Consider the following 111593-nt stretch of genomic DNA (forward strand, 5'->3'; position numbering starts at 1 on the left):
AAATATTTTAAAACATTGTTCATTTTAAAATCCTGTTAAACAGAGCTTCTGCCTGAACTGTTAAAGAGCTACTATTAGAGTTATGCATAACCTCACTCCCTGACATTCTGTGGTTGGCTCCACTTCCTGCGGTGTCCATTTTGTGGCTGGCTCTGCCTCTTGCGGTGTCCATTTTGTAGTTGTGCTCATTACCCTGTGTCAGAATGCCAAAGGCATCTGCAGGGTCAAAAAGGTTGGGGATAGGGTTACCAGGGGCTGCCAGAGGATGATTGGGAATATCCTGGAGATTTTGGCATGGAGCCTAGGGAGCACAGGAACATCAGTGGGATACAATGCCACAGAGTCCACCCTCCAAAGCATCCATTTTCTCCAGGGGATGTGATCTTTGTAGTATGGAGATGAATTGTAATTCCAGCGGATCCCCAGACCCTACTTGGAGGCTGGCATCCCTGGTTGGGGACCCCTGGTCTATGTTTTTGCTTGTGTTAACGAAGAACAGCACTAATAGACCATATTCACAGTACCTGCAAGCAATGTTCCCTCTAAGCTGTGGAGGCTTGTGAGAAAAATTCTACTTTGTGAGCTATTGGCATTAAAAGTTGTGAGCTACTGCATAAATTAGTTTGTTCTGGGGCCATTTTTCCTGAGCTAAGACAAAAATGAGTGAGTTGGAGGCTTAAAAACTGTGCACTAGCTCACACTAACTCAGTTTAGAGGGGACACTGCCTGCAAGAGATTTTTTTGTTGTGCCATTGCCACAGATTAGGTTTGCAGCTTGAAAAGATCTGCAGTGATTAGAGAAGATGCATCTACCCTACCTCCTGTTCTTCAGCCATCTTCTTCCTTTGCCTGCAGTAAAACTTTCCTTTTTGCCCCACAGCAAACAGTAGAGAGAAAAAAATTAAAAGGCCCTAGGAGCATCAAGGCATGAACATTATCCTTTTCTGTTACGGATTTTTTCATTCTGATTTCTGAGTTAACTTTGCAGCCTGATTTTTAAAAGGGCACAAATGCTAAGAAAACTACAATGATGGGTCACTATTTAGTTCCCATTGTTAGCAGCCAAGAGAAAATGAAAGTTTTAATTAGGATGACAACATGGCTCGTAGCAATGCAATACAGGAATATGTCAGATGTCCCAAATTTGTCATGTACTACTGTTATGGTAAGTGCTTGTGGTCTAAAATGAGAAGCTCCATCAAGTGCAATTAAAATACTACTGCCTGATTTAATGTTTTGCAGGGCCAGCTTCTGTAGCCAAACTGTGAAGCTGAAAATACCGGCAGAGGAGCAGCTTCACACAGCACTCAGAGTATGATGAACAATTTACAAGACAACTCATATTTACTGCCCTAGTGCAAATTTGCCAGAAGTAACTTGAACAGTCGTGCAGCTGCTACAAGTGCTCCTATAGATTTCAGTTTGTATTCCCCAAATTCAAACAAAGGCTTGAAACCTTGATGTCTTGAATTTAACATACATGTCATTTCCCTCAATAAATCACTGTATTCCTGAAAGCCATTAACTACATAAGATACACATTTTGCCTTCCAAATGAACTTTCATTATCATCGAGAAAACTTGATTCTTCTCTTTGCTAGCATTATACTTGCAACTTTCATGGAAGTGTATTGGACAGTGGCTGTAACATGACAAAAGAACAGCTTTGCCTTCTCTTCTTCAATGCAATCTGAGGTACATTTATTGAGTTTTCAGAGGTCTATTTAAAAAAAAGTTCTTAAACAAATGAAAACTTTTCTGCTGTTCCACATAAGCCCCCAATTAGTACTTTTAATGTTCTTAATTATATCACCCCTAGTTTTTTCTTGTACTGGATGCCATGTTCCCAGTGTGGAATATACAATGTTTATATGGCAGATTTAGCAATCCGCAGCCATTAATGCCAAGTCCAATTCAAGAAATATCTGGGAACTTTGGGGGTGGAGCCAGGAGACTTTGGGGGTGGAGCCAGGAGACATTGGGGTGGAGCAAGGAGCAAGGGTGTGACAAGCATAATTGAACTCCAAAGGGAGTTTTGGCCATCACATTTCAAGGGACCGCACATCTTTTAAATGCCTTCATTCCATAAGAAATAATGGATAGGGGCATCTTCTTTGGGGGCTCATAGAATTGGACCCCCTGGTTCAATCTTTTTGAAACTTAGGGAGTATTTTGGGGAGAGCCTGGATACTATACTGACAATTTGGTGCCTCTACCTCAAAAAACAGGGCCCCCAGAGCCCCAGATACCCGTGGATAAATTCTCCATTATGTTCTATGGGAATTAGTCTCCATAGGGAATCATGAGTACCCAGCAGACATTTCCCTCTCATCCCCCCCCGCTTTCTGATTATCCTGAAGCGGGGGAAGGGCCTCCAAATCGGGGGATCCCCTGCCCCCACCTGGGGATTGGCAACCCTAGCAGCCATTACAAGATAATGTTTTGATATCACAATCATTTCTAAAATATTCTACATCGCTCGTGGAAGCAGAAAATGCCCCATTCTGTGAGGATTTCAATAGCCAAGAAGTAAAGATGCTATCTTTGTATTCCCCCTTAACCCCTATGGTGTTAATGGTTAACACACAGGGGGAATGGAAACCTAGAAAAGGAAAACGTTTCATACAGCATACAAGTTCTGCCCTTTATCTGTACATACATGCAATTTGTCATGCATGCACTGTACATCCACGCTTGCACTGTACATCCTAGGATGCTCTGGCCAAATCTAACACTCCACAATTGCCACGTGTGACAATTTATACACAGAAAGACAGACACACAGGATGATTGTTCCACATAGGATTTCAGTCATGAGTAAAGCAACTTCTCTAAATACAGTCCTCTCTCATGCCACTGTGGGTACAATGGCCTAAAAATGCCCGCTGTTAAGTGTTCACCATAAAGCAAATTAAATAAAAAGGTGACTTCAGCAACCTACAAAAAAAGCCTCTATCTGAACAAGTGTTGGCTTGAGATGGTGGGGGGGGGGTTAAGAATCTTTTTGCCTGCATATAATGAATGTATTTGGGCTATAAAGAGCACTTAGCTCCTCCCTCTGCCTTTCCCTCCCCCAGTGTGAAGCAGAAAGCCAGTCAGAGAGACATTCATCCAAGGTATTAGGAAAAACCAAGCCGCCCCCTAGCAATGGCACTTGTCTGAGAGTTTCCTCAGCACAGAGCTCCTGAAAGTCACCAGGCTTGCAAGAGAACAGAAGGGCTATTGGGATACAAATTACAGCTCTCTCAGGATTTGACAGAAAGATCGAAAGAGGTAAGTTTTCCTACCTGAACTTGGCAACTTACTCTCTTTCTTCTCTCTTTTTAAAAATTCTTTCCCCTTCAGTTTCTTAATTACATTTTAAAAGCTATTGTTCTTCTCTTCAAATTAGCTTTGAAAGGATAGTTACAAATTTAAAAACCAGATAACTTTTGAAGCTTAATTTAATGTATGGTAGGGAACGGGTGGTGGGGTTAAAACTTTTTTCTAGCACTTTTTTTCCCTTGAGGATGGCTAATATCTAACTTCAGGGTGTCAGAAATGATGGTGTGCGCCAAAGCCTTGGATTTTCTAGAAGTTATATATACTCTGAATTTTTAAAAAAATGTTCAGTCTATACATGACACAGGAAGAGAACATGAAGCTGAAATCTTTCCTCTCCACTCCACCATGTTTTTTTACCTAGTCAGCTTCAAATGGCACCGTGTGCTAAAGACACACTTCAAATTTATCTCTAACTCAAGCATAAGGTATTCTTGTTTAATAGCAAAGTCCTCAATTTCTCCATCAAGTGCTGATATTCTTAACAGAAATCTTACAACAAATTTCAATTAGAAATGTGAACTCCAGGGAATATTTGGAGGGAGAAATTAGAGAGTGCGGTTTATTTTCCAGGGTCCTGGATTCCTCCACACTTCCTTAGCCTCCATATATTGTCAATGTGCTCACCAAAACACACGTTCTAAGCAGCAGAAATGGGTAAGAGTCTAGTAGCACCTTTGAGTAACAAAATTTTTGGTAAGGTATGAGCTTTCGTGACACTGCTCACTTCTTCAGATTCTTCAGATGTTCTAAGGTTAGACAGACTTTACAGCATGCATAAAAAGCTTCCAGTTAATATAAATCTCCAGTATCTATATTTGATCTTTTTCAGAGCCCATAAGCTGTGTACAGTATAGCAACTTCCTTCCTTGGTAATTTTATTCAGTATCTGTTGGCTAGTTGACAGTTTATTAGGATATTTGGAACAATTTTTCCCCTTTGGTGTTTACTTTTACAATTTTTGATCAGTTCCAGTTTGAAGACCTGATTTCTGAGGAATAAAACAAAGAGGGGGAAAATGACAGATGATCAAGACCTTTCTGAGGTGGAGATGAGTCCTGTGGGTTCTGAAGACCATCACTGCCTCTCACCAGGACCTTCCATGGCATCAGACGCCAGCTCTCACCTGACCAGCCCCAGCAGCGGTGAGATGGGGAAGGTGAAGAAGGAGCAGCAGGACTCAGAGGTGGACGACGATAAGTTCCCAGTGTGCATCCGGGAGGCAGTGAGCCAGGTATTGAGCGGTTACGACTGGACTCTGGTGCCCATGCCAGTGCGGGTCAATGGAAGCAGCAAGAGCAAGCCCCATGTCAAGCGGCCCATGAATGCATTCATGGTGTGGGCGCAGGCTGCCCGGAGGAAGCTGGCAGACCAGTATCCTCACCTCCACAATGCAGAGCTTAGTAAGACGCTGGGGAAGCTCTGGAGGTAAGAATGGATGGGGGAATCACAAAAGATGAGGGCAAAATGGGGCACACTGGAGACAAATGAAGCAAAGAGAAAGTGGCACTACCTTGATAGTGATAATGGGAGAACAGGTACAGTGGTCAGGAAAACCAGATAATGAATCCTAAAAGAATTTTCCTGTCTCAGCTATGCTATGACAATATAAAACTCAGTCCATGTTTTGATTTTCAGTTCTCTGCTGTTCCATTCTGAGACCAATTCACCTTGCCACTAACGGCAGCCCCCAAGAAGTCTTTCATACACTATATTGTTCACCTTCCTCTTTTGACCTGTTGCATTCCTTCTGTCTTCACTCTTGTCTTCTTGTAAAGCTTTCATCCCTAATCAAAGAATGTGGCTATTCTGTTGGAAGATGGACAGTGCTGAACTATCTCTTAAGAGTCGGATAAGTACAAAGTCCAAAATCAGCAGTCTTATGATAAACTGACTCATGGCTAATAATATGGCTAATAATATTCAAATAAATAAACTTTTCAGATTTTCTGGCTGAAAGAAAATAAATGTGGCTGTTTCACTGTTTAAAAGCTGAGCAGCAAATGTGCAAAATATTTTGTTGTTTTTTTAAAGGCTGATTTTTCAGCTCACAATTTAAAACATGGCTCATGATTTGTGGATATTCAGGTTTGAAGCATTTGGAGTTGAAATCTTGTGAGGCTGTGTCTGTTGCTGTAAAATATTTAACCTATTTTAATTTTGACTCCCTTAAATATATTTGAACCCAAGTCTTGAATACAGAGGAGGCTGCTGATAGGAGGGTGGACAAATAGGGCAAGGATGAAAAGAAGTCAGCTTCTGCCCCCCCCCTCCTTTCCCCATTAAGGAGCATTCTGATGCTGTCTAGCCACAGACATCAATAGCTGGCTGTTTCCTGTCTGCAGGTGGTACAGATTTTGAATTTGCAGATAAAGGTAGGGACAATAGAGGTCTAAATAAGAATAGTGAAAATGCTAACAAAGAGATAACGGGGTAGAGTTAGAAGATAAGGTCTCCTGTACTGCCACCATGCCATTTTCTTTCTGTATGATTCTTATTTCTGTAGACTGGGTCAGATGGTGCATCCTTGCAGAAGTTTCTGTTCGTGGGACTATGTTATTCCATACATAATACAAACAAATCAGGGTTAATTCTAGTGGTGCATAGGCACAGGGCATTCTTTACTCATGCAAAGTCATATACATTTCTAAATTTCTTTCTCGAGTATTAATTTATTGCACCATAACTGCTCATCTGTTACATGGGATCCATACATTTTCCATCAAGAAAGCAGTTCTGTTGCAAAGACACCATGTTATCCAGCATTCAAAACCCAGCTTGTTGCTTCTGTAGAAATTATTGACTCGTTTGCAGGGCATAATTGCAGTTTGGAATTGTGACCTGAAAGCAGTTGTAAGAATATCATAGGTACCTATTGGACCATGCCTCTGACGTCACTTATTATGAAAACACTATTCCTTCATTGCTACCTGTTCACATGCCAGGCCACTGACCTAAAGAAAAAACACAAGGAAATCTCTTGTTAGTTTCATCCTTGTAATAATTCTTCCTAGTTTTTCCATGGACCAGAGTTATGACATTGCTAAATCTGAAACTGCATCAGGCCACTAGATACTGTCTTGAAATTGGGACTGACAAGATTGAAGTCTAAAATGCATTTTGAACTAATCATATATGCCCTAAGCCTGGAAGATGCCAACGCAAGCTATCCTTTGAATTTGGTTAAAATTCAACACAACTTAACTGAAGCTTAATAATTTGCTCTTTGAGTTGAATCCTCAGAATTTTATCCAGGTGGGCGGCCGTGTTGGTCTGAAAAAATAGAACAAAGTAGAAGTCCACTAGCACCTTTAAGACCAACAAAGTTTTATACAGAATGTAGGCTTTCCTATGCATGCATACTTTTTCAGACAATGGAATGGGGTATCCCATTCCATTGTCTGAAGAAGTACGCATGCATACGAAAGCTTACGTTTTGAATAAAACTTTGTTGGCCTCAGAATTAAAGTTAGTATTTTAGATTTTATTGGAAAATTTGAATAATAGATCCACACTTAGAAAGAGCAAAATGGAAGCGGCTATTCTCATGTTATAATTTGTCATATGTCTTGGCTTTGGTGGATGGATGAATGCCAAATATAAGCAATATCCAGGCTAAAATCCCCCAGTCCTGGTTGTTCTTTCAAGTCCTTCTCCTGTCCATGGTCGAGCCATCATTTCTTCAAGGGATCTAAAGAAGCAGAAGCCTAATTCATGTGATCAGCTTTACTGAGCAGTTTTGCTGAGAGGAACCACATAGCATCCACGTGATGTAAGGGCAAGAACTCTGCTTCTTTTCTGGCTTTTCTTCCCCACCCCCACAAATAGCTTCAGCACTTTCCTCATTGCTTCCTTAGGCATTCAACACCCCCCCCCCCCACTCCAGCCTCATTTTCTTCACCATTTTTAAACTTATAAACACTGAGAATAAATTTAAGTAAAGTGTTTGGGTCTCCAGCCTTTTTGCTTCTCTGCTTTCAGCCATATCATGCCAGAAATAAATCCCATTGTTGGATCTCAGTAGGTTCGCCAGGTCCAATTCAAGAAATATCTGGGGACTTTGGGGGTGGAGACATTGGGGGTGGAGCCAGGAGCAAAGTTGTGACAAGCATGATTGAACTCCAAAGGAGTTCTGGCCATCACATTCTGACTGCACACCTTTTAAATGCCTTCCCTCCATTAGAAATAATAAAGGATATGGATACCTTCTTTTTGGGTTCATAGAACTGGACCTTCTGGAGAGTGTTTTGAGGAGATGCCCCAAATGCTATGCTGCAAATTTGATGCTTCTACCTAAAAAAAGAGCCTCCCCAGAGCCCCAGATACCCATAGATCTATTCTCCATTATAACCTATGGGAATCTGTCTCTATTGGGAATAATGGAGCGCAGACGTTTCCCTCCCCTCCTTCTGATGACCCTGAAGCAGGGGGAGGGCCTCCAAACCAGGGGATCTCCTCCCCCGACCTGCGGGTTGACAACCCTAGGTCTCAGGGAGGCACTAGAGGGGTTTTTGAAGATAGAAACAGAAGTTCAGTTGTAGGGCTATATTTAAATCCATTATTTTTATGCCTTTATTTTAAGTCTCCTCTGTGAGGAAGGGGGAAGAGGGGGACACTTGGGGCTCTGCTATGGACCTTCTGAAGCACTTTGTTGTCTACTGTGAGAAACAGGGTACTGGACTAGAAGGATCATTGGTGTGATCCAGTAGGCTCTTTTTTATGTTTCTAATAATGCCTGTAAGCAACTATTTGCTGTTTATTAAATCAAATGTCTTCTCCTAATTTGTTTGCCTTCAGGGCAATTGAGACAAAATGGCTTCCTCAGAGAACTAAAATGGGGAGATGTGATAGGCTATAAATGAGATTCCTAAAGGTCAATGCTGATTAATCCATTCTGTGCAAGCCTATTTTTATCTAACTGTATCCAAGGAAGTCAGTTAAATGTTTCTACATAATTCTCATAATCCTGTATAGTTACAGTGGATGAAATATTTTACACAAATGATTTTTAAAAGTGGAGATATTTACACTTTATATCTGTTTGTTCATGTAAATAGTCACCACTAAATCTGCTATTGCTACAAATAGTAAAAGATAGGATTGATATATGGTTTGTTTAAAAGTGGAATAACTGTTGGTACTGATATGTGGCTAGTTTAAAAGTGGACTTACTGTTGGTTTTTGTATCCAGGCAGGTTTAATTCCTTTTTAGGCTAGGAACAATTTTAAATTTTCATGCATTTCCAGATTAGTTCAATCAGAACTGCATCCCACCCCCCCCACCCCCCCGCAAACTGACACCGATTTTTATTTTGTACTTATGGAAAATGTTGATGTATGTTAATTTCCTTGGTGCCTGCCAAATTATGACTGGGATTTCTTTTCACTGGCTACCTATTCAGAAACTCAACTTGGCATTTGTTGCCAGTATAAATTTGTTTAGGTATGAAGTTTGCTGTTGAGATATAAATCAATAAGACAACCAATGCTTCAATCATATCCATATCAACAAGATGTACACATGCAACTAACACATTAGCAGTTAGGGACAGAGAATTGCAATGGGATTAACTATGGTCCGTATCCTACCACACCACATAGCACACCTTCCTCTAGCCTAAGGGACCTTCCTTCAACATAAACTGGAGGAAGTCTCTGCAAACTGGAGGAAGGTTTCACAACTTTGCTCAGTAGAATGGTAGAATACCAGCCAAAATCTCTGTCATATACTAGACAGTTCTGGTCAAATACCATTAAAAGAATCCCATTTCCCACATTTTACTTTTTAAAAAATGAGCTAGAACAATTTTTTTAATTATTAGAAAAATATAAAGATTTAGAAATAACAGATGTTATAATAAATAAAAGAGCACATTCAACAGGAAAATTAACATCTGAAATATATCTGACAAATTTACGTAAGTGGAGTACCCATTTTAGGCCAAATTCATGTTTGCCACTTAAAACATCTTTAGTTCATCTTTGTCACGCTACTGGTATGTATGAGTGAGAACATACAATTACATTTCAGCCTTTTTATGCCTTATATTTTACATTCAATTTTTTGCAGCCAAAACAACAAAAGAGTTTTAAACACAGTCAATTTAATAGCGGCATAGCTTTTATGCGCCAGACCTATGAAACAAAAATGCCTTGGCCCTTTAGCTAAGTCTTAATGGGATGTTATTTATCAGGTGATACTATTTATCACTATGCCCTGAAAAGCTTTAACTGCCTATTTCCACACACTAAGCCTCTGTTAAAGGGACAGGAGATTTTTCTCCATGTTGTTGGCAGCCCCAGTAGTAGAGCCTATTATATCAAATGAAAGCTTATGTCACAATACTTTGGAGGGGGGGGGAGTGTCTTTAAGGTATTCACTTTCAAGACATTTCCCCTGTAACATGGCTCTTTATGGTGCCACAAGATTTTCAAATTGAAATATATCTTATTTCTATGGATAGAGTAAGGGGGGAAAAGGAGAGTTGCATGGCTCCTCTGCATCCAGTAATCATACAAGATTACAGCTTTTGTTTTTTAAAACTAATTTGAGGAATTTGTTATGTGAAGTGGTGAAATCACTGATGATATCTTGGGTTTAGATTTCCTTCAATCCATAGTTGCAATTATTTTTTAATGAATAGGGTGAGGGTGATGATTTCCTGTGATGTTTTAGAGACTTTGGTCATCCATCACCAACTTTTTTATTATTATGGCTAAGGGTATATTGATTATGCTCCCCAACATGAGGTGAACCGGACACTGATGTTTCCTTTCTTGTAGTAAATGGTGTTAAACATTGACCTGAAGGAGAGAGTAGGGTCATACTCAGGTCCCTTTGAGCTTTTGGGTTTTACTGATATTATTTATCTTTGTCCTGCTTGCACAATTTTGGCTTTAGAACAGTGCTATTCCCAGTTTGTCCTGTGCCTCTCAGGAGGACAGCCCACACGGGCCAATTCAACATGGCTGCCTTGTGAAAAACCTTGATTTACTCCTTTATTTGCTTTGCCTTGTTTGTCTTTGCTAACAGAGAGTTCCTTGTGTGTTTCCTCACTAAAATGGCTCTACACGCTTTCCTTGAGGCTTTTTTTTTAAACATCTCTACTGCCAACACTTCAGAAATCAGCAGAAATATTTCAAAATAAACATTACGTGAAAATGCAGTCTTTTAAAAACTCTAAACTGAAATATAGCATTAGCCTGCAGTTCTGAGGCTGGAATGTTTGAGGCCTTAAATAGTACTTTGGTATTATGATAATGTTTAGATTTGAACCTCTGCAAGACACAGATTACGTTCGCCTCATATGACTGTGGTCCGCTGCTTCCATTTCTTTCAGCGAGACTTGTCTGAGATTCCTATGCAATCTCCATTTCATTGATCAGTGGTTTGGCAGCAGCAGTGTTTGGTAGGTCATTCCGACAGTGATTTATTTTATTGGTGCTGCTTCAATGGGGAATGGTGAAAGTCAGCAAGCTGGATACTAGAGCTTAGAAACAGTACAATGTGTTGGAGCACTGGTCTTAAACTGGCAGGCAATGCAGTGGGTCACATCAGCATCAGCACAAACATATTTTGAAGGCAGAAGAAATCAAGAGAAGGGGAAAGATGTATAGGGATGGTAGCAGTAAAATTATTTTTAAGACAACAATTAAAAGTGGGTTCTACATTGCATGGGTTGGAGTGCGAGGTCTAGAAAGCCCTGACCCAGATAGCCCAGAAAAGCCAGATCTTGGAAGCTAAGCAGGGTCAGCCCTGGTTAGTACTTGGATGAAAGATGACCAAGGGTAGGGTTGCCAATCCCCAGGTGGGGGCAGGGGATCCCCCGGTTTGGAGGCCCTCCCCCCGCTTCAGGGTCATCAGAAAGCGGGGGGAGGGGAGGGAAACGTCTGCTGGGAACTCTGTTATTCCCTATGGAGATTTATTCCCATAGAAAATCATGGAGAATTGATCCGCGGGTATCTGGGGCTATGGGGGGGGTGTTTTGGGGGTAGAGGCACCAAATTTCAGTATAGCATCTAGTGCTTCTCCCCAAAATACCCCCCAAGTTTCAAAAAGATTGGACCAGGGGGTCCAATTCTATGAGCCCCAAAAGAAGGTGCCCCTATCCATTATTTCCTATGGAAGGAAGGCATTGAAAAGGTTGCCGTCCCTTTAAATGTGATGCCCAGAACTCCCTTCGGAGTTCAATTATGCTTGTCACAGCCTTGATCTTGGCTCCACCCCCAAAGTCTCCTGGCTCCACCCCCAAAGTCCCCAGATATTTCTTGAATTGGATTTGGCAACCCTAACCAAGGGAGTCTAGGGTTGTTGCATAAAGGCAGGCCATGGCAAACCACCTCTGAATGTCTCTTGCCTTGAAAATCCCTGGCTGTGACTTGGGGTGGGTAAGTGGAGAGTCTAGAAAGGGTGAAAGTCAGTGTTCTAAAGACATTGTTTAAGGTTGTTTTCAGGCATGTGTGAAAGTTAAACCTGCAGTTGCTCAGGATCTTTATTTGCATTCCAAATGCCTCTTTTCCATGTTAACAATGAAATGTTAACAGCATGCAAAAGAAGCTTAAGGCAGTTTTAGCATCTTGTAGGAAAACACTCTAAGGTCGTTTTCGCACTTAGCGTTTGCTCCCCTTATTCCGCGGCGTAATTATGTCCGGATCATTTTTCTCGTTTTCACACTAGTGACTCTTTGCGGAGTCGCCTTCGCTGAAGCCCCGGCTCAAATCGTTTTCCCATTGGCATCGACTTGAGTTCGATGCCCTGCCAATCATTTTTTTTTTAAGCGCAAGTCTGGTTGCGTAAGGACGTACTAACGTAACATCGAGCTGTTCCCTCCCCTTCTTTTCGTGGACAAACCGCATCACGTGTGCTGCTGCTGCTTATGGATTGGCTGCAGCTGTAGAATCCTCCACAGCCCTTTAGGGGGTTGGATTATATGACCCTGAAGGTCCCTTCCAACTCGTCTACGAATCTATATGCTGTCCTAGCACCTACCCTCGGAAGATCCCATTTCCTTCAGGGGAACTGATCTCTGTAGCCGTGGGGATCAGTTGTATAATTCCAAGGCCTCACCTGGGGGTTGGCAACCCAAGATTCCAGGCGTTTGTGGGGCGAGCGGTGCAACTGAAAGCCCGGGGGGGGGAGGTCTCACAGAGGGGATTCCTGCGCCTTCCCCTCCCCTCTCTTGCAGCGCCCCCGGTCTCTGCAGATTGCACCCCTCACCCCCCCGCAGCCTCCTGCGGGCATCAGAGGCCGAGCTGTTCTGCCCTTGCTCACACACCCCAGCCCCCCTCACCCTCTTCGGCAGCGAAACTGGCTACGGCCGCCCTGTCTTGCTGGAGGAATCCGCACCCGCATCCAGAACAAACACAACACACTTTCAAAAACCACCAATTGCCTGAACTTCTGCCCTCGCCTTGACCGCGCTGCTGACGCTCCGCTTCCTCCTCCCCTCCCCTCGCCGCCCCCGCCAGACCCCCCCACACACACCAAAAAAGCCATTCCTATTACCATATGCCTGAGGTTTCCGAAGCATTGCTTTCCCCTGACAAGCGCGGTCTGCAGCCAGTCAGGGGGAAAAAGAGGGCTTTTTTCTCTTTTTTTCCTGGCAGCCTTTGGAGATGATGCTTTAGTATTTATTTCCCCTCTTTGCACGCGGACCACGTGTGGGCGCGTTTGTGTGTGCCAGAGAGCTGGTGCTTTATGCGCAAAAGGGAAAGGGCAGCTGGCACCCACCTCTCCCGGCCGCAAGGAAGAGGCGAAGCAAGAGAAATCTCGCAAAACAGGCGGCAGGGAACTGACCCACTGGAGAAAGACAGCTCCACCTGGACTCCGGGGCCTGCCACTCACTGCTGGAGAAGCCATGGCCCGCAAGAAATTCTTCCAGCCCAGGCGAGCCAGTTTGGTGCAGTGGTTAAGTGTGCAGACTGTTATCTGGGAGAACCGGGTTGGATTCCCCACTCTTCCACTTGCAGCTGCTGGAATGGCCTTGTTTTCGCATTATTGAGATAACGCAACAGCGAAATGACGCAACTAAAGTCAATAATAATAATAAAAAAATCTAACGAAACCAATTGAAGTGGCAATTGAGGCTATTCCAGGAGGGTTTTTTTTTTCTATTTGTTAATTTCGAAATATCGCTATTACGCAAAACTGTGAAGTTTAAAAAAAAAAATAGCCATGCCGGCACTTTGGGGAAGCGCCGCGAAAGGCTGATGATTGGCCAAGGGGGTGGATGGGGTGGGAGGACGGAAAGGGAGAGGGTGACGCCCACAAAGCAGTCGATCCGGCGTGGATGGATTTCCCACAGCAAACTCCGAGGAGTGGATCCGGTGTGGATCCGGAGGTTTTCAAAAACTCCGGAAGGAGGTGGATCTAGATACTCCGGCGTGAAACCCCTGCAGCGCCGGAGCAAACCGCAGCGCCGGAGCAACAGGTGGGAAAACCAGGAAAAGATCCGGAGGTAAATGGGGTGCTACGCCGGAGTAAACGCTAGTGCGAAAACGGCCTAAGCAAACCAAAAACAGGTTTAAATCAGAGACAGAGCAATGTGAATGATGTTAAGTGCCAAGAAAAGTCGATGTGCCATGCTGATATCAAAACCTGAACTGCTTTTGTGAAATATAAAGGTCTTTTGCTTCTTTTGTCTTGATCTGAAGAATGCCTGGTAGTGTCCTTAACATCTTTAATGCTCTTCTCCTTTACTGTGTGGCATTATTACATTCGAAATGCCAACCTGTGTTAATTTTAAAGGTATGGACTCCCTGAAAACCTTGCCATCCCTTCGAAGAATTAAAACTGACTGACTGATGTTTCTAGGTCCTCTTAGTTAAACATAGATCCAGGTGGGCAGCCATGTTGGTCTGAAGCAGTAGAACAAAGCAGGAGACAAGTTTCACCTTTAAGACCAACAAAGTTTTATTCAGAATGTAAGCTTTCTGATGGTGTGTGCTTCTAGCACACGAAAGCTTACATTCTGAATAAAACTTCATTGGTCTTAAAGTTGAATCTTGACTCCTGCATTGTTCTTAGTTAAAGAGACATTCCAGAACATCATTGTAGCACAGAACATAGCAAATATCTCCCATAACAGCAAAAACTTGGTTGTCTTTATGCTCTGAACTGTGTGTAAAACATAACAGATGCCCCTTCTTCCAGACACTGCAGCTCCATTGAGTTCTTGTGTGGCAACCCGAGTGTCTCCAGTCCGTCCTGCAATTCATGTTTTCCACAGGGCCAGGATCTTGTCTGGTCTACTTGCTGACATGCAACTCCTGCATTGCAACTACCAGAATGGTGTAGATGTTAAGAGCGGGGGACTCTAATTTGGAGAATTGGGTTTGATTCCCTACTCCTCCACATAAAGCCAGCTGGGTGACCTTGGGCCAGCTGCAGTTCTCTCAGAGCTTTCAGCCTCATCTATCTCACAGCCTGTTGTGGGGAGAGAGAGATGTGATTGTAAGTGGCTTTGAGACTCCCTTAAGGTAGAAGAAAGGAAAGGAAAGGTCCCCTATGCAAGCACCAGTCGTTTCCAACTCTGGGGTGACGTTGCTTTCACAGCGTTTTCACGGCAGACATTTTTTACAGGGTGGTTTGCATTGCCTTCCCCAGTCATCTACACTTTCTCCCCAGCAAGCTGGGTACTCATTTTACTGACCTCAGAAGGATGGAAGGCTGAGTGAACCTCGAGCTGGCTACCTGAAAACCCAACTTCCGCTGGGGATCAAACTCAGGTCGTGAGCAGAGTTTAGGATTGCAGTACTGCAGCTTTAACACTCTGCGCCACGAGGAAAAGTGGGGTATAAAAAACTTACTCTTCTCTCTCTCTGAATGCTAGAATACATAAGGGGAGGGGGATTAGTATTTCCTCAGAGTGTATAAGTATCTTCTAGCAGTAATATCTAAAAGGGGCTGCTTTTCTCAGTTTCCTGTACTGAAAGATCTAGTGCTGTTGTTGCCGATTGCTGCAGTAAGGCATTTTCACAAAGTTCTGGGAAAATCAGTCAGCCGTAGGAGCCCCAGCACTCTCCCTGAATTCAACCTTTCCCCTTTGGGAACCTCTATTATAAAATTCTAAAGAGACAGATATCAAACAGCACTGCTTGTGGTAATGGTATTCTTTGTGGCATTCATTGTGGTGGTATCTGAGCCTCTAGGGTATATGTGGATATTTGCATGCACACCGTGTGGGGGGGGGCACCTATAATTACCAAATGCTATCAGTTGGAAGATATGAAACACTGATAATACACATTTTGCTTTCGCTTATGCTCCCTCTGCATTCCTCATAAAAGGCCTGTGAGGTGCATCTTTCATGTTCACATTTTGCAAATGAGAAGCTGACGGTGTTATATAAATAAAACAAATAGCCTTTCCCTTCCCAAAGTATTTCTGAGCTTAAGCTGATTTATGAATCAAAGTTTCTCAGGTTCATATACCCAGCCACAGGACACTCAAGAGCTTGAGGCACGAAGAATGTCTTCTATAGCTTCTGCTGAGAAAATTGCATGTGCACCCCATAAGTACATAATCAGTTTACCATAAATTCCTACGAGCCAGATGCACATGATGTGATTGTATACATTTGGAACCCATTACATTTCCTATATGGGCTTCAGAAAACGATGTGAATGCTCAGGGGCTATACCATGCATAAAAATGGCACGCATGTCTGTTTTACATGTATGTACATGTGTTTGGAAGCCCTATCTTTCTCCTTGGGTCCCCCCCCCTTTTCTACCCCCTGATTTTGGAGAGAGACTTCTATCTGGAAACGTTTATAGGAGGGAATAGAATAAGTAGGAAACTAGGAATGAAAATTCCATATGCTGGTGAAATCAGTAACCAGTCCTTGTACTTACAGGTTTTTAGCACAGGAAAACAAAGTTGAGCATAAGTGTTGCACACTTAGGGTTCATTGTCCATCCTATTAGCAATTCACTATATAAACCACTAGTAGATCTAAAGTGCTTGTTATGTGATCTTGCAGTTCATCTGCCACTGGGTAATCATGTGCTTCACCCTTACAATATGCCTTATTTTTAAAAAATAATTAGCAATATTGGTGGTGGTGGTGAGGAGAACATTACACAATTCAGCCTCTGAGTTAATCTCTATGGTGGTAACTGCTTCAGTTTCATGCTGTAATTAACTGCTTCAATTACTTCCCATTTATTTCTACTTCCTGTACTTCATGCTGGCAATAGATATCCCACAGAAAGTAGGAGAATATAGTACATATTTTGAGCTCTACTTGATAAAGTGTGCCCTGGGCTGGCCATGTTATTAGCTCACAGGTGGTAGAAGTAGCTAGCTACTCCCAAGGGTGAAGGAAACAAATGTATTACCCATCCTGTCTTCCTCAGAGAGCTTGAAGTAGAAGATGTGAGATACTGCTCTAGCCACTTTCTTACTAGCACTTGCCATTCCAGGCTTTCTTTCACTCCTGGCTAAATTATCTTTCCTAGATATTCCATTCTGCAACTGGTTTTAGTGGTAACTAATTCACAACATATTACATTGTAAGTGGAAAACCCTGGTGCTACAAGCTCATCCAATGTTATTACTAGCTGTAAAAAATGGTAAAGAATTTAATATGAAAGGGCTTGTGCCACAGGGATGCCAGCCTCAAGGTGGGACCTGAGGATCCCCCAGAATTACAGCACATCTCCAGACTACAGAGATAAGTTCCCCTGAAGAAAATGGCTGCTTTGGAGGGTGGGCACAATGACATTGTACCCCACTGTGATGCCTGTCCTCTCCAGGCTCCATCCCCAAATCTCCAGGAGCTTCCCAACCTGGATCTGGGAACCCTACCCCCCCCCCCATCCCTGCTGGTAGCTGGGGGAGGGGGGACCTGGCAACCCTGTTGGGCCATGATGCTTACTTTAAATAGCCCTGGTCATGAGAAGCCAAAATCAGAGCCCTTCAATCTGTCACTGCAATCTCAGAGTGGCATCTATAATCATAATTAAATCTGGTGAGTTACCTTTAATTCCCATTAGGTTGGCTTTCTGTCAAACCACTTTTCATAAACTACAACTAGGAGTTAATTTAATACACAGCCCAGTTCCATAATTACTTTTGAGCGCCAGGGATCAATGCTGGAAATACATGAACTAATAACTAGGGATTGTATCTGACCGTTGCGAAAAGTTAAGAGTTTGTGGGGCCTGGTGAAGGACTGTTTTGGGCCTCAGCACGAAATTAAACACTAAATACAGAATAAGGTGCCTGGAGACAAAAAGCTATCACAGACCTTCACCCAGTACATGTGTCCTTTTGTTTTTTCCATGTGTTCCACAAAGGCAGGTAATAGCACACCATTTATGTTAGTCTTTTACCTTGAAAACCCTACAGGCTCACCATAAGTCAAAGCTGTATCTTGACGGCACCTCACAATAATAGCAGGAGAGTGAACAAGTAAGCACTCTAAGTGGCACCAGTGAATTTGGCCTTAATGGAACACTGATTTACACATGCAGCTCCCCCCTCCAATTGCTGTCTCATAATCTGATGATTGAATGACTCCTGACTAAACACATCAGTTGTTTTCATTTTAATTGTCATTGTGGTATGAAAATTCTGGCAGTGGTGATTGATGTGATGGCTGATTCAGACATGTCAGTTATCCTACTTGACATTCCACTCTACAAGCAATGAATGTGTATGTATCAATGGGAACTTTGTGAACAATTTAACCCCTCCCGACCCCGGCAGAAGCTGGGTTCAGGTAGCCGGCTCAAGGTTGACTCAGCCTTCCATCCTTCCGAGGTCAGTAAAATGAGTACCCAGCTTGCTGGGGGCAGGGAGTGTAGATGACTGGGGAAGGCAATGGCAAACCACCCCATAAAAAGTCTGCCGTGAAAATGTTGTGATACAGTGTCACCCCAGAGTCGGAAACGACTGGTGCTTGCACAGGGGATTACCTTTACCTTTATTCAAACCTCAGGAGGGGCAGAGTGAAGGTGAGGTAAGAGAACTCACTGAGAAAGAAAAGCCCTAGAATGTTTTTGAAGGGAACTTAATTGGTTTTCCTCTCCACCAAAACGGCATCTGTTGCCTCAGGCTGAATTTATGAAAATAGCTGGGCCCAGATTTCTGCCAAAATATCTTTGGACATTTGTAGGTCCTCTCAGCTCTAACTCAGTAAACATCTTGGGATGTGGAAGCCTTGAAATATTACCATTTTTAGAAGGAGGCAAACAGGCTCAGCTATGTATGGCTTTGCTCACTGTGCTGGATTCCTCGTTTGATGAAGTGTGCTTAAGAGAACACGAAAGCTTACGTTCTAAATAAAAATTGGTTGGTCTTAAAGGTGAAACTTGACTCCTGCTTTGTTCAACCGCTTCATACCAACACGGCTGCCCACTTGGATCTAGATAGGTAGGGAGAGAGCCATGGTACAAGTCAGCTTTGCTGTTAAGTACTGGAACAAAAAGTTTCTTTGAGAAAGTAGTGAGCGCTTTCATAGAGACACACACGCACACTTACATATATGTGCATCATGCGACACGATTATAAACAGACGCCTCACCTTTTTGGAAGAACAACAGCAGAATCAAAAAGCAGAATCAGTGTAACTGAAGAAACTGAACTCTTTCCACTGAGAAATAACAGGCCGAGATGTTGGTATCTACAGCACCATCTGCTGGACAAATCGTCAAATAACATCCTGGCCAGAATTGACCAAAGAATTCCCTGAGGAGTAGTTGTAGCACAGAGCTTGCATGCAAAAGGAGTGTCCTGTGGCATATTAAAGACTAATGATGGTATAACTACACGACCTTATGAAACATGTGAGGTGAGCAAAAGTACATCAGCAGCATTCTCAGTGAGTGTCTAGAAATTTCCGTGGAAATCAATAAGAAAATTGGGCCATGACTCCATTACAAATGTGTATTTTTGTATTGTAAATTAGCTGTCCTGAGAAAGAACACAAATGCTTGGTTTCAAGATATTGCTGTCGTTTTTATTAATATTTTTGGTTTAATTAATTGTATTTGTTTATTTGCCCTGACCTGGATGGCACAGACAGGCTAGCCTTGTCTTGTCAGATCATGGCTGCTAAGCAGGACTGGCCTGGGTTACTTTGTGAACAGGCAACCACCAAGGAATACCAAGGTCTCTACAATGCAGATGCAGGCAGTGGCAAACCTAGGGTTGCTAGGTTTGACTCAGGAAATATCTGGGGACTTTGGGGGTGGAGCCAGCAGCAAGGTTGTGACAAGCATGACTAAACTCCGAAAGGAGTTCTGGCCTTCACATTTAAAGGAACCACATTTTAAATGCTTTCCCTTCATTGGGGCACTCAGAATTGGGCACCATGGTCCAATCTTTTTAAAAATTAGAGGGTTTTTTGAGGAGAGCCTCCAGATGCTATATGGAAAATGTGGTGCCTCTCCCTCAAAAAACAGCCCCTCCCATAGCCCCAGATACTCACTGGTCAATTCTTCATTATACAGTATGGGGACCAGTCTCCACAGGGTGTAATGGAGTGCCCAGTGTACATTTCCCTCCCCCCCCCATTTTCTGATAACCCTGAAGCAGGGGGAGGGCCTCCAAACCAGGGTATCCCCTGCCCCCAACTGGGGATTGGCAACCCTGGGCAAACCACCCCTGAATGTCTCGTCTTGAAAATCTACGGAGTTGCCATAAGTTGGCTGCAACGTCACGATACTTTTTTCACCATCACAGTTTGTACTTTGAGAACCAAAGCTGCTTTGAGAACCATGTTGGCTGAGAGGACAGTCCTTTAAATAATATATCAGTTTATACTGTGGCTTCCCCAAGAATGCTTGGAATTGGAGTGTGGTGAAGATGTTGATACATCCCTTTTAGAGATCCGTAGCTCCAATACTTATTCCTAGGGTTCCCTGGAGACATGCAATTACAGTTTGAAACATATTACACCTGTCATATAGGTATTCCCACTGAGCTTTTCCACCCAGTAACACAAAGTGTCCCTCAGCCGCCTTTTATCTATTCTGTAATGCTTGTGCAAGCATTTCAGCAATATTTTAGCAACAGATTGAAAACCACTGCAAAAATCATTGGAAGAAAAGCAGGAGAGGGGGAAATTTTGAGTGGAAAAAGCACCACAAGGGATAAGCTTGAAGAGCCCCATTCCTCCTTCACTGCAATGTATCCTCATTATTTCTCTGCTGAAGCATTTTTCTTCAAGATGGCTTTTAACTACGGAAACAGAAAAAGATACGCAAGGCTGCCTGTGAGGTATAGTTTGATGTTCGAAATGGGAGGCTGGAGAAATCTGTATTTTAGCTCACCCCATTTCTAACAATGTTCCATACATTTTCCGGTGCTTGTGTGTGTATCTGTTGATGACGGGCAACATCAAGTTTTCTGTAGTTCTACAGTCTCCATCTTTGGATTGCTTTCTCCTGCACTGATATTTGAATAATGGCAGGGAGGATCAGTTTGTGACTTGCATTTGGTAATAGCTTATCCTCTGTCTATACCAAACATACTGTACAAGAAACAAATGAATAAAGAGTAAATGACAGTAACACCAAGGAGGTTTCCAGAAGTCTCTTCCTAGCAGCTTTCTTCACTGAAGTGTATTATGCTTTTTTGTGGACACAAAAAGGTTTTCCTTTGGAATCCAATGCCATGTAAAAGAATGGACTATTTTAAACATCAGGCTAAATTCCAAAGAATCTGTTTGAATTCAGTCCTAGGCTGGAAATGCATAAAATAATTATAAAGAAGTGACTGCTCTTGAACAAAATACTTTCACATAATCTGTGTATTCTATCTACAGCCAACCTCAACACATCTGGGAACAGGGAGGGGGAGAAATGGCATCCAAACACACTTGATTCCAGCACTACTTTTTAAGAAATTCTGTACCTGAAAGTAACATAGACATCTCATGCTAATAATCTGAGTGTGTCTTTGTTCACCTCTAAACTCTGTTTTGCATTATGTTTATGGCACAAAACCCGTGCAATGTACAAGATAATCTGTTTAGGGTGTTTAGTCATGAAGGATCATGTTTCGGTAAAGGTGGACAAGAATTAGTTGGCCTTTATTAATTGGATTTGATTCCTTGGCTGGGCCATTAAAGAAGGTGGGCCATCAAAATCCTTAACTGTGGATGATAGCTGAATCTTTCTCCACAATGAAAGGATTTGGCCAACATTTCCTTGGAAGGCAGCCGTCATGCATACAACATCTGGACTTGTGTGTATGCATGCATGTGATCTTCTACCTATTCCTTTAAAATTTTCCCCATTGCTCTTGCAAGCCCTTTGTACCACACTGACTCATCCACAGTCAATACCAGTATGTGATTGAAGAGAGCTGCCTGAGTCTCTCACAATTCAGCTGTATTACTTGCATGCATTCAACCACTTATTACACTAGATACCATGTGGGAAAGAATGAAGCCTAAAATTAACAGAGCCTTCCTCTTTCCACATCTTCCATTTTGACTCAAGCATCGTGGTGGGTGGGGTGGGGTGGGGGGAAGATCAGGTAAAGCTGCCTCTCACTTGATTATTTGTTCTTTTCTGTGCCCATGCAAAAATGCCTTTGCATAAAAGGTCAGCAATAGTGGGAGGGGGTTGTTTGGGAGGGGGGAGACAGAAAGGCAGGAAACAGTGAAATCTAAATCCTTCAAATCTCCTGGCCTCTGCCTGCTCATACCGGTTTCACTTTGCTAAAGCTGATTTGAAATTCTGATCCCTGGTATGGAGCAGGGAGATATGGAAGGAGAAGACAAGGATGGGGTTGGAGCAGTACTAGGGAGAAGTGAAGGGTGTGGAATGAGGTCCTGGATCCAATATGGTCAGAGAAGACAAGCAGCACCCATGCTGTGGTTCAGCACTGGTAGGGATTTTTGTAAGCCACAATTTTTTGTGTGTGGCATATTCCCTCCTGCCATTAATGCAAACATAATGTTAAGTACATGGGACCTACAGTGATGGAAGTTTGGTGTACCCTGGAATAAGCAGTATGTTAGGCATATATAAACGCAGTGAATGTAGTCATCAAATCATAGATTTGGTTTTCTTTCTATGCCCCCTAGCTGGATTAAAAATGCCAGTCTGGAGGAACCAGGTGTCTACTGAATAACACATCTGAATACTTCAGTCCAGGTTTCCTGCGTTTATTAAACTATTGGGAAGTGGGCATAAATGGAGTGAGAACATACAGGCTTGCAGAACTACATGTGTCTGGCTTGGCTGGAGAAGTCATAAAAGAAATAACAACTTCTTGATTTTTTTTCCTGTTTCTAGCTGAATGTGGAATGTTGAAACTGTAGGAGGAGTTTTGAGAATATGGGGTGGGGGGGCAGGGGAGAAATTATAACCCACCACCAGTGTCAAAAGATAGGGGAACCATGGCATGACATTCAGAATAGTGGTCCACTTGGAAAAAAACTGTTCTATAGGCTGAACGCAAATATTTGCTGTACACAGCCTTGATTGATTGGTGGCTCTGACATCACAACCATAGCTCTTCCCTCTCTCCCTGGAGCAGTTTTGTGACTTAAAAAAACCTACAGGATGCTATATTAAACTTGGATGACATAAACATGCAAGTGATGCTTTAAAAAATGGCCAGTAGCCTCCCTGAAACCAAGGGAGGAGTAAAACTGGCAGTTAAATCAGAGTTTGGCGCAGAGGCAAATATGTCTGCTCATTCTAGTGGAAAGGCAAGGAGAAGCTGTACTCTCCAGAGAAAAGCAATATCAGTTCCTTGGCTTAGGGTCCTTCTGTACTCTTCCCAAATTAACTGTTATCCTGAAGGTTTTATCTCTGTAATTGGGATGGTCTGGCCGTGGGGTTATAATTCAGATTTCTCTGAGATACATGGATGGATGTGGTAGGCAAGACCAGGGAAGAAAAAAGATCTAGTGGGGAAGGAAGAGTACTCTAGTCATTATAATATGGCCCCAAGAGATTTTAGATTGAATTGCCCTGGAACAGAGTGTAAGAGATAAGACTCTTCACCTTTGCAGGCCCTTATGCCTGTGATTTGCTTTCCTGTTTGATTCTAGGTACAAAGATAGAGCAGTCTTGGATAGAAGACATGCGTTTGGGGGAAAGGCTGCAGTTTCTTAGTAGTGGGGGCAGGGCAGGACTGGATCTACATGTTTTTTGAGGGGGGCAAAATCAAAAAATGGCGCCCCCTTATGGGCCATTCTATCTTATAGTCCCATAGAATATAATGGGCTCCATACCCAATTTGGCACCCCCCCTCCGTTGGTGCCTGCGGCAAATACCACCCCTCTGCCCCCCCTTAGATCCGGCCCTGGGGCAGGATACCCTGTATGTGCTCTGTTACCAGGTCAGGCATTTAAACAATTTTTAATTGATTAAGCATTTACACTTTAAATGATTTGCTGCTTATTCAAATAAATATAATTAAATTTTCATGTCAACAGTGCCTCAACATAGGTGCCTTTTTGAGACATAAAGTATCACATCAAATGAAACTGGATAAACACACGCTACAACTCATTGTTAGAAAGACCATCTCGGGTTTCTTTGTTCTTGTTTTAATTCCAATAAGGATATCATACCATTCAACATTTCACAGATAAAAACAGGGACACACTTGCAATAACTCCCATTTTCATACCCAGGTAGAGTTGCCAGGTCCAATTCAAGAAATATCTGGGGACTTTGGGGGTGGAGTCAGGAGAATTTGGGAGTGGCGCCAGGAGCAAGGTTGTGACAAACATAATTGAACAACAAAGGGAGTTCTGGCCATCAAATTTATGGGGCTGCACACTTTTTAAATGCCTTTCATCCACTGGAAATAATGAAGGATAGGGGCACCTTCTTTTGGGGCTCATAGAATTGGACCCCCTGGTCCAATCTTTTTGAAACTTGGAAGGTATTTTGAGGAGAAGTACCGGATGCTATTCAGAAAATTTGGTGCCTCTGCGTCAAAACACCCCCCCCCCGAGCCCCAGATACCCGCAGATCAATTCCCCATTATACCCTATGGGAATTGGTCTCCCAGGGTAATGGAGCGCCCAGCAGACCTTGTCCTCTCCCTTCCCTCTGCTTTCTGATGACCCTGAAGCGGGGGAAGGCCTCCAAATTGGAGGATCCCCTGCCCCCACCTGGGGATTGGCAACCCTATGCCCAGGATCACTGGCTGAGCCCCCACTATTAACACGTTTCTGAGTACAACCTTCTAGATTCATTTACTCTGCACTTTTCTGTCTATGCATTGCTGCCATAGGTTATGTTTGTCCTATCTTGGCTTCAGCCGTACAGGCAGCTTGAAATGCAGATGTGTGGAAACATCTCCCACATCTGGGGAGAGCCATTTTAAGACAAGTGGATCCCTGTATGCTTTTGACAAATTTTTTTGTGCCAAGACAACACTTCCTTTCCCACCACATGATGTCTTTGACAAGGTGAAAAACTGCTGAGGAGGCACAGGAAGCCATTTCACAAAACTTAAGATTTGCTATACAGATCTTATTTCATGGTTATCTGTAAGGGTAGGTGGGCAGGCCTAAGGTTCTAGATCACCATCTGCACATGTAACACATGTGAATCAGGCCTCAGTTTCTGATCAATAATGAGTAATGACAAATTTACAAAGGGAAGTGGGAAAGTCCTGCTCCTTGCCTTTAGTTGGCTGCTGTGGGAATGGCTCTTTTCTATCAGGCCAAATGCTTACCGCTTCCTTTAGACAGAACAGGGGGAAAAGGAGATACTTTTAAAAAAATAAAAATCTCAGCAATAGTGACAGCTAGAACTACAAACATTAAATTAAAATTTACAATCTGGACAAGTTGGTATGCTTGCTGTGCATTAGGTAAACAGCTTTGAATCTAGGTAATACTAGGGATGTACCAATATATACCAGAATTAAGATTGCCAGGAAAAACATCAACAACCTCAGATATGCAGATGACACTACTCTAATGGCAGAAAGTGAGGAGGACCTAAAGAACCTCTTGTTGAGGGTGAAACAGGAGAGCACAAAAGTAGGCTTGAAACTCAACTTCAAAAAAACTAAGATAATGGCATCCGGCCCCATCACACCTTGGCAAATAGAAGGGGAAGACATGGAAGTAGTGACAGACTTCACATTTCTGGGATCCAAGATCACTGCAGATGGTGACTGTAGCCATGAAATTAAAAAACGTTTGCTCCTTGGAGGACAGCTATGGCGAACCTGGGCAATATAATAAAAAGTAGAGACATCACCCTGCCAACAAAAGTCCGTATAGTCAAAGCGATGGTATTCCCAGTAGTAATGTATGGCTGAGCTGGACCATAAGGAAGGCCGAGTGCAGAAGAATAGATGCTTTTGAGCTGTGGTGCTGGAGAAGACTCTTGAGAGTCCCTTGGACTGCAAGAAGATCAAATCAGTCAGTCCTAAGGGAAATCAACCCAGACTGTTCACTGGAAGGTCAGATGCTGAAGCTGAAGCTCAAATACTTTGGCCACCAAATGAGAAGGGAGCACTCCCTGGAGAAGATCCTGATGCTAGGAAAGACAGAAGGCGAAAGAAGAAAGGGACGGCAAAAGATGAGATGGCTGGACAGTGTTACTGATGTAACAAACATGAATTTGAGCAGACTTCGGAGGATGGTAGAAGATAGGAGAGTCTGCCGTGACTTTATCCATGGGGTCGCAAAGAGTCGGACTCGACTGTGCGACTGAACAACAGCAGCCAATATATCCTATGGGATATATCTCTTTGGAACATCGTTTTGTTTTTATGTGTTGTCATGGTCCCATCTTCATTGCTGGAGTTCTTGATTCAATAGTTTCTTTGATACCATTTTTACTCTAGACCCCATTTACATGCATGAAAGAACTTCGAAACTAATTCAGATTACCTACATTTAGTGAAGAAAATTGGTTCAAACAAATAACAGGAAAATAAAAATGATCCTATGGACTTGATTCACATGAGAAAGGAGGAAAGATTTCAACATGAAATGGATGGAATGCAAAATCTGATGGCATTCCTGGAAAATACAGGCAAATGGCAGCCTACCACAGCCCTCATGTCTTTCTGCCTCTCAAAAGAATGCATTGAATCATAGAGGAGAGATATCCTTATGGACCATTCTAGTTCTCCCGACAAAATCCCACTCTCTCTCTCTCTATTAAATGTTGTCAAGTTGCTTCTAACTTATGGTGACCCTATGAATTAATGACCTCCAAAATGTCCTATTGTAAACAGTCTTGCTCAGGTCTTGCAAACTGAGGGCAAATCTCGTGTTGGGTGTTCAACTTTTTTTAGCAAGAGAAGATCTAGGAGTTAGAAATGTATTTCCCCTTACAACCTGGCCTACTTCACAGATCTGTCAAGCTTAGTGACATCAGAAAAAAATTAACAGTGAAGTGTTTTACAAGTTGAACAAAGTTTGAGTCCAGGGACACCTTTTAAGACCAACGATAGAAATGTGAGCGCGCCAAAAAGTACTGGGCTTTAATACATACTTGGACCCAAAAAATTTTAAAGATCAAATTGGAACATTCTCCAGAACTATATCTTCTAAACGTATGTAGACAAGATTTTCCACCTAAAATAATTAAGATATTGATGTATATTGTTACTGCTGCGAGAATATTATTTGCTAAATATTGGAAGTCCCCGCAAATTCCGTCAAGGGAAGAATTTATTGTTAAACTTATTGAAGCGGCGGAACTGGATTTGATGACTACTAGAGTGCGCAATGGTAATATTTTAAAATGTAAAGAAAGTTGGGAACCAATTTATTGTTGGGTTAAAAGTAAAGGATTGACATTGGAACAATAGAAATAGAAAAATTTATTCTCCAATCGCTCCCGGGATGTTTGGGAGTATGTTTGAGGGGTGGAGGGAATTTGCAAATTTCAGGATGTGTGAGAAGGGTGGAATGTCTCTATGTATGTACTGTATGTTATGTTTTGTTTCTGTTTTTGTTTGATGTAATTTGTCTTTGCACTTTGGTGTAATAAACTTGAAAATTTAAAAAAAAAAAAAAGAAAAAAATTAACAGTGAAGTGTTTTACAAGTTGAACAAAGTTTGAGTCCAGGGACACCTTTTAAGACCAACGAAGTTTTATTCAAGGTATAAGCTTTCAAGCGCCTGCACATTTCCTCAGATACACTGAAATGGAAGTTACCAGTCCATATATATATAGGTAGAGGATGAGCAGCAAATTAGCATACAGCATAATAAAGATGTTTGACAGATGCAAGCACCAAACTGGAATAATCTTTGTTCATATGGTCACAATTTGTTTGGGTTTAATTCCGGAGGGAAACATAGTAAATGAAATAAATATATCAAAATTGGAGACTGATGGACATATGTACCCTTCTTAACTATGGAATGTAGAGAGCAATTAACTGAGATCCTGCTATCGCACTCCGTCTACCCCTCTCAGGCATGGAGACAAACTTACAGCATCCTCTTCTTTGAGGTGGGGCAATTGGCAATGTTAAGTCCCCTGATCAGATAAATACAGTCCGACTTATCATTCCAAATTACATTATATTTTAATATTCCTTGCATTACAATCTACTATTACAAGTTATAATACTTACACTGCAAGCCTAATTAGATCTACCCAGAAGTAAGTGTCACATTATTCAGTGAGGCTAACTTCTAGGAAAGTGCAGCCATGCACACTCAGAGCTGGCCAGACACTACATAAGGAACTTACAGAGACATCTAGTATTAAAGGTGCAATAATCTCTTTCAATTTTTGAAAACATGAACAAATCAACTGAAACTGAGTAGCATTGCCAAGGGGCAAATTAAAAACACCTTCAGGGCCAGAGATTTGGCCCATGAGCTGCCAATTGGCACTCCCTGACATACAGTGAAAAAAAAGAAATATCTGTAAAACAGCAACAACTAAAGTGAAAAGGCATGAGATTTTGTGCCGCCCTCATCTAATATGATGGGCAGAGAAATCCTGTCCTAACAAGAGAATACTACAGTAGTTACTTTACTTTTCTATAGTGCCTTTCATCCAGTTTCACAAGGTCATGCCATGCTTTTAATTACTGTCCCCAAACAGTATCTATTAAATAGTGCCTTATAATGCAGTGCCTGTTACAGACTCAAGACTGAGATCCAAAAACTATAAAGACCTCTGCTACATTTGGGTTGATTAAAGGGACATTCCAAATTATACAGCTCTTAAGCTATGCAAAGCATATTAAAGAACATACACACGGCTGTAGAATATGCTGCATAACTCCACAGAACTCCAGAGAACACATCACATCTTAAAACGTCAGTAGAGCAAAAAGTATCACAGAATTTCAGGGGGAGGGGAGACAACAGGGACACCATCATTTGGTATATGACTGGCTGCTGGTGTTTTAAAGATAAAACTGCGCTTATGTCAAATGGGTCAGATGGCTGATTAGCTGACAGAATGCTATCTAGGCTCCGGAAACAGATTGCTGATCGCATGCCTGGTAGTCTCATAATCTGGCCTAAAAAGCATTGCCGAACCACTACAAAACTTCTTGAAGTGGGTTGACTAGTGCTGTGGCCAGAAGTTTCCCTGCTGTGCTGATATAAGATGATCTCTTGTGGGTTTATATATTAACATAACCTCAAGTGATATTTTGTAGTCCTAGTTTTAAGAAGCCTGTTCCTCCTTCTCCCTCAAATCTTTCTCTGGCAGACTCCTGAATGAAAGTGACAAGCGACCCTTCATTGAAGAAGCCGAGCGGCTGCGGATGCAGCACAAGAAGGACCACCCTGATTACAAGTACCAGCCACGTCGGCGGAAAAACGGCAAGGCTGCCCAGGGTGAAAATGACGGCCAAGCTGAAGGAGAAGCTGGTGGGGCTGCCGCTATCCAGGCCCACTATAAGAATGCCCACATGGACCACAGGCACCCTGGTGAAGGCTCTCCCCTGTCTGATGGACACCCTGAACATTCTTCAGGTTAGTCTAAACTAGCAGCACCTTCAGCTATGCAAGGCTATCTATCACAGCTGTCTGATAAATCAGCAGTCATCTTACAGAGAAAGGGCAGCAACATGAAAGCCAGTTTCTTTGCCTGGCATGACTCAATATTTAGGCATGGAATCCCCAAGTTGACAACAAACAGCATACCTCAAAAGAATGTATTACACCCAGCTGCCATCTTGGTTTTTCGCTGATTACCTTTCCCTGGATGTTCTATGGAGACATGACTCTATTATGTCATGAGTGGTGAAGGGAAAAAAGTTTATCAATGTATTTGGGTCCCAATTAGACTGATTTGTACCTCTTCTCCCTGAACTGTATATAAAGTGAAATGACAATTGACATATTTTTCTCTGTTTTCCTTCCATGTGAATTTCCCCTCACAGGTCAGAGTCATGGGCCCCCCACTCCACCAACCACTCCAAAGACAGAACTGCAGTCGGGTAAAGCTGACTCCAAGAGAGAAGGGCGTTCTTTGGGGGAAGGAGGAAAGCCGCACATCGACTTTGGCAATGTGGATATTGGGGAGATCAGCCATGAAGTGATGTCCAACATGGAGCCCTTTGATGTCAACGAGTTTGACCAGTACCTGCCACCAAATGGACACGCTGCTCACCCAGGCCATGTTGGAGGCTATGCCACAGCTGCCGGTTATGGCCTTGGGAGTGCCCTGGCTGCAGCCAGTGGACACTCTGCTTGGATCTCCAAACAGCATGGAGTCTCCTTGTCCGCCACCACATCATCAGTGGTAGACTCCAAGGCTCAAGTGAAAACAGAGGGTTCTGCTCCAGGGGGCCATTACACTGATCAGCCCTCCACTTCCCAGATAGCATACACATCACTCAGTCTGCCCCACTATGGCTCAGCTTTCCCCTCTATATCTAGGCCCCAGTTTGACTACCCTGACCACCAGCCCTCAGGGCCCTACTATAGCCACTCCAGTCAGGCTTCTGGCCTCTATTCGGCCTTCTCGTATATGGGGCCCTCCCAACGTCCCCTGTACACTGCCATCTCTGACCCAGCACCCTCAGTGCCACAGTCCCATAGCCCAACACACTGGGAACAGCCTGTGTATACGACCCTCTCAAGACCCTAGGGAATGGGGAATGGTGACCAAAGCAGCAGCGGAAAGGGTCCGAAGAATCAGCCCCAGAAGACGAGCCTCCGAGTTCTGAGGCCATTCAGTGTAATCCAGTCACCAGAACCCACTGAATATCCGGGCGTGTCTGTCTTGACCGCAGTTATCGAAGGCTCACCTGGCTAGAGGAAGGTCCCTACCCACCCCCATTCTCCCAATTCCTAATTGGCTTCCAAGATCCCATAGGCCTTCTAGATGAGGACAATTCTTGGCATGGAGCAATTAGTCATGGTGGGGTTTTGTTGAGCAGATCAAGGTTGTTGTTGTTTTTTTGGAAGAAAGAATTAATAATCCCCTCCATTCTCTTCCCCTCACTCAAGTTGCCCAGACCATCAAACTGGCAGTTTAGAAAGAAAACAATGGCCATAACTTTACCACTCAGTGTTGATAAAGCATGGCTTATCAGCCACCCTGGTGGATATGTTACAGTAGGAGAAGTAGGGTGGAGCAGCTAATGCAGACAATGCTCTAGGGCATTCCTGCGTCAGAGTTGCACGTGCATGAATCTTGTTCCCCATTGGAAGACCAACCCATGCTTGCTTTTCCTGTTGATTTTTAGCATCTGCATTTCACCTTCCTTTATCCATACCACCACTTCTCTGCTGCCTGGCTCTCTTAAGACTTTACTAGACAGTACATTGGACTCAGGAACTGCATTATATGCTCTGGCCACCTTTGCATCGCAGCATGTAAGTGTGTGCTACATGTTGGTCCCTTGGACCATAAAAAGCAAAGGGGACAGAATCCTACATTGTTGTTATGAACATTTTGTATTGCTAGTTTGTTTTCCAACACCTCCTGGCTTCCTTCTAAACTGCCCCAGCTAGCTGCCTAATACTTCAGAAGATACCCTGCCAAAGCCAGTGCTTTTTTTTTGTCTAGCATGCTTATGAAAGAGAGAGTGCTAGTGTGTGTGAGAGTGTATGCTTGTATTTAAGCGGGTGCAGGAAGGCAGAAGGATTTTATCCACCAGAACTGCCAGTGTGATCCTCCAACTTGCTTAAGCATGGGGGGTGGGATGGTGGGAAATGCCCAGAGAACATCTGAATGTCCACAGTGTTAAGCAGATAGTGTCACAGTGTAAACAGCCTAAAACATATTGGGCCCGAGGCTGAAATTCCAAATGGCGCTCCCTACAAAGCAAAAATATAATGAACAAAATAATTGTCAGTGCACTGTCTTCACAGTGGTACCCACAAATTTTCCACCTAGAGTGGTCTTCCTCACCCTGCCAAATGGCAGGGATGATCCTGCGCATGTATTCAGAGTCAATAGCGGCTAAATTCAACCATGGCTGCAATAAGGAGAACATTGTCGTTGCATCTGATGTTGAATGCACATTTAAAAAGACAAAATGGAGCCATTTACAATTCAAATAAACCCATGTTTCCTTTCATATGAGAGGAACAGCTCCAACTAAACCAAACTTTCCTGTCTTCACTGAGGTGAAAATATGGCTTGCCTCTTCCATGGGCTTCCAAAGAGGCATGCCACTTTACAGCCAACTACATTTTAGAAGACAAAGGGATGAATCACAAAGCACTGGAGAAATGTGTTATGCAAATAAAATACACAAGGATGGGTCACACTGAAGGTTGTTCTTCCCAACCCCTTTGGACTGGAATGACTGAGGCCAACTTGCCTAACATTATGTTTATATATGCTTGCCTCCATTTTCAGCAGTGGATGAATCTCTTTTCTCCATGGTGTTTGAAAAGGACATGTAGTATGCCTGTTTCCCTTGTATGCATGCAACCTATTAACTGCTCCACACCCTTATTTATGCAAGTAGCATATTCCCTCTTTCGCTGTCCCCGGCATCACAACCCTGTGTTGTCCTAGCATCAATTAACTTTGCATCAAATGTATGGAATAATAAACTTAAAAGGTTTCAGCTATGTATGTCAATTTCTGTTTCTTCTTTTTTGTTCTTTCACTTTCACCCCCCACCCCTCCTCCCTGCCTCCAAGAAAGGACTGAAAAGGACAAAGAACTATTCCATACATTGCCTTATATTGCTCACATATTTCTTCTGCGACCATTGTTGAAAGGACCCTGACTGAACACAGGAATTTTCTAAATGGATCAGACTATCGGGTCATCATGGGGAGCTCTCTGGGCACAATCTTTCACTGGACTGTGATCTCCAATTCCAGCCCTGGACCATGAAGTGTCACTGTTAAGCTTACAAGCAAGGCATGGTGGTGATGACGGCCATTGCCAGTAGTTCATCCTGTGCATATGATGGAAGCCTCTGGAAAAGGTTGCCAGAAAGTCTAGAGAAAAATGTCCTGTCCCCTTCGTAAAGGGCTAGTGTGAACCTTTTCATGAAATGGAAGTTAATAATATCACGGTAAATGACATTCCATTAAGCTTCTGTTATATTACAAACATTAGTAAGATCCAAGAATCCTCTTGAGAAGGCAACCTTTTTATAGCAATTTATACTGTTAATCATGCTTTACATTAATAGTCTTTTTTTTGCAAGCCCGCTCCCTATCAATTCATGACCTCAGATTCTAACACTAAATTGAAGCAGAGAAAACATAATTTCTCTTGGTTCTCTCTTTATTCACACTTTTCATAATTTGGATTGACTTAATGCTCTCTTTAAGGTGACCCCTGCCGTCTTAGTTGCATGTCCCAGTTAAGGCTGATTATTAAGCACATTAGGGTATTCTTCCATTTTCTTCTCACTTCTACAAGATATTTAGACCAGGAGTATCTCACTTCTTTTCCCCAAACCCTACAAAATACCATTCTCAACCACAATTCTCTTGTTTCAAATTTCATACTGTCCTCAGACAATCAATATCCGCTTTTTCACACTGCATAGCCGTCAGAGGGATCTAAAGACAACATTTTCATGGGCTCAGAAAACCCCACCATGCTATCCAATATAGGGATGTTTAGCAAGCCTTTCAAGATGATCAGATGATATATTATTCATTTACAAATATGTTCTTCTAAGACCAAGAGCAGCAAGGTAAGAAAAAGGGACATGTAGCCGCTGGCCACTGTTAGTAAATGCCAAGTTTTACATAGCAGAACACACTATTTGGTCATTCTGTACATGGGCCTATGCAAAGAATGCAGTGGGCGTGTGGGTTATGCATTTGGCCTCATCGTATCCCTGCTGGCTTGAATGGAAACCTTTGGCTCTAGCCATATACAGCAAGGTCATGTTAGTTAAAATACTTCAGATGCTCAACTGAATGCGGAAATTGGTGGGAGGGACATCTTCATAACTGCACCAGAGTACTTTTGACCAAGTGAGTTAGTAGCCAATTTCTTGCCCTGACAAAAAATGGCCCAGGTTAACCCAATTTCATTGGCTCCCAGAAGCTAAGCAGGGTCAGCTCTGGTTAATATTTGGATGGGAGACCACCAAGAAAGTCTAGGTTTGCTAGACAGAGGCAGGCAATGGCAAACCACCTCGGAACATCTCATACCTTGAAAACTCTAGAGGATCACCATAAGCTGGCTGCAACTTGAGGGCATTTTCCTCCACCACCACCCAGTTTCCATTCAGTGTCCACACAGGCACATATGTACTAGAGGCAAGGGAAGCAACAGAACAGTGGAGTGATTTGTCAGAAAATGGAAGGAGCACCCTTGCTCTGTGAAAAACATTTCATGGGTAGGGATGGTCAGACCTGAACCCAAGCCAAAATTCAGGCTGGACTTTACCGTTTGTAGTTTGCAAGTCAAGGCCTGGGAAAGGTGCCTGCCCACAGACAGACACACCCCGAGCTTTTCTGCTCAGTTTGGTTCACATATCTGGCAAGCCACTTATGGGTGGCGTCATCCATAAGTGATGCAAGCACTTCACCAATGTAGTTGCATCACTTTCAGGTTATGTGGGCGGGTCCAACACCACCCAGAAGTGACGCAAGCATGTTGGGGGCTGACACACTTGTCATATCCAGTTGTGGGCACACTGGAGTCAGAGACCAACACCAACTGAATCGGTTCAGTTCAGGCAGATTTTTCTGTTCAAGACTGCCCAGTTTACGAGCCCCAGACTGAATCAGGCTTTCCCAGTCTGTGCCCATCCCTACTCCTGGGTTTCTCTCTGGGAAATAAAACTTTGTAGGAGGACCCCTACATTCAACTGCTTGGACCTGGCAAATGAGACCCAGTTTAATTTCATCATTGCTGCTGTTGGCTTTGTCCTTTATGTCCCTGAATATGCAAGCAAGAGTAGAGATTCTAAACCTCCTTTTGCTGTAAATGTAAGAAGGGTAGATGAGATCTAGGAGAGTGGAATATGTGGCAAATTGCCAAACAGGAGATTGCTGCTGTTAGAGGGCACAGGAACCCTGCGTAAGGAACAAAACAAAGCAAGCAAAGAAAAAAAGTTCCTTCTACTCTAATTCAAAAGTGTCCTGTGCACTTCCCCAAGGGGGAAACTGGTTAAGGGAGTGGCGGTGTGCTCTCTTAAGTCACCGGCTGGCAGCAGTGAGTGCCAACAACTATGCTTCTGTCTTCATAGCAAAAGCAGGATTCGGCACCCACCAGCTTCCACATTGGACACAAAAGACCTGCACATTCCCTCTGCAGTCTGGTGGGAGCTGGCCTTAGAGTCCTTTGCTATCCCTTTAATTGTATCTGATATAGATGCAAAGCTTGGGCTGAGAGGAAGGGGGGAACATTAAAACAAAGAGGCTATTTTTTAGAGGACCAAGAAAACGACTCCCGCGCTCCACCGCCAATGCCAAAATGATCGCACAAAGGCACATTTCATTACTGAAATTTCATCACGCCAACGTGATTAAACGCCAGAGAGAGGAGGGGGTGGGGGTGCACACAAGAAAGCTGGTAAGCTATAACTCTGAAGATTAACCATTTATTGACAGAGCTCCTCTGAACATCTAACACATTCCTTGTGGTTTTAATGCCTGCATATGCTGACAGTTGGCTATCAAATCCCTTCACTGTAATTTACAAAGATTGCCTCTGAAACCACTCGGAAAAATCACTGTTCCCATCTCTGCATGTGCACACAGGAAGACATCATTAGTGGGTACAACATACAAGCAAATGCTTCCAGCTAGGCTGAAACAGGCAAAGGAAATGTTCTGTGATGGTTCCATTTTCTTCTACTAGCAACATAGAGTAGCACTTGTAAACTCCTGCTGTATGGGATGAGGCTTCCCCCATGTGCTTCAGCAAGCTTTCTATATACCTACATATCCCTGTCTATTTATCTACCTACTGGAGTGTTGAGTTAGACATATAATGACAACACTCAACTCTATTACTTGCTTACATTGAATTCAGGAAAAGCATTTGGCTCCCTGAACCACCAGCTACTCTCACAGGATGGATGAGGGCCAAGCACCTAGGCTGAATCCTGAGATTCAGTAGTTGGAAAATCAAGAGATGTGGGAGCAGGAGCATTTAGCTGTTCTGGACAAGTCGGCGTTCTAGTTATATATCCTTCTTGATCTTCCTTCCTACTACATTCATCATAAGTAGCAATCACTACGGGTGCTTTCAACCAATTTTGGCTGGTGATCCACCTGTCATCCGTCATCTGAGACCAAAATTCTGTCAAAATAATCAATACATTTTAAATCTGGGGTGAAGAAGTTTTAAAGGTTTAACTAGTTTTAATGATTATGATTTATAATTTTATTGGAGATTGCTTTCAGCTTTTAATGCAAGGTGAAAGATTCAAAACTATTCAAAACAGGGGTGGCCAATGGTAGCTCTCCAGATTTTTTTTGCCTATAACTCCCATCTGCCCCAGCCAGCATGGCCAATGGCTGGGGCTGATGAGAGTTGTAGGCAAAAAACATCTGGAGAGCTACCGTTGGCCACCCCTGATTTAAAAAGACAAGTAAAAGCAACATATGTCCGTTTTAAAATATAAATGTATCAATCGAAACATGGCATAGTTTCATGCATCTGCATCTGCAGATTCAGTCCAAAGGGCTGCTTGCTTCTGTTCTCCAAGAGCAAATATATCCTTTTGTTTGATCTATTCCCTTGAAATGACCCAAACAACTTTTTCTTGACATAGGGAGCGCCACTATAACAAAGTTTAAGAACCTCTCTTCCTGCTATCTCAGGAATGCATGTAGGACTTCCTAATGAGAAAGACGTCTATGGCACATCTACAGTTGTAACTTTAGTTGGAAAGAGGCACATTCAAAGCATAGACTATACCTATGTGTGTCAAGCTGATTCCTTACTAGGTGGAGACGCATCAAGGCAACTATGCTTCCTGCTACACAACTGCCACTGTAAGGGGATCCTGTTGATTGATAAGGAGCTGGGGCAGGAGCAGTGAACAATGGGAGATTTGATGAGAGTTGCACTGTGATACTCCTGAGAAGCCCACAGAGCCAGTCCTGATCAGAAGGGAAATTGGGGTTTCCAAGGCAACTCGCTCCCAAGCACAAAGGCATGTCTGTCTGCTGACAGGCAACAGAAATGTCTCCTCTACCACAGGCCCCTAGAAAAGGGCGTGGGTTGAGAGGGAAAAGGGTCTCTCAATTGCTGTGCAGGACATCTGGAAGCCTGGCAGCTGCAGGATCATTTTAAAATAGCTTCAGTATAGTACACTGGGCAAATCAAATATTGCAGAAGCTGCTCTTGTCTCTCTCTGTAAGTTTTTTAGATGTAGATGTGGAGCCTGGAGGGTAGCAGGCACCCCATTTTGCTCTTTAAGCTAGCAACAAGCTAAGAGACAAGGATGTCTAAGAGACAAAAGGTCATGGGAGGCTGAGCTGCACAAAAAGTCTCAGCACTGAAAATAAAAGGAAAAGGAGACCAAGACCTCTTACTTGTGAGAAGGAAGGAACAACTGCATAAGGATTTTAGTATTTATTTACACAAAAAATATTTTAAAAATTGTGGGAAAGGGGAGTTGCAATACGAAAAGGAAGCTGGTCAATCTGTGATAATTAATTCATCGACACCCCAGTCTTCATAACTTCCATCTGGCAGGTACCTGCGGATAATTATGGGGATCTTCCGAGCTCTGAAAGAAGGAAAGAGGAACATATAGAAAAACAACAGTTCCATCATATCATTGAAGCTGTCAATTAAGTATAAGAATCGCAGCCAGGTTCTGTGTTTCTTGAGACAGTATTATAATGGTATAGTACCAGCATTCTTGATACAGGAAATGCTCAGGAAACAGCTAACAGTGCCGAATCCCAAACCAGAAGTTAAACCGATAATGAATAGGTGGAGAAACAAGTGAACAAATAACCTAGTTAGGGGTCACAAATAGCCCCATCTGGCAGAATCTAAAGTATCTGCGCACTTCACCAATAACTGAATTGCACCCACCCCCTCTCCCCCAGCAGCATACAACAGCTGTTAAAAGTGAACAGTTCAATACTGAAAACAAAGAAACTTAAATCCAGTTTAATCTGAGAAAGACTTTTTAAGGTCAACAAAGTAATTAACGCTTGGAATTTTTCCAGAAAATCAGGCTAACAAATTTGGAACATACAGAAAACAAAAACACAGAAATCTTTTAAAAATCACAAGAATGCATTACAAAGGTCAGAAGCTATATCCAACACCACTCTAGTAGCAAGTCCCTAAATAACAGAGCATCATTGAATCAGAGCGCTTCCCCACTGCTCCAATGAACTGAAAAGCATGGATAATTTCATGTTTTGCCGCACAAACGTCTATTCCCATAAAGCTATGCAGACATCTACTGTGCAGGCTTGCATTCAGCCAGTGCTACGCCAACTGCATTGGCCACCAACTGAGTACCAGATTGGTTTCAAGGTGCTGGTATTGACGTTTAAAGCCCTGTGTGGCCTGGGACCATCATATCTGAGGGACTGCCTCTCCCCATATGTGCCCAGAAGAGCTGTACGCTTGGCTAACCAACATCTATTGGCTGTTCCCGGCCCAAAAGACATCCATTTAGCCTCAACCTGGTGGAATGCGCTCTTGCTTGAGATCAGGACCCTGCCAGACCTTCCACCATTTTGCAGGGCCTGTAAAACAGAACTGTTTCACCAAGCCTTTGGTTGAGGTAGTTGTCATTCAATCAAGTTGGCATTCCTTACTGCAGCCCTTTTCTCTATCTGGCACAGTCTTAAGAATCTCTTTCATGACCCAACTTGGGTTCTTTATATCAGGGGTGGCCAACAGTAGCTCTCCAGATGTTTTGCCTACAACTCCCATCAGCCCCAGCCAGCATGGCCAATGGCTGGGGCTGATGGGAGTTGTAGGCAAAAAACATCTGGAGAGCTACTGTTGGCCATCCCTGCTTTATATCTTACTCAGTGGCCATCTGTTTTAAATTTATGTTGTAACTTATTGAACTATTTTGTTAATGTGTTGTATATAGTCTGATGTAATCTGTCCTGAGCCCGCTTTCAGGGAGGATGGAATATAAATCTAAATAAATAAATAAATGCACAAATGTATTATAAGAACCAGATTTTGTGTCCATGTTATAGAAAAAGGCAAGCTGTTAATTGAATAATAAAAAATCTGTTTGATGTTAATTAGAAAAGAAGGATGATTGATTTATACTTTCTTCTTGCTGGTTTTGCTGTAATACATAAAACAGAATTCATGAATCATAGAAACCAGGAGAAGAGGAAAGGAGGGGTGCAAGCCATTTGCACTTTCTGCCCTAGCTTCTATTACATCCTTCTAGCTAATGATGGTTCTGATGTTTGTGTCAAAAGAAAACACTGCTAACCACTGACTGGTTACAGCTTAAAGCTCAAGTACCCATCTTTTTCAAGATACAGCTACAAAGCCCTGACCTGGATAGTCCATGCAAGCCTGATCCCATCAGATCTTGGAAGCTAAGCGGGGGGCCAACCCTAGTAAGTACTTTGATGGGAGACTGCCAAGAATACCAGGGCTGGGATGCAGAGGCAGACAATATCAAGCCACCTCTCTGAAATGTTCAAGCTCCACTTGGGACTGCTAGATATTAACCATGACTTCCAGGCATGCACGCACACAAAAAGTACCAAAAAAGAAAAGATACAGCTAAAAAGACTTCAACATACTGAAAAAGGAAAGTTTAAGTTTCTGAAAAAACTTTAGAACCATCACAGAAGCAATTCATCACAAAGACAAGCTTTTTAAAAAAATCCTACATGTAATCTTTCTATGAAGTTACAGAAGCTTAATAAAAATTTTACAGTACATACAGGTAGAGTTACAGTATAAAATCATCTTCTTGTCGGCTAAAGGCAATGTTCATTGCCTCAACAGCTGTTTTATGCCAGCTAAGGGGGACGTGTTCTAGAATAAATTATATGAGTAGGCATGCTGTTAGAATTCACCCCACCAAATGCACACTTACTTCAGCTCTTTCATTGCAATCAGCAAAGGATCCATCTCTCCTTCCAGTTCTACCATAACTGGAGCACACATGCTAAGGGAAAAAAGACTCCAGAATCATTACATAAGTAGGGATATCCTATGGCACATTAAAAAGACATACGTCATAGTTGTCAGGCATGCCCATTATTTTGAGAGAAGCCAGCAGACAAAGTCTTATGTGCATCACCAACACAACTCTGCTTTTTAGGATTCCTCTAAATGCAAGGTGGGAGGCAGTCCATGGACATTCTGTGTATTTGTGTTAAAATTTTGTCATTTTAATCCTTTGGTAAGATACTGTACTGACTTGTAGGCTCTGAGTATCAGGTGCCAGAAGTCAGGCAAGACAGGGTCATTCAGTCCAAGGTCAGGGGTCCAGAAGTCAGGCAAGGCACAGTTGTTGGCTTAGCATCTATCATACTCACTGCTTCTACACCTCTCTTGGCTGGATTTTATAGCCTCATGCCTAAGGGTCATGCTTACAGCTAACTATTCAGAAGCAACCCTACAACTACTCATCTTTGTTATCAGCAAGCAGATGGTGTCGGACCAGGAGGCATGCACTTTGCTGTCTTGTCTACAGCTCTGTTCTCAGCCTCTGTCTGCAGCATTCTAAGAGTGTGGATGATACTGGTGAGCTGGGAATGGCCAGCTGAGGTTCACCTGATGAATCAGACTGGAGGATTTGTGGCTCTGCACCAGGTGTGAATCCTGACAAGTCTGCAGTTCAATTTCCTACTGGTCAGTTTCTGTTAACTCAAGGCTTGCTACATGGGGTTCCTCTTCTCCTGAAAGTCTTTGAGAGCCAGTTTGGTGCAGTAGTTAAGTGTACAGACTTATCTGGGAGAACTGGGTTTGATTCTGCACTTCTCCACATGCACCTGTTAATGTGACCTTGGGTCTGCCACAAGTTTTCTCAAAGCTGTTCTGCTCAAGAGCAGTTTTGGGAAAGCTCTCTCAAACCAACTCTCACAGGGTGCCTTTTGTGGGGAGGGAAAGGGAAAGGCGATTGCAAGCTGCTATAAGACTCCTTCAGGTAGTGAAGGGCAGGGTATAAGTACAATCTCCTCCTCTTCTTGCTATCGCTGAGCCCTGGCTGACCCAGGCCAGATACTTTTTAGGCTCAGGAGATTACAAGGGTATTGCAGAAAATATTTCTAAGCATACAGTGATATCATCTCTCTAAACAGACATTAACCAAGTTTTGCAGTGCCTTATCTTGAGCAGAAAGAAGCAAGGCTTTTCACTCCAACATGTTCAGCATGTAACAGGGAAAGCCCCCATCTTCTAAAAGATATCAGGTACCCCAACTATCAAGTTACGTAAATAAAGCTTTCTGCTTTCAGTACCGGTATTTTTAAAGCTGGTATCATGTAGTGGCTAAGAGACTGAGCTACCAATCAGTAAGGCCCAGGTTCAAATGTCACCTCTACCATGAGGTCATTACCTAACCTTAGGGAAGCTATTCCTTTAACCTAAACCCGCCGTCTGCACTAGAGACACTATTAACCTACCTTCCAGTGGCCCTAACCACTGGAGACTCCTATAGGACTATACTTTGTACTCACAGCAAAGCATTTGATGCAGTAACAAGTACCACCTGAGAGACATGGCACAAATACTACCTAAGAATTTTTCCTAGCTAATTTAAAACATGTATCCATGATGTTGTGCTAGAATAAAAAGATACCTAATTTCTTCAATATGTATACAGTTATACAGACAATATATAAAACACTAGAATTATTTTGAAAGCAATAAGAGACAGCAGAGCACTCATTCATGGGGAAATGGTTCTGCTAGGAAATTAGGGTTTGGATTGGCTGCCATGCTTCATGCATCTCTCACTTTGGAAGTACGAGATAACACTGCTTCTGCAGTTTGACACAAGCCTGAACAATTCACTTTCAATTAACTTCCTGCAACCCACTGTGAAAATCAGTGTGATGTAGTGGTTTGAGTGTGGAACTAGGATATGAGAAATCCAGGTTTGAATCCTCACTCCACCATGGAAGCTTGCTGGGTGACCTTGGGTCAGTCACATACACCCAGCCTAACCTACCTCACAGGTTTGTTGTGAGAAACAAGACAGAGGAGAGGAGAATTATAAGCTACTTTGGGTTCCCCACTGAGGTGAAAGGTACAGCTTACATGAAATAGTTTACTAAATAGATACATGGAAGCCATCATGGAGAGAAATGTTGTGATACCTAAGCTTTCTAAACAAAGTAAATACCCCAACCTTTTCCACTTTCCACTAGAGAGATTTTCTACTGACAGGAACACTGAGTTTAAGGGGCAGGGAGAGAGATCAGAACTGGGGCAGTGTCAAATGAAAAGAAACAAATTTAAATGCAGAAGAGAATTTCTATAGATGTCCACTGACTCATCATCTCATATTTAGCACATGGGCCAAAAGCTACTTACGCTATCTGGAGGGCACGGGTACCAAGAACTCTGGCCCGCTCATATTTGGTCATATAAGGTGTGGTAATCCGCTTCTGGTTTGCCTGCTGCCGCTCTCCAGATGGCAGGATTTCTACATTTTCCTGACCCTCCTGCAGAAGGAATGTAAGGAACTGTAAGCACATCCACAGGATCTTATATGCCAAGTTATACTTGCTAGTAATTAGAGCTGCTTGAATATTAACTTGAAGTATATTCAGATTTGAATTAAAAATATATATTCATTTAATATATGAGCCTGCCAACCTTTGTCATTCAAAAACAATTAACAAGCTAGGGGACTGCATGTTCCCCTTAATAAACTCATACTTATGTCTTATCTAAATCACTTATCATAATGAAGCCAAAGAAGATGACAATTGGTGAAGGAGCTGGAATTATGACTTCTTGCTCTTTAGCTGCTGGACTGGTATATGTGCCATGGCAAACACACACACATGAGGAAAGAACAATCTGTGAAGAACAATCTGTGAAGAAATCTGTGAAGAAAGTCTTGGGGTCAGACTGCTATAGGTTAAAATGACTTACTTCCTCTGCATTTTCCAGATCATCCAGCCCTTCATCTTCCTCCACATCATCAAAATCATCTCCATCAAAGCTAGTGGAAGAAATAAATAAAAGCTCAACACAAGGTTCAAGGGCTGCAGTCTTGCTATGTTTTTGTATACAAATGCTCCCTTATTTCTTTTCACAGTCATGGCCTATTAAATATTCAAATAACTTTGTAGCTGGAATAGGAGACCACTAAAGACCAAAGAACCTAAATATTCTAAATTCTTCACCCAATTACATTTAAAAAATAAAGCCAACCTATCTCAGAGATAAGTATTTCTAATCATTTTGAAAGGCACCCAAGTACATAATTCTAAAAGTAACAGGCATTCTTTCTCACACAAGCTCAACCCCCAATAATTCTGCAGGACAGAATTTGCTTTGCATACAGAACGTCCCAGATCCAATCTGCAGCTGTTGTGACTAAAATAATACAAAATGCCAGCAGCCAATCTAGGAAAAGCCAATCAGAAGAAACACCAGCCCAAGTGGGCTAAAGACTTAACCCAGTACAACTACTTCCTCCACTCCGAGATCATAAGCAAAGCTTGCATCGTCTAGAGGCTCCGTGTTTGCTGTGGAAGCTTTGCTTCCCTACGTATGCTTGCGAAGGGAGTGGGGTTTATCTAGTGGCCGGGTGAGGTGGGATGAGGAATACACTGCATATGGTCACAGACACTCGCTCCTTCATTAGCTGACTGAAGAACCCTGGGGCCGACTTTGAGGTCTCCCCGGCCCGGTCCACAGCAACCTCCCAGGACTCCTCTACCCAACGGCCATCGGCGCCGGTGCTCTGTGCTTTCAAACCATCGCTCGCCTCGCACACGCTTACTTACTTGTCTTCGTTATCGGACATGCTGCTGCTTTTCAAGAACAGACGCACAACCACCCACGAGACCAGCCAAACAACGCCAAGTATTCCACAGAAGAGACTTAAAAGAACGTGTACTTCCGGGTCAGGACTGACGTTGTCGGAAACGACTATCCTGGTAAAGGGAGGGGCTAGCTCCCGCAGGTGCAGGGAAAACAAGGCTGTCATGGTAACGGGAGCCGCTAGCTCGGGTAAGAGCAGGAAAATAACGGAGCGATCTCTTAACAGCGCGTTCGCCCGGCTGCCTGTGATGGCTGTAGCGGAACTCTTTCGGGAACGGGATTTGTGAGATGATTGAAGTTGGGCTCCCAGAGTGGGTGTGGAACACCCAACCACCTCCGGTTGTTGCCCCGAGCTTTGGTGTAGCGAGCTTCTTCGTCTAGTCCGGGAAGGGGAAAAGCCTTATTTGTAATATTTTTTAAAAATATATATATTAATTTTTTTTGTTTATTGATTTCTTCGGCTTATATACCGCCCTCCTCGCCGAAGCAAGCTCAGGGCGACTAACATTTCATAAAAGTCACATAAAAACCAGTAATGATATAAACTTCAATCATAAAAATATAAAAATGCATTATAATTAAAAACAAACAGTATTGGGTGCTATTTCGATCTCAGAGAAGAATAGGTCCTAGAGTCGTGATTGTGCATTTGAGGTGGGCCAGTTCTGTTGCTGTGGGGCCAGATCGTTTAGTGTCTGTTGTCATTATTCTTAGGTAGCAAATGCCTGGTGGAAGAGCACTGTTTTACAAGCCCTGCAGAACTGTGCAAGCTGTCGCAGGGCTGTAACCTCCTCTGGAAGCTCATTCCACCAGCATGGAACTACAACAGAAAAGGCCCTGGCTCTGGTCGTCTTGAGTCTGGCCTCTTTGAGGTCGGGGATCGAAAGCAGGTTTTGCGACCCTGACTAAAGTACCCTCTGGAGAACGTGGGGAAAGGCTGTCCCGATGGTATGCAGGTCCCTGGCCACATAGGGCTTTAAAAGTGATAACCAGCACCTTGAAACGAATCCAGAAAGCAATAGAAAACCAGTGCAGGCTTCACAGGGCCAGATGTGGGTGGGGGGGAGCAGAGGGGGTGGCTTGCCCCCGGCACCACTTAGGAGGGGGTGCCAAATTGGGTGCTCCCCAGGGGATGGGTGGAGCAAGCCAGCAGCCCCCACCTCTCTCTCTTGTGGAGAGGCAGCTAAAGCAGCCCAGCACCCCTCAATCTGCCTCCCTCCCCAACTGGCCAGCAGGAGTCTTTAAATGGGTTGGGAGGGAGATCAGTTCTTTTAATCGCTTCTCTGCAAGGCAGAGATGCGGTGAAAAACAGCCCCTTTGCCTGTGATCTGCCTTCCATTCTGAGCTACCAGTGCCTCTCCTCCTCCTTCCACCCTTCCCTGCAGAAGCCTCCTCCTCTCTCTTCCCGCCCCTCTTCTCTAGGTCCCTCCTACTTTGGTGGTCCGCCTTGCCACTCTCTCCCAGCTGCTGCTGCTGTCTTCTTCCCACTCGTCTCCCCTATGCCTGGTTCCCTTCTCATTTGGCTGCCTTGCTGCTGCTTTCTCACCGCCCACAGGGAACACAAGCAGCCTGCCTCACAGAAGCTGTGGAGCAATGCTGGGGCACAGTGGAGGCATGCTGCATTGGGCCAGCAAAATCACTGCAAAGATTCCTGCGTTGGGAGATTGCTTCCCCACCTGCCTTGGTAATTAGCAGGCTGCATCTGTCAGTAGCAGAGGACAGATTTTTTTTATGTATAAACAAATTTATTAGTAACATATGGTAGCAGAATTATATCTACAACTTATAAAGAGCTTAAAATAAAATAAAAAAAAATCATTCTACCCCATATCTTACTTTCCTCCCACCCCTCCCTCCGTTACTTGACCCCCGCCAGTGTTATTTTTTTAAAAAAACAAATATTAAGGTACCCTTAACTATAAAAATCTTAATCATCAAAAATTGTCCAATGTCCTTTTATTTTCCACTCTTTCTCTACGTATCTTCTGAATTTCTTCCACTCCGCATTAAAAAGTTCTAAATCATAATCTCTTAGTTTTCTTGTTAATTTGTCCATTTCACTCCATGACATAACTTTTGTAATCCAGTCCCATTTTTCTGGTATTTTTTCTTGCTTCCATAACTGCACATACAATGTCCTAGCAGCTGAGAGCAAGTACCATATTAAAGTTCTATCTTCTTTTGGAAATTTTTCCATTTGTAATCCCAGCAGAAAAGTCTCTGCCTCTTTGTTGAATTCATATCCCAGAATCTTAGAGATCTCTTGCTGAATCATCTGCCAAAACATTTTGGCCCTTTCACAAGTCCACCACATGGTAGAAAGAACCTTCATGCTTTTTACATTTCCAACACCTATCTGGCATCTTATTGTTCATCTTTGCTAATTTTTTTGGAGTCATATACCATCTATACATCATCTTAAAACAGTTTTCTTTAATACTATGACATGTTGCGAGTTTCATAGAGTTCTTCCACAAATACTCCCAAGATTCCATCTTTATTTCTTTATTTACATTAATTGCCCATTTTATCATTTGAGATTTCACTACTTCATCTTCTGTAGACCATTGTAAAAGTAATTTGTATACTTTTGAGATTAATTTCTCATTGTCTCCAAGCAGAACTCTTTCCATTTCTGTTTGTTTTTTCCTTATTCCTTCGGCTTTAATATCATTCTCCATCAAGCTTTTTATTTGTTGCATAAAATGCAACAAATAAAAAGGACGGATTTTTTTTAAAGTCCCCTTCCGCTCTATCAAGTGCAAATGAGGGGGGGGGCAACAACTTCCCGCGGTGGGAAGACAGTGGCGGCTGCGGGGAGGCAGCGGGAAGGCGACGGTGAGGAGGTGGAAGGCAATGGGAAGACAGCTGCGGGGAGGTAGTGGAAGGCGGCAGGAAGACAGTGGCGGCTGTGGGGAGGTGATGGAAGGCAGCGGAAGGTGGTGGGAAGACAGTGGCGGCTGGGGGGAGGCAGCGGGAAGACAGCGGCAGCTGTGGTGAGGTGGCAGGAAGACAATGGCAACTGCGGGGAGGTGGCGGGAAGGCAGTGGTGGCTGCGGGGAGATGGCAGAAGTTGGCGGGAAGACAGCGGCGGCTGCGGAGAGACTGAGGCGGCAGGAAGGCAGTGGCGGCTGTGGGGAGGAGGCGGCCGTGGCTATCTCACTGGTCTTTCCAGTAATCCTGACTTTATTTTCTGCTATTCCCTTTGCGAGGTTCTGCTTTAGATCTCTGTACTGCTTTAGCCATTCCAGACAGTTCAGCAGAAGCAATATAGACTTCATCAAGGCTAGCCCCGCCTGTCAGCCAACTCTAATCAATGCTTCACATGAACACAGACATGAAACTGCCTTATATAAATGAAGGAAAAATATAAGGGGCACCATTTTTTACTTTTGCCCCTCCTCAAAAAATGTGTAGATCCAACCCTGCACTTTCAGCACAGGTTGAATATGCTTCCGTAAAGGAAACCCCATTAACAACCTGGCTGCAGCATTCTACACTAATTGAAGCTTCCATGTTTGGGATAAGGGCAGCCCCATGTAGAGGGCATTACAGTAATCCAGTCTCAAGGTGACTGCAGCATGGATCACTGTCGCCAAGTCGCACTGGAGAAAGGGAACCAACTGCCTTATCAGCCGAAGGTGATAGGGGAGTGGTCTTGCACTGGCTGCTACCTGGGCCTCCATTGTTAGAGAGGGATCCAGGAGCACCCCTAGGCTTTTAACCTTTGCTGCCAGCGTAAATGGCGCTCCATTGAAGGTTGGTAGAGAGACCTCTGGTCCTGGACCACGGCAACTTAGATACAGGACCTCTGTCTTCATTGGATTCAGTTTCGATTGACTCAGCCAAAGCCATCCAGTCACGGTTTGTAAGGCTGTGGACAGATCTTCCAGGGTGGAGTCGAACTGGCCACTCATCAACAGATAGAGCTAGGTATCTGCTTACTGATGGCATCCCAGCCCAAACCTCTGAGCAAGGGGGCACATGGAGATGTTAAATAACATTGGGGAGAGGACTGCTTCCTGTGGCACACCACATATAAGTGCGTGCCTCCGAGATAGTTCCTCCCCTATCATTACCCTCTGTCCCCACCCCTGGAAAAGAGAGGAGAGCCATTGTAAAGCCAACCCCCAACCCCTTTATCCCAGCATTGGCAAGGCAGTGGGTCTGTAACTGATGGCTGACCATGTCGAACACAGCTGACAGGTCCAATAGCATCAGTACCACTGAACCGCCTCTATTCAGATGCCTCTGGAGGTCATCTGTGAAAGCTACCACAACTGTCTCTGTCCCATGACCCAGACAAAAGTCGGATTGGAAAGGACTTAGCATGGAAGCGTCATCCAGAATGCTCTGTAGCTGCACTGCTACCACCCTTTCAATGATCTTGCCAAAAAAAGGCAGGTTTGACGCCGACCGATAGTTTGCCAATACAGCTGGGACAAGTGATGGTTTCTTTAGAAGGGGGAGGACCACTGCCTCCTTTAGAGGCTGGGGGAAGGTTCCTTCAAGTAGGGACCTGTTGACAATTTCCCTCAGAGGAGCTATTACTGTTTTGTTCTCTTTGTATTTGTGGTTCACAAACTGGGAGAATAAGATGGCCTAGAAAATATTACGCCTGTTGTGATAACATTATAGATAAATAAAAGCAACAAAATGTGAAACCCATTTTAATATTTTTACTTAATTATATTTAATCTTTTTTGTCCTCAAGGTATTCAAACTTACTTTGTGAACCTTTTGGGAACACTGATATATTCTGATGAAGTTGATTTTTAATGGAGGGCAGTCACCATATACATGGTTCTAGGTTTCTTTTGTTTTTTTCTGCAGCTGCTCTCCAGAGCCCTTTCAACAGCCTAATTAAATATGTCAATTTTGGATTTATTAGTTGTAGAGTCATGGCACTGTCAAACTTACATTAAGCCCAACCTGCCACAAGATAAGAACAATCCACTCCTCAGCCATTTCTCACTGGTCAATTTATGCAGCTCCCCTTTTCTTGTGCCAAAAGCAGCGAGATTTCACTGTAATAAAGTGGCTGCAAAGCCCCAGCACCTTTATAATTTCTCAGAATAAGCAAAGAATAAATGTTTAGGAGGGCATTTTTATAAATGAATTAGAACTGCAGCATAATAGAGCAGCTCAAAAGTGATTTTCTAAAGGATGTGATTGTAGTTGATTGCAATGCTTACTTCCCTCTTTTTGTTGCAGTGTTTTCTGCCTTACCTTGTAATATACTTTCTGCCTTAGACAGTTCTCCAGTTTTATAATCCTAGTCCTGCTGCATTGTTTATTGGATGTTTTATGTTGCCAGATTGAATTGCTTCTCATATTTTATAATCCCTCAGGAGCCTCCCTGAGACAGGTGGGCTATAAATAAATATATTGACAGGATTTAATTTAAAAAATGATGGAATGACTGCAGGTGGAGATAGATCATGCCTTTGAGTTATGGTAACATGACTCAAGACAATGTGGGGATTTAATAAATCCAGATTAACAGCCCTATTGGCAAAAAATATTTCTCTTTGCTTTGGAAGGTGCCACAATGGCTTCTGGAGAAAGGACCACACCTCCTGTGGCAAAAGGCACTGGATTCTGGCATGCTCCCATTGTAACTGAATACAGCAAAGAAACACAGGAGTTATTAAAAGGTAATTTAAAGGGGAAAACAGTTATGAACAAGAATGAGCACCCTTGATCAGCAGTTGTGCATCCTGTTTTCATTTGCTCATGGACCTCATCTAAGTGTCAGTTTGAATGTATTTCCTTGCACTTGTGCTCTCTGTTGCTCATGGAAGTCATTGGGATTTCTCACATAAGGGTTTTAAAATATATCTTTTGTGTTTTAGTGATGATGCAAGAATCCAAACTAACAAACTTCCAACAACGTTATCTTAGAAACTGTATGGAACGTGAGTCATCCTTTTCTTTTTGTAGTGCAATAGAGCTTTTGGTTATTATTTCCCAGAATCCTAAATCTGATTCAGCTGCATTCACATCACATGACCCATCTTCAAAGAAACAAAGAAACAAATCATCATCTTGGAAAGGGGGAACATATAATGGGCTCAAAAGGTCAAAAAGGATAAGTCACAGATGGTGATTTCTTAATAGACTCAAGTGCAGCTCTCCCTGTAAACTCATAAGCAAGACTGCCTTGTCTTTCTAATCATTGCTGAATAGAATCTTCTTCAGTATATACTATAAAATAATGTGCGTGGTGGGGAGGTTTTTTTTTTTTAAGTTAAGCCCCGGAATAAAAAAAACATTGTTCAAGCAAGAAGATTCCTTGTTAGATACCCTGTTCCATTGTGTCATCTACTGAGAAGTTGCAGCTTGAACACTGGCCTATTGAAGAACATAAGGCTGCACCAGTAGGTCAGAGAAAAGAGGAGCAAGGTGCAAGCAGTTTTATTAGATCTTCTAGACCCCTATGCATTTTGCTATATACCTTGTCAGGGGATCTTACATAGAAACTTATCTGACTCCCACTTTGAACAACTGCAGTCATTGAGTTTAAGAAGAGAGCCAGAGCAATTTCTATGTAAGATCCCCTGATGAAGGATACAGTGAAATGTGTGGGGAGCTAGAAGATCTAATAGAGCTGCTCATCCTGCACCATTGAAGAAGGAAACAACAGCAGCCAGAACATTTGGAGGGCTGTGGAGGAGGAATGAATCCACTGCAGCTGATTTACTTTATTATTTTAACCAGGTTAAAAAAATGCTTTATTTTAAATCACCTTAGATGTCATAGTGGCTGAAAGGTGATCTATAAATACAACAATTAAACAACTGTTGAACTTCCACCAGGCTACATAGCTCTTTGGTTCAAATCGGAGCCCTGCTGTCCTTTATAGCGGGTCCAGGTTCTTTCTAAAAACACTGTCAGGTTCAAGTTCAGTTCCTTTATCACTAAGTACAAACTTTGCCTTCCTGATCTTCTTTCCTTTTTTAGGTGGTGATTCACTGCCTCTCCACTGCAACCCAACATCCAGCAAAGAGCCACAACTTCCAAAGCCTGTTTCTTCACCCCCAAAAGTTTTCTTGTCAATCAGTCCGTTTGGCAGACCTCATCTCCGCCCTGCTCAAGCCTGCCAGGCAGGTGATGCCTATACCCGAGAGAGATTCAGGCCACGAGCCACTCGTAAGTGACCATACTTGCAATCGATAATTTCACAGTAGGCTGGTTTGGAAAGAGGAGTTAGGGAGGTAAATGATACTTAGCATTTACATGGCACTGTAAAGTAGTCTAAGCTCATACATATTCAGTAATTGTTATAGCTGTCATATACGATGATTTTATATTCCTATTTTACCTTGTCTAAGGCCACCACTGAGTTCATGACTGAGGCAAGATTTGAGCTGGGAACTCCCCTGCTTGTGCAGTTTGCCGCTGCACTGTACTAGTTCAGTTTTCATCCCCAGGGGTGGCCAATGGTAACTCTCCAGATGTTTTTTGCCTACAGCTCCCATCAGCCCCAGCCATTGGCCATTCTGGCTGGGGCTGATGGGAGTTGTAGGCAAAAAAATCTGGAGAGCTACTGTTGGCCACCCTTGTTCATCCCTATATATTTGAAACCTCCAGTTAGTCAGGGCTCAGTTGAAATTTTTAGAGGAGCTTACTGAAATCTTCTACATGTTAATTTCTCCTCTTAACCTCTGCAAGCTTAAAGCAGCCTATCACCAAATTCCCCTTCATCTTTGCTACCCATTTCTTTGCCCAGCCAAACTTTTCTGTGTTTAGGTTCTTGCATAAATATGGATGATTGTTTTTGTATCAGAAGTTTTACCCCAAATATTTGCACTTTTCAGAGCAATGTGTGCAATGCTGTCAGCACTTCTCCATCACATTTCAGTTATCATTTTCCTTTGGTGTTCACAGGAGACCTGGAAAAGGAGAAGGAAAGGCTCCAAAATATTTTAGCAACAGGAAAGGATAAAGTGGAAGGAGAGCCCCGGAAGAAGCCAGTTAAAGTGGAAGAGGTGGTACCGGAGCCTGACCGGTTTGAAGAATGTATGTAATCAAATGGGCTAAAAGCAGTGGCTTGATTTTGTGGACTGGGGAGATAAAGAGGGAGGCAGCTGTCCCCTCCTGGGGCATTGGAACTAGTCAGACAAAAGAAGATGATGATGATATTGGATTTATATCCCGCCCTCCACTCCGAAGAGTCTCAGAACGGCTCAATCTCCTTTACCTTCCTCCCCCACAACAGACACCCTGTGAGGTGGGTGGGGCTGGAGAGGGCTCTCACAGCAGCTGCCCTTTCAAGGACAACCTTTGCCAGAGCTATGGCTGACCCAAGGCCATGCTAGCAGGTGCAAGTGGAGGAGTGGGGAATCAAACCCGGTTCTCCCAGATAAGAGTCCGCACACTTAACCACTACACCAAACTGGCTCTCCAAAAGAGATAGGTGTATCATCAGGTTCAGTGAAAGCTTTGATATAGAGACTTGGCTGTATTTTGCCCACCCCGTATGAACAGACTCTGAGAATTATTGCCTGATGGGAGCCGCATCAAAGGTTCTTTTGCACTGGTCATCAAATGATTTCATGTACCTCATTTCTGAATCAAATTATTTCATGTATATTTTAATTTCCACATGAAACCTGCTTCAGCTTGTAGTATAGACTGCTCCCCATGCTGATTCCACAAAACTGGACATAGGACTACAGGAGATGGACAAAGGAGGGGCACAGCGGGCATTGCATGGGGTGGCTTCCCATCTGGGCATTTACAGAGCAGAGCTGATCTTCTGTAAGGCTTGTCCAGCTATACAGGCAGCCAGCAGTGGTGGCACCAACTTAAGGAAGGCATGCCTGCCAAGGTGGAAGCAGCACTGAGAGATAGGCTCTTGTGCTGCTTCCAGCCTTGGCACTGCCCTGTACATACCTCAGTACCTCATCAGATGTTAGAGGGCTTTCAGGCATCCTCAGGCTTGGATCTCATGCAAGATTTCCACATATGAAAGGATGATTTTTTTCAGATTCCCACCCCCCTCCCACACACACACTCTTCAGACCTTTTGACTCCCACCCTCCATATTGTCCCTGGGAGTCCTCTTTCCCAAGAGCTGCACTTCAGGAGGCATTTTGGGCTGCAGCAGGGAGGGAGGGAGGCAGACAGGAATCTCTTCTGTCTGTAGAAATTATCAGTGGATTAAAGCCTCAGTTTAGACACACTGGCCACCTGTACAGAAGCAAACTAAACAAGTTTCCCCCTCTGGAGCGATGGCTGTTTTTCATGTTTAAAAACTATATAGATAATTAATACAGTTTGAGACACAAGTGGAAATTGTGATGACTCAGTGTTGAGGCAATAGTGTTTCTGCCTTCTGATTCCTCATTCCATGTAGCCATCTTTTTGCTCCCTACTCAGTGGTGAATGAAGTTGAAGATCGGAAGCAGTTTCTGGAAGAAATGGAGGCTCTGGGGCAGGGCAAGTTGTATCAAGGGATCATACTCACTGAAATATCACAGGTATTTGGGCTTTTCTAATTCAGGAATTTTAGCATATACAGTATTGAACATTACTAGTCCAGCTTTGTAATGGGTCAAAGCTTAGGCAGGAGTGTGTGTGTAAGACAGGAAAATCCTTTTTCAAATTAGCGCTAGCTTGGAAAAAGCAAGTCCAGCTGTTTACTTCTGCATGTTGATATAAGAAGAACCCTGCTGAATCAGACCAGTAGTTCATCTAGTTCAGCATCCTGTCTTACACAGTGGCCAGCCCATTCCTCTGGACAGCCAACAACAGAAATATTGCCTCCTGGCTCTGAGATTCAGAGGATTAGTGCCTCTGAATGTGAAGGTTCCCCTCAGTCACCATGACTAGACTAGTATGTAAGCAATGTGACTCCTGCTTTGTTCTACTGCTTCATACCAACACGGCTGCACACCTGGATCTATGTACATGACTAGTAGCCATTGATAGATTTATCCTCCAGGAATATATCTAATCCCTTTTTAAAGATGTTTATTCCTGTGGCCATTACTACATCCTCTGGCAGCAAATCCCACATTTGAATCACTTTCTTGATGGAACGTTCTGTCATAAGATACCAGGGCCCTGCAAGAACGTCTACAGTTTTGCATGGCCTGTAAGGCAGAGATGTTCTGCCAAGCTTTTGCATAAGGGCAACAATGGTTGCTTTGCTTGTACCTCCCTCCTCTATCCCTTTTAGGGGCCCCCCAGGCTCTGATGTAACATTCAGTAACCTGTTTAACAGCACTTTAATAAGATGCCATTGGGGTTTGTTTTAGTTTAAATAGTTTTATGGGTCCATCTGTCTGTATTTTTTACTCTGTTGTACATTGCCTAAAGCCCAGCAACAGCCTGGATGGGGCGATTCATTAAATGATGTAATATTTCCTTTTACCCATACTGAACCTTCTGTGCATCAACTTCATTGGATGCCCTCAGGTTCTAATATTTTGATAGAGAAACATTTCTCTTTGTCAACTCTTTTAATCCCATGCATCATTTTATAAACCTCTATCATGAGCCCTCCCCTTAATTGTCTCTTTTCTAAACTTAAACATCTCAGATTCTTCACCCTTTCCACTTGGGGAGGGTACTGTAACCCCATAAACATCTTGGTTGCCTTGCTCTGTTTTTTTCCAGCTCTGCAATGTCATTTTTGAGATACAGTGACCGGAACTGCACACAGTATTCCAAATGAGGCAGCACCATAGATCTATATGGGGCCAATACAATATCAGAATTTTTATTCTCAATCCCTTTCGTAATAATCCCTAACACAGAGTTTCCTTTTTCACACTGTAGCGTACTGAGTTGGCACTTTCATTGAGCTATTCACTACAACCCCAAGGTCTTTTTTTTGTCCCAATGTGCATCACCATATACTTACCAACAGTGAACTTAATTCGCCACATTTTCACCCACTCGCCCAGTTTGTGAAGGTTCTCTTGGAGCTCTTCAGTCAACCTTGATTTTTACCATCCTGAATAGTTATGTGTCCTCTGCAAACTTGGCTACTACACTACTCGCCCCTAGTTCCAGATCATTTAGAAATGAATTAAATAGTACTGGCCCCAATACTGATCCTTTTGGACTCCACGGCTCATTTCCCTCCATTGCAAGAAATGCCCATTGATTCCTGTGTTTTGCTTCCTGTCATGTAACCCGTTTTTAATCCATAAGAGAACCCATCCTCTTTATCCCATGACTGCTAAGTTTACTCCGGAGTTTTTGGTGAGATACCTTGTCAAAGCCTTTTGAAAGTCCTGATATATAATGTCTACCTGGTCACTGTTGTCTATATATTGAGAGATTTTTTTAAAAAAGTATTCTCATTACCACCACCTTTTGTTTTATTTGCAGAAGCTACGGGAGATGGAAATCATTGATAATCAGAGAAGTGCAGAAATGAGAGAGGCGGTAGCTAAAGCCTTTAATATAGGCAACAAGCCTGATCCTGAAAGCAGAGATCAAGAATAGTTCTTTCCTACTCCAGAATGTGACAATTGCTTCTTTTTGCTATCACAGGGCTAGGCCTCCACAGAAGACAGCATCAGGAATGTTGGTGGTGCCATCTGAGACCTTTGGCACAAGACAGTTACAAAAGAGTTTGTACTGCTAAGTTGTTTTGCACGGAAACAAGAGGATCAGGATCACACCACTCGTAGCTTTCAACAGTAGCAAGTGGGTTTCTGACTGAAATTAGTTAAGGGCATAAAGATACTTTCCCTCTAAGCTGACTAGCAAGGGCTGAAAGAAAATTAGTGGTGTCTGCTGCATCAGAGGGAGACTTCACCGATTTACACATGATGCAGACTCAAGCAAAAGAACTCACCTGCAGGGCTTTGCACTCAGTGTAACTTTTCCACATTTGAAGGCCCAGTTTAAATGAGATGCTGCTGAACTACAAAGCCCTGCAAGCAATATCTTGTGTCTCAGCCTGTATCACATTGAACCCTTACCTCAGAGGGCTTCATGCAATATTAGTCTTATTTCTGATTTCATAGCTGCCTCAGTAAGACTGCATGCACAAAGGAATGTCATGCCCAAACTACAACAGAAAAAGGCAGCTATCTTTGTTTAAACATATGTCAGTCTCCCACATACACACCCTTTACATCTCAAGCATATGTGTTCCTAGCTGAATTGAAAGCATGTTCAGGCAAGGGCCTTGGGCTACCACACTACATGCCATTTCCCAAAACACTTTTCTTTTCAGCCTGGATAATTTCTGGCATTGAAACTGGCTTGGGAGAAAAAAAGAAACAGAGTGGTCAATCCCATAGAAAGTTACTGCTAAGGGTGGCTGCAACTGCCTGTTTCCCACTGCAGACTTGAGACTCCCCCCTCAGGCTGTTGCACAGGAACAGCATTTGAGGACTCCAGCAGGATGAGGGAAGTCCCACACAGCTGATGAAAATCCCACTCATTAGTAGAGATTTATTGCAGGACCCAAGGCAGAGCATAGAATGAGAAAGTGGGAGGAGAACATTCAGTTTCTCTCATTCATGTGTCCTTTTGCTGTAAGAATCAAACCCTCCAGTGCGCCTGCTTTTAGGTGGGAACAGGAACAGTTCGGCTGCTGCTCCATCCAGTAAGCTTTGGCCCTCAGTTGCTCTACTTTGACTTAGAAAGGAAAAGGGAAACTAGTTTGGAGTATAGAGCTGAAACATCTGTGTCCTCCATTTTCCATTTAAATAGATATTCCTTTTCTGCTGGAAATAAACACTGTAACAAATGCTAAATACAATAGTTTTGTTTAATTTTTGTTCCCTGCATATCAGTGGAGATTGTGGTTAATACACAGCAATAATGTCCGTTAAGGTCAGAGGATTTCAAATGGGAGTAGATCTGGTACCTTTTAATAATATAAGTTTGCTTTGTTTTTACAGAGAAGTTGTGCTTTGGGATCAAAACTGTGGCTGATCTTGCCTTGGAGTGCTGATGTCATCCACTTGTAGGGAATGAGAACATTGCCCCAAGTAGGTCTGATAGCAGTGGGGTTCTTAGGCCCCCTCCCCAACAAATGAAGATCGGTAAAACATTTCCATGTATTTAGATAAGGCAGCACAGCAGTTTGCTCTGGGCTGGTAGTCTGTTAACAAGAACTCAAGACTAACAGCTGACTAGCCAACACCTACAATACTACCAGTGTCTAACTCAGACAAAACAAACATTTTTAATAAATAACTCCCCGATTGAGAGGAGAAGGCAGGAAGCAAGGAGGCAAGACGCCTCTCCTCCCCCAAAAGCATGTGTGTGTGTGTGCATACAACAAAACAAAGCACAAAGGGATGTGGGGGCTTGACATTCAGCTAAGAGAGACCCTTTTGCATACTTAGAAAAAGTATATAAAGACCAATATGGTGAAGGAGCAGCTGAGATGCCTCCAAACTGCGCTAGAGGGTGGTACTAGTGAGCAAGGCAAAAAAGAAACCTCGTTGGCCTTGAGTACAGCTTGACCTCACCCTCCTATGCTCTGGCTGTGGGCAGGGAACGTGTGACCTTTCGCCTGCCTGTCTTGTCCCCTGAGGAACACAGTGGATGAAATTTGTCACAGCATCAAGAAAGAGGGACCTATTTGGACCTGCACCAATCCCTCCATGCTTCACTGAACAGTTTCCCAAGACATCCAGCATTCACAGGACCTCTCCTTCATTGGCAGGGAAGGCTACCAGAAATGGGAACTAGTTAGGTTTTTGGCTGGTTCTATAAGCCCTTGAGACACCTCTCTAGTTTAACAGTTTAAGCTAACAAAAATAATCCTCTCAAAGCCCAAATGTTTCAAGTGACCAAAGCGGGATTTTTGACAAGCTGGTAAAGAGAGAAGGGCTTTCGGTACAGAAGGGGGTGGGGCAAGGTCAATGGAAAGTCTCCCCCCCCCCAGCTCAGAAGAGAAAGGTTCGAGGCACATGTGACTGTCACAGTTGCAGAAGGGAAACAATTAGTGCAAGTTTCCCACCAACACCCAAATGCTGTACTGCTGAGAACCATTAATAATAAAGAACAAACACACAACTGAGGAATTTCGCTTCTCTCCACCCCACCCTGAAGCTGCAGGGACAAGCCACTCTCGCCTCCAGTCTGTCCCTTGGTAATCTTCAGTGCTGATGGGACATGCCATGCCTGCTCCCTTTTACTAGGCAAAGGAGTGTCTTAAGGCTGGAAGTTGATGGCATTCCTCTGGAAAGAGCCATCTTTGGTGGATGGTGAGGCACAGCTTCTAAAAAGGGGCAGGGAGCAGAAGTCTTGTTTGCCAAGTGCCAGCCAGAGTGGATCACTGCAGTCAAAAGGCATGGCATCCTACCAGCTCTGACCTGTTCTAGCTTTTCTCCTTGGGAGATTTGTTTTTGGACTCATGCTTGTTCCCAAGTAGCTTCAACACTTTCATGGGCTTGAATTTTCCTTTCTTCTTGCTCTCAGCCTCTGCCTCCTTGAGAAAGCCTTCTGAAGAAAAGAGATACAAAGTAAACACAGTCTATGGGTAATGTATGTATGACAGCTTTCATGCAGTGTACACACAGAAATGACACATCCAAGCAAGTGCCTGTATATAAAACTGTGCAGAGCAAATTCTAGTTTCTATTACTAAAAAAAGGTAAATTCTGTAACTGAACTACATTAAGTAGATTAAGCAAATGAGCAAAACTTGTATCTTCATGCTTCATACAATTCAGATATTTTTGTAATCAAGAACAGGCACTATTTACAGAATTTGGAATGATGTTTTATTCTCCCCCCCCCCCCCGAGAAGGTGGTATTAAAATGTCCTCTTTTGGGGTTAGAAGGTTAGGAATATTGCTAGTTAGCAGCAATTATCACAGCTTAAATAGTAGGGGCATTTAAAATGAGATTTGTCATAGCAATCGCTTGAAGCAGTCAGTTGGAAAATATGTCCTTTTTGCTTTTAAAAAGATGGTAACCCTATGGATAGTGCCAGCAGAAGTAATAAAAATAACAGCTGATTCTGAAGAAAAAAGAGAAATGTCATACAACCAACTGCTTAAGATTCAAGGAGACAAAACTGAATTAAAAACCTCAGAAGAGTTAAACAACAATTATGACTGGTTTCAAATGCAACAAATTAAAAGTTTGATGGAAAATGACATAAAATCAGAGGGAATTAGACGAGAACAAACAGAACTGGAAAGGGTCCTGTTAGGTGACAATGAAAAATTGATATCAAAAGTATATAAGTTATTATTGAAATGGTCTACAGAAGAAGAAGTAGTAAAGTCTCAAATGGTCAAATGGGCAATTAATGTGAATAGAGAAATACAAATGGAAACATGGGAGCACCTCTGGAAGAACTCAATGAAGATATCAACTTGTCAAAGCATTAAGGAGAACTGTTTTAAAATGATGTATAGGTGGTATATGACTCCGAAAAAATTGGCTAAGATAAGTAAGAAAATGTCGGATAGATGTTGGAAATGTAAAAAACATGAAGGTTCTTTCTTCCATATGTGGTGGACATGTGAAAAAGCGAAAGAATTCTGGAAGATGATACAACAAGAAATCACCAAAATTTTGGGCTATGATTTTAAGAAAATTGCAGAGACGTTTTTACTTGGATTACAATTAGAAAAATACCCAAAAGAAGACAGGACTTTAATTTGGTACCTGTTATCAGCTGCTAGGACTTTGTACGCGCAGCTTTGGAAGCAAGAAAAAATACCAGAGAAATGGGAATGGACCATGAAAGTTTTATCGTGGTGCGAAATGGACAAATTAACCAGAACACTAAGAGACTATGATCTAGAGATATTCAAAAGGGAGTGGAGAAAATTTAAAGGATATATGGAGAAAACTTGGAAAGTAAAGAAATATTGGACAATTTTTTAGTTGTAAGAATACATATATGGAACTTTGTGCAGTCAGAAGTGCCTTTAGTATGGATTTGAACTTATAACCTCGGGGAAGTCAACATTGGAGGGAGGGGGGATGGAAATGTCATATGGGTTAATGTGAAAAAAGAAAAAAAAATTAAGAAATAGAAAAGCTTTGTAACCATATGCTACCAATAAATTGTTTAAAACCAAAAAGATGGTAACCCTAATTTCTGGAAAACTTCAGTATGAGAAGGATTGCCTCTGAATATGTCAAACATAAGTGCTTCACAGGTGGTTGGTCATTGGTGGGTTGCACTCAGACACGTCTCCAACCCTTTTTTGCATGAAGATATCTCAGATTGGAATTTTAACCACATATTCAGGGGTAATTCCAGGGCTGTGTGTATGCCATAATTCCACAACAATACAGTATAAATACAGAAAATTGTCTGGATTGCCAAATTCAGTTTCTTGAGAAGGGGGGGGGGGGTGTCTTTGTAAAGGAAGCTTATTTCTAGCCCTTATGGCTGAAGAAATGCTTGAAAATGCATGGGCAGCACCTGCGAAAAATCTCAAAACATAGAAAGGTTCCCATTGCTCAGGGACAGGGTTTCAGTGCCCTTTCTTGCCCTGTCCCAGGACTATCCAAAGCAGAATCAATCACCCAAAGTAGCAAACACCAGTGTGTCCGTGAAAAAGAATGTGTGGCTTATGTATGGTCTTATGAAGTGGCCAGAGGGACGGGATGGGGAGGCAAATGGGTGGGAGGAGGGGAAGGGCTGGCATCTTTGGCACACTGTGTCCAAGGTTCCCCCTCCTCACATAATCACTTCTGAAGGAAAAGGGTAGTTCAGTCTCCTTTGTCCCCTGAGGTGACTTTTACAGGAGGTTATTCCTAACCAATGTTCGTTATGTTTTGTATGTATTTTAACTCTTTTTAAAAACTGTTTTAATGATGTATGTTTGGGACGATTGCTGATTTTAATGGTTGTATAATGTAATTTTATCATGTATGTTTAAACTGCCTTAGTGGTCCTTACAAGGGCAGAAAGGCAAGATACATATTTGTTAATAAATAAATTTGTTGCTCCTTGCATTGGCTGAACTTCCTCAGTTCCTGTCTCTGACCAGGGCTGGCACCTACATGCTGTTTTTGGGGTAAACAGATAACTGGAGGGTAGAGATGGTACTGCTTTATATGCCGTATTGCCCCACAATCAAGGTGACATTGAAATTAGGAGCTACAGTTTCCTTTCCCACTTTAAAAATTGTTTTCTGGAATCCACTACGGTCATAGTAATTTTCAAGTCTGTTAAAAAGCACTTAGCCAGTCAACAGTCTCCAGAAACAGCATTTTCTCCCATTCTGCTTCTAACTCACCTTTCTTTTTAATCATGGCTTCTAACATTTTATCCTCTTCTTCCTCCCTGAAAAAAAAGGAAAGGAAGACTGAGATTTTTGCCTTAGCAAGAGCAGCCACGTCACATGTTACGTTCACAAGCTACAGAAATGTCTCTTCTCCAAATATGGCACAGCCAATATTCCCTAGCTATTCCATCCAGGTCAAGCATTTTCCCCAGCCCACTTTCACCCAAGGTACTAGCATCAACACCCTTGGACAAAATGTGGACACCCAGAGAAGATTCCACAACCACACTGTGCAGCTGTGCTATGCAATGCTGCAGCCAGCACTGTCTTGCCAATCTGTTACCCAGAAGTAGTCAGAGGGTGTCTGCTGTTTTTCCTCAGGCTACCTTTGTCGGTCCTCATCCAGGCAGTTGATGATGGCATTCCGTTGTTCGATTATGGTGACCAGCTCTTGCATCAGTACCTTCTCCCTCGCCCGGTCCTCATCTGTCCACTCTTTCTCTACCCAACGAAAGAACAAAACCAAGTTATGCAACCAGCTTCATTGGACAAGGTGGTTGGGCTTCTGCTCACATCACACAAAAAGAAGGTGTCTGACCCCACTCTGCCCCTTCTTTAATATTCAAGGTCTTGCAAACACAGTAAGGGCTGCATTCAAGCTCTGGCTTTCTATCCTAGAAGGCAGCATCACAAGTATAAAAAAGATAGTAACATAGCAAGAAAGCCTAGAAATCAAGAAAGCATACATTTCCTGATTTTCTTGTTTGAGACTGAATGTTCATTATATGCCTTGGAAAAATTGCTCAAAGTACATTCCCTCCTCCTTGTTGACTAGGAAATTCTTCTTCCCTCCCCCCTTGTTGACTAGGAAATTCTTCTTCCCTGTATCTTTCCTACAATTTGCGCCTTGAGGGAAAGGGCTGGCCTGGCGGGAGGCTCTTTTCTGCTTGTTAGATTTTGTTCTATTACTATAAACAAAAAGAGCATGCTGAAAAGTTGGCCCTGGGCATACAGCCCTTCACTTTATTCAAGAGTGCTCTCTGCTGGCAATCTGGTAGTTGAAACAGACAAAAAATGTTTTTTTAAAAAAACTCTACAATCTGATCTACAGCTCAGTGGCAGGCACATGCTTTGCATGAAGAACGTCACAAGCTTGATCTCCAGCTGGAAGGATCACTGGCAGTCTGGTCTAGGAAAGATTTCAATTTGAGACCCTGGCCAATGTGGAACGAAACTTTATTGCTCTGGTAGGTGCTTTCCAACCAGGAAAGGAGATGGTGCAGTATATAAGGGGTTCATACTGTTTTAGCCCTACTCACCAAAATAAAATAAATAAATAAGGATGGTGCTGGCTGAACTTAAAGAAACTATTCAAGGCTATCTTAACATAGTAACAGTTTATTCCTAAATACAACATATAATATCAGCTAATACACTTTGGACCAGCAGCCAGGGCTGGCGCTGGTCCTAAGTAAAACAATTACTTCACTTAATACTTATCTAAGTTCCCCAACAACACAGAAAAGTAACAAACACTGAAATAAGCAACTGAAATAAGCAAAGTCATACAAACATAAGATCAAGAATTTCTTGAGGTGCCACAAGTTGCTGTCAGCGAGCAATGAACTCTCTGCTGGCCAGCTCAGAGTGGGACGTCTAACAGAAAATTTGTGCAGTTTTTATAGGCAAAGATCAAACACACCATTCGATTATGACTTAATTACGTTTGGCACCTTTCACAATAAATTCTTTGCAAAGGAGATGTTCCCATCCTCAGATGTTTTGAGATGTCATTGATGTACAAAATGCAGCAGGATAGAGGATTGATTTATACTTCAGGAAAACACTTTGAAAGCCATTGCTGCATCCCATACAGATAACATACACTTCAGGAAGGAACAGGAAGGCTATTCCATTTTATTGCAAGGGCTCTAAGCCGTAAAATGTTATCTTTAGTGTCTGGGGTCTTGATTTCAAAGAGATATATCTGCATACACATCTCATTGATTGTTTTTGTGCTTACTCCCTGGAGGGAGGTATGGTGCTTGGGGTCACATAGGCACAAAAGTCAAGAAACAGGCATAAAGAATTCTGGAATCTTAATACTGACTACAGCACATCTTTTATTTCCCAAAGCACCATTCTAATTAATTTTTTCCACAGCCAACTCTGCCTGTTCAGAGCAGATAATACATGTAGGACCAAATTGTCATAAACCTGTACAAAACTGGACGTAAACAACTGCTAGGGTTCCCAGCTCTGGGTTGGGAAATGCCTAGTGATTTGAGAGGTACAGCTTGGGGAGGGCAGTGTTTGAGGAGGGGAGAGATCTCACTGGGTTATAATGCCATGGAATCTACCTCTCAAAGCAGCCATTTTCTCCAGGGGATTGATCTCCATCATCTGGAGATCAATCACAATATCAAGAGATCTCCTGGCCCTACCTAGAGGTTGGCAAACCTAAGATTGCTTATTAGGGGGCCTACACCTTTTGGTGCTTATATATCTGTGACATTCCCCTGTGCAAGTATGCCTGGGGGAGAGGTGCATTGGAGGGGAGCAGGACAAACAGTGTAATTTCTGTCTCCCATCGTGCATGGAAATGAATGCTCACAGAGTGTGAATTTAAGACAGCTTCTTCTGTTTATATGGAGAGCTGAAAATTTGGGGGTTTTCCACCAGTGGATCTCAAACTACGGAGAATGGCTTGCTTGCCTCCTTCCTCTTGCTGCAGCCCCCAATGCCCCCTGAAATAGTTTCTTAGGGTCCTCTGTCCAAGCCCAGAGATTCTTCTGTAGGTAGAATTTTGTCTACGCCATACATCAAGATCTTTAATTTTGCCTTCAATGATGGATCAGGCCTTAAAAGGCCACAAATACAGGCAACAGAGTTTAGTATTTCTATAGTGGTTTTTAAAGTCTTGAAGCACATTTTATAATTATCATCTTTCAACAACTCTGGAAGATAGCTGTTACTCTCATATTGCAAAGTGGGGCTGAGGCAAAAAAGCTTGTATAAAGCGATCTATTGAGTTTAGGGCAGAGATGAGATGTCAGAATAATTTTGGTTCAAGCTTCTTAGGTGCTACTCTAGCTTGTTCAAAATTCATGTCACTGATATCTCTAGGTTGTTTAAAGAAACTGAAAACACTTGATAAAGAAATGCAAGCGTAGGTTAATCCTTAAAGGTTTCTAAAAAAGTACCCTAGAGAACCAGCTGTCTCAGTGTTCTTGGGAATGAATGAGGCACACTCAGGAGGGGTGGCACAGTCACTTCAAGAAGGCCTGGCTTCCTTCAGCTAGAAAAATGCTTTAAACTACTTCTAAGTGCTACCAAGAAAGCCATTTTTAAGAATCCAGGGAGAGTCTTACCAGGTTTATTGAGAAGGCACCGAAGTTCATACTCAACATCTGCCTGGCGCTGCTCCAAGTTCTGCTGCTTGAAACTAAAAAGAAGAGAAGTGGAGTATTTCAAGCCAGCAGCAAGACTTGGGGGAAGGAGGGAATCTTAATAAGGCAACATAGCATTATTCCAGGAAACATTCTCAACCCTGGGACTTGGATCAGAACAATTTCCACCCATGGAGCATGACTATTCTGCTTTCCTCCCCTGCCCCCCCATAGAGTGGTATTTGGAGAGCCATTTTGGGATGCAGCAGGAGGAGGGAGGCAAGGAATTTGTGCTCTATGGGTTGAAATTGTTCTATCCACAGAAATGCTTCGCTGGATCCAGCAGTAAACTGGATGTGGCTTCAGCCCTCTCAATTCAAACGAAAGGGAGACAGTGTGGGAAAATGTCCAAGAGAACCATAACTATAAAGGCCCTCAGATATCTTCCAAGCTCTTCCACTGTGAAGGTATTTCACAGCCAGGGATGGGGGGAGGATCTAAGCTCCCAGGAAGTCATCCTGGGCTTGCAGGAGGAAAGGCAGGATAAATTAAAGGGGGAAAAACCCACAGAAAGTTCTAAAAAGGAAGAATCCCTCACAATTTCCAATTTGTGTACGACTAGAACTTTTATTAAGTAAAACTTGGTTGCTTTAGTGGCAACAAGGGGTATTACGTGCCACCCACCACATTTCCACTGGGGCTACATATGCCCTTCCACTGTTAGAGAATTCTCTACCTCTGCAGATTCAGCAAAGTCCAAGAGGAACTCCTGTTAGAAAGGTGAAAAGAATCTGCCTGTGAGGACTGGGCTTTGGGTCCCAGGGGTGACATTTGAATGACACTTCCCAGATGAGGAAACTGTTCTGCTGTATTGCTTGCCCCCAAGCCTTCAAGACAAGGCAGGCCACCTGCCAGTTATTCATACTCACATGTAGATGAGCTCAGACTCACGGCGCACCAGCATGTGCTTCTCATGGATGAGTTTGAACCAATCTACCAGCAGGCCATCTTCCGGAGCATCTACAGGGACAGAGAAAGAAAGTTCAGGAGCACTGAAAGGCTGCCTTTACTTCTGGGAAGATGCAGTAAAGACTCTCTTACTGCTACACAGCTCTTGCTTCTGTGCAGACAACAAGACCTAGAAGTGCTCTTTTATTTCATGCATTTCTCCCAATCGCTCACACAAACCCCAGAGGGATATTTACTTGTCTCATCCTTTCCGAGATGCTAATTATCAACCACTTCCACAACCACTGAGGTCCACAGGAAAATCTGACTGAATTAACCAAAAGAAAAAAACACTGCCCCCCCCCCCCCCACAAAATGGCCTGATGAGGACTGAGTATGCACTTGAAGGCACAGAATGCTGAGAGCAGCTGAGCCATCAGTTAAAAGAAAGGGGAGAATTGGGCTCCTCAGACCTTACTTCACTCCCTGAAATGTCCCCTTCTGGGTTCTGTAAGATTTCCAAACCATTCCCATTTCCTGCAATTGCTTGCAGGCTCCCACTACGTAGCCCTACATTCCCCATGCAAATTTGGTAATGTTTATTCAGAAAGCCAGGATTCTAAACTTCAGCAAAGATCCAATTCACCCTGCACCATCTCCCACCTTCCCCATCTGTTGTAAAGTGGCTTTTGCTTTTAGGCTGAGTTATTTCCTGTGCACTTGGCTGCAGCATTCAACACTTGACCTTTGGGCCAATGGAATTATTGTTCTTCAGCACTTCCCCTGCCAGTGAGAGCAAGGCAGACATGCTTTTACTCAAATTGCTTCTCCCTGAAGGTCCCCTGTGCTGGCTATGCTGCCCAGTGGGCAACTGGGAGCCGCTATACACCTCTGCGAGTGCCTTCCATTTGTACAACCATGGACCAAACCCAGACTGGAATGAGGAAAATCTGGCAACACTGAGTGATTCAGTTCTTTGTGAAACAGAGTGACTAGATGAAAGTTAACTCCAGACAAAATCCAGACTAGTCAGGAAGCAATCCCACTTACGCAACTGGCCCTTTCCCTCAGGATAAGCACCAAGATATCTTTCTTAATTTTTAGTCTTTCTCACTGAGATAGACAAACATATTCCCATCTTTCCTTTCAACATTGCATTCTGATTTCCATTGGCTCACTGAGGCTCAAATTAATCTGACCATTTTTAACAAGCCAGGTCTGGGATTCCACCCCCCACCCCTGCAGTATTTGGTACATGTAAAGCACTGCGCAGGGGCAAATACCACCCTGCATCCACTTTTGGTCAGGAAAATGACAGAGGGCACAATCTCATGTTGCAGCCCTGATCCAAATTGTCCCTTGTGGCCCTTGGGAACTTATTTTCCAAGCAGCTGCTGTGTGTCTGAGCAGAATGAGAGCTACATTGAGGGAACCTGAACCAATTTGTTACAAATTGTCCTTTCCAGTTCAAGCCTGAACCCCTCCATGTTGTAGCTGGAGCTTCTTTCCCTCCTAGCAGCAGAGCTTTCATCAAACATCTGCTGCTCCTAGAGGCTACTTACTCTCAGTTACCCCATGTTTCCTCACACATTGTTAATTTCACTATGTTTCATTTGCTCACATTGTAAGTGGGCTCACTACCACAAGGAAGCAGAGTTGACTGGGGCATCGGCAGCCAAGAAGAAGACGGCCCAGCGCAGCAATGGAAGGAAATAGGGTTCCCAGGTTCCTTCTGGCAACCACAGGGGGATGGGAGGGGCTGGAGCAGGAGGGAGGCCCAGGCAATGTATGCAGTTATATGTCTATGTAACTTCTGGCATGTGCTGGAAGTGACATCATAATGCTGTGCTGTTGCAGTGATGCTCTGGTATTCGGGCAAAAACTCCTGGTGACCTTGGGCCAGTCACACACCCTCAGCCTAATTCCCTGACCTACCTCGAGTCCATAGGTCGTGGTAGGGGAACCATGTGCACCCCACAATGAGCTCCACAGACACAAGTAAGTTAAAAACGGACAGATGGACATCCTACCATTCTCCACACTGCGGAGCTTTTTCTCCAACTCAACTCCTCGGTGCTCCAACTCATCCAGTTGCTGCTCAATGCTATCCATCTCGCCATAAATATCCTCCACTGGGACATACTGATCTGACTGAACCTGCCAAAAAAAGGAGTAACAATTATTCTTCCCGTATATAATAAGCCAGTTGTAGCTTCCTCCCACACTGCACCTCTTAGCCAATTGGTAAGGAGTTTTTCTATCGCACCCTAGAATGTGTAAACCTGCCTCAACCATGGCAATTATTTGAGATTTTAAGCAGCATCCCTGACCTAAAGTAGGAGGCTGTTTCTCATCTCCTTCAGCCTCCATTACCTTCCTCTTGATGAGTGGAAAACCATGTCCTGGAGCAGGCGGTCTTGCTGGCTTGGGTCCCTTTGGGGTCTTCTTAACTGAAGGGGAAGTAGCAGGTGATGGCTTCCGGTTGAAGGGATTCTCTTTACACGAAGACTGGAGGGAAAATACACACAAGAATATCAAAGAGGGCCTAGTGCTCCACCCCAACAATCAGTGGGAACTGCCCAATCTATGCAGTGCCTCAGCTCCAGCCTTGTGAGGTGAATCCAGATCCATTGAGAACTAGGAGTAGGATGAATTTGAATGGGGAAATGCAGCAGTGCACAAGAGTTCATGGGACTGGGAATACCCTGAAGGATAATGACCTTTCAAACCTTCAGGAATCAAGAACAAACCAGAAAGCAATTGTTACTGTTCTGAATAGTCTATCCATCCAGATAGATCAAGATGGGTCACTGTGTTAGTCTGTTTGTAGCAGCAGAAAACAGCAAGAGTCCAGCAGCACCTTAAAGACTCACAACATTTGTGGCAAAGCATGAGCTTTTGTGAGTCACTGCTCATTTCTTCAGGAACCTGAAGGTATCTGGAGAAGTGAGGTATCTGAAGAACTGAGCAGTGACTCATGAAACCTCATAGCCTGCCACAAATTTTGTTAGTCTTTAAGGTGCTACTGGACACTTCTCCTTTTCTATTTATCCAGATCATTTTTATCCTGCCCTTCTTTTGAGGAGTTCAGGATGGTGTACACGTTCCTCCCCTCCTCCACCTTAGCTTCACCACAACTCAGTAATGTATGTTGGGCAGTAAGAGAGAGACTGACCCAAAGTCACCCATCAAGCTTTATGACTGAGTTGGGATTTGAACTTGTTCTCTTCACTCTCTTCACTCCTAGTCCAGTGGTTTAACTGCTATGCCACACTGGCTCTAATGTGACTGAAGAGATCCTAGTGGCTCAAGTAGGACACACTGCATGGTCAAACAGGAGGCTTTCCGGGTCCAGTGTAAAAGAGGGAAGAGCATAAAATGAGACTTGAAATACTTTAAGTGCTGGAGGTTGGTAGAAGCATTTTGAAATCCTTGTGCCAACATGCTAAAGATGAAAGTGCAACTGGTGAATGGAAGATCTGAAGAAGAACTTAAGGAGTCTCCCATTCTGGATGTGGCTGCATTCCCCATGAAGGAACAGATCCATAGCCTGAATTGGGCCAGGGCTCTATTGAAGGAGGACGGGTTTGCTATACAAGCTTAATCAAGACCAGTTTTATTCCTGCTGGATGCAAGAAATAGACAAGAAATTACTTAGTCTTGGCCCAGCAAAAGATGATATATTGAATCTCAGAAAAACGAAATCTTTGCTAAACATTCAGAAATGTTTAAAAGATCTAGATCACTTTAGTTCAGTTATAGGAGCTCAGAGAGTATGTACTAACCAGTTTTTTTGGCATTTTTCCATCTAACCATACCAATTTATGTAATTTTTAAAAACTGTTCTTTACCATAGAGCTTTTATGCTTGCATGTTGAAATGTTGCCCCTTCTGCTGTCCTATATGGAAAATACCTCAATCCACCTTATTTGGACAGGCTTTGCAAATGTGACCTGAAAAGGTTGAGTCCTTGCCCCCACATGATACTGGAATGCCTTTATTATAATTTTTATTGAGAGTTATGGATTGCCTCAATTTTAACAAAATTACCTTCTACCTTATCAAAAGATAATATAGTTAATTATCTGTTGGTGGACAGAGATCCAAGGATTATGCTAAACGTAGCCAAGTATTTCTCTACCATATCTTCCTTAAAGAAATAAAGGCTCCTTTTTCATTGCTCAAGATCATTGGATCAAAGGAGCTTGAAAGAAAGGAAAGAAAGATCTGTAGTTTGTGGGTGTTCTTGAAGCCAGATCTACTGCTGGTTAAGCAGGTGGCCTTTCCTTGCAGAAAAGATTTAGCTCCTGTGGTGTAGGCCCCAGTTACATCTAGGTTATATTACTGCAATGCATTCTACTTGGGGCTGCTCTTGAAAAGTGTTCAGAAGCTTCAATTGGTAGAGAATACTGCAATCAGGATTGGAGCTGACTGGAGTGGGTCATAGGGACCATAACTCCAGTCTTGGCCCATCTACACTGGCTTCCAATCAGTTTCTGGAAAGAATTCAAGGTGCTGATCTTTAAAATGCTATATAGTTTGGAACAAGCACACCTGCTGCAGGACCGCCTACTCTCACATACAAACCTACCTGTCCACTAGAGTCACCATCAATGGCCCTGCCATTTGGTGCCCCCGACTTCTGAGATTTTGGTGGGTGGCAATTTGAGAGAGGGCCTTCTAGACTGCGGCACCAAAATTCTGGAACTCCCTCCCCTGGAAGACTCACCTTTCCCCTTCTGTTGCCATCTTCTGCCAGCAGGTAGACTTATTTGTTTCATCTGGGGTTTCTTCAGCAATCCCACCTTCCTGCCCTGTTTTGTTGTTTTTATGTTTCATATATATATATTAGAATGGTTTTAATTACTTTATTGACATGTTTTGGTTGGTTTAAATGAGTTTTAAAATATGTATTTATTTAATCTGTTGGCCACCTTGGTGGCTCTGATGAGGGGTAGAAAGGGCTATACATTTTGTAAAATATGGGGGGGGGAGGTAATCACTCAATATAGCAAATTTTGCCACATAATTTTCATTCTTGGACAGAAGGGGGAGATGAGACTCAGCTGTGAAGTTTGTTAGCACAACCAACATTCTAATTTGATACCTTTCCAAAACTGTAATCAAGGTAGCATGTTTGAGAGGGAGGTGAAATTTATTGTAGAAAAACATCTTATTAGAGTCCTGTATACTATGAGTAAGCTCAGCATCTTCCACAAAGTATAATCTACAATAAAAAGCAAATGACCTTGCTTATTTAACCCTAGCCAGCTTTGCTGTAAACACCATTCCTAATCAGCTGACTGAGGATTTCATTTCCACTGGCAATCACATTGCATAGCAACAGCTTCTGCCTGGAGTATGTTGCTGTAGTAATTCAGGCACATGCAATACACCAGTGGGTGCTGCTAAATGTGAACAGAAGGTATAGTTTGAATTCGTAACTGGAGAGAAGGCTAGAAAGCTGTTACGTACCCAAAGCCCTAGTGAGGTTCTTGACCAGATGCCAGACCCTTTATATTAGGGGTGGCCAATGGTAGCTCTCCAGATGTTTTTTGCCTACAACTCGCATCAGCCCCAGCCATTGGCCATGCTGGCTGGGGCTGATGGGAGTTGTAGGCAAAAAACATCTGGAGAGCTATCATTGGCCACCCTTGCTTTATAAAACCATAATTGCTGCTGGGCTTAATTCCAGGCAGCATCAACAGGATGAAGAAGCATTTCATAGGTCTTTGAAAGGCAGTGGTCCTCCAGTAGGGATCATCAGGTGGGTAGCAGAGCCCCAGCTGCTCAACTGTGAAACCCTTTAGAGCTGCCTTTATTTATTTATTTTTGTTGGCTTTTTGTAATTATTTTTGTTGGCTTTTTGTAATGCAGTGCACATGCATAGAGAGACAGGTCACACCACATGAGGACAGGAGCAGTAGGTCACCAATAGGGTGAACATGTTCCTGCATCCAACAGGGGATTCCCCACGTTCAGTCACCACCACGCACTACAGCTTGGTAGGGAGAGAAATGAAGGGGGGGGGGGGAAATAACTGATGGCAAAATAGCATTATGTCACTTCCACAGAAAACCCAGAAGTGATGTCACACCACTCTAGGAATTTGCAGAAACTTTATAGTAAAACCATAGTATCCATGCTAAGAAGACTACCACTTACCTTCTGTTGTGATTTGGGTGAGGGAGAATTCCTGACAGTCCCGCTAAGATCAGATGACAAGAGGATAGGGGTTGGAGAAGCACCAGGAAGCAGCTTGGGAGACATTTGTCCCATGCTAGTTTTCAAGCTGCCAGCTGAACAGCTTCTGGTTGCTTGTAAATTTGCTCCACTGCCGTAGGTGGCCAAATCACTGGATGATGAAAAGGAGGAGTCAGTGGAGCAGCTGGGCAGAGCAGCAGGGATCTCACAGGAAGAGGTGCTGGCAAGTGGAGGGCCTGAGGAGGAAACTGTGGAAGCCGCTGGAGCATGGACCATTGGCTCCGAGGAGCTCTTGGGGACAGAGGTCTCATCCAGGTTGCCGTCGGTCTTGGCCAAACACTCGGATGTGATGCTTTCCAGGCTGAGGGCAGGAGATGGGGCGGAGGAAGATGGCTCTGAGTGGGAAAGCCTGGAGACAGGATGGTGAACTGCAAAAAGAAAGACCACAGAGAGGTAGCATGGCAGCTGCTTGTCTGAAGCACCCCTCCCCAGGGCTGCAGACTTTCCACTAGAAGCCATTAGTCTAACTCATCTGGCTACGTGGAGCCATGATGTTCTTCCCTGCCTCCTCTTTCCCTGAAAGCCTAAACTACAGAATGCCATAAACAGACAGCAGCAACAATGAAGTATCCACAGAGAAAAATGATGCAGCTGATTCCTTCCAGTCTCCAAGATGTGACTCAGACTGTAAGATGGACAACTCTCTGACACTCTCTGGTAGCTAGTCAGCTACCTGAACTCTGTCCCTTGCTGAAGCAGGCCTTGAAGGCTGGGGAACAAAATATTTCAAGTCATGCAGAAGATGGGCTGGGTGGTGAGAGACTCCTGATCTCAGTGGTCCATCACTCTGATCCCCCTATGTATCTCAACAGTACCGGGGGGGGGGGGGGAGGGAAACTGCAGCAATAAATCCATGTCAGTTCCCTAGACATTCACAACAAAGGAAGGTAGGCCCAGGCTAACATCTCTCTGCTGTTGGAGGCAGCAGAAAACTAAAGGTTGCCTGTGTGTAGGACTGGAGGAAGGAGATGACAGAACTGATGCTGGACATGGGGCTGAGCATTAATCCATCTCCCATTTGAAGGGGACACAGAGGCACTCACCAAGTGGGGAGGCACTGGGGGCCCTTGGAGCTGGCCGCTTCTTTGTCTTTGGGCTGCTGGTAGGTGTGATGCCGTACCAAGGATGGAGGACTTTAGGGGTGGCTTCACTCTGTTCTGGCTGTTGTGTGGTTGGTGGGGTGAAAGATTCCTCCTCTGCAACAGCATTATCATCCTCATCATCCTCAAAGGGATTGAAGGGTTTTCGCTCCCGGGGCCTACTCTCTCTGCCTCTTGCTTCCCCTGCTGCCTCTTCTCTGTCTTCTTCTCCATCAGATGACCTTGGTGGGGTTTCTTTGCTACTGCCAGGTGGGAGAGGAGCAGGCTTCTTCTTGGACTCTACCTGGACCAATGCAATCCATGGAGGGTCCTTTCCCCTTGGAGTTTCTCCAGCACTGGGTAGAGACAAGAAAAGTGCAAGGAAGAATGTGAGGGAAAATGCACAAAGGACTAAAATGCCTGAGATTTTAAAAGACTGATAGTTCTCTTCAAGTAATCCATGTCCATTGGCTCAAAAGAAGCAATATTCTAGTGCTCTTGCCTTCAGGGCTGTATTTTGTAATTGCACCACCCAACCGTAGAAATGGGTTACGGAGCACAAAGTTCCACAACAAAGATAGATTTAAGGTGCTCAGACAATGTCTGATGGCTCTCAAGAAGCCACATGAGGTATGAACTGGATTTTCATGGGGCTTCACAATGCAGCACACAGCTTTATCCCCTCCCCCTGGTTTGTGGAAGCCAAATAACACAAACAATAAGCCCCTTTTGAATTTAAGTGCTATTATGTTTCTTCAAATTTCTTACTGTCGGAATTACTAGTAGTGATATTAGATGTGTTTAGGCATGAATATGTTCCATGAACCTGACTTTAAGCAGCCAGTCACACTGATAAGAACCAATTTTCCAAGCACACAGGCCCCGTTCTTCCCACTGGGGGGGGGGGTCATACACGCATTGATGGGCTACACATATAGCACCCCACCCCCCAGCAAATTCCACAGCATTCCCTTTGCATTCCCATAGCATTCCGTTTGGGGCCATTCTGCTTCAGAACAATGGCACAGGAAAAAGGCTAGTTACCCCACTCCACCCCACCCTGCCTTGCAGTCCTGATCCAAATCAGGGCTCCATACACATGGGGTATTAGTTCCCATTAGCATGCTGTATACCTGCCAACTTACAACACACCAAGTATCATAACGTAGTTTAGCCCTTTGATAAACCTCTTCTTGCCTCCGTTCTCCATCTTCTTCCTAAAGTCTCATCATCCACCTCCCATTCCTTCTGCTTCCTCTTTATCCTCCTTCAAACTCCTTCTGTCTGGGTTCCCTTTTCTTTGGCTTCTTGAGATCTTAGACCTCTGCATTTGACATTTTAATTCCAGTGAAATGATCAAATTTTCCTTCCTGCTTAGAAGCAATTTAGTTCCATCAGCATCAGAACATTCTGTGCCAATCAGCTGCAAAAGCTTTGTGCCACAACGCAACATAGATTTGTTCAATTTGTATAATGTATACAAGCTACAGAACACAACTTGCACCTTTAAAGCCCTTCAAACCTGAGCTCCACAGCCTTGAAGGATCACCTCTCCCAGCACATCCCTGTGCGGCAGCTCTGTTCTTCCCAGCAGGGTCTCCTATCAGTACATCAGTAAGGTAAGTCTGACAATAGTCTGGGCTCAAGCCTTTTCTGTGGCCACTCACTGGTAGGGCTGTCAATCTCCAGTTGGGGGCAGGGGATCCCCTGGTTTGGAGGCCCTCTCCCTGCTTCAGGGTTAGCAGAAAGCAGCGGGGAGGAGTTGAATGTCCACTGGCCACTCCATTATACTCTATGGAAACTGGACCCCATAGGGTGTAATGCAGAATCAACCCATGCGTATTTGGGGCTGGGGTTTTTTTGTTTGTTTTTTAATCTTTATTTAGTGAGATTCTGGGGCTGTGTTTTGAGGTAGAGGCACCAAATTTTCAGCAAAGTATCTGGTGCCTCTCCTCAAAAAACCCCCTAAACCAAGTGGTCCAGTTCTATAAAGCCCCAAAATAAGGTGCCCTCATCCTCCATTATTTCCAGTGAAAGGAAGGCATTTAAAAGGAGCACGGTCCCTTTAAATGTGATGGTCCAGACCTCCTGTTGGAGTTCAATTATGCTTGTCACAACCTTGCTCCTGGCTCCATCCCCAAAGTCCCCAAATATTTCCAAAGCCAGAGCTGGCAACCCTAATATCCAACACCTCTGGAGGAAGTCAGGGGGGCCTCCTACCCTCCTGGCAAGGATGTAAAACAGATGTTCTGGGGAGCTTGAGAGGCAGTTTGGGCCTGTGCAAAGGGGAAATATCCTGCTAGTGGGAGGGCTTAATGTGTTTTAATGACTGGTTTTAATGTTTTTATTTCTGTTGTTTTATAAAATTGCTTTCACACTGTTGTTACACACCCTAAGTACTGAGATGCTCAGGAGACAAGTGGGAATACACATTTTTAAAATAAACAAACAAGACTTCTGTTGATGCAAAATGTTGATATTTTGTTTTGAAAGCTCAGAACATACACAGGCCAGGCCGTATCATACCTTTTCAGGAATGAGTGCTCAGTAACAGTTTGGGATTCTCTTGCTATTGTTCTGAAAGTGTGAATCTTAGCTGGAATGGGAGAAGACATGTAACTAAGGACATCAACTCTCCCATCTTTCCCTTGTAAATGCTTAAGAATTAAGTGCTGCTTTGTACATAGGGGAGATATCTTTGTAATAATTGATGCATATACCATCAGTTGTGAAATGCCATGCAAGTTTTGACCAAATATACAGGTCAAGAGCCAGTGCATTTATTGGGGAGGAGTCACGGCTCAGTGGCAGAGCTCATGCATTCCATGCAAAAGGTCTCAGGTTCAGTCCCTGATATCTCCAGTTAATTATCTCAGTTATCAAATTTTGGGAAGGACCTTTCTCTGCCTGAGACTTGACAGAGCCACTGCCAGTAAGAATATATAATACCAAGATAGACAGTCTGATATGGTCTGAGAGATACTGCAATTCTTTCTTCAGTTGTCAGGGGTTACCCATCTCTAAGTAACAAGTTCAAACAAGCCCTGCTGGGTTTGCCCACAATGATGAATATGTCTGGACTGAAGAAAGGGAACCAGAGGGAACGATAACATTTGTGCCCCCTCCCCCCCCCCCCTCTCTCTCTGTGATTTGCAGACAAAAGAACATACCGGTCTGAGGAAGCTGGTCTGCCTCTGGGTTTTGGAACTGGAGGCCCAGGCGTTCCACCTAGAAGATACAAGTCCATCATATTTCTAGAAAACACTTCTAAACCCAAGTCTTAGCTGAAATTATCTTAGAAGAAAGTAGCTAGTCTTTATGGTTGTGAATGACAGTTAGAATGTGCATCAAGGCAGGCCTTGACAAATTTCCTTTGGTTATAGGAGACAGCATAAAAATTTAAGAGCCAGACTCACTTTTCAGCCTTCAAAGTTTTGTATTTTAATGAGCAAATTTTCTGCTGATTTCTATCACAAGACCTAATCCTGACTTGTTAACATTTTCTTAGAATTTTATTAAAGCTATGACAAAAGTGTTGCAGTATATAAATAAAATAAAGAGGTTACTCTGATTGTTATCACCATAATTTCTCATAACTCAATTATTATTTTAAAAAGAGCCATTAAATGTAATATTGGAGCTAGAACAGCAAACAACTTGTTAAAAAATGAATTCAACCACTACCATTGAACAGTGTTAAGTTAGATTCACATAAGAACAAGCAATGGCAAGAACTTCATACACATTTAGACTATCTAATACAAAATGATTTTTAAAAAAGCTTTGGGTTGGATCCAGCCAATTTTTTTCATTCAATCTCAGTCAATTCCCCTCTTTATTACAGCCCTCAATCCACATGGCTTTTGTCCATGCAGATCCCGGGAGCCCAAACATGTCCTTTTTGGTGATGAAAGGAAAAGCTGGTTGGATCCAACCCTTTTTATTTCCCCTGAGCTGAGAGATGCTGTAAAAAAATTAGTAAAGAGTCCAGTAACACTTTTAAGACTAACAAATTTTATTGTAGCATAAGCTTCTGAGAAACACAGCTCTCTTCATCAGATGCTGTGTTTCTCAAAAGCTTATGCTACAATAAAATTTGTTTTAAAATCTGTTAAAGCTTAAAAGTGCTACTGGACTCTTTACTATTTTGCGCTAACAGACTAACATGGCTGACTCCTCTTGATGTAAATAAAAATATTGCCAAAAACACTAGGCATCAAAATGAAAATTCTAAATGCCATCACAACCTGGCACCTTGGATCTAACAAATCCTCCATTAGGGCAGCATCTTGAGAAATTTCAGAAAACAGAGGAAAGGGGGAAGAGAAGCTAAGCATGACTTCTAGTGATCCAAAAGCAGAGCTGTAAAGCTCTTTACTTCTTTGCCATGACTAAGGTACACCTATCCTCAGTCTCCAGGCCCTCTGTTCCATCCATTCCACTAGCCCCTACAAACCCCCCACCCCAAGACTTCAGAAAAAAACCAACTAAACCCCAAAACCAACATACAGAAATGTATTCAGTTAATTCAAGGTGCACACTTAGTGCTCTGTCTGTAAAGAATGCGGGCTGTGTTGATGTAGAACTGGAATCTTGGAAAGAGAAGGAGAAATACAAACACAGCCCTGGCACTGGTTTATGAGATGGAAGGGTGCAGCAGTTCGACAGCTGTGAGATCAACAGAGAACTCTGTCCCATCAGATAATTGGCATAAGCCTCAACTTGAGAGTGCTTACCAGGAGAACCATTTTTCTCCAAAGGATTGTCCTCTGTTACAGAGGGCACCAACTGCAACTTTCCACACAACATGTTTCCCACAAGAGGGAGCACAAAGCACTGGATGTATTTTGATCAAAGATACCAAAAAAGAGCAGCTGGTTAGACACTCCTCTCCTTTGCTATTTGAGTTGTGCTTTTCTAAACAGGTCCACAACTCTTCTTCACGTTATATTAGTTGAGGCAATTTATGTTCACTTGTGCTATTGTGTATGGTTGCTAATATATGTTTACTTGTAATGTTGTGTATGTTGATAGTGGACTATGGTCTGTTTGAATCTACACTCTGTGATAGAAGCTTGTTGGGTGACCTCCAGCCAGTCACTCCCTGTTAGCTTCTCTTCTATGATTGGGTGGTTGTGGCAAGGACAAAATGGAAGAAGGAAGGACAAAACTGGAGCCTGCTTTGAGTCTTCACTGGGGATAAAAGTAGGGAATAAATAAATATTAATGTTCATTCTTATATTTGGGGGGCATAATTTTCTCGTTTTCTCTCTTAAGTTGAGAACGGAACGGGGACGTAGCTTAGGAGCAGGGCAGGTATCTCTAGTTAGGTAACCTAGGAACAGATAAGGTATCTCTAGTTAGGAGAATTGCTGACAACAAGGCTAGGAAAGACCCCTGCCTGAAACTTGGAAGAGCTGCTGTCAGTCAGGACGGACAACATTGTCTGTCTCCATATAAGGCAGATTCCTACATTCTTCAAGAGGAAAAGACATGTCAAGAAGTCTATTTTTTCCCCCAATAAAAGTTTTTTGTATGTGAAATGCACTGGAGGAATTAGTCATTCACTCTTGCAATTAACACAAGAAATGACTCCCCTTTACTTGGTCTTCATATCAGTTTGGTATTGCCCCAGCATGGGACTACAGAGCCCAGTAGGATGGATCCCTCCACTTCCCTAGGCTTCTGCTTCCTTACCATTGACAATGCCAGAGCCTGGCTCACAGGGCCCCTCATTCTGCACGTTGCCTCTGGGCTTTGGAACAGGATGGGAGTTGGGTGGAGACAGGGCTGCTGTGTCTGTGGCCCTCCTGGGGGCCGGGGTGGGTCGAGACTCCTTGAGTTGTCCGTGATGCAGGTTGGCTTTATCCTGGCTCAGCAGAAGAGGTTTGGTTGGCACAGGAGGCTTGGGAGGCATTTGGGGGCTGGGTTCAGAGCTGGGCATAGGGAGGAATGTTTCATTCTTGGGCTGGGCAGGCGGCACTTCCATCGCCACTCCATCCACCATTTTCTGCCCCGTCTCTTCAGCAACTGATGGGTGACTCTCCAATACCCCATTCTCTTCCTCCTGACCAGCATTCACCATCTCAGCCTCGCTCCTTTTCTCTGCATGAAGAGGTTCAGGACTGGGCCTATCCTCTGTTCTCCTGCTCAGGCTTCGCTTGCCACGATGTTGGGTACACACAAATGTGCCTGATTCTGGCCCAGGCTTGTAAGACCCAGGGAGGAGTGTGCTGGAGCATTCCTTACACCTGCCAAATGTTCAAAAAGATTGTGTTACAGGAAGGTATAGGGTGTGTGTGCAGAAATCAAGACCTTATGCTCATGGAAGTGCGCAAGAGAACAAGGTGTAATTGATTGCTCTGCTTTTCATTCTGTGTGAGACTTCAGGCACAGAAACTGAATTCTGTTCCTCAACTCCAATATCTAATGCAGGAATTGAAGTCAGTCATTTTAATCTGATCTGTCCTTTGGGCAAAGACCATGACTTTCTCTCCCTACAGCAACCAACTCAAATCAGTTTTGATGTGCTAGAAAACAGTATTTCCACAGTATCCCTAGTCTTTGAAATACTGATAATGCAAAACTATGGAGCATTCTCTTAGGGCACTGACAAGTCAAAAGAAAGCTTGAGACAAAGTGATGATAGAACCCAAAAGTCATCCCTGGTACAAGGCCTGCAGCTTACCTGTTCTTCAGCCATTGTGGTGGAAGCTGTTTTCCTGTAAGAACAACCTGTCAATCACAACCCCTACAGAACAATGGTCTTGCTCACTTTTCTGTAACATGAAGTCAGTGAAGTAGGTTCCACATTGGAGAACAGTATCCAGGATGCATGTGGCTCCCATACCACTAAATGAGTATTACTGGCTTTCTAACATTTTTCCTTTTCAAAAAGCAAGTTTCAGGCTTGTGGTGGCATAAAAATAAGAAGTGCCTATGGAGCTTGGCACAATTAAGGGCCATGGCTAGCAGAGAAGAAGAGGCTCACTGGAGAGTAACAATGCTATACCAAGCATATTTAGACCCTTCTAAGTCCACTGAAGTCTGTGGGCTTAGAAAGGTGTAACTGGCATAGGATGGCACCATTATATTGACAGATATCACTTTTCAGTGGACTCAGGCAGGGAAAGCTTACCTGAAGCACTGACGGTGATACAGTTTGCCCTCTGCCAGATAGCGCTGGACCAGGTGAACATGTTGTTGGCAAGCTGCACATGTGCTACTGAGGGTGGAGCGCTGGGAATGCTCGGCCAGGCCTTCTGCAACATCGTCCTGAGGCAGCAAGAGATTACACTGAGAATGCAAAAGCCAATTTATGTGCTGTTTCCCTTAATTAGTGCAAAACAGACACAAGCCTACCCAAAAGTTTTAAGAACCAACCACAACATTGCATCAGAAGACACAGAAATCTAAGCAGGTGCTAGACTGTCTTACCAACCAAAGGCACACATGTCACACATTCCCTGCCATCTTCTGAGCATGGAACAGGGGTCACTGGGGATTTGTGTGTGGGGGGGGAGTATTTGTGAAGTTCCTGCATGGAGCAGAAAGTCAGACTAGTTGACCCTGGAGGTCCCTTCCAACTCTATGATTCTATTATCCTTTTGGTTCCATAACAGATATTATTATTCTGTGTTAAGGAAGGACCACAAGTAGCGTTCTTCAGCCCAGTTCTCAGCAAGATGCTCTAGCTCTCACCTAGTCCTGGAACGAATTAAGCTTTTCTGTTCCTGCAGCGTATCCATAACCTAAAATGGCTGCTGCAGAAGAGATGGGGATAGGAGATAACCTCCATTGCTTAGCCAATCCCAGAAAATCTCTTCAGTCCAAAAGAAGAAATACCCTTAACAACAGATGAATCCCTCAGCGAGACAGATGGAGAAAGGAAAGCATCCAGTTTCAGGTCAGAAAAACTCAGAGGACTAGGTACCTGGAGTGTTGACGAGGTCTCGGATACAGCCACAGACCTGTGAACTGGCAAAGTGGGTGCAGAGGCAACTGTTGGGCGCTTCATAGGTGGGGGAACTCTGGCTGCAAAAACAGAGAGGGAAGATGCTGATTCCCAAAAAGCTGATGTGAAGAAGCATCCATTTGTATAAAGTAAAGCAAGTCTCCACAAGCTTCTTTCACTTTGCTATGAACCTCACTGAGGACGAGGGACAGTTTGGGGGAGGGGGATAAAACGCAAGGCCTACATGACTAGCTGTTGTGGGTGAACTGCTTGCCCCCTACACGCTCCAGTTCCCTCATTTTTCAAAGCACTGTGATAATTAGTTAGGCATGACTTAGCAGCAGATTAAATGTTTAGCAGCATCAGTAGAGCCATGATGAGTTCTAGAGATCCACCAATTTGGGCAGGCTTTGAGATCCAGCCAAAAGTTGTGTTCACCACAATCCTCCTGCTCTCCTGATTAGGAGTGGGGGGTGAGGGGGAGAAGAGTTTTTCTCTGACAACACACTCAGGCATCCACAAGCCCACTCACCCCTGCAAAATGCTCCTGCATCCTCTTGTGAGAAGGATGCCCAACAAACACCCTCCCTCTCCTGAGCACTCACTCACACTGCAGTTTGGGGAAGATAATAAAACAGAAGGAATTTCTCCTCTGCTTTGGACTTTTTATGGACCTCCCTGCCTCTTTCTCACACACCCATGTATGAGTGCCTGCCAGCTTGGGCAAGGCTGCCTAGTAAGTAAAGCCCAGATTGTGAGCTGCTGTTTGCAATGAAATCTGGAGGTGTTTGTTGTTCCCCCAGAGAAGAACAGTCAGGGATGATCTCCAGCCCCTCAGCAGACAGCGGGGGTGTAGTGGTTAAGAGCAGCAGACTGATCTGGAGGACCGGGTGTGATTCCCCACTCCTCCTTCACATGAAGCCTGCTGGGTCGCCTTGGGCCAAGTCCTCTCAGAACTCCTTCAGTCTCACCTACTTCACAAGGCCCCTATTGTGAGGAGAGGACGGGATGGTGATTGTAAACTGCTTAGATACTCCTTAAGATAGAGAAAAGATAGAGAGAGTTTTTAAATATATATATATATTTAAAAACTCTATCTTCTATCTCCAAGCTTAGGAGGAGCCCAGAGATCATCCATGCACACTGTGTAGCAGAGGTGGCCACAGTGTCTTCCAACTACAACATAATGATTACCCTGGGAGGGTTACTCTGTCCTCCACACAGCTTCAAGCTTGGCAGAAGGGAAGGAGCTCATCATGTTCACCAAAGTGTTGGGGGTGGGGTGGGGGAGATGTTCACCATGGGTTAGTCCCACACACAAGCGCACACCATGAGTTCATAGTTAGAGCTGAGAGAGCAAAGTTCTTCCTAATCACATTTATGGTTGTAGCATAAAGTACGGAATGCCATGTTGGAGCTCTCACCTTGGCTGGGGTTGTTAAAATGGTTGTAATACTGAGACACATAGGTCATGATGCTAAGGCAGTCAGGGACCTTCATGGAGACCATGTCACTGGGATCCAACAAGGCGGGGATCCCCAGCTCTTGCTCTGCCAGCTGAAAAGCCTAGAGAAACAACAGAAGAAAAACAACGACAATGTCAAAGCAGACCCACACACTGGTGGATTGAACCTGGGTAGTAAGCAACAAAGGCAAATCATACATCCCTTCTGGAAGCACCTCCGCAAGAGATGACATGCAGTCAGAACCCCTGCTCCATGCCACACTGACCCTCCTCTAATGCATGTCTTCAAAACAGAACCATGTCTATATTCTTCTTGAAAAGTCTGTCAGTCATGCCAATGTAGTGGCCCCGTGGCGCAGAGGGGTAAAGCAGCAGTACTGCAGTACTATGGTCTGAACTCTCTGCTCACGACCTGAGTTTGATTCTGGCGAAGCTGAATTCAGGTAGCCGGCCCAAGGTTGACTCAGCCTTCCATCCTTCTGAGGTCTGAGCTTGCTGGGGGGAAAGTGTAAAAGACTGGGAAAGGCAATGGCAAACCACCCCGTAAAAAGTCTGCCGTGAAAACGTTGTGAAAGCAACGTCACTCCAGAGTTGGAAATGACTGCTGCTTGCACAGGGGACCTTTCCTTTTCCATGCCAATGTGAAGTCCACAAGGAGAAAAATGGCACAGAATGTAGCTTCCCAAGGATTACAGCTGGGTTTCTTTTTCAAAACAAGCTTCTAGCCCTCCTGGTTGTTGAGAAGACGCAGTCACACCTGCCAAAGGCTTAAAAGGTCTGCACAGGTCTGTCAGTGATCAGGAAAGACATAATCTTGTCTGCATACCTCTATTATACTCCATGAATGTGCACATCTAGGCAGGGTCCATTCTGTAAAATCTCACTGCTACTGCCATTGTTTCAATTTAAACAAGTCATGCAGGCCTAATGTAGATATGACAACATGCATACTTTATTTTGAATATACAGTTTTAATCTGTTGGGCATAGAATAAAGCCAGACCCTCTCTTGATATTGGTATTCTGCTACCTCTGTGCAAGGAAGGAGTTTCTGCTTTGTGTTATCTGTCTGATAGTAAGAAAGTCAGGATGTGGAACAGTACAGTGTAGCCTGATCTCATCAGATCTTGGAAGCTAAGCAGGGTCAATACTTGGATGAGAGGTCACCATGGAAGGCAATGGCAAAGCACCTCTGCTTCTTACCTGCCTTAAAAGTCCTTTGCTGGGGTCACCATAAGTCAGTTGTTGCTTGATGGCACATACATAGATAGTAAGAAAGCAAGTAGCTTGCACTTGGGGTCAAATTAACCCACATATCCTTTTCTCCTATTTCTAAACTGTCCATTCAGACTGCATTCAGATGCCCTTGACATTGTCCCAGGTGCAAAGTCAGGATTCTGGATACACAATCTAGTCCCCTCCTTTATCCAGCAACAACTATTCTGCTTCTGAGACAGTAGATCCACATGTAGAAACCTGTTTTCACACATGGAGTGATTTAAACATATAAAGCTGCCTTATACTGAGCCAGAACTATCAAAGTCAGTATTCTCTGCTGACTGAGAGCAGTTCTCCAGGTTCTCAAGGGGAGGTCTTTCACATCACCTACCACCCAATTCTTTTAATGGGAGATTCTGGTAATTGAACTTGGACGTTCTGCATCATGCATGCAAAGCATGTGCTCAGCCACTCAGCTGTGCCCCTCCCCACCCCATTTAGCTAAATGCTTTAGTTAACCTGAGGCATGGCCCAGTCAGAAACCTAAAGAGATCACAGAGGCAGAATCAGTGGTCAAAAGGTAGGGCAATGACTAGCTTCAAATGACTGCTCAAATACAATGCTTACGGAATGCCCATCAGCTACTCACTCTCTCTCATCCTATCTCACAGGGTTGTTGTAAGGATAAAATGAAGATGGTGGAAACATGCATGCTGCTCCGAGTTATCTGAAGCAAGGATGGGATAAAAATGGAAGGAAAGGGAGAGCCCCTTGCCCTTTCCCCACATCACATCAAGCCCTGGTCCCTTTTCCTCTACCAGACTGTCTCCATACATTCACGATACCCCCATCCTCCCTTCCTCTCCCTCACCTCTGGTTCCATCAATCCACAATCTCCATTTACTTATCTGTAGAAGGAAGTGCTGCTTTCAGAAAACAAGGGAGTTAAATATATTTTAATTGGAAATACCAGAAGCCTGTGCTGGTACTCAATAAACATTTTTAAAAAGGGTAGTCTTTCCCAGTCATTAACTGGACACAGTCATTGTTTTTGTCCAACTGCCAAGGACAGAGAATGAGGCAACCGTAATATGAGATGACAATACCTGCTTCCAAACAGAGCAAGAGCCAACATGGCCCACTGGGTAGAATGCTGGACTTGCGCCCATTCTCAGTAGCTTCACAGACTTACTTAGTTGATGCCTGAGCAACCCTCAGGTTGAATACATTGGAATTTAACAGACATGAAAATCATATTAGGACTTTTGCATCTTTGATGCATACCTATATGACTACCAGCCATTCTTCTATTCACTGATCCCAGACCACAACTGGGAGATCTTGTCACAGATTTCCCATGTGATTTTTTTCAGCATTGGAATAGTTCCTCATGGTCTTGGTTTGAACACCACAGCCCAAAAACTTGTGCCTTAACCCTGTTGATGTGAGAGGGGTTAAGGCAATAGCTTGATTGAGGGTGTTGACAAATTATGCCCAAAACACATGAAAAGTAGCCAAGTCACATTCTGTCTGCTCAACTGGTTTCCATCAGAATGGAGTTGTTAAGGGTTACACCTGAGGGCTGCACCCTCCATCTCAAGCCACAGCTTCACCATTACATCAGCAGTACTCTTCCCAGATGGGATTATTATTTACAATCACTTGGCATCTTAGACAGGCCACAGAGAAAAATCTAAGCACTTTCTTGCATCACCATAGCAAGGCAATTACAAAGACGCTGCATGTTCAAATCTGCAAACTTGTTATGTAGACAGTGAGTCGAGTATTCCACACAAAACTTGCCACCCTCAGAATAGAAGAGTCCTCACCCCCTTCAAAAAGAAACAGATTTCTAACCCTAGAAGTTTTGGTTAATAATTCACTTAGCTAGTAGAGTGCTTTGGATAGGGGGTGGTAAATTAAGTTTCACCCAGACTACAAATAAATGGCTGGCATGCTACCCCTCCCATGCAGCCACCCTTGTCTCTATTGCCACAAAGCACTGAGGAGGGAAAGTGTGAAAGAGACAGCCAGAGGCACTCATCAGGACACTTGCTTTATATCAGATGAATTAACAGCATTATTACAATCACCAAGGGGTGAGGCTGATTTAAATCTAGTTCCTGATTGATACTTCATATATTTCCTAAACAATTATCCATACTAATTGTTCAATCTAACCTCTAAAACCAGGCTTAGCAAATTTCTGCTGGGGGCAGGGGATTCCACCCACCCCCTCACATGTTCTCATTTACTGCCACAACTGCAACAGCCAGTGGGTAGGAGAAATAAAAAAAGTCACTATCAAGTGACAGTATGACATCCCTTCCAGAGGAAACCCTGAAGCAACATCACACCACTCTAAGAGTCACCATAAACTCTATGGTTTTACAATAGAGTTTCTGGCAACTCTTAGGGAGGTGTGATGTCACTTCCAGGAAAACCCAGAAGTGACATCATGCTGTTGCCTGATAACACCCCCCATAACCCCATCCCCTAATGCCTGCTATCGGCAACATGTTAATTTACTGCTCAACAGAGAATTTGCATTGTATAGTCTTGTTTATGGCTTATCTGATAAGCAAATGTCAACCATAATAGTTTTCTTCTATGGTAAACTGTGAGAATAAATATGTGCAGCTGGACAGCAGGGTCCTCAATTCTTTCTTGAGTTGCTGCTTTTTGTTTCACTGTTCTTTCTCCTCTTCTGTTGTTTAACTCTCCTGCCTTACACCCATCACTTCCCTGAAACATAAGGCAGCTAATAATCCAAAGTTTCAGTCATAGCATCCAAGGCAGAAGTTGCACAAGTGTCTTTGTCTGTTTACAGACAACTTAAGAGCCCAGAATATTCCAGAAACAAAGGCTGGCAGTTACTGAGGAGAACTTTTTCACAAGATTAAAGGAAATGCCCTTGTATATTTATGAACAAATGAAGCTGTCCCCTACTGAGTCAGACCACCAGCCTTTGAAGGTCAGTATTGTCTACTCTGATTGGCGGAGGCTCTCCAGGATCCTCTGGACAAGGTCTTTCATAGCTATCTCATCCATTTAACAGGAAATGCCAGGGACTGAACCTGGAACCATTAGGAGCTAAATAGCCATAATCTGAGAACTCAACAAAGATGAGCACAGTAGATGATCTGCCCAGTAAGATACAGGGATGGCATCTCCTGAAGCTAGTGTATGAATCCTGGTGCCTGTGAAGATTTGCCAGTCCCTGGCCGAGAGTAACCATACTGTATATGACCAATTGTGCCACATGTAATGCTAGGCCTCTGAAAGGTATTTTCCCATTACTATAGTGCATGTTTAATATTCTTGCATTCAGGTTTAATTTCAGCTAGGTTTGTATTAAGTGAAACGAATGATATTTCAAAAGATAAAAATTGATTTTTATTATTTTAGATCACTGATTTAATCTGCCTTGTTTGTGAATCACAGCAGAATAAAGGCCTGTGTCTTCCTAACTCCAATCCCACAGACCAATTTCAGGGAGAATTCCAGTGAAGAGAAACCTCTGTGCTATCCTTCCTTGCACACAAGACTCCCTCTCCCCATCCCATGAGCCTCTTCAGGAAACAGAAGCAGGCAGAAGGCAGAGTTGACAACTGGGTAGTTAGCCAGCATCTGTGACCTCATGTACTGCCAACTGGCAACTCCTACCTTACAGGCTGTGGGGTGGGAAAAGGACATGGGCAGCAGCTTTCAGTAGTCAGTCAGAACTTTAGCCAGGTCTGTATCCATTTTTTCTCTGACACAGAGTTCAGCAGCTTGACAACCTCAGCTTTAAAGCAAGTTTCTAGGCCTTATGGTTACAGAGATAAGTGTCAAAACAAAAGGGATGTGTCTTATTCAAATTTTGAAAGCTGGAGGATCCAAGAAAGTCTTCCAGGGAATGGAGGCATCAGCATACACATGTAAGAGAGATCAGTCAAAGTTACAGTGGAAGGCCTTCGGTAAACCCAGTGAGCTTCATGGCTATGTTGGTATTTGAACCAGGCTCTCCAGTTTTGATCTGTACCACTACACCACACTGCCTCTTTATCCCATGGTTAGCAAAGTAATATCCATTAAATCAATAAAATGCTGGAGGGGGGGGGGTGTTCCTAGCTAAAAATAAAACAACCTTGATATGCCTTGTTGTAAGACTTCCTGATTTGTACTGCCTGTCTGCATCTTAAGGCATTACAACACTAAATAAAATGCACATGGTTTATTTTAAGCTGGAAACTTTTGTCTTTGTTGGTGCAGAATTCAAATTTATTTCCCTTTCATCAGACAGTCCATGCATTAATGCCCCCTGAAGGTTTCTGTCTCTAAGATTACACTATTGCTGTGTTCTAAGTATGTTTAATTCTCACTGCTACCATCTACCATAGTCAAAGAATGGAGCTGTTGCCTTGCTGCATGGATTTATGCTGCAGTTCCAAACAAACATGCTCCTTTAAGACCAATTCATTCCTATAGTAAATACATAAAAGTATATTTAACGATGTGCAGTACACTGTGATCCGCAGACTAATTACTTCAAGATAATTCCCCTAATGTTGATGGAATTAGCCTAATTCAGATCAGGTTACAGACTTGAGGTTGCCTAAGGTCACCATTACTGTTTGGGAAGTAAGTAGAAGGGGTGAAACTTAAATTAGTTTTAAATACTTTTACTGCCCATGAAAAGTTCAGACTGCATAAATTAACTTTGCAGCTTCTCTTCACTCCTGCTATAGAAACTCTCTGTTTTTCTGATGTGCATAGAAATTTCTGTCTCTAGAAACTTTTCTGTTGCATCCTTTCCCCATTCCTAAAAAGTTCCTTATGAAATTTTGGAAGTCCAATGACACCTTAAAGAATACAACAAAGAAATAGGAAGGGACTCACCAGCTGGTTGTTCTCATATACATTTTCCTTAGAAAGTGTGTTGAAATCCCTACAAAGAAAACACATAAGAGTGTCACAGGAGAAAGTGGGATTCTTTACTAGTCCACAAACGAATGTGCAAGGCAAGGATATCAGGTCAGCCATTATTAACCAGTCTTTTCAATATGTATCTTTCAGACCAGAGAATCTTTGTAGTTCAGTCATCCTCTGTATTAAGGACTATGAGGGAGGGACCTCTGATTGTGCACCTTCCGAAAACACAAAGGCAGGAAGTTCAAAAGATCTTCAGTGATGGAGCCATCAATTATTCAAGTGACCTTTTTAAAAACTGAGGAAGTATCAGAGACACTTCCACAAGGAAACATCTGTTCCACAAATACCTAAAGCTACACAGCTGTATTTTTAAGCAATTCCCATGCAAGATGCTCAAGGGAAGGACCCCATGGATTAGGTTCAAAATCCAGGCCAGGTCAACACAGAACACTTTAACCTATAGGATTACTCCACTATATCCCATTATGTAGATTGCTTCATATAGGACAATTTCCCCACACAAGTTTGCAAGGTACTGCAATGAACACCATCATCTATGAAGAATGTGTGTGTCTTTTTGCTACATTCAGTCACTTTGGATGGCATGACTATCAATGGATTTGCAATTAATATACACATGCACAAACACTTCTGTACCTTCACACAAGACAGCATGCACAATTTTTTTTTTGCAATGCATCGAGCATATGGCAAGATTTCAATCTGCCTCAAACAGCCCTCTGAACTGCCCCATAGTCCCCAATTGTGTACCTAGATTCACAGCAGTTGCCAACTGAGCTTCCAAACAATCCATAGAACTTGGGTCTTCACTAAGCACAGAGTCTCTCTTTGTGGTCCCCGACTCCAAGAGTTTTGTCATTATGAAACCATTCCCTCCCAGTGTTGGGTTGCAGACTTCCTTCCCCATTCACCAATAATTAATTTTTTTTAAAAAAATCAAAACTATTTCAAAATTAAAAACCCAGCAGAGCTTTGCAAAATACACAGCATGTCAATTAACATAATCTGCTGATCCAAGGGTTGAAATGCGATTTTAAAAAGATCACCTGAGCCTTATTCTTTTAATAATAATAATAATAATAATAATAATAATAATAATAATAATAATAATAATAATATTTTATTTTTATATCCCGCCCTCCCCGCCAGGCGGGCTCAGGGCGGCTAACAGACATGGGAGTCCCATGATTCACATAAAACAACATAACAGACATGGGAGTCCCATGATTCGCATAAAACAACATAACAATTTAGATATCAGTTACAAATAAGTTATTTAAAATAGATAAAACATATAAAATAGGTGCTAAAGTGCTGTAAACATGATGTACACAAGATGGCTGGGTATCTGCTCGTTCGTTAATCAGGTTCTATCGCGAAAGCCAACTGAAAAAGAAATGTTTTGCAAGCCCTGCGGAATTGGTTCAGGTCCCGCAGGGCTCGCACCATTTCTGGAAGGTCGTTCCACCAACGAGGGGCTATCACCGAGAAGGCCTGCTCCCTAGTAGCCTTCAACCTAACTTCTCTTGGCCCAGGGATTGTTAGTAAGTTCTGAGAACTAGACCTCAGTGCTCTCTGGGGCACATATGGGGAGAGGCGGTCCTTTAGGTAGGCAGGTCCTCGGCCATATAGGGCTTTAAAGGTGATAACCAGCACCTTATAGTGAACACGGTACACAACCGGCAGCCAATGCAGATTCCGCAGGCCAGGCCGCGCAGGCTCCCACCGTGGTAGTCCCTCCAGCAGCCTGGCCGCCGCGTTCTGGACTACCTGGAGTCTCCGTGTTCGGTACAAGGGCAGCCCCATGTAGAGGGCATTGCAGTAGTCTAACCTCGAAGTGACCGTTGCGTGGATCACAGTTTTACAGAAATTGACAGCACTCATACCACATTTTAGCACACAACAATATATCCTCCACTGTCACCAACTCCTACCCTAATGCCATCCTGTTTGGGTCTGTTAGTCCTTCCAGTGAAAATATTATAACCACATAGACACTGTTCACTTCTTCCTGTGCTGTGTCAAGACTTGGAGCTTCTCAAAGTTTCATCTCCCTTTCTATGTAGTTCCTAATTGTTGTGGGTGTGGAGGGAGGTGTTACAGAAGAGCTAACTATTTTGACCAGCTTTCCAACATGTGATGCAATGGAAGGAATTCAGCAAGTTACAACATGGCCTGCCAATGTCTGAGATGTAACACATGCACCATTATAGCAATCATGATTGGTTATGATGGCAGCATCCATTCAATCATCTCAGCAATTTTCAAACAAAACCTCTCATTTAGCATCTCCTCACTCCTGGGAGGAAAGCTAAAAACATCCCCACTTTGTGTATGAGATAACCAGCAATGAAATTAAGGATCAAGCCAAGCCACTTTTGCCCATCAGGAGGAATAGTTAGTTGGACATAGATTTATTTGGGAGGGTTTTTTTTGCTGCAACCATTTTCAGTTTTGCCAAACAAGCAGCTCAGTTTAAGGGTTGGAGATACACACCAACCTTAAACACATTGATCAGATCAGTAAGCTATTCTGCAACAGTTCTGGCCAACAATGCAGACAAGCTGGAGGGCCATCTGCAGAGGGGAGAGAGAAGAGGTGGTTGGTCAGTTTGGTGTAGTGGTTAAGTGTGTGGACCTGGGAGAACCAGGTTTGATTCCCCACTCCTCCACTTGCAGCTGCTGGAACGGGCTTGAGTCAGCCATAGCTCTTGCAAAGTTGTCCTTGAAAGGGCAGCTTCTGTGAGAGCTCTCTCAGCCCCACCTATCTCACAGGGTGTCTGTTGTGGGGGAAGAAGATAAAGGAGATTGTAAGCACTCTGAGACTCTGATTCAGAGAGAAGGGCGGGGTATAAATCTACAGTCTTTTTCTTCTCCTCCTCCTCAACCTGTACAAAGTAGATGTTCAAACAAGTTCTCTTGCCACAGACACTGATTTCCTGTACATCTCTCAGGGCCAGAGTTGACCAGGGTCCTCCAATCACTACTAGAGAAGCAAGAAGTATCTGTCTCTTCATAGTGTGGACTACAAGTCTACACACACTCTACATAAGCAATCCTTTCCTTAATTCCCAGCCTACATGCTACATCTGAACACAGCAGGCTAGATGCTTTAGAAGCAATAATTAAGTTTGGCATATAAAAAATACACCACAGGCAAAGTTGAAAGAAGGTATTGGTATTGATATATGGTGTCCAGAAGGCTCACAGGCCAAATCCAGCCACGTACCTTACTGGCCCCAGGACTAAGAGTCATGCTCTTAACATCCTTCAGTTCTCAGAGGAGAGAAGAGGAGGAAGTAGTTATCATCACAAATTATTTAAGATATTACTGCATAACAGGCAAACACTAGATTGTCTACGTCACAGCACTGCACAATACACTCAGGGAGAGGCTATGCAGCTAGAAGGTCTTGGCTCATCATTCCCTGTCTCAACAAACTCTAGCAGTATAGAAAAATGAGTTGCTGACCATTACGCAGGTGAAAAGCTTTTTAAGTGTCTTCTACTATTGCCAATAAGGTTGTGCATATACCACACACAAACAGGAAAAGATATATAGAATGCAGTGTTAAGGTACAGAATTCAGCTTCCTCCTCCTCCTCATTTTTAGCCCTTCAAGTATATCTAGCAGATACAGCTGAAAGCATGTGGGAACCAGTTGAAATCTCACAACTCAGAGAAGCTGCTGAATAAGAGTTTCCCATGATCAGTAGGCAGGATTGTAACACCCTTGGCCCCTCTGCATGGGCAACAGAAGCAGAACACATTAGCAAAACAATTAACAAAATTGCAGACTAAAGGGTGCAAGGTAATAAACTTGAAGTATTTCCCACAAGCTGCAGAATTTGGGCTTATTTATGTATTTATTTTGTTTATATCTCATTCTTCTCCTCATTGGGGACCCGAAGCAGCCTATCCTCTCCATTCTCCATTTTATCCTCGCAACAACCTTGCAAGGTAGCTTAGGCTGAAAATGTGCAACAGCCCAAGGTCACCCAGCAAGCTTCCATGGCAGAGTGGATCCTAGCACAACACTCTGACTACTACACCATGCTGGGTCTCGATTTATTTATTTTTAGCATAGAATATATAAGTCTGATCATAAGGTCTCTCTAACCTGTGAGCATGAGCCAAGAATACATGACTGTGCAGAACGTCATGGTCTCTTAATTTGGCTGTGGTTTGAGCTGTTAATTCTGGTTCTCTAAACCTTTAGTAGAACACTCCAGCTCTATGAACGGCCTTACAGCTTTGGGCTATTCACAGTCCCCACCAGACCCCATTAATTATCTGTGCTACTTTACAAATACAGTTCAAAAGAGAGGGTCTGCTTTTGATCTGCAGAAGGAGTGACTTTGACAATTTCTTTCCAGCCTTTGCTCCTCCAGCTTCCAAATCAGGACATGCTAAAGTGACTGAAATAATTCAACGCTCCCCTTAGACATTGCTTGGAAAAATCCTTTCTTAACATGCCATGGCCTTGTAAGGTCCTGTGTTTCAAGTCTGCAACGCAGTTCACCCAGCTTAACTGCAAAGTGCTTAGTTAGACCATCTGCTAGGAAAGAGATGTCTGTCTGTAGATGTTTAACAGCAATGATTTCTGCTTAATGGGATAGTAATTCTACTTCAAGGACAGACAAATTTTAGCTTTGCTCACTGTAGCTCTTCAGAACCTCTTGCTCCAATTCTGTTTCTGGCCATGTGTTCTTCTAACAGCTGTCTTCTGGGCCCTCAACAGCTGCTATATACATTTCAAAAACATATGAATTGTTCATTGTCTCCATGTATGTCAGTTGCATGCCTAAGGCATGTGGCAGCTGAGAGAAGCCCTTGGTTCTGTCTACACAACAGACCAGGCATTCTCCACCTGTGCAGGCAGAACCTTGCCCAAACTGCATGCAACAGACTTGTCATTGGCTGTTTGCTCTCTTGTTGATTTAACAAATAACTAATCTTTTTTTTTCTTTTCTTTTTTTTTTAGAACTAATATTTCTGTGGCATCTCTGAAAACAATTCAGAATGCATATAGGGACCAGCAGATAGTGGCAAATATTCTACGTTCCTGTCACTGATCATAGTTAACATTTACAAAATATACACTTATATCTAATCTTATTTTTATTCTTCTCTTGATCCAAGGTAGTCTACACAGTTCTCCCCTCCCTCACAGAAACCCATGAGCTAAGTTAGGCTGAGTATGTGTGACTGAGCCAAGAGCACTGAGACAGCTTCATGGCACAGCAGGGATTTGAACCCAAGTCTCTCCAGTTCTAGTCTGAAACCTAACCACTACATTATGTTGGTTCATCTTTTATTTATAATGTAGACCAGCATTATTATTATTCCAACATTTCAGAGCAGGATACATACACTTAACAGGAAGTATACAAGATAACAATGGCTCTTAACAGGTAGCACATGAAGTGGCTACTTCTTCAGAAGATCTGAATAGGGACTTGGCCAAAAATCCATTGATTCCTGAAGTTTGTCTCTCCAAGTGTCCAGCCAAATCATGCCTTTGGAAGCTCATAAGCTGGAAATAGCTACTACCAGTTGCTTGTCAGTAGCATCTGTTAACAAGCACTATACCCTCACTGAATATAGTGCCATTTTAACTACCACAGCAAATAGCTATTTATAATCCTCCATGAATCTCTCTAATCTGAAAGCCATCCTGTAGAAATGGTGGAGAAGGGGGGCTGACGGATGAAGAAGGCCTACAGAAGGTGACATGCCTTAAATCATTATTAGCATGGCTGACTTATTTGTTTTACTTAACAAAAACAATACAAGCTACTGACAGATGGAGGGAAACTCAGTGAGATCTGTGTATGGATGCTCTTCATGGATGTTTTAATTGGCAAAGCCAAAGCACTTACCTGTGAGATATCTGCACTCAAATGGCATCTCTTTTAAAACTGTGTTGCTACCATGTAAAGCAGCTACACATGCTTAGATAATATGCCACAGCCAGTAGCTGGAGCAGGGGTGGCACTGGCTTGCTTGTTAAGCATGCATAGCTGCTTACCATGAGTAGCAATGCAGTTTAAATAAGACATGTTATGCAAGCGCAAAGTCCTCCAAATGAACTGCTTTGCCTCATCAACATCACTCGAAATCAGTTCTAAACCTAGGATGAGGAATTTCCCCCTCCATAACAGCACCAGGGCATTCTTCCAGTAACTTGATGAAGTCATAACAAAGCACCACACACATGCAACTTTCGAATAACAGGCAGACCAAGGAGACATTGAAGGTTTAGAACTGGGTCACATTCATTCATCTCTCACCCTTGTCAAGTGATGTTTCCTGCACAGTATCCTCTGATGCTTTGTTCTCACATGTCATATTTATAAATAGTAATAAAGAAGGAAGAAGCATATTGATTGAGATAATGCAGGAAATTCTCAAAATAAAAGGAAGAAAAAATATTAATAGTTGCATGCAAGAACATGTTTGAAAGGCTACAATAATACTATATATATATATATATATATATATATGGGAGATGAAAGGGAAGGATGCTATCATCACATACCAAAGCAAGGAGCACATCCATCCAGTTCTAGCAAAAAAGTTAACCAACAAGGTGTATCAGAGGAAAGCCCATGGTGTGCTAGTCTGGATGAGACAGTTCAAGGTCTTAAAGGTCCCATTGTACTCTAACTTTGACCATAGGTTGCTCGTGGATCTTGGAATTTAAATTCCATTAAACTCTTTAACAGCTGCCAAGCCCTTCCATGATCTACAGCAACTAAGCCAATGGCAAAAACAAGCCATGTAAACACAGATCTACTGTGAATCAGAGAAGATCAGTCAAAAGCAGAGCAGAAAGAGAGGTCAATGGTCTCAGAGGAACCCCATACTTCAAGTTCAATGTGATTCCTTCTAGTCCTTTTTGATGAAACTGGGGTAGATCTCTCAAAGATCTCCTAACTAGACTCCACAAGCTTCTACCCTATCCATTTGACACCATTTCCTGAAGGGCAGTCATGCTAATAGGTTGCAGCAAAATTAAATAGGAACTGTAGAGTAACTTAAAGGATTACAAGTTTTTAGAGTAGTGTAAGCTTTTGTGGACCAGAGCTCCCTTTGTTAGATGCATGTAGTGAGTTCCCACTAAGCATGGGTATATTGATAGATTCAGGTGGGTGGCTGTGTTGGTCTGAAGCACAAGAACAAACTTTGAGTCCAATGGCACCTTTAAGACCAACAAAGTTTTATTCTATAAGATTTCATATGCATGCACACTTCATATACAATGAAATGGAAATTACTAGTCCATATATATAGGTAGAGGGTGAGCAGTAAATTAGCATACAGCATAATGAAGATGTATAATAGGTTCAAGAACCAAACAGGAACAACACACTTATTAGCTTATATGGTTATTTGTTTGGGTTTAATTCCAGGGGGGACATAGTGAAGGAAATAAATGTCAAACTTGGAGATTGATGGGCAGATGTATCCTTAACTGTGGAATGTGAGAGTAATTAACTGAGAAGCTGCTATTATATTCCATCCATTTCCTACTAAGAGAAGTTACAAAGGGAAGAAGTGTAAACAGTTTGAGGGGGAAAGTGGCACAGTTTACATGAGATTCCCTGCAATCCCTCAACCATCCCTTAAATGCCCCCTTCTCATCCCATTTTACTCAATATGGGTGACCAAAGGAAGAATTCGCTCTCCCTACCTTTTCAAATAAACATTTTGAGGATGGTGGAAAATCTCAATGAAGGAGGCAAACTATAAATGGAGTACATAAATAAATGACTAAATAAGTATATCTAATTCATATTAGAGTCCAAAGAACTAGGGATTGCAGTTACTCAGAGTCAGTTAATGCGGAGCAGGGTGTGACCTTGGTCACATAGTATTAGTGACTACAAGGTTTCGCATACACATCAGTTACTTGCCGTGTGGCTCCCCCGTCTCCCTTGACTCCAAGGAGTCTCAGTGCCGCTCTAGGGCTCTTTTCCCCTCCTCATTCTCCACCTCTTTCCTCAAACTCTCCCAGGAGAAGCACTCCGGGTTTTCTGTTAAGCGGCCGCAGCAAGTTCCTCCTTGGGCCAGTACGTTGCTTAGGCGAGCTCGGGGCTTCTAGGCCTGGTCCCGTAGTAGCGGGGCGCGGGTGGGGGAGAAGGGGGGAACCCGTGGGGCGGTCGGTGGTCCGTACTCACAGCAAATCCGGCCGATTCCTGTGGAGGATGGCGCAAAAGGCCAGACCGTCCCGGAAGGAGCTGCTGAGATCTCGGATCTCCACGCCCGGGTAGCCCTCGCATTGGCGGCGGCACCAGGCCTGCAAGGCGCCTCGGGGTCCCGACATCGAAGGGGATCCCGGCTCAGGGAGCCAGTGGCCGGGAGAGAGGCATGGACGGGCGGGCCCGGCAGATTTCTGTGTCCAGCCAAGCTGGGCGCGGCGGCGCCTTTGAGCCGGGCGGCTCTCCTCTCCTCTCCTCTCCTGCCGGGGTTCAGGGGGCGGCTCTGCTGCGCTCCCGGTGGGGCTCCTTGCTCGTGGCTGGGCTTCTCCGGTATCTTCGCTCAGGTTCTCGCTCTCCCGGCTCCCCTCCTACCCCCGGGGGGCGCCTCCTCCTCCTTCTCCCGCCCAGCAACACCGCCGGGCTCTGCTCAGACCTGTCGCGGCTGCGGCTTCTCCGCCCATGATCCCCGCGCCGACCCAGACACAGCTCGCCTCTTACTCATCCAACGAGCGCGGGAGAAGCCGGCCAAGAAGCTGCAGTCGCCCCGCCGGCCGTGGCCGTGCACGTGGAAGGAGGAGGCGGCGGAAGGGGCTTCAGCAGCAAGTCCCCTAGCATGACAAGGGTGTGGAGAGTGCAAGCGCAGAGGCAGCAGCACCGTGCGAAGGACGGGCTGGATGCCTGGAGCCAGCAAGCTCCCGGAGTGGCAGTGCTGATCTCTTCTGGTTTTCCCGGGATGCTGCAGAAACTCAGTCTGGAAGACGTCCCAGTAGTCGTCGCAAATCTGCACCTCACAAGTTGATCGCCTGTGGCTACTGATAGCTTATCAGCAAAATGCTCCCCCCAGCCCCGCAGTGTAGGACTGATACACAAAATCCTACTTTTTTGTCCCTTACTCGAGTATGAGTAATTCTTGTCTAGCAAATGTTTCCCCACCTTTCTGCCAACGAGCTCAGGACCACATACCTGGATCTCCGCTCCTCGTTTTATTATCAAGAGCCACCATGTGAGGTGGGTTGGGCCTGAGGGTATATGTGGGGGTGAGGAACAGTGGCTCTCCAGATGTTTTTTTGCCTACAACTCCCATCAGCCCCAGCCATTGGCCATGCTGGCTGGGGCTGATGGGAGTTGTGGGCAAAAAACATCTGGAGAGCCACTGTTCCCTAGCCCAAGGCCATCCTACAACATTAATGTAAAGAATGAGGATAATCCGAATCTCCAAGATCCTAGTCCAACATTTACCTCAACACCCCACTAAATATTAACACCTTTTATTCAAAGATGTATAGGAAGAGGGAAGAATGAGTTCCATAATTCTGCCCTAGATATCCAGTGATCTAGCCAACAAGTACAAAAGCATTGAGATGACTGAGCACTTAGTTCAACTTTCTTAAAATAACACCAACAGAAATATATTTAATCGACTACATCACATTAAGTATGTTTACACTGATTTACAGCGCCTGCACCCACTCTATAACAAAAAACCTCTGCCTGTTGGCTGGAAAAAAACACTCTCACCTACTTATTTAAATACCCTGACCTCTAGGGGTGAGTTCAACCAGTGTTGCTGCAGATAAGAGGAGGGTGTGGAAGTAGAAAGGAGTGCAGAGAACTGCATGTGCCATCATTGTAATGTGCATTCTGGATGCCTAGTGAATTTCTACTGTTATGTATGATAGCTACAGATTTGGCCAGTACAAATGAGCTATTTTCTTCATTTATACCCTACCTTTCTGCCCAATAGCTACCCAGTGCAGTTTATAATTCTCTTCTCCATTTTATTCTCAAAACAACCCTGGGTTAGGTTGAGAATGTGTACCCAAAGTTACCCAGCAAGCTTTCATGGCAGAGTGGAGTCTCTCAAAGCCTGGCCTCAGGCTGTCCACTATATCACACTGGCCCACCCATTGGATAATGGGGTATTTCCCCAGGAATCAGCAAAAAAAATAGACAGTTATTAGCCATAGAAGATTGTGCATCTGCCCCAGCCTAGCCAGCCATTTTGATGGTCAAGGAATAAAGGGCAATGTGTGGTGATTGCTAGGCTCTTACAGGAGGTAAGATGCCTGCCTGCCCCAGTTTGCTAAACAAAGCCCTATAGGGGAGGGAAGAATGCATGGGAACAGAGAGGCAATCCTAGGCACTTAACTATGGGCACCTAGCCCAAGATGGAGTATCTAGCTCATGCTAAGTGTTTAGCTCCAGCCTCAGCTGTTCCAGAACCATCTCAGCCATTTGCTTAATTAGAAAACATTTGCACCCTCTGGATTCTCTACTAATTGTTTCTTATTTAAGGTGTCAGAGAACAAAACACAACATTCATACTGAAATCAGCAAGAGAGTAATCTTTAGCAAATGGATTCTATGAACAAACAGCTTTCCCCCCATACATTTAAATTTTACAGTTCTCTGAAACTGAATAAATACTGATGAACCACATGCCCATAACAATGACATTTCCACCCAACTATATCTGGCAACCCACACAACCCCCCCTCCCATTTTAATCCATTTCAGGCCATGAAATGAATGTGTAGACTATATACGTTTACCATTGCCCAGATCCAAGTAGTAAAAAGTTCCAGGACCAGTGCTACATGCATCATTTTCTTTTGGATAAGGGGCCACTAGAGACTTACAATGTTTTTATAAAATCTGTTTTACCTACAAACATTATTTGTTGCTAACAAACATTAATATTCCATGGAGAGGGTCGCCTTGTTGGTCTGCAATAGGACAACTAGATTTGAGTCCAGTGGCAGCTTAGAGACCCACATGATTTTCAGGGTAGAAGCTTTTGGGAATCAAAGCTCCCTTTGTCCAATTCCTTAGATAACACCTTGGGCATGTAATTCACAGTGATCAAGGCAGCCAGTTTTGCAATAATATACTGCAAAACATGCAAATAATGTCACGTGTTCAGTAAGATAAGTGGGCCTTATACATCAATTATTGCAATTCCCAACTATATGTACAGGAACATTTTTGTTCAGATAGGTAGATATGAGGCAAAAGTGGTTTCCCTTCAAAAATTCTATCACTGTGAGAATGGAAACTCTTCCATGAAGCTGCAGTTTCAGTTCACTGGTCTGGGGAAAACAATCACCATTAGTCAAAGATTTCTCCCAGTAAATTCATTAAAATACTGGTCAGACCAGAGATACTTGTGTAAGGAGTTACAAAAGACAGGTGTGGAAGGGTGTGTTCAAGACAAAGCCCTGCCTTCCTTTTTACAAACAGATTATTTTGTCTCTAACAGTTAACAGTACTGCAATTAACTAGTTATTTTGCAAGCAATTACACAGAACAGTGGCATTTCATAAAACAGACGGCACAATGGAGGTACTGTAAACCGGCCCAACAGTAAGGCCGGGAGTGAGCACAGTCAAGAAACAGACAGTCAAGAAATCTAGAGTTTTATTTATTTTTTCAAATTTGTATTCTGCCCTCCCCATGTGGACTTAGGGCAGATCACAACAAAACAGAGTCAAAGACTCATTACTGTAAATTACTTTAGAGTAAAATCATTTGAACAGTAAAATTCAAAGGTAGAAACAATTTCAGAAAAAAACCCCTACTGTCATGTAGTTTGAGTCAATGGGTGCTTCAGTGGATTAGGAACTAGAGCAGGGAGGCTTCTCTCTCAAATGAGATTTGTTTTGCAGGCTGCTGCAGACGTCATGTCTTAACCTAGCCAGAAAATGTCCCCTTCATTATAGCCAACCCACCATCATTTGTATGCTTTTGAGCACTTGGTATCTTGCTTAATGCATCCCAGAGAGGGCCTGTTCTTGTGCATATGGATCTTACCCAAAGATACAATGTCCTGAAGGGCACCATAGGGCCAGACTTGTCTACTCTGCATTTCAGAGTACCTCTACCGTGGGCAATTAAATTGCTTTACCAAATGATCACTGTTATTTAAATCGTGCCAATATAAGATATAGAACAAACCATCAGTTGTAACTGTACTTTGATGGACATTGTGTGGTTGTTGAATATAGCAATAATTAGCAGGTGGATTGTCTTGCTTGTACAGGAAGTCCAGTCACAAGTGACAGCTGTTACTCAGGGCAAGGATAGCACAATACCCAATGATGTGTGGATGCAACTGAAGATGCAAAGCCTTTGCTTCGCAAAAGGATGACAGATCTGTGTTAATGACATTGCTAGAGTTATGACACCATCCGACTAAATGCATTGTTTTTGTATTTTTATCTTGATAATATCCAAAACCACATCTTTGATATTTGCTATGAATTCAGTTCAAATGGGCCTTGTGTGTCTTTACTCAGTGAGAACTATTCTAGATGTGACCCCAACATTAACAAGACAGCATCATTACAAACCATTTCTTTTCACCGTGTGTTTTTGCCTTCTCTGTGCCCCAATTCTCACTCAAGTGTTAGATGGCTAAAAAAAAATAATGTATTGGTTACACCCCAGAAAAAATGGTAGGGAGGGGGAAAAAAAATCAGTCTTTAACCCCAGTTTTGCACGTTTTAGGAATAGAAGACATTATGCTAGGCAGGCTAATGGTAGAAGATGCCACAGAATGGTTCATGGTATTTCTACATCAGATGCCTCTGTACCCATTTGATAACTAGTTTGAGTGGAAGGCCAAGGGCCCCATTTTCCTCTCTTCCATTCTCCCCTTCCTCTCACACACAGGAGTTGCATTCCAAGAAACAGGCTTGACTGGGCATAGGGAGGCATTTCACAGCCCAGAAAAGTTGAGGGCAGGTCAGAACACGCACAGAAACTTACATGGTCCAGACAGTAAGTGTACACTGGAATTGTAGTGCAAACTGACAATATTCGTGTATATATACCTGTGTGTAAACACAGCAAGTATGAACCAGGACAGAGTCTCTTCGTGTACATTGCAAATAATTGTACAATCACAAGATACCAGCACACTTACAGATAGTAAAGAATAGACTTACTAGAATTAATGCTAAGTGGATAGGGCAAAGCCTCACAGACTAGCTAAATATAGCAGCACTTTCCCACTCTGGCAAAAAAAACAGCAAATCAGTCACAGTCTTTGACACAAAGTAGCTATACAATTTGTGAAGCCCCAGAAAGAACCTAAAAAGATCAGTCTCAAAGAGAGCTCAAGGACATGCTTGCTGGAGGCAGGGGATGCTGCTTATAAAGAATTAGGAAGGCCATACAGAAGCCCACTACTATTGGTAGGCATAATCTGGAAAGACCAAAAACGAAAAATCTTTACTCTTTCAAGACTTATTTTGCTCTGCAGACAGGCAACGTTTGCTATTGGTTGCATTCTCTCTGCTTCTTTTGAGTCTGAACTCAGTTTAACATTTCTAAACCAAGTGCCGGAATAATGAATAATATTAACAAATGTTAACTTTCAAGTTAATTTTTAATGAAATTTTGTTTAGTTTCTTCATTAGCTAATAATTTTTCATTAGTTAATAACCCCGTACTTTGAAACATTCCAGACATTTTTTAGGGTGCATCTAAGATCTGAAAGAACTCAAAGGTGAACTTGTGGATCTCCTGACAAAAATATGTAATCTTTCATTGAAATCTGCCTCCGTTCCTGAGAACTGGAAGGTAGCAAATGTCACCCCCATCTTTAAAAAGGGTTCCAGAGGAGATCCAGGAAATTACAGGCCAGTCAGTCTGACTTCAATACTGGGAAAGTTGGTAGAAATCATTATCAAAGAGAGAATGAGTAGGCACATTGATGAACACAAGTTATAGAGGAAGACTCAGCATGGGTTCTGTAAGGGAAGATCTTGTCCCACTAACCTGTTACATTTCTTTGAGGGGGTGAACAAAAATGTGGACAAAGGGGACCCAATAGATGTTATTTACCTTGACTTCCTGTTATGTATTGAACAGGAGTATGTAGTTCCTACCTGGCTCATTGGAGTCAGGAGAGCAGAGCTTGGGGACGGGAGAACAATGGGCAGTAGGATCCAAACACCTACTGCCTTAAACCAACTACAGGCCCCCTGCCTGTTTGAATGACCCAATGGCACGTTAACGTTGGAACCAGAGTTGTATATAGGTTCCGCCTGCAGGCCCGTTCGCCAGTCTTGTTTGTGGTAGCCAGTTACCATGCTGCCTCTAATAAAGAGCTGTTATCACTGTTGCTATGTCTCTTCGATGTGTTGAGCGCACTATATTATACTTCCAGAAAGCTTTTGATAAAGTTAATCATCAAAGGCTCCTTAGTAAGCTTGGGAGTCATGGAATAAAAGGACAAGTCCTCTTGTGGATCAAAAACTGGCTAATTAATAGGAAGCAGAAAGTGAGTATAAATGGGCAATTTTCACAGTGGAAGATGGTAAGCAGTGGGGTGCCACAGGGCTCAGTACTGGGTCCCATGCTCTTTAACTTGTTCATTAATGATTTGGAGTTTTGAGTAAGCAGTGAAGTGGCTAAGTTTGCAGATGACACTAAATTGTTCAGGGTGGTGAAAACCAGAGAGGATTGTAAGACACTCCAAAGGGATCCGTAGAGGCTGGGTGAGTGGGCGTCAACAGTCAATGTTGCCAAATGCAAAGTAATTCACATTGCGGCCAAAAATCCTAGCTATAAATATGAGTTGATGGGGTGTGAACTGGCAGAGACTGACTGTCAAGCATGGTAGAATTCCATTAGTGATTGTTTTAGGGTCCTCCATAAAGCTGGCCTGTGAAATATCATGGAGGACCAAGGTCTGTTAACTCTGTTATTCTTTCCCCCTCCCCCTTCTTACTTTATTGCTTGCAAAGTAGAAGTAGAGAGAAACGAAACTAATTTGAGAAAGAGTAATCAGTACCTTCCCATACATTCCTCTTAGGAGTGCAACACATCTGGGGAAAGCAAGGATGGAGTCCTGATAAAGCCATGAGAATGTAGACATTTATGATAGTTTATGTGTGAGAGCGCATCCCTCGCCCCCACCTTTTGGAATCCTTTTGAAGTATGCCTTAAAAGTATTGTATCAATGTATCTTTAGCATCACTCTCAAGAATCTGTTACACTGAAAGTATCGGTCTATCAATAAAGGTAGTTTTGTATCAAACGACTCGTCATTGAAACCGCATGCTTGACACTGACCAAGAGAGAGATCTTGGGGTCGTGGTAGATAACTCACTGAAAATGTCAAGACATTGTGTGATTGCAATAAAAAAGGCTAATGCCATGCTGGGAATTATTAGGAAGGGAACTGAAAACAAAGCCAGTATCATGATGCCCCTGAACAAATCCATGGTGCGGCCTCATTTGAAGTACTGTGTAGAATTCTGGTCCCCACACCTCAAAAAAGATATTATAGCATTGGAAAGAGTGCAGAAAAGGACAACCAGAATTATTAAAGGGATAGAACACTTTTCCTATGAAGAAAGGTTAAAACCTTTCTGAGTGCTGTTGAGTTGTCTGTTTATAGAATGTTTTTATTGTATTTTATTGTTTTATCATATGTTGTACTCCACCCTGAGCCTACAGGGAATGGGCAGAATAGAAATATACTAAAATAAATACATAAATAAATAGAATGCTTGGGGCTCTTTAGCTTGGAGAAATGTTGACTGTGGGGTGACATGATAGAGGTTTACAAGATTATGCATGGGATAGAAAAGGTAGAGAAAAAAGTACTTTTCTCCCTTTCTCACAATACATGAACTCATGGGCATTCCATGAAATTGCTGAGCAGTCAGGTTAAAACGGATAAAAGGAAGTACTTCTTCACCCAAAGGGTGATTAACATGTGGAATTCACTGCCACAGGAGGTGGTGGCTGCTACAAGCATAGAGAGCTTCAAGAGGGGAATGGATAAGCATATGGAACAGAGGTCCATCAGTGGCTATTAGCCACAGCTTATTGTTGGAACTCTCCATCTGGGGCAGTGATGCTCTGTATTCTTGTGCTTGTGGGGGGCACAGTGGAAGGGCTTCTAGCCCCACTGGTGAACCTCTTGATGGCACTAGGGTTTTTTGGCCACTGTGTGACACAGTGTTGGACTGGATGGACCATCCAACATGGCTTCTCTTCTTGGCCTGTGTTAGGGAAACTGCTCTCAAAATGAGATTGGGGAATTAGGTTGAGAGACAGCTGGCCCAATCGGAATCTTTGTTATCTGTGTATACCAGGCTCAACCATTCAGATAGTCAATGCTCAGTAAACTGAAGTAAAATCAATTGTAATTTATTTGGAAAAATAGTTCTTTCTCACAAGGTACAAAAACAATCACACATTCACACAGGTCTAAAGAAATATAGAGAGATCGATAGGGGAACATAAAAGGATGGACATACAGGGTGATACTACCTCTCGCAGACTCCAAGGAAGACTCCGATGGCGACGAATGAGGGAATGGGGGAATGGGCCCGAAACTGATCAGGAATCGGGGATGGATCTATACAGCGGAATGAGGGGGTTGCTGAATAGAGAGCACACCTGTGGGTAGCTAGTCCACGGGTTATATACGGTCACCTTAGCCCTGAGGGGATGGGAGGTGACTGGGGGTGGTACTGGGAGGTTCCGCTGATGACCAAGAAGGCTGGACATCGGCTGGACCAATGGTGAGTCCATGGCGACACCTGATTGGGTGTATGCTTCAACCAATGAACATCACCTTCATCCTGGGCATCCTGGAAACTTCCAAGTGGCGCCAGGACCTGGGGCGGCTCCATTGATATTTAGCATGGAAATGGTCGGGGGATTGGGATGAAAGGGGACTGACTGGGAAGGTGACAATAGGGAATCAAATATGTGCCTAGGTATTCCGGTGTAGACAAAAGGGCTTGGAGGTAGCTGGAGAGATTCTTCCTCTTTCTCATCACCCCCCTGTGTGAGGACTGTTGCTCAGGATATTGCTTAGCAATCAGGATCAATGGTTGAGCCATTAATCCATTTATAGACTAGATAGGTTGCTTGCGGGCTAAGAATGACTCAAGGTGTGTACGTGAGGTTCCCACTCAGAAAGAATGGAGCCCAGCCAGGCAGGAAGATGGCTACATGTGGGGTTAACGAAACACAGTGGCTTCCATGCTTAGTGCTCAGCATCGTTCGCCTGGACAATTCCGTGGCGGCGTAGCCTCCTCCTCGCCATGGCAGACTCCACGCGGTAGCGGGGAAACGTCTGTGTGCATCTGCAGACACTCTGTGCCTGTCTCAAGCACTGGTATAGTTAGCAGTTGGTACACATGAGTCCCATGTAGTTCCTGGATAGTTTCACTCGCACTCACTAGCCAGGCGGGTGCAAGCTCGCTTCTCCAGGTGCCCTGGCAACCACGTATGTGACAGAGGGGTTATTTCCTCACACCTGATACAACATGGCTTCTCTTCTTTTCTTATGTAAGATAATGCATCACAGGTCATATTTTATTTGACTGTTTTGATACATACATGGCACATTTTTATACTTACATGGACACAATGACACAAATTCAACATAAGAGAAGGGAAAATCCTTAATGACAAAGGACCAGAAAAAAGTTAGGGAAAAGGTAAAAGTGAGATCTCTGTCTAGACTGATCATGAGGCTGTACTTCTAATAAGATAAAATCTCAGAAACTCACTAAGAAACACCCCCCCCTACCGACAGATAATAGAATGAAGTGTGGAGTGCGCTACTATCTTTGCCAGTTATTAGAAGCAGATAGTGCTTGGATATATTCTTCATCTTTTAGTAATATGATAGGCACTTGCTTATTTAAAGACAATCAATGCTTAACCCACCATATGTCCCCTGGGGGTGGAATCCTTACACACTAAGATCATATGAGGTAATATTTTAGTGTATCTATTGGCCTGACTACAATATTTTGGGAGGACCATAAAAAGGCAAGTGTTTTAAAAATGTAGACATGTGTTAACAAAATGCAAAGACAGCATACTTTTCTAAGCTGTAAAGCACTGACAGATTTGAGGCAACACAGTACATACTTCATAATTAGCAGAAGTGGCCAACAAGAGAGGCAAGCCTGAAACCAAAGCAGAAAGCGGTAAACAATCCTGGTCATGGTCACATGGCAAGGTGAAGACAGGATCATGTTGGAGTTCCTTGTGCCAGATGATGTCTGAAAGTTCCCCATTTTCATTTTGCAGGGGTTTCTAGCTGAGTCTCTTATGGCAACAGAGAAAAGATTGACCTTGAAAAAGAGGTGCCCCATTAAAGCTTAAGAAAAAGAACCTTGAGATAGGTTATTGCCACATCCAGTAAAAGAGATCTACACCATGTGGCAGCTTCCTACACAAGTAGCCAACACATTGGATGGTTTGCACTGCCATGCTTACCTAGGCCCTGTGAATTGACAGCCCAGGACTTGAGCTGTATTGGACTCTCATTTTGCCTACAAAACCACACTAATGTAAATCTTTGATCCTGTCTTAGCATCCTTTCATACCCATATCCTTGCCAAGAGATCTGGAATTCTGTGCAGAGCCTTAATGCAACTAGCAATTCCACACAGTTTCTGCCAAGTGCAAAATACTGACACCCTTTATACCCCTCTTGATTTTTTTTTTGTCATCAAGTCACAGTCAATTTATGGCAATCCTGTTGGGTTTTCAGAGCTGGATTAACAATTAGATCAAGTAGGCACTGGCCGATGGGCCCCCACACCTTTAGGGGCCCTGGCCAGCTTCCCCCTCACTTCCCCCGCTTGCAGCCCTCCCAGCATATGCAGCCAGCAGCTGAGCTGCTCTTTGCCCAACTTGCCTGGTGCAGCTGCTACTGCATTGCTGCCAAGTTTGCATCTCTCTGCCTCTCCCCCACAGCTTAGTAAAAGGAGCTTTTAAGAAGGTGGCTGCAGCGGGGGCCATGGGCAGTGGGGCAGGTGCTCAGACTCTAAAATTAATTTGCGAAGGGGCCCTGAGGTTTTGACTGCCTAGGGGCCTCCACAGGCTTTAATTCAGCACTGTGGGTTTTCAAGACAAATGACATTCAGAGGTGGTTTGCTGTTGCCTGCCTCTGTGTAGCAACCATGATGTACTTTGTTGGTCTCCCATCCAAATACTAAGGCTGACCCTGCTTAGCTTCCAAGATCAGGCCATCTTGGGCCATTAGAGACACAAAGCTGTACTTCTGTATGCCTGTAATTAAAATGCAAAATATTTTTCTTAATACATCAGACAATACAGCAATATAGGGAAGAAGTTAAAAGGGAGATTTTCAAAAGCAATATAGGGAAGAAGTTAAAAGGGAGATTTTCAAAAGCATTTTTGATTAACACTGATGGTGGGGTGAAGGAGGAAGAATATCTTCAGATTGACATGCCCAGGGCCTTTTTGGTAGAAAAAGCCCAGCAGGAACTCATTTGCATGTTAGGCCACGCCCCCAGATGTCACCATTGTTTTGCACAGAGCATTTTTGTAGAAGCCCAGAATGAATCTATTTGCATATTAGATCATACTCCCTGACACCAAGCCAGCTGGAGCTACCTTCCTATGCGTTCCTGTTCAAAAAAAGCCCTGGATATGCCTGTGAGGGTCTGAGGCTTCCAGCGACCAAATGGCAAGGAGTACCCAAGATGAAATTAACACAAGATGCTCCCAATAGCTAGATTCCCAGTGATGAGTGCAATTCCCAACATTCAAATAGTTAGAGGAAAATACAACACAGTCCTTGGAGATTACAAGGATATTTTGATTATCTGGCTACCTCCCCCTTGAAGCAAATCTACTCTGTGTATCCTTTTGGGACAGTACATCTCTCATAACAATCTCAATAAAAATATAAGGGAACATGACATAGTGGATCACGCTAACATTCCCTCTAGTCTGCCAGCCATGACTGAGGCAGCAGACCTTGAATATGGCTATGCAGTGACTTCCCCAGCCTTGCTGGTCACAGAGGCTGTTTAATGATCACCAGGCAATAGGAGACAACTCATATGGGGCTAGCAGGGCAGCAGAGCAGGAGACAGACGTGACTCATGAATGCAATCCACAGCTCTGTGTGTGGGAAGACACCATCAGGGTCCATTGCTGCCAGTTCTTGACTTTTAAAATAAAGGTCAGAAAGACTAGGACTGTAGGAACATGGTCACATGTGCGAGAAATGTCAGGATACACACACTGGCTTATTTCTCTGGGGTCTGAACTCCACGTCCCTCTGCTACTTAAAGCTACTTTGTTTACAGGGGGCACATGTTCTGAGATAGAATAAAATTACAAGTTCCTGCCTAGGCAGTGGCTCTGTTCTGGGCATTCACTAACAGCCTCTTGTTAACGCTTTTAATCACACAACACAAAACGAGTCAGAGTATCTTAAATAGGCTTTAATTACCAGGCAAACAAGCCAATGGTCAAACATTCAAAATTTACCTTTAAGCCAATTTTGACACAGTACCCGGTATGTAAGAAAGCCATGCCTTGCTGTATTTCTCATGAAGTTGCCACACTTGTGAACACGGTGTTATTAAGCCATAGAGCTAGAGCTTGGCTAACACTGAAGGATTAATAGTGAAGAACCCAGTTTAAAGAATTCTTTCTCACCTATTAAAACAAACTTTATTTTGTTCTTTTTCCTTGCCCTTGCAGAGCTTCCTGCTTGAAGAACTGATACTATCCCACTTATAGCAGTGATGTAAACCAGTCAGTATTATTCCAAAACCCCATTAGAGAAGAAAGTTGCTTCTTTCAGACCTGAGAAGGGCATTTTTCCATATTCAAATATATCGTCCACTAGAATATGTTACACCAGCTGAGCCTGGAGCTGGGAATTAAAATAATGTCCCTCAACACCACAGGCTTCAACGGCCTTTCAACAATCGGTCCGTTGATGTGACTGCATGCTCAGAATTCCTTCAGCCTCAGCTGGTGCCAGGCACAGACTCTGACAGAGCCCACACTCCTCCTTCCTGCAAAGACCAAGTGGTCGGGTTTCTTTCCAAAAGATCAGTTGTGGTGAGTGAACATATTCACATTTAGTTGCACGAGTGCATAATGCATGATATGTCTGACCCCACACAAAATCTTCATCATAAAATGCAGAATGTCCACATTGGAAAATTTCATGCACAAATGCCAGCCATGAATATATTTACCATGCCTGCTCAAAATAAGGAGCACTGAATCCTCCCTCTTTCCCTCCCCCCAAAATGGCTAGGCAGAGAACTTCACACTGCTGCAAGAAGCTTAAGGCTGCATGCTAATGTTAATTTACTTGGGCACAGCTGCTTAGAAGCAAACTCAACTGAACTAAATGGATCTGGCTTCCAAGCAAGCATGGTTTTACTAAGGATCATGCTTTTGCAGCACTACCCTACCTATTACAAAACAAGTACCATTGAAACTGTCAGCATTTACTTCCAAATAAAAATGGGTAGGGTAGAAAGATAAAGCTCTTTAGTACTTTAAACTTATTGGAAGAGGAAAGGAGGGGGAGTGTGAAGTTGCAGCCAACTTATGGCAAATCCATAGGGTTTTCAAGGCAAGAGATGAACAGAGATGATTGACCATTTCTTGCCTCTTATAGCAATCCATGGTCTCCCATCCAAGAACTAACCAAGGCTGCCCCTAGCTTCCAAGATGTGACAAGATGGGCTCCCCAGAGCCATTCAGGTCAGGGCCGTTTGGAACAAGATGCTGGTTGGAAATTGTTACTTGCAACTATAATCACCAGCAAAATGGTTCACTGCATGTGAGGAACCTGAAAGCGGTGCTGGTTCTTACCTTTAAGGCCCTTTACGGCCTGGGGCCTACATATCTCTGGGACTGCCTCTCCCCATATGAACCCCCCCCCCCCCGGGCCCTGAGGTCAGCTGCACATCTTTTTGTGATCTCTGGTCCTAAGGATGCCCGACTGGCTTCAACAAGGTCCAGGGCCTTTTTGGTCCGGGCCCCCACCTGGTGGAATGAGCTCCCCCTGGAGATCCGGGCCCTGCAAAACTTATCCAAGTTTTGAAGGGCTTGTAAGACAGAGCTGTTCCGCCAGGCTTTTAATTGATCCAGCAGGTGTCCCCTGAAGTCATTGCTTTCCCCAGCACCTTATCATCTAGGTGCTTAAGTTATGTTGGATACTATTCTGCTATTTCTGTGATTCTGTAATTTTACAGATTTTGTAATTATGATATTGTCTAGTCTGGATGTGGTTTGTTTAATGTTTATATGAGGTTTTAATGTTGTAAGCTGCCCAGAGCCCGATTGTGGGATAGGGCGGAGTATAAATAAAATAACTGAATTAAATAGGTAAGGTAGGGCCACCCATACCCATCACACTCATCTGCCACAGGGGAAGAACTTTTTATTTTGCTCCTTTGTGGACCTACCAAATGATCTGCTCTGAATCACGCAGTCCCATTTCTTCTTGATTGTTGCTTTCTGGGAATGGACTCGTCAGCCAAACTCCCCATCCCAAATGCTGATGAGAAATTAGTCAGAGAACTACAGTATTAGTGTAGTAACGGCCAGCAAAGGAAACTTTTGCTACCTGTCCAGGCAGTCCTCCTGTAACAGAACTTGCCTCTCTTGTCAAGATCCATGCCTTGTATATACCTTGAAATGATTATTGATGAAGGTAAGAGCAGAAGTATTGAAGCAGGATCACAGCTGAACATCAAGAAGACAAAAGTAGTGACTTCTGGAGAATTATACAACTTTAAGGTTGATGATGAAGAAACTGAAATTGCTCAAGATTTTCTATTCCTTGGCTCCATCATCAACCAAAAGGAAGACTGCACCCAAGAAGTGTAAGGATGTGTTGCAGGCAACCAACATAAGTGAAATCATGCCATAGTACTCCCCATTACTTTGTATTAATGTGAACACTGGACAATGAAGAAAGCTGACAGGAAGAAAGTAGATTCCTTTGAAATGTGGTTTCGGAGGAGAGTTTTACAGATCCTGTGGATTGCCAAAAAGACAAAATCAAATCAAGCCTGAACTCTTCCTAGAAGCTAAGCTGGCCAAACTGATGCTATTGTATGATGGTCACATTATGAAAAGACACAAGCACTGGAAAAGACAATAGTGCTAGGAAAAGATGGATATGCCAAAAAACAGGAACACCCAACATGAAATGGACTGATCCAACGAAACAAGCCACTGCTCTCAGTTTGCAAGACCTAAGAATGGCTGCTAACTATAGGATATTTTGACAGCACTTAACACACACATATGCCTGCAATCAGCTGCCAATAAAAACCAGTACAGAATGCAAGGTATACAGACCAGTCTTAGTGCAAGAAAGCATAGCCACAAGGGGAGAGGCGAAATGGGAGAGAAGAGAACTGACAGATGCGTTCAGCCCTACTCTGGTTCCTAAGCTTCTGAGGCATTGCTGAGTCATTTGTAAACATTATTCCACAACCAGGAGTGTAAGACTTTTTTTAAAAGGGGGAGGAAAGAGGCAGGAAACTTGTCTGAATGCTAAATTCTAAGACAGTCAAT

The 111593-nt window shown here is 43.4% G+C and overlaps 4 protein-coding genes across 5 annotated transcripts; 2 read left to right on the top strand and 2 right to left on the bottom strand.

The window, feature by feature from the left end:
* Window positions 1-3088: 3088 nt before the first annotated feature.
* SOX10 (SRY-box transcription factor 10) lies at window positions 3089-32283 on the top strand. Its single transcript, XM_060245472.1, has 4 exons — window positions 3089-3273; window positions 4297-4749; window positions 28954-29219; window positions 29630-32283. The coding sequence occupies exons 2-4, from the start codon at window positions 4340-4342 to the stop codon at window positions 30337-30339; spliced, it is 1386 nt and encodes a 461-aa protein (XP_060101455.1). The 5' UTR covers window positions 3089-3273; window positions 4297-4339; the 3' UTR covers window positions 30340-32283.
* A 4917-nt stretch (window positions 32284-37200) lies between these two features.
* POLR2F (RNA polymerase II, I and III subunit F) lies at window positions 37201-43970 on the bottom strand. Its single transcript, XM_060245477.1, has 5 exons — window positions 43563-43970; window positions 42703-42772; window positions 42136-42266; window positions 39689-39760; window positions 37201-37372 (listed from the first exon to the last, which is right to left on the bottom strand). The coding sequence occupies exons 1-5, from the start codon at window positions 43763-43765 to the stop codon at window positions 37282-37284; spliced, it is 567 nt and encodes a 188-aa protein (XP_060101460.1). The 5' UTR covers window positions 43766-43970; the 3' UTR covers window positions 37201-37281.
* Window positions 43971-49043: 5073 nt separating this feature from the next.
* Window positions 49044-56327, top strand: C8H22orf23 (chromosome 8 C22orf23 homolog). Its single transcript, XM_060245476.1, has 6 exons — window positions 49044-49256; window positions 49455-49517; window positions 50563-50751; window positions 51490-51621; window positions 52984-53084; window positions 54946-56327. The coding sequence occupies exons 1-6, from the start codon at window positions 49151-49153 to the stop codon at window positions 55060-55062; spliced, it is 708 nt and encodes a 235-aa protein (XP_060101459.1). The 5' UTR covers window positions 49044-49150; the 3' UTR covers window positions 55063-56327.
* Window positions 56323-96420, bottom strand: MICALL1 (MICAL like 1). Of its 2 annotated transcripts, none has more exons than XM_060245473.1 (16): window positions 96216-96420; window positions 87980-88028; window positions 81841-81982; window positions 80396-80496; window positions 79601-79737; window positions 78160-78713; window positions 75633-75690; window positions 72427-72818; window positions 71285-71751; window positions 67493-67627; window positions 67150-67276; window positions 65101-65191; window positions 64154-64227; window positions 61169-61283; window positions 60795-60841; window positions 56323-58026 (listed from the first exon to the last, which is right to left on the bottom strand). In XM_060245473.1, exons 1-16 carry the CDS (start codon window positions 96359-96361, stop codon window positions 57905-57907), a joined length of 2757 nt encoding a protein of 918 aa, XP_060101456.1. In that variant the 5' UTR covers window positions 96362-96420; the 3' UTR covers window positions 56323-57904. The 2 variants fall into 2 exon arrangements, with proteins under 2 accessions (XP_060101456.1, XP_060101457.1); XM_060245474.1 differs by lacking the exon at window positions 96216-96420 and adding an exon at window positions 89968-89993.
* Window positions 96421-111593: the final 15173 nt, after the last annotated feature.

This window comes from Heteronotia binoei, chromosome 8 (genome assembly GCF_032191835.1).
Source record: "Heteronotia binoei isolate CCM8104 ecotype False Entrance Well chromosome 8, APGP_CSIRO_Hbin_v1, whole genome shotgun sequence".
In the NCBI taxonomy this organism is placed as follows: domain Eukaryota; kingdom Metazoa; phylum Chordata; class Lepidosauria; order Squamata; family Gekkonidae; genus Heteronotia; species Heteronotia binoei.

Bases quoted from the DNA above. Each gene is read 5' to 3' on its own strand.
- SOX10 (XM_060245472.1), top strand. From the start codon at position 4,340: ATGACAGATGATCAAGACCTTTCTGAGGTGGAGATGAGTCCTGTGGGT. The intron at 4,750-28,953 runs GTAAGAATGGAT...TTTCTCTGGCAG, and splicing joins ACGCTGGGGAAGCTCTGGAG to ACTCCTGAATGAAAGTGACA. The intron at 29,220-29,629 runs GTTAGTCTAAAC...TTCCCCTCACAG, and splicing joins ACACCCTGAACATTCTTCAG to GTCAGAGTCATGGGCCCCCC.
- MICALL1 (XM_060245473.1), bottom strand. From the start codon at position 96,361: ATGTCGGGACCCCGAGGCGCCTTGCAGGCCTGGTGCCGCCGCCAATGC. The intron at 79,738-80,395 runs GTACCTAGTCCT...TTGCTGCCTCAG, and splicing joins AGACCTCGTCAACACTCCAG to GACGATGTTGCAGAAGGCCT. The intron at 67,277-67,492 runs GTAATGGAGGCT...TTTTTTTGGCAG, and splicing joins TTCCACTCATCAAGAGGAAG to GTTCAGTCAGATCAGTATGT.
- POLR2F (XM_060245477.1), bottom strand. From the start codon at position 43,765: ATGACAGCCTTGTTTTCCCTGCACCTGCGGGAGCTAGCCCCTCCCTTT. The intron at 42,267-42,702 runs GTAAGTCATTTT...TTCCTTCTGCAG, and splicing joins ATCTGGAAAATGCAGAGGAA to GAGGGTCAGGAAAATGTAGA. The intron at 39,761-42,135 runs GTAAGTAGCTTT...TTTTTCCCTTAG, and splicing joins ACCCGTGCCCTCCAGATAGC to CATGTGTGCTCCAGTTATGG.
- C8H22orf23 (XM_060245476.1), top strand. From the start codon at position 49,151: ATGGCTTCTGGAGAAAGGACCACACCTCCTGTGGCAAAAGGCACTGGA. The intron at 49,257-49,454 runs GTAATTTAAAGG...TTTGTGTTTTAG, and splicing joins AACACAGGAGTTATTAAAAG to TGATGATGCAAGAATCCAAA. The intron at 51,622-52,983 runs GTATGTAATCAA...CTCCCTACTCAG, and splicing joins GCCTGACCGGTTTGAAGAAT to TGGTGAATGAAGTTGAAGAT.